This window comes from Leucopleurus acutus (assembly GCF_964270905.1).
Source record: "Leucopleurus acutus genome assembly, chromosome: 13".
In the NCBI taxonomy this organism is placed as follows: Eukaryota; Metazoa; Chordata; class Mammalia; order Artiodactyla; family Delphinidae; genus Leucopleurus; species Leucopleurus acutus.
The window spans coordinates 84,891,996-85,009,006 of record NC_139155.1 but is presented as its reverse complement, the minus strand read 5'-3'; the positions used below and the strand labels follow the sequence as shown (position 1 = coordinate 85,009,006).

General features: G+C 50.6%; 2 protein-coding genes and 1 pseudogene across 5 annotated transcripts; all 3 read left to right on the top strand.

Annotated features, from left to right (window-relative positions):
• The first annotated feature begins 3,715 nt into the window (after nt 1–3,715).
• UBC (ubiquitin C) lies at nt 3,716–6,081 on the top strand. The gene is made up of 2 exons (XM_082853136.1): nt 3,716–3,819; nt 4,641–6,081. Exon 2 carries the CDS (start codon nt 4,644–4,646, stop codon nt 6,015–6,017), a length of 1,374 nt encoding a protein of 457 aa, XP_082709262.1. The 5' UTR covers nt 3,716–3,819; nt 4,641–4,643; the 3' UTR covers nt 6,018–6,081.
• Nucleotides 6,082–31,018: 24,937 nt separating this feature from the next.
• LOC309970465 (E3 ubiquitin-protein ligase RBX1-like) lies at nt 31,019–31,335 on the top strand (annotated as a pseudogene). Its single transcript has one exon. The product of its transcript is annotated as an E3 ubiquitin-protein ligase RBX1-like (transcript).
• A 6,236-nt stretch (nt 31,336–37,571) lies between these two features.
• Nucleotides 37,572–116,805, top strand: SCARB1 (scavenger receptor class B member 1). 3 transcript variants are annotated; one of them, XM_082853368.1, is made up of 13 exons: nt 37,572–37,795; nt 80,285–80,442; nt 82,927–83,068; nt 86,442–86,645; nt 89,024–89,119; nt 90,976–91,091; nt 93,029–93,195; nt 99,452–99,570; nt 104,290–104,363; nt 107,818–107,869; nt 108,771–108,917; nt 112,033–112,161; nt 115,847–115,956. In XM_082853368.1, exons 1-12 carry the CDS (start codon nt 37,670–37,672, stop codon nt 112,159–112,161), a joined length of 1,530 nt encoding a protein of 509 aa, XP_082709494.1. In that variant the 5' UTR covers nt 37,572–37,669; the 3' UTR covers nt 115,847–115,956. The 3 variants fall into 3 exon arrangements, with proteins under 3 accessions (XP_082709494.1, XP_082709495.1, XP_082709493.1); XM_082853369.1 differs by lacking the exon at nt 112,033–112,161 and having other exon boundaries at nt 115,847–116,805; XM_082853367.1 differs by lacking the exons at nt 112,033–112,161; nt 115,847–115,956 and having other exon boundaries at nt 108,771–109,832.
• Nucleotides 116,806–117,011: the final 206 nt, after the last annotated feature.

The following is a 117,011-nucleotide window of genomic DNA, read 5'->3' as shown; positions in this document are numbered from 1 at the left end:
CCCAACACCCAGGCCCTTTGTGAGCTCAGCTCATCACGTGCTCACGCCTGCCCACCAATCCCGCCTTGGTGCTGGGCCTCTGTCGCTCTTCCATTGGTGCCGCCTCTGACGCAATCCCTTCTGGGGCGCCTGCAAAGGATGGGTCAGTGGATGAAGGAGCTGAAAATGGATCCAGTGACTCAAGCTGCTTCTAGCACGTTCTAACACATTGCATTCCAGGTCAGGGGATTTTAGGAGCGTGACTTGATACCCGATTCCTGAATCCAAGTGGGACATTCAGACTTCGGGAGCCCTTCTCAGCAAATAGAAAAGCAGTTGTACCAACAGCAACAAAAATCCCCTGTACAGCAGGGTTCATCAACCCAATGGATTACTGACATTGGGGACCGGGTAATTCTGTATTATGGGGGACCGTCCACTGAAGGATGTTTAGCAGCATCCCTGGCCTTTATCACTGGGTGCTAGTGGCATTCCTCACCCCCAATACCACAGTATGACAACCACAAATGTCTCCTGGGAATTCCCTGGCAGTCCAGTGGTTAGGGCTCAGTGCTTTCACTGCTGTGGCCTGGGTTCAATCTCTGGTCAGGGAACTAAGATCCCGCGAGCGGAGAGGGGGCCCAAAAAAAAAAAAAAAAAAAAGTCTTCAGACATGGCCAGATGTCCACCGATGGGCCAAATCACTCGTGGTTGAGAACCACTGCTCGAGGTAAACAGCAGCCACCTGTCTTTGGGGCAGTCATTTTTGCCTCCCCTCCCCCTCACCTCAGTGCCCTTGGACAAATGTTTATTTCTATGTGCTTCAACCGAACCCACAGTTAGACTTAAGTTAGGGACCGCAGGGGTGGTGCAGAGAATTTTTCTGCTAGAGACAACACAGTGTTCTCAGCTCGTAAGAATGTTGTTCTCTCTTTGGAGATAACCCCGGGCCCATTCCCCCACCCTCTGAGCCTCTCTTCTCTCTCCTCTCCCCCCTCTTTCTCCTTCTTTCCCTCCCTTGCCTCTGAAATCAGGCCTGTTTTTCTCTGTACCTTTTGGACCATGAAAAAAACTATGTCACAAAACTCGTGACTCAGCCTTTAAACAACAGGAATCACAAGGTTTGCAGGAAAGGAACAGCCCAAAGCAAACAGGGTGTGGTTTGAAGCCAGGTCTGGTCACCTGAGAACGTGTCTCAGCTTTTTGTTCCTCTAAAAACTTCTTTCTGAAATTTAGGGAGAAAAAAACTTTATAAAGAGCCTTGATGGTCTGTTCCTTTAAACTCCCTTTCCAAAAATTTAGAAATAACTTTCATGGAAGTCTGTATTGGAAGTCACTGTGAAACGGCAGAAATGCGTCTCGGGCGGGGGTGGGGGGGGTGGGAGGCTCCGAGGAGCTCCAGTTCTTTATGTCTCAGCTCAGAAAGAATTCAGCGAGAGGCCAAGTGATGGATAAGGAGGGATTTATTAGACTAGGACGCTTGTGAGGCTTCCAAGCAGGTGGGCCAGAGGGGGCTGCACCTCGAGAACTTAGTGGGCTACAGTTTTAGAATCCAACAAAAAATGGGGAGGGGGAAAAGACCACCTTCTTCCTCATTCTTGAGTAGATGTTAAGCTTCCATCATCAGTTCCTCCTCCATGTCAGGCAGGGGAGTTTTCTTGTCCCTCCATAGTCAAGTCAGGACTGTCATGGCACAGTGGAAATGAGCAAAAAGGTGGTAACATATATTAAAAATGGTAAATCATCTCAGGTTTCAGTATAATGTCACCCTCTCCTTATATGTTTGTTTTTAGTATGCCCAGAGGAGCATGTCCTAGGGATCATTAAGTGACTGAGCTCACTGAGCACGATACGGGTCTCCTTCCACCGTTGTTTGTTTCGGGGCTTGTCTCATGCTTCTGTTGCATGGGTTTTTTGTTAAGCAAGCCTGCTGGTTCTGTGGTTAAGTAAACCTGCTTTCTTGAGCGAAAGACCCCTTAACTTACACACTTTTTTCTCTACTTACAATCCCCTAGTGGGATTAACTATAATGTTTAATCACCAACTTTGTCTCTTTACTCTGTCCCTGTCAACTGGGGTCTCCTGCTAACCTGAAAAATGACAGTTTATTTTTATTATTCATTCTAATTTCCCAGTAATAAATTCATTCTGAAAAATGTTAAAAATGATAGAGGTTAAAGTCTATTTTGAAAATTGCTCAGACCTTTTTCATAAGTGCATACCCTGGTTACCAAAGAAAATATATAGCAGTTTTGTTCTGATTCACGTTTTAAGTATAATGTTTAAATAATATGATGTTCATAATTTCAAGCAGGAACGTAGTCTTTTCCTAACGGCAGAACATTTTTTAGTCAGTTGCCCCTTTTTCTCTCTCTATATTTTTGAAGGCTTTAAGGGTAAAAATTAGAAACACCCTCCCCTCATTTGTACAAATAGGGAATATTTCTAGAAGAGTCCAGAAAGAACGGTGGCTGGGGAATTGAAGGCATGAGGAAGATTTTCCACTGTAAACTTCAAAAAAATCTGTTGGCATCATGTTCGTGTATTTCAAAATACTTGAAAAATCTGCTGGAGAAAGGACATAGAGATCATAAAATAGATTGTCATAAAAAAAGGAAAAAGATCTAACTGACGATCTTTTTCTCTTCTTTTACCCAAAGGGAATTTGCCTAGGGAATTACATTTTATATTTGGGATATTAATTTTTTTTCCCCAGGAATAAACAGAACTTAGATTCAATAAGTATCTTCTTAAAATCTCGGGCTTAAATAGGTTTGATTTCTGATTTCTGAGCTCAACTAAATGTCAACAGAACTCAAATTCCAACGCTTCCCTGTTGATAATCAAGCACAAACCAGGAAGGCTGAAGAACAATCTGGAAAGTTCTGTCAGCTTTCAAGTCCAGCGCAAAGAGTTTTACACAGCTGTGTGGAATTTCTGCTTTTCTTTTCAAAATTCAATGTAGACCTGCCATAGGCATTTCTCCCTTGGAGCCTTAGTTTTCACTCCTGTGCTCTGAGGAATTCCTGAGGCTCCTGACGACCCGTCTGAGGCGGGCTTGAGGCCGCAGCCCTGGGATTTGTCGAGTCATTCGTCTTGTCTGGGTGCCCGCCCGGTGGGGGATGGGCGCGGCCGCCGCAAGTTCGGGGGCTGGACTCCCAGAGTAGGCCTCGCGACGGGCTGAGGATGAGGGGGGTTCAGGGCAACAGAAACACTACCCATATCTAAATACGACTCACAATAAACAGCCCTCTTTATTCGCGGGGGGTAGGGGCAGGGCGGGGTGTGCGCTGGGGGAGCGGGACCCCGACTCGGTATGAGGCGCTCGGCCGGAGCCCTGTACGCCTAGGGCGGGCCTCGCGCACGGCGGGGCCCGTCCGGGCCGGGGGGAGGGGGCATCGAGGCCGGGCGGTGGGGACGGCCCGCTCCGGACGTCTGGGCGACTCCACGCCGCGTTTTCAGGCCGCCCGCTCCCCACTCTCCCGCGCCCCAATTCGAGCCCCGGGCAAGTCCGCGACGCAGCGCTCCACGAGCGCGCTGATCCCTCCGCCAGGCCTCTCGGGACGGCGGCCCGCTCCGCGCCAGATTCGGCCCCAAAGCTCCAGTCTTCACCGGAGAGCATTTTATGGGTGGAATTAGTTGAGTCTGGGGTTCCTCTTCAGAGGGCAGGAGGGCTGCGAAAAGTAGTCCCTTCTCGGCGTTTCTGCGGAAGGATCTCGCGGCGCGGCGCTGCCGGCAACTATATAAGGCAGCGCCGGCGGGAGCGCTGCGCAAGCGGCTTCGTGAAGTTTGGGAGTCGAGTTGCGGTTTTTGTGCGTTCGCTGCCGACACCACCATTTGGTAAGGAGGGGGCCCGGGGTCTCGCGGCCGCGGGGGGCGCGGGGTGGCGACTTGCCCGCTGCGGCAGAGGGGGCAGCCGAGGCCTTTAGTCACCCGGGGCCGGCTAGCAGCAGGGTACCCCTGAGAGGGAGGAACGCGGCAAAATGGCGTCCGCTCCCCGACTCTCGGTGGGAGAAGCCGGCCTCCGAAGCGGGCTGCGAGGTGGGAGAGAGAAGATGGGGGGCGGGGAGGGGACTGCGGGTGAAAAGGAAACGCGAGAGGCCTCCGTGGCGGCGGGGCCCAGCTCTTTGGGGAACGGGGTTGGGCGGCGTGTGAGGGAAGCGAACAGGAGGTCACGGTTTGACTCGAGCGAGAGCTCGGCTTCCCGTCCCGGTAAGGGGCCGGTAAGTGCCGACGCCACGGAGCCGTCCTGCGCCCGCGGCGGGGGAGGGGACCCGCTCGCACCGCGGCTACGAGACGCCGTCCCTTCCGGGGGCTCATAATCGAGGGTGGGGCCGCCTGCTGGTATGTGCGGAGGGAGGGCTTTTCTGGTCTCGGGGCGCAGGGTTTGGGCCTGGGGTGGTCGCTGTCGTGTTGGCAGGGGACAGACAGCCAGTGAGGGGGGAGGGTAAGTGAGGCCCGCGAATCGACTGCTTTTCTTTCTTAAGTGCGTGAAACGTTGCTTTTGACCTTATTTGTCAAGCTTTTGAGTTGTTGGGCAGGTTAGTCATTTGGTTAGTATATAGTGACGTATAATTTTGTAGCATTAGGTATGTGTTGACCTCTGAATTACCTGTTAAACGCTGGGGTTATTTTTTGTGTTAATTTTTTTGTTGCAGCAGACAATGCAGATCTTCGTGAAGACCTTGACTGGTAAGACCATCACCCTGGAGGTGGAGCCCAGTGACACCATCGAGAACGTCAAGGGGAAGATCCAAGAAAAAGAGGGCATCCCCCCAGACCAGCAGAGGCTGATCTTTGCCGGGAAACAGCTGGAAGATGGGCGCACCCTGTCTGACTACAACATCCAGAAAGAGTCCACTCTGCACCTGGTCCTTCGCCTCAGAGGTGGGATGCAGATCTTCGTGAAGACCCTGACCGGCAAGACCATCACCCTGGAGGTGGAGCCCAGTGACACCATCGAGAACGTGAAGGCCAAGATCCAGGATAAGGAAGGCATCCCCCCAGACCAGCAGAGGCTGATCTTTGCCGGGAAACAGCTGGAAGATGGGCGCACCCTGTCTGACTACAACATCCAGAAAGAGTCCACTCTGCACCTGGTCCTTCGCCTCAGAGGTGGGATGCAGATCTTCGTGAAGACCCTGACCGGCAAGACCATCACCCTGGAGGTGGAGCCCAGTGACACCATCGAGAACGTGAAGGCCAAGATCCAGGATAAGGAAGGCATCCCCCCAGACCAGCAGAGGCTGATCTTTGCAGGCAAACAGCTGGAAGATGGCCGCACTCTTTCTGATTACAACATCCAGAAAGAGTCGACCCTGCACCTGGTCCTCCGTCTGAGGGGTGGTATGCAGATCTTCGTGAAGACCCTGACCGGCAAGACCATCACCCTGGAGGTGGAGCCCAGTGACACCATCGAGAACGTGAAGGCCAAGATCCAGGATAAGGAAGGCATCCCCCCAGACCAGCAGAGGCTGATCTTTGCAGGCAAACAGCTGGAAGATGGCCGCACTCTCTCTGATTACAACATCCAGAAAGAGTCGACCCTGCACCTGGTCCTCCGTCTGAGGGGTGGTATGCAGATCTTCGTGAAGACCCTGACCGGCAAGACCATCACCCTGGAGGTGGAGCCCAGTGACACCATCGAGAACGTGAAGGCCAAGATCCAGGACAAGGAAGGCATCCCCCCAGACCAGCAGAGGCTGATCTTTGCAGGCAAACAGCTGGAAGATGGCCGCACTCTTTCTGATTACAACATCCAGAAAGAGTCGACCCTGCACCTGGTCCTCCGTCTGAGGGGTGGTATGCAGATCTTCGTGAAGACCTTGACTGGCAAGACCATCACCCTGGAGGTGGAGCCCAGTGACACCATCGAGAACGTCAAGGCGAAGATCCAGGACAAGGAGGGCATCCCCCCTGACCAACAGAGGTTGATCTTTGCCGGGAAACAGCTGGAAGATGGGCGCACCCTGTCTGACTACAACATCCAGAAAGAATCCACTCTGCACCTGGTCCTGCGCTTGAGGGGAGGTGTCTAAGTTCTCCCTTTTAAGCTTTCGACAAGTTTCGTTGCACTTTTCTTTCAATAAAATTGTTGGCATTCTCAAATAGTGTAATTTATTTCTTTTTAATAAGTGTTTGCAGAAGATTCTTTTTAATTAGGGGTGGGGTGTGAGGGATCAAAGTTTTGGTCTACCAGATGATTCTGTGGTAACCTAGAGGTAAGCAATGTCAGTAAAAGGTGGCCTTAGCATAGAATTGTAGTGGGTGGGTATAAATAAAACCCAGACAAGTTGGAGGTTGAAGTTAGAATTTTCCATGTGGACGCTTAGATGTAGATTTACTTGTAACCTACTGACTTTAAAAATACTGAGTTTGGGTGTGGTCCCTGAGAGTGGGAGAGTTTCTGGAATACCAGCAGGGAGGAGCTATTAGAGGGCCTGGGTGGTGGAAGGGAACCTACAGAAAAATCAGTTTTAGTACATAGCTCTGTTTAAATTCACATTGAGCTGCATAGAAAGTCATTTGACCAGATGTTTTTTAAAAAGGATGTGGCAATGTTTTTTTGAATTTTATGTTTTATACAGCAGGTTCTTACTATCTATTGTATGCATATTAGTGTATATATGTCAATCCCAATTTCCCAATTCATCACACCACCACCCCCTGCCACTTTCCCCTCTTGGTGTCCATAAGTTTGTTCTCTAGGATGTGGCAGTTTAATTTTTACTAAAGTCTCATTAGGCGTTATGCTAGAAAGTTTAGGAGTTAGTAGTTAGAGAAGTAAAGCTATTGTCATAATTTTTGCTAAGATAAAGTTGTCAAGATTCCTTAATTTTCTGTGACTAGGTGAAAGATTTGTATATAGCTAAATTGGTGGGTGAAGCCATTGGCTCTTGGTCTTTTATAGTAGTGACTTACCAATCAGATGCTACTGGTAAGTATCTTTGTATGTCATAACTAGAGCCAAAGGTGAAAGTTGCAGGGAAGCTGATTTAATATAAGGAGCTGGCACTGGTTGGTAGGTACCCCAGAAGTCAGAGGCTTATTTGAAGGACTCGAAATAAAGGATTGTTCTCTCCAAAGAGCATCACTCCAGCTAGCTTCTCCCTTCCTCTCTCCCACTTTTAGGGTATGCATGTGTAACTTCTGCTGCAGAGGAAATTCTGTATTACTGCCAGTCCTAAAATTCCTGAAGTCAACAGGCTTAAGTCCTCGCTTTAGGGCATCACAACTAGGAAATGCCATTTGAAAAGTTTGTCTTAGGCAAATCTGTTTCTTATTGTGGGTTTTCACTTTATTGACACCAGAGCATGTATAGTTCACTGGATTTTCGTGATTCACCCATGCAAATGAACATACAGGTCGAGAAGCAACATTACAAAAATCCCTGGAACTCAACCAGCACCTGTAACCACGTCCAGTCGCTGTGAGTAGTTTTTTGTGTAAGTAATTTTATTGCTCATTAAAAATAAGTGGTCATAGCATAGGGGTAAAACGTCAATAGCTTCTTGAAAATGACCGCCCTGCAGGACAGGCTTTGCAAGCTTCCTAAGGCGGTGTTAGTGATGAGTGCTTTGTCTTCGAGTGTGAGGCGGTCAGTGGCTAGTGATGTTTCAGAATGTGGGGCTGGGTCAGCTCATGGGGGGAACCATGTGTGCGACACGCAGTTAGAAGGATCTTGGCATTAGAGCATAAAGCTGTGTGGGTGTCCTAGGGGTGGGGATGCTCAATGAAGAACTTGCTGAGGAACACTTGGCTCCTTCCTGTCAAGTTTAATGAAAGACATTGCTAACTACAGGTGTAAACACTAGAAAAGATTTGAAAAACAAAAACACTAAAATCAGTGATGGTACAAACTATATGTAAATATATTAAATATTAAAATATGCATAAGATAGTACAAACATTAAAATGATAAAGGAAGTGAAAGTTACACATAAGCTTACTCCCAGGAAAATGAGTATATTTGCCTCTTACTGTATCTAATTACAATGTATACATTGTTTTATAAAGTCAAAGGTAGCCCAACTAAGTTCCTAAGTTAACTAACCATATTCCTTCCCAGTGATAACTAATTTTAAAGTTTGGTATTCCTTTGGGCTTTCCTCCTGTGTAGTAAATACATATAGATGTATACATAATTACAAATAGGACCATTCACAGCATAGTGTTTCTCAGCTTTTTTTTTTAAACTAGGTAATTATGGACATCTTTCCATGCCAGCATATCAGGATCTCCATCATTTTTAATACTCCAGCTAGTATTTCATTGTATAGATGATCTGTGACTTAATTTAACTTGTCCACCAACATTTGATTCTAGGTTTTTGCTGTTACAATCCTGCTGTAAAGTACATCCTTATACACATATCTGTCATATACTAATATTTTGAAAGGATAGCATAAAAATACAAGATTTCTATTTAATAAGGCTCTTGGGGATAATTTTAAAAATCAGCCTTAAAACATTTTTATAAATAATGATTACTGTATTTGTTCCTGTCTCGTATTTTCCTACTTTTATTTTTTTGAGTAGATAATACGTTCATGTGTTTCAGACATATAAAAAGTTTAAAACAGTATATAATGAAAAGTTTTCAATTTTGTCTCCCAGCCACTTGGTTCTCCACCTCCCCTAGTATGTGCTTTCAGAGTTTCTCTATGCATGTACAAGCGACTACTAATTATTAATTCCCCTTTATGCAAAAGGTAGCATACTGGCTTGCAGTCTGTCCTGCACCATGCTTTTTCACTTTATGTCTTTTATAGTTTTGACAGAGTTCTAATATCCTTTCATTATAAAGGAAAAATACCTTTCATGTAATTTTCTCAAGAATAAAGACCCCGAGAGCAACACAATCCCTAGTGAACATTTACAGGACCCTTCACCCAACAAATACAAGCATGACAGGAAAAATAGTGATATAGTGATGAACGAGAAGCGTTTCTATCATCAAGGGATTCTGAGGCTGAAGAACAGAGATGCTCGACTTGCTCAGTTTCGTTGAATGATCTTAAAGGGCCCAAAGTTTGGTTTCACACGTGAGTTAATACTACGTAAGGATTCATTTACATAGATGTGATTGTGTGAATCTTGAATAAACCAGAAGAAAAATGCGTGGCTCATTTGTTTAGTGTTCCTTTTTATGTTTCGTCTGAAAGCACAACGAAGTCCTCGTCAAATTATTATAAATACGGTCCTCAGAGAGGTATGCTGTTTAGAGATTGGCAAGCGCTTGTTAACTCAAGGATGTCAGCCTTAGTGTGCAGTGATGACTCTGCCGGAAGAGGGAGCTACTGGAACAGACTTTGGTTTAGTCATGAAGCCTGCAGCGCCCCCAAGCGGTGTGGCTGACTAGGCAATTTGTGCTTTTACTTCTCTATTTCTCACAGTGGGTTGTTTACTCATTAGTAAAAGTTGATTTACTGTCCTCCCAAATGCCTTTTACTTTATCCTGTTTCTGCCGGTCCTGAAGCCATCTCCATTTTTTAAAAAAATTATTTTTTGGCTGCGTTGGGACTTCGTTGCTGCATGCAGGTTTTTCTCTCGTTGCTGAGAGCAGGGCTGCTCTTCATTGAGGTGCGCAGGCTTCTCATTGCGTGGCTTCTCTTGTGGAGCACAGGCTGTAGGCGCACGGGCTTCAGTAGCTGTGACGCACGGGCTTAGTTGCTCCGCGCCATGTGGGATCTTCCCGGACCAGGGGTGGAACCCATCCCTGGCTCAATTGCATTGGCAGGTGGATTCTTAACCGCTGTAACACCAGGGAAGCCCCAAGCCATCTCCTTTTCCATTCCGGCTGGAATGACTCCTCCGTAGCATCTAACGTAGCTATTATTCAACGTAGATTCTCTGTTTCTTACAGTATCTCATCAGATCTAGCCCCTCACAATGTCCTTCTCCCTGATTCTCTTATCTGCTGACCACTTCTTTTTCCCCATGTGCTCCCTGACATTTTCTACGTCCTTGTTTCACTCCAGCTGCTCCCTCTTTCTAAAATACCCCCTTTCCCCTATGTCTGACTTTAATAAAAACAAGTCTATAGCCTTGGCTGCAGTAAGGAAAGAGCTGGGTTCCTGGGACAGCACAGAGAGGTTATATTGCAGCCCAGAGAAGGCGTGTATAGGATGGCAAGAGGTCACTGGCAGAATTTCCTGAGGCAGGAGGCTGGCTGAGCCGCAAGGGGCTATCAGCACAGATTTGTGGAAAGTGTAAGCATTCCTCAGAAACCCCCAAGAATACCAGGGAAGGGAAACTGGTAAGTGGACTTCCTAGAGGCGGTCACACACAATGCAGAACAGACCGGTCATATGGGCTTTAAAGGAAATGCTGACTCCTCCACACTGGCCCACACAGATCCTGGGTCACAACTCCCTGCCCCCTCCCTGTTGGTCATTCCCCTGGCATAGTCCAACCTGATGGGCTTCATGAGAGTTTTCAAAGGCCCCCGTCCAAATGCTCGAGACTGTAAAAAACACATTGTATCCAATATATGAAAATTATAAGATTGAATTTAAATATTTTAGAATCTTCAAAAGGTAACACATAAACTGGCACAGACTTCAGTGTTGACATAGGGACTTGTATTTAATGGGGGTACTTTTTAATGCAAAATAGAATATGAAATGCTTTATATTTGGCTGTGGCATCCAAAGTAAAAATGTCTAGAGCCTACATGGGTCTTAAAATGGCCCTGTTCTTTTCTTTCATTTAAAAAGAAAATTGAAAACAGATTAGACATTTTTTTTTCAAATGTTTCCCTGCCAAAAGAGAATTTTGAACGTTTTTGGAATAAATCATCCCAAGAATGTCAGTATAGCTGATTTATTTTTTGATCCAGGATCCAGTAAAGATTCATGCTTTGCATTGGTTATTATATCTCCTTTATGCTTCTCTCTCTCTCTTTTTTTTTGGTTTGGATGTGAAATGATTATTTATGTGCTCCTTTATTGAAACACTTCCCTTTCTAGTTTTTAACTAACTGGGCATTGCCTAGCACCACTGTTGATGTCATCTTTCATGTCGTGATGGTGGTGGCCATCAGCACAGACTGGGCAGTCCTCAGGGTCTCTTGATGGTTCCAAGAGAATTCTCTAACCAAAGACTGGTGCTGCATCTGTCGAGCAATGTTGACAGTCCCATCAAAGTGATACTCCCACTGTGCTTAATGTTTTTCTGCTTCTTTCCGTCTCTTGGCCGTTCCTTGAGGACTTTGATGATCAGTGCAGAGGCAAAACATACCACCTCAGTCTGAGCCTGTTGGTTCTGAATGGTCAGTTTCACTGTCATCCTCGGACGCTTCCAGTCACTGGTTGCCTTGGTAATGTCATCACCAACCTTTTTTTTTTTTTTTTTGCGGTATGCGGGCCTCTCTGTTGTGGCCTCTCCCGTTGTGGAGCACAGGCTCCGGACGCGCAGGCTCAGCGGCCATAGCTCGTCGGTCTAGCCGCTCCGCGGCACGTGGGATCTTCCCGGACCGGGGCACGAACCCGTGTCCCCTGCATCGGCAGGCGGACTCTCAACCACTGCGCCACCAGGGAAGCCCCCATCACCAACCTTTTTTGGAGACAGACCTACGGGGCAGATCTCAGGGGTCACGGCAGATGTGGCACTGAATTCCCCACCAGTGTACCTCAGGCACTCAACTTTGAGAAACCGTGGGTAGGTGGCTGTACTTTAACCATATCTGTGTTGTCAGGCCTGAGGGCCTCTTCTATCTTAGTCCAGGGGAGAGCTAACCTTCTCTCTCTTCACACAACACCTCTCCTTTGTCTCTCTTTTTCTTTGGCTGTTCAGTGTGGCCTGTGGGATCTTAGTTCCCTGACCAGGGATTGAACCCAGGACCTCAGCAGTGAGAGGCAGAGTCCTAACCACTAGACTGCCAGGGAATTCCCCACACCCTCTCTTTCTCTTAATCTAGAACAACCCTATGTCTTTTGTATTTCCTAGGACACTGACTGAAGAACCAGGCCAGCCGATTTAACTAATGTCTCCCGTTCTGGATTTGTCTGATTATTTCCTCATATGTGTGTGCCGTTTTGAAAAATATATATAATAGAACACATTTATTGTCTCCCAATTTGCACTCCACCTGTCTGTCCCTTCGTCTTTCTGTCTCAGCTAATATCTCCTCTGTGTCTTCCTGTTCCAGCCAAAGTCTCAACCTCTCTTTCATCCATCCAGTCCAATTCATCAGCAAATCCCATCCACTCAGCCTCTAAAACATAGCCAGACTCTTGTGGCTCTTTCTCCAGGCCAACACCCTGATCCGAGGCACCCATTTCTTTCATCTTAACCCCCGAACTGGTCTCTGCTCCCACTTGGGCCCTGGATGACCCACCCTCCTCCAAATAGTGTGGGATGTGCAGAGTTCCAGAAAGTTGATGGCTTGAGCCTATGTTCCTCATTCCTCATTTCGGACTCACTCTTTGGGCAAATACAACCATCAGGAGGATGTGAAGGGCATGGGGAGGGGGATGAGGCCCAGGGGACCCCCAGAAGGTGACAGTGTGTCAGCACATGGACCGCCGGCCCTCGTGTCCAGGTCTTCCTGCTTGCTGGTTTGCCATCCCAGTTAGTTATTGAAAACAAGAAGCCCTCCCCTGCGTAAAAATCCCCAAAGACCAGCCGTCCTATCTCTCGGCCTCATTGCTGCTCTTCTGCCCCTATTCATTCTCCCTTAGCTGCACAGTTTTCTTTATGGCTTAGAAACAGCCCGAGGCTTTTCCTGCTTCAGGGCCTTTGCACTCAGCTCTGCCTGGAATGCCCTCCCCTGGATCTTCCCATCAGAGGACCCACCTCCTCTCTCAGGTCTCAACTCCAACCTCCTTTCCATGACCACCATTTTAAACTAGTCCACTGGCTTTCAACTAGTCTCATCCCATGATCCACTCCTAGGTCCTTCATAGCGCTTCTCAGTATCTGGAATTTTCTGACTGGTTGGATATTTGTCTACTGTTAGTTCCCCTACCTGTTAGCATACTGATAACTCAGTCCTCATCATGCATGGCACTCCAATCCAAAAATTCTTCGTTGTCCTTTTATTTTTTTAATTTTTTTGGGCTGCTCTGTCTGGCCTGTGGGATCTTAGTTCCCGACCAGGGATCGAACCTGTGCCCCTTGCACTGGAAGCTCAGTGTCTTAACCACTGGACCGCCAGGGAAGTCGCAGTCCGAAACTTCTTAACGACTCTGAGACCAAGGCACGGTGAACGTCCAGATTTTATTGATGTAGAAGCTGAGGTACAGGGAGGGCACCAGGCAGTCTGGCCCCAGTTCCACACACTTTTTTTTTTTTAATGTTATAGAATATATATTTGCATAGATTTTTATTTATTTTTTTGTATTTTTAATTTTTTAATACAATTTTAAAGGTTACTTCCCATTTACAGTTATTACAAAGTATTGGCTCTATTCCCTGCATTGTACAGTACATCCTTGAGCCTACCTTACACCCAATAGTTTGTACCTCCCACTCCCTCACTCCTAAATTGCCCCATCCCTCCCCTCCCTACTGGTAACCACTAGTTTGTTCTCTGTATCTGTGAGTGGGCTTCTTTTTTATGATATTCACTAGTTTGTTGTATTTTTTAGATTCCACATTTAAGTGATATCATACAGTATTTGCCTTTTTCTATCTGACTTATTTCACCTAGCGTAATGACTTCCAAGTCCATCCATGTTGCTGCAAATGGCAACATTTTGTTCTTTTTTTATGGCTGAGTAGTATTCCATTGTATATATATGTACCGCATCTTCTTTATCCATTCATCTGTCGATGGACACTCAGGTTGCTTCCATGTCTTGGCCATTGGAAACAAGGCTGCTAGGAACACTGGGGTGCATGTATCTTTTTGAATTAGTGTTTTTGTTTTTTCCGGTTATATATCCAAGAGTGGGATTACCCTGCTCCACGGTCTTAACCACTATGCTCTCAGGTCCCTGTGGAAGCACCGCGAAGGTTGGGGGTTTTTCTGTTTTGTTGCTCTGACCGCAGCTCTCGGTGCTTGGAACCCAAAGCGTCTGATTCAGGCTCTGATTCCAAGAAGAAGCCTTTTATCTTCTTGCTGGGCTGGGTGGTAGAGCCATCACAGCAAGCCCAGGGCCTCAAGAATGGTCTGTCGTGTCTCACATTTAGGAGCAGCAGGATGAACGGCTTCAGGGAAGTCTCAGGGATGATTCATTGGAGTGGATAAAAGAAAGACAAGGCCAAGTTGTTAGAAGTTCATAGCTCGATTCCAGGAAGCTAACCACACATGGCTATTTACATTTAAATTAATTAAAATTAAATAAAATGTGTTCACCCATTGCACTGGCCACATGTTAAGAGTCTAGTAATGGGGGAATTCCCTGGTGGCTAGGATTCGGCCCTTTCATTGCTGTGGCCTGGGTTCAATCCCTGGTCGGGGAACTAAGATCTGGCAAGCTGTGTGGCGAGGCCAAAATTAAAAAAAAAAAAGTTTAGTAGAAACATGTGACTAGTGGACATGTTTCCATCATGGCAGAAAGTTCATTGGGTGGGGCTGGTGTAGGTGGACCATCACTTAGTTAAGCATCCTTCTGCTGTTGGCTATTCACGTTGCTTCCAATATTTTTCTACTATAATCAGTGGAACAAGATAATAAGACTATTCTTTTTTAATTTTTTAAAAATTTTTTAAAATTAATTAATTAATTATTTATTTTTTGGTACGCGGGCCTCTCACTGTTGTGGCCCCTCCCGTTGCGGAGCACAGACTCCGGACGCGCAGGCTCAGCGGCCACGGCTCACGGGCCCAGCCGCTCCGCGGCACGTGGGATCTTCCCGGACCGGGGCACGAACCTGTGTCCCCTGCATCGGCAGGCGGACTCTCAACCACTGCGCCACCACGGAAGTCCAAGACTATTCTTTTTTTAAATAAGGTTTTGTTTTGTTTTGTCCTCACTGCGCGGTTTGTGGGATCTTTGCTCCCCGACCAGGGATTGAACCCAGGCCCTCGGCAGTGAGAGCTCAGAGTCTCAACCACTGGGCTGCCAGGGAATTCCCTATATGGCTATCCTTACACATAGATCTTTGCCCGTGTGCGCATGTATATCTGATAGATACGCTTCTCAAGGGAACTTGTGGGTCAAAGGGCACATGCTTTTTAAATTTAGACAGATTTTGCCAAGTCCCCCTCCAAAGAGGTTACACAAATTTACACTCTGCCAACAATAATCAACAGCCCCTGTTTCCCCACACCCTGGCCAGCACTGGGGCTTTTCAAACTTTGATCTTTGCTTGTCCGCTAGGTGAATAATGGTATCTTACAATAGTTTTAATTTGAAAATTATTTTAAGTTTCCCCTAACCTTATTCATTATTTCACTGGCAAAAGCACTTTCAATATGAAGAACATTTCTCCAAGTTCTCTGTATCTTAGTTGGGGACTTTGCCCTTCAGGGCAGCGTCTACCGTTTATATTGATTGCCTCACCCGTCACTGGTGTTGAACTGTGTGCTGCTAATTATTAGCTATGGTGGATTCAGAAGGAAGGGTAGAATTGGATATGGAACGCCCAAAGCTACGACAAATTATAAAAGGGCCCGGCTGTCACTTAAAAAAAAATATGATGTTTCTCATAAGAGACTCCATCATCAGGTACAGATTGTTCATTTAACTGCACAGGTAAGGGGCTGTCACTTAGTCCTTTTCCTCATGAGTAATTGACTTTTTGCTCTCGGAATGCAAATCTGCAGTGGCAGATACACAGGACTGTTGACTTTTAAACTATATAACATTTAAAGATAATTTTGGTCCACCCATGTTCGGAGAAGCACTATTCCATAGCCAAAAATGTGGAAAGAATACAAACGTCTATCAACGGATAAATGGATAAACAAAAGGTGGTGTATCTATACATTAGGATATTATTCAGCCATGAAAAGGAAGGGAATTCTTTTTTTTGTTTTTTTTTTGTACGCGGGCCTCTCACTGTTGTGACCTCTCCCGTTGCGGAGCACAGGCTCCAGACGCGCAGGCTCAGCGGCCATGGCTCACGGGCCCAGCCGCTCCGCGGCATGTGGGATCTTCCCGGACCGGGGCACGAACCCGCTTCCCCTGCATCGGCAGGCGGACTCCCAACCACTGCGCCACCAGGGAAGCCTGAAAAGGAAGGGAATTCTGACACAGGCTGCAACATGGTTAATCTTGAGGACATTGTGCTAAATGCGATCAGCCAGTCACAAAAGGGCAGATAACGTGGGATTTCAGTTATATGAGATCCCTGGAGACGTCAAATTCATGGAGACAGAAAGTAGAATGGGGGTTGCTGCCAGGGGCTGGGGGAGGGAGATGAGGAATTGTTTAAGTGAGACAGAGTTTCAGCTGGGGAAGATGGAAAAGTTCTGGAGATGGATGGTGGCACAATAATGTGAATGTACTTAATGCCACTGAACTGTACACTTGCAAGATGGTTAAAATGATTAAAGAAAAACAGTGCACACATGGAAAAGTGTTTAGGAAATAGGTGGAGAAACAGAAAATAGTCATAGAGGCTCCCATTCGGGAACTTCTTCTAATAGGGATTGAACCCATGCCCCCTGCAGTGGACGCACAGAGTCCTAACCACTGGACCGCCAGGGAGTTCCCTGTTACGTGTCTTTTTATTTATTTATTTTTTAAAAATGTATTTATTTTTGGCTGCATTGGGTCTTCACTGCTGTGCGCGTGCTTTCTCTAGTTGTGGTGAGCGGGGGCTACTCTTCATTGCTGTGCACGGGTTTCTCTTGTTGCGGAGCATGGGCTCTAGGTGCGTGGGCTTCAGTAGTTGTGGCACGTGGACTCAGTAGTTGTGGCTCGCGGACTCTAGAGCACAGGCTCAGTCGTTGTGGCGCACAGGCTTAGTTGCTCCGCGGCATGTGGGATCTTCCCAGACCAGGGCTCGAAGCTGTGTCCCTGGCATTGGCAGGCGGATTCTTAACCACTGAGCCACGAGAGAAACCCTCTTATGTGTCTTTTTAAAATCACAATTTAAAATGTTTAAAAAGTATTTTTAAAATACAAGCGCACCAAATATGTCATAATATTAAGGTTCAATAGAGCTGGATGCTGAATATGTTATTCCCTATCCTTTCATGAAAGTTTAAAATATTCCACAATCAGGAAAAAATTCTGAAAGTCGTTCTTTAGGATACATGGGCAAAAAAAATTATGATGTAGAATCTTTTTAGCTTTTATGTAAATCTTTAGACTGTAAAAGCAGCAATAAGGCTTTATCTTTTTAAAATTATAAATTTATTTATTTACTTATTTATTTATTTGGCTGCGTTGGGTCTTCACTGCTGTGCGCGGGCTTTCTCTAGTTGCGTGAGCCGCGAGTGGGGGCTGCTCTTCGTTGCAGTGCATGGGCTTCTCATTGCGGTGGCTTCTCTTGTTGCAGAGCACGGGCTCTAGGTGCACGGGCTCAGTAGTTGTGGCGCACGGGCTTAGTTGCTCCGCAGCATGTGGTATCTTTCCAGACCAGGGCTCGAACCCGTGTCTCCTGCATTGAGCACAGAGTCTTAACCACTGGACCGCCAGGGAGTTCCCTGTTACGCGTCTTGTTGCAGAGCACGGGCAGATTCTTAACCACTCTGCCACCAGGGAAGTCCCATGTCTTTTTTTTTTTTTTTTTGGGGTGGTACGCGGGCCTCTCACCATTGTGGCCTCTCTCATTGTGGAGCACAGGCTCCGGACGCGCAGGCTCAGCGGCCATGGCTCACGGGCCTAGCTGCTCCGTGGCATGTGGGATCTTCCTGGACCGGGGCACGAACCCATGTCCCCTGCATCGGCAGGCAGACTCTCAATCACTGCGCCATCAGGGAAGCCCCCCCATGTCTTTTTAAAATTAAAAAAATACCTAATACATATACACGATTTAAAAAAATTCAACTATTGCTTTGATTATCTATTGCTGCTTCATAAACCATTCTGAACTTAGTGGTGGAAAACCACTATGATCTATTATGATGATCTCCCATGGTTCTGGGGTGAGTGGGCTCAGCAAGGTGGTCGCTGCAGGCATCTCTCCTGTGCTTGGGGTCAGAAATGGCTGGAGGAGTCAGGGACGCTTCCTCCCTCCCTCGTTTGGCATCGGGAGCTGGTTTTGGCTGGGACCTCAGTGGCGGCTCTTGCCAGAACTCTACACAGAACAAGTTCATGTGGTTAGGGGTTCCTCCCAGCATGGCGGCTGGGTTCCAAGAGCCAGCAGCCCTTGCGAGCCAGGTGAACACTGCATCACTTCTGCCACCTTCTATGCATGAGAAGCAAGTACAGCTAGAAGGTACAACTTCAAGGTCATGTTATTAAAAAGGAACCTGGTTGTCCTTCACTCACTTTCCCTCTGCCCCAGGGCTTGAATGGGGACAGCCTGCCAGTGAGCCAGCTCTGACTCTCGTGGGCGGGGTGTGTGTATGGCAGAGCAGCAAGACAGCTGCCTAAACATTCAAGGGGAAGAGAATTAGTTTCTGCCTTTTTGTTCCGGTTTTTGCTGTCTTTCCCCGCCCCCCGCAATGTGGTTAAAAAACACATAACATATAATGTACCATCTTAACCATTTTTAAGTATGCAGTTCAGTAGTGTTAACTATATGCACATCATTGTACAACAGATGCCCAGAACTTCTGCATCTTGCAAAACTAAAAGTCACTGAATAACAACTTCCCACCCCACTCCACCCAGCCTCTGGCAACCAGAATTCTACTTTCTGTCTCTATGAGTTTGACTACTCTGGGTACCTCATATAAGTGAAATCATACAGTATTTGTCTTTTTTGCGACTGGCTTATTTCACTTAGCATAATCTCGTCAAGGTTCATCCATGTTGTACCATGTGACCGGATTTCCTTCCTAATTTTTAAGGCTGAATAATATTCCATTGTATGTGTATACTACCTGTTGTTTATCCATCCAACAGTGGACTCTTGGGTTGCTTCGACCTCTTGGCCGTCATAAATAATGCTGCTATTTGCATGGATGTGCAAATATCTTTTTGAGATCCTGCTCTGAATTCTTTTGGGTATATACTCAGAGATGGAATTGGTAGATCATATGGTAATTCTATTTTAATTTTTTGAGGAATTGCCATACTGTTTTCCATAATGGCTACACCATTTTACATTCCCACCAACAGTGCCCAAAGGTTCCAATTTCTTCACATCCTTCCCAACACTTGTTATTTTCTGTTTTGTTTGTTTCTTTCTTCATTTTGCTTTGATAGTAGCCATCCTAATGTGTGTAAGGTGATATCTCACTGTGGTTTCGATTTGCATTTCTCTGATGATCAGTGATGTTGAGAATCTTTTCATATGCTGGTTGGCTATTTGTATAACATCTTTGTAGAAATTTCTATTCAAGTTCTTTTTCCATTTTTAAATTGGGTTATTTGATTTGGGGGTTGTGGAGTTGTAAGAGCTCTTTATATATTCTGGATTAACCCCTTAGTAGATATATGATTTGCAAATATTTTCTGCCCTTCTGTAGGTTGCCTTTTCGCTCTGTTGACTGTGTCCTTTGGTGCATAACAGGCTCCACCTTTTCATGGATAAATGTCAAAGAATTCACAGGCATGTTTTAAAGCTACCACAAGCATGAAAGTGTTCTGGTGGGGGGGGGGGGAAATGTCTCCCTCTGCTCTGACTGCCTTCCACAGAGATAACCTCTGTCACTGGTTTCTTGTGCAGCTTTCCAGAGGTTTTCTTTGAGGCTTTGTGATGTAAAGTTTCCATAGAAGTTGTGCACAGTTTGTATTTATGCAAAATGAACTATGAGGTGGACCTTGGATCCTCTGGAACAGGTCTCTCAGGACCTCATAACCCTCATTTGTAACATAGGACAGTTGGAGTGGGTGATTTGCAAAGACCCTACATCCTGGATGAACACGGGCCACATGCTGGAGAAGAGCACTTTCCCACGTGCTCCTGGAGCCTCCTTTCACTCGGTTTATGGAGGTTTGGTCTTGCCTTTCGCTCTGAGCAGAGTCTGAGTTGCTCATTCACGGGAATCTAAGAGTTTGTGTTTTGTTTCACTTAAATAAGAACACATTTCCTTTTGTCGGGCTTCCCTGGTGGCTCAGTGGTTGAGAGTCCGCCTGCCGATGCAGGGGACGCGGGTTTGTGCCCCGGTCCGGGAAGATCCCACATGCCGCGGAGCGGCTGGGTCCCTGAGCCATGGCCGCTGAGCCTGCGCGTCCGGAGCCTGTGGTCCGCAACGGGAGAGGCCACAACAGTGAGAGGCCCGCCTACCGCAAAAAAACAAAAAACATTTCCTCTTCTCAGTTCTGTGCTGGGCAAAACTCTAATTTCAGTTCTTACTTTTCAAAAATTGCAAAGGATGTGAAACGTGGCACAGGAAGAAACAAATTTGCTCTCTTGGCCTAAGATTCTTCTCCAATCTGAGATTCGTAGTGTTGAATGAAGAAGGTTCTCAGACTCCAGTGAGTGTCATGATGGGCTGGATTGTGGATTAACAGTGCAGAATTCTTGGAGTTTCAATCCATACCTGCTGAATCAATCTTTGGACTTGGCTGTAAAAACACAACTTTACTTATCATGGAAGAAAAGATCCAATTTACAATAGCAACCATAATGATGTAATATTTAGCAGCAAACTTCTCAAGAAATGTGGAGGATATAAATATAAAAGGTGTTAAAATTCTGCTATTAAATATAAAAGGAAGCTTGGATGAGTGGCGAGATGATCTTTGTTCTTAGAGAAGAAGAATCCATTTTGGAATGATGTCAGAGTTCCCTAAATATAGCCAGAAATCAGTGCAATCTCAGTTAAATAACCAAAGGAAATTATGGGGGACTTTGAGAAAATGGTGCTGAAGTACACAGAAAAAAATGAATACATGAGAATTGTCAGGAAAATTCTGGAAATGGAGACTAGAGAAGGGAGATTAGTTTACCAAATATTATAATGAATTATAAAGGTGGAGTATTAGATACAGTTGGCCCTAGAGAAGGAATGGCTGGATTGAGCATTGTCAAAGGAGAAGAACCCAGAGAGAGATGAAAGTATATAAAGAAACTGGCTTCTTAAAGATGGTGACTTCATTCAGTGGAGAAAGGGCTTGTAATACATCGGATTGGCATAACTGGATTCCTTTCTTACTCCATAGCTGAAAACAAATTAATTCCAAATGGAGCGGAGATATAAAAATAGAAACACCTACAAATCACTGGAAGAGAATGCAGATTTTTAAAAAATGCTTGGTTTGGGAGACTTTTCTGAATATAACACAAAACTAAGAATTCATAGAAAAAGTAAATCTGATCACGAGAAAATAAAATTTCATCTTTTGCAAAATATTGAATGCAAAGCTGACTTGGAAAATATATTTGTAACTCTGATGTTAGGCAAAGAATTGGTGTCCTTCATATACAAAAAGCGAGTGCTAACAAACAAGCCAGTAGAAGAAATGATCACAGGAGGTCAACGTGAAGTTCACAAATGGCTGATAACTATACGAAAAAATGTTCGGCCTCATTTATAATGAAAAGAAGTGCAGAGCCAAGCAATTAGTCATTTGTCACCTCTCCAGTGTGCGAAAATGAAGAGTTTGATAATACCCAACTGTTGAGGATACAGAAAAGGTTCTTGTGTCTACTGTCACTGGGAGTATAAATGGTGATACTCTTTTTGGAGACTGGCTTGGAAAAGCTTTTCAAAATGAAAAAGGTGCATACTTTGGATCCAGCGGGCTCAGGGCTGGGTGTTCAATCCCATGGAAATGCAGGTGGCACTGGTGGTTGCCCCGCCAGGATCTTTCTCCTCCTTCCTCCTCTGGGGCAGAATCCCCTCCTCTACAACGCACGTGTCCTGCGTGAATGCTGATGGGCCCACCCAGCAAGATGTAGACAGGGCCTCCAGCAAGCCCCTGAAATAAGACTTCTGGTAATTTTTTTTTTTTTTTTTTTTGCGATACACGGCCTCTCACTGTTGTGGCCTCTCCCATTGCAGAGCACAGGCTCCACACGTGCAGGCTCAGCGGCCATGGCTCACGGGCGCAGCCACTCCGCGGCATGTGGGATCTTCCCGGACCGGGGCACGAACCTGCGTCCCCTGCATCGGCAGGTGGACTCTCAACCGCTGCGCCACCAGGGAAGCTCTCTGGTAACTTTTAAACAGAGGCTGAAGTCAAAAGGACGGGGAAGCCGCAGCTGGTCGGAGAGTCTTTCCAGGCGGCGGGAACAGCATGTGCAAAGGCTCGTGGCTGGGGGGAGCTGCAGCCGTAGGGGTGTGGGTTTCTGGGTCATATCACTTTGAGGGCTCTGGGTGGTAAGTAAGGAAAAATCCAATCAAAAGCGACTCGAACAATAGAGACCTTTGTTACGTTGCGTAACAAGACGCCAGAAGTGGGGCTGCTCCAGTAAGGGTTAATTTAGTACCTGAACATCGCCACAATGACCCAGATTCTGGCTTTTCCCGTTGGCTGTCAGAGCACAGAATTGAATGAACTGTAATCCGTGGTTCGCACCCCAACCTCATCATTTGGTCCATTCAAGTCCTGCTTACGTTCTTTTTAACAGTTGATTGGATTCCATCTATATGAACTGTGCGAATAAGTAAACCCACAGAAACAGAAAGCAGATGAGTGGTTGTCGGGGGCTGGGGGAGGGGGAGCAGGGAGTGACTTTCTAAAGGGTATGGGGTTTCTTTTGGGGGAGATAAAAATGTTCTGGAATTAGATGGTGGTGAGAGTTGTCCAACATTATGAACGTACTAAAACCCATGGAATCCTATGCCTTCAAAGGCTGAACTTTATGGTGTGTGACTCAATAAAATAGTTTTTTTAAAGAGGAAGTTAAGGGACTTCCTGGCGGTCCAGGGAAGACTCTGCCCTTCTACTGCAGGGGGCCCGGGTTCAATCCCTGGCCGGGGAACTAAGACCTTGCATACCATGCGATGGGGCCAAAAGGGGGGCAGGGGAAGAAAAGTTAATTGGTTATTTTTTTTAACGAAAAAAAAAGTTTTGGGCCACACCGCACAGCATGTGGGATCTTAGTTCTCCCACCAGAGATTGAACCTGTGCCCCCTGCAGTGGAAGTGCAGAGTCCTAACCATTGAACCGCCGGGGAAGTCCCCCTGTTATTTTATTTTATTTTTGCGGTACGCGGGCCTCTCACTGCTGTGGCCTCTCCCGTTGCGGAGCACAGGCTCCGGACGCGCAGGCTCAGCGGGCATGGCTCACGGGCCCAGCCGCTCCGCGGCATGTGGGATCCTCCCGGACCGGGGCACGAACCCATGTCCCCTGCCTCGGCAGGCGGACTCTCAACCACTGCGCCACCAGGGAAGCCCTCCACGGTGAGTTTTAAGAAGCTCTGCCTGCCTGCGGGTGGAGGATGGAGAAGACAGTTTAGGCCAGTTGGGGGATGGGTCTGTCGTCCAGGCAGGATGGTGGTGTTTCAGTGATTCTCAAAGTGTGGTCTCCAAAATAGCAGCGTCAGTGTCTCCTGGGAACTTGCTAGAAATGCAAAATTATAAGCCCATCCAGACCTACTGAATCAGGCCCGCTGGTTGCAGGGGGCAGCTCTTTGGGTCCCCCCTACCACCATCCCACCAGGTGATTCTGAAGTGCCTCAGGTGTGAGAACCACTGATCTAACCAAGGCAGTGGAAATGGTGCATTCATTTGCGAGCGCTGCCGTAACAAAGTACAACAACCTGGGCAGCTTCAAACAACAGAAATGTGTTTCTCAGAGCTCTGGGGGCCAGAAGTTGGAAACCAAGGTGTCGCATGCTCTCCAAAGCCTCTACCGGAGAAACCTTCCTTACTTTTTCCAGTTCTGGTGGCTGCCGGCGTTCCTTGGCTTGTACACCCATCACTCCAGCCTCCCCTGTGTCCCCTCCTCTTATAAGTACACCAGTCATTGGATTTAGGGCCACCCCAATCCCGGATGACCTCATCTTCACTTGATCACACCCGCAAGACCCTATTTCCAAATAAGGTCACACTCACAGGTCCTGGGGGTTAAGACTTGAACATACATTTTTGGGGGGACACAATTCTACCCACTACAGATGGAGAGAAATAAAAGGATTCGAGAAATATCAAGACAAGAGAAATCTTAATGGTTAGCTGGGGGTAGGAGGGAGAGAAAACAGAACGAAGAGGAAAAACGACTCAAACGCTTTTACATCAATAACAAAGCCTGGGCTGACGCTGGTGTCTTGTTGCTCTCTGAATGAGTTCCTTCGGGTAGAGTTTCAGGAACTTGATTCCAGTATCTTAGGACCGGTAAACACCTTGCTGAAATAAACTCCTTCCCGCCTGAGAACCTGTCTCCCTTCCCTGCGGGGCAGGTCTGGGGAGAGAGGAACTGGAAGAGAAGATGCCCTTTGCCCATGGAGCCCCCAGCTGATTGCACTAACTTCAATTCAGGCCACACTTGAGAGCCGAAATCAAAATCAAGGTCACAGAGCCCGGGGACATCCGCAGCTGCTGCAGATCTCAGCGGCCTCAGAGGAAAGGATGGAATGGGAGACCATGGGCCTGTCTCCTGGTAGAGGAGCTGGGGGACCCGTCAGCGTGGGAGTCCCTCCCTCCCAACCACAGGCTGCACTCAAAGCATTTGTTCTTCTGGGAGATTCTTCTCCTCCCTTCTCGCAGTCCCCAGGAGTTCTGATCCCCTGGAGGGCTTGTGAAGACCCAGATACTGGGCCTCGCCCTAGAGTGTCTGACTCAGCAGGTCTGGGGTAAGGACCAAGAATTTGCATTTCTATCTTGTTCCCATCTCTCAGAACGGAGAACCACAGCCCGAGATGAATGGCTCTGAGCCCCCGTTGCACGTGGGGGTCACACAGGGAGTTAAAAACACCAACCCCAGTGCTGGACCCCGGACCCTGAAAATCTCCGAGAACGGGGCATGAGCTCTGACTTTGAAGCCCCCCAGGATTCTAAAGGTCAGCTAAGTTTGAGGTTGACACCATTCCCTCACTATGATTGGCTGAGAAGTGGACACATGACCAAATTTTGGCCAATAAGACACGGGGGTGGTGTGCTGGGGGACTTCCGGGTTGATGGCTGCCAACTTGCATTGCAGCAGATGCTGGGGCGGGAAGATGGAAAGAACGTGGGTGCTCAATGATGTCCATCCTTGACCACGGAAACTGAGAACCGCAAAGCTGCTCCGTCTCAGGACTTCCCCCTTTTGTGGAAATAATAAATGTCTTCATTGTTAAACGGCTCAGGTTGGTGCTTTCTAGTACTTTCAGCCAAAAGCATCTCAATGGCTGCAGATGTGAAACCCTCTGGCAAGTAGCCAGCAGCCGCAGTCAACAGCTTTATTGATTTACTTATGCGGTGAATGTTTACTGAGTGTCTTCTATGTGTCAGGATGGTTCTGGGTACTGGAGAGCATGAGAGAGGTCCCTGCTGTCGTAGAGCTGCATTCCAGCGGGGGGAGACAGACACAGAAGCAAGTCCACAAATAAACCAACAGAATAATTTCAGACAACGTTCAAGAAGGAAAATAGAGTGGTTTGCTGGAGAGTGAGGGAGGGTGGGGCTTCTCTGGGAAGGTGACATTTGAGCAGAGAACTGAATGAAGAAGAGCCAACTATGTGAAGAGGGGCAGGGGGAGGATTCCAGGCAGAGGGCACAGCAGGTGCAAAGGCCCTGGGGTGGGAGTGAACTTTGTTCAAGGAACTGAAATGTGGAATGTGAAGGTGGCGTGATTATGCCAGCAGCCTTCAGGGAAGTATCTAAAAGCACACAAAAGCCCCACAGTCCACCTTTTTCTCTCTCTTTCTCTCGATTTCTTAGGGCTTTTGTTTTCAGGTCCAAAGTGTACTAGTGCTGGTTTGTTGAAATCTGAGTGGAGTTTTTCAGGCTTCTCTTCCTAACTCAAGAGAACCACTTAACCTCTCACCGTGTGTGGCCTGCTGTACACTGGCTTTCTTCAATGAAACCCAAGTGTTCGTGCTTCAGCCTAACTAAACAGCTCTGTCTGCAGCAGGTTCCCATCTGTTTTGCTGTTTCTCCTGACAGAACATTTTCTGTCCTGCCCAGAAAACTGCAGCTCCTGTCACGGCCCCTTCCTTTACAACACCCACCTTGTCTGCCTGGGGCCTGCTGATGCCTGGGGACACATCCCACAGCATCAGAGCAAGAGGACGGCCGCTGTGCCGCCAAGCAAGAGTGTTGTTGAGGCCAACGTTGGTACAAAGAATCCTTTAGGATAGAAAAGGCCTTTGCCCTTTTAAAAAATTCACTCAACTGTAGAAGAGCAAAGTTGCCATTTTCTTTCCTCAGTGGGGACACTGCTTCTGGACACCAGGTTGAGGTGTGTGCCGGGGGTGGCTGAAACCCAGGTCCAAGCAGGTTCTGGAAATATTCTTTGGCAAGAAATGGATGGCAACACCATTCTGCACACGGCTGCCAGCAGCAGAAACTCCTGTTTGGGCAGACAAGGGGTGGTGCCGAGAGGGACCACAGAACACTCACTCACAGGGTTCTTTGTTTAACTGTGTTTACTGAGAGTTTCCTGAGAGCAAGGGGGACACGGTCTCACACAGGTCCCAGACCAGTGGGGACAAAGATATTATTCTCACACCACTGAGTCTATAATGCCACCTGCACCTGAGAAAAATGCTCTCAGGGAAAGGAATCTGCTTTGGGGAGGGTGTATTACAGAGGTCACAGAGTGAACTTTTTCAAAGCAAACAGGATCGAGTTACTTCCTGCTTAAATCCTGCACTGGCTTCCCGTTGCCCAGGTATAAAGCCCAGACCCCTCTCCAGGGCCCACAAGGCCCTGCAGCTCTGGCACTGGTCCAGGTCCCCCACTTCTCCCCCTGCCACTCCCTGAGATGCAGCCTCCCTAGCCTCTTGTGGATCTTCTGATGTGTTCAGCCTGTGCTCACCCCAGGACCCTGGCATGTGCTATGCCCACTGCTCTAAGCACTTTTCACAGGTCCCCACGTTCTCCCTCAAAGTCTGGCTCCAATGCCACCTCCTCAGAGAGGCCTCCCCTGGCCAGCCCATCTCAAGTAACTCTCCTTACGACGTCTTCTTGTTTTATTTTCATGGCACTCTAATTTTACCCAGCCTGATGGCTTATGTCTGTGCCCCCCACTGCTATGAAAGCACCACAAGGGCAAAGACATTGCCTGTCTTCACAGCAGGGCCCAATGCATGCCATGGTTTGTGGAATGAATGAATGAATGATTGAGGGACCTGACCCCATCTGGGCCAGCCAGTGAAGGCTTTCTGAATTGACATATGGTGGAAAAGGAGGGCCTCACCTCTGCTTTTTTTGGGGGGCCTCACCGCGCGGCATGTAGGATCTTAGTTCCCTGACCAGGGGTTGAACCCGTGCCCCCTGCAGTGGAAGCCAGGAGTCTTAACCGCTGGACCACCAGGGAAGTCCCACCTTTGCTTACTTTTTGACCTCACATCTCATATTCTCACCTCTCCCCTCTACCAACCTGAGATCTTTCAGTTTGTTTGTTTTATTAAATAAGCACGCTAAAGTTCTAAGGGCTTCACAGATAGGAACTCACTTGGTTCACAGCACAGCCCTCTGAAATAGGCATTATTAGCCCCATTTTACAGATGGGGCAATTGAAGTCCAGAGAAGTAAGTATCATGCCCACACGTGAGCCGAGATTTGAACCTGGATTATCTGGCTCCAGACTTGCTGTTTTTAATGACTATTCTTTCTTACCTCCAGGCTTTTCCCCAGAATGCTATCTCTAGGATTCTCTTCCTCTTCTCTAATTAGTTCCTTTTTCACCACAGAATCAGTTCTCATATCTGTCAGGGTCCAAGCAGGAAGGGGACAGTGCATTAAAACTGGGAGATTTTGAAGAGGTTTTAACACAGGGACTGTTTTAAAGGTGTGAGGAAAACAAAAGGAGTTATGAAGCTGTTCTCACTCCTAGGGCTGAAGGTTGGAGGGGAGGGAATGACCTTGGAACCTGGAAGGAGAGGGGCTGCCTTACTTGGAAAGGATCGTGGCCAGCCTGAGCATTTCTGTTATCTGTTGCTACAAAAAAACCCCAACAAAACACCCCAAAGGTAGTGACTTAAAACAACAAAAATTTAGTATTTCTTATCACCTTCTGGCTTGAATAGTTCTGGAATGCCAGGGTGCCGGGCAGGTCCACAGATGCTGGCTGCCAGCTGGGCTGGTGGCTGGGGGCGTGGTCCTCACTCACGTGGCTTCCCCACACAGCTGCTTGGGCTTCCTCACAACATGGTGGCCGAGTTCAAGAAGGAGTGTTTTAGGAGGTGAAGGTAGAGCTGCTGATGGCTTAAGGTCCACTCTTGGAGGCTACCCAGGGTCACTTCTGCCACAGTCAACCCGTGGCTGACAGAGGTCACAGTGTCAGCCCAGATTCTGGGGGAAGGGACATGGATTCTCAGTAAGAGGAGTAGCAAAGGAGCATGAACGGTATCTTTACTGAGAACACACCACCAGAGGAGGCTGGAGAACGTCTCATTTTCCCTCACTCAACTTCTTCAGATCTCCTACCTCCCAGTGGCCAGAGCCAGCTAGAAACCAGAGGACAAGGGAGGCTGCTGACCTGGCTTCTGAGGGTCACCTTCTTAGGGAAGACGTCAGGATGGAGAAGCAGAAGGTGGTCCTTGAGGGACAGAACAATATCCTGGCATGGGACCGCCCACTCTCAAGCGCTGCGAGAACTCTCTCTTTTTCCTTTGTTTGTCATTCTAGACCTCTGTGATTATCTATTGTCAGTCTCTCCTCCAGTACTGTGAGCTCCAAGAGGGCTGGGATCATGGCTGCTTCGCCCACCACTGGATCCCCCAGCGCAGCACTGTGTCTGGCACAGGGTAGATGCTCAATGAATCTTTGTTGAATGACTGAGCCCTTCCTGATATGACACAGATTTCTTCCCTGGCTTTACCCCTCACCCCCGATCCATCCATCCCAAATACACCTTCCATCCGTCCAGGTCTCCCTGGCTTCCCCAACCCAAGTCACTACAACCCAGGCTGCGCAGGGCAACCTCATTCTCATCCTAGCTGAGCCACACTTTTTACTCTTGACCCTCAAGCAGCAGTCAGGGAGAAGTATTTTTATTCTTTAAAAAAAAAAAGGGAAATTGTCTTAGTTTGCTGTGTCTGCTGTAACAGAATACCGCAGACTGGGTGTCTTATAAACAACAGATATTTTTTTTCCTCATGGTTCTGGAGGCTCGAAGTCCAAGACCAAGGGGCTGGCGGATTCTGTGTCTGGTGACAGCCCACTTCCTGGTTCATAGATGGTTATAGGTTCCCTGTGTTCTCATGTGGCTGAAGTGGTGAGGGAGCTCTCTGGGGTTTCCTTTATATAGGCACGAATTTCATTCAAAATGGCTCCAACCTCATGACCTAATCACCACCCAGAGACACCTCCATCTCCAAATACCATCACGCTGTGGCTTAAGATTTAACATGAATTTTTTTTGTGTGTGTTGTGTGTGTGGGAGGTACAAACATTCAGTCTACAGTAGGAACAGACACAAAAGTAGAGAAAATCGTACCATGAACCTCCATGGACCCATTTTTCAGATTCAACACCTATCAAGTTTTTTTGTTACAGCTGCTTCATCCATCCTCTTCACTTTCTCTTTTAGTGAATTATTTTGAAGCTACTCTCCGTCACGATGGCCTTTCTCCCCTACATCCTGCAGTATGCACCTCGAAAATGCTTCACGTAACAGTTATCACCCCTTCAAAATTAGCAATCATTGAAAGCTTTGTTTTTTTGATTGCACCACGCAGCACGTGAGATCTTAGTTCCCCGACCAGGACTCGAACCCGCGCCCCCTGCAGTGGAAGCGTGGGGTCTTAACCACTGGACCGCCAGAGAAGTCCCATATATTTTTTTTATTTTTTATTTTTTGGCTGTGCTGCGCAGCTTGTGGGATCTTATTTCCCCGACTAGAGATTGAACCTGGGCCCCGGCAGTGAAAGTGCAGAGTCCTAACCACTGGATCGCCAGGGAATTCCCTGAAAGGTATTTTAAAATCTAGATCAGATCACTCTGATTTAGGTTACTCTTCTGCTATGAGATCTCCATGGCTAAAATTGGAATTCTTTACCATGGCCTAAGAAAAACCTAACAATTAATTTATTGCACAAACTTTGAGAGTAAAAGGGGGAGGGTGCTAGTAATAATCATATTGGGACAAGAGATATAAACTGGGCGGTCATGCTATCTGAGGGGCCTGCCCTTCATGGCACCGTCTCTGCTTACCTGTTCCTTGAACAGATGGGACATCTCCTTGCCACAGGGCCTTTGCACTTACTGGGTATTTTGCCAGAATGTCCTCCCCAGTCTCAGGCTTCTGGTGTCACCCCTCCACCCCCTCATTTCTCTGTGGTGTTACCTCATCTGTTTCTCTCACTGGCACTTTAGCATCATACAAAATCCTTATTTATTTGCTTAGGTGTGTTTTGTTTTGTTTTAAAATCTCTCTCCCCTGCTAAAACGTGAGGCCAGGACAGAGGGGACCTGTCTGTCTTGTTCACTATTCTATCCCCTGCCCGTAGCACACAGTAGGCCTGGCACAGTGTGGGTGTCGGGTGAATATCTGCTACATGAATGGATGGATGGATGTTCATCCCTGCAGGTCCGGCGGGGCCAGGTGACCTCAGAGGAGCCTCCTGCGTCCTGGGACTGGAACCATCCTCACGTCTCCAGCCGTCTGGGCTGTGGGAACAGGCAGAGGCTTTTCTCTTGGGATCCGGCAGACACAGAGCAGAGTTGTTAGCTCCTGGTTGCCAGCTGAGCCCTCCCACACACTTACACCTTTGAGAGGGAAGGTGGTTTTGCGTTGGAGACTTCGCTCTTGCCAGAGAGACATACATGTCTCAAGTCCTGAGATGCGGGGGCAAAGGTGAAGTTCAACTGGCACCTTTTAGTGAAGGAAGACGTCTGGAGACTCCCAAGGTGGTGGGTGATTCTGCAGGGAGTCAGGGTTTTGTAGGGGCTTGGCTGAATCTCCTAGGGGATGTGGTGGTGGTGGTGAGACTCCAGAGACCTCCACTAGCATTAACATGCGCACAGCTGCGAGGGTCTGTGTGTTTCCAAAATGGCGGCAGTGATGTGTGTGGATACCTGGGGTGGCACCAGCATCAGTGCAGGCAAGAAGCGCTTTGGCATGAAAAGGGGGAAGTGTGGTAGCCCTCTGAGCCTGGGGTAGCGTGGTTGGTAACTGTGCCACCTGCAGGAACCACGTTATGAATCTTTGCATAGAATGTCAAGCTAACCAGGTGTCTGCTACTTCTGAAGATGCGCCGTTGCATGGGGGAGTTTAAGCACTTCCCCTGCAACTCCTGCTGCCTCAAAACACGGTAGTTGTGTCCGCTGGACAAGAGAGAGCGGGAATTCCAAAAGTATGGGCATTAGAAAAAGAGCATTCTTTGATCAAGCTCAGCTGTTTTGTTCTTCATTTAATGACCTGCCCTCTGTTACTTAATTGTTCAATAGAACTGTGTCTCTCCTGCTTTGTCTTTTCAGTTTGCTCTTCCTGCAGCCCTACTGTACCCTGTGTCAAATAAAATCTACTTTCCTAAATTCCAAAAAAAGTGTTCTGGGAATTCCCTGGCAGTCCAGTGGTTAGGACTCTGTGCTTCCACTGCAGGGGGCATGGGTTCAATTCTTGGTTGGGGACTTAGGATCCTGCAAGCAAGCCGCCTGGCATGGCCAAAAGAAAAGGATTGTAAAAAAAAAACTGCAGGAGTCATTTTCATCTACTGAAGAAAAATAGCTCCTAAGAAGTCATTTGCATCAATGGGATATTACAGCATCTTAAAGAGCATCTATCCAGGCACACTCCTGCCTCAGGACCTTTGCACTGACTTGTTGCCTGGGCCAGGAAAGACCTTCCCCAGATATCTACGTGGCTCGTTCCTGCACTTACCTCAAGTCTTTGCTCAAATGGCATCCTCTCACAGAGGCCCTCCCCCAACCACCCCATTTAAATTGCAACCCTGCCCACTGGGGGCACTCACCCTGTTCTCTTATTTTTCCTGCTAAATCATGTATCATCCTCTAACACAGTGCAGTCCAACAGAAATGCAATGGGAGCCACATGTGCAATTAAAAAAAAAATTTTAGCGGCAGCATTTTATTTTATTTTTTGGCTTGTGGTATCTCAGTTCCCCAACCAGGGATCGAACCCGCACCCTCAGTAGTGAAAGTGTGGAGTCCTAACCACTGGACCACCAGGGAATTCCAGTAGCTGCATTTTAAAAAGTAAAAAGAAACAGGAGAAATTAATCTCAGTAGTATATTTTTAATTAGCCCAACATATCCCAATGTTGTCATTTCAACGTGTAATCAACATCAAAATGTTGAGATATTTTATGATCTTTATTTCACAGTAAGTCCTTGAAACCTGGCGTGTGTAGGACACAGCAGCTCTCACGTGAACATCATTTCGAGTGTCTTGTCGCCGCGCGTGGTCAGTGGCTACCGTATAGGGCAGCGCAGCCCTGGCATGTTATAAAATTTACCCATGATTATGTTCACCATTTATTGATCTTGCTTGTCTGCTGGAATAGAAGGTCAGCAAGGCTTTGTATGTTCACTGCTGGGTCCCCAGCACCTAGCAGAGTGCCTGGCGCATAGTAGGTCGATATCGGCTGAATGAATAAGAGCAGCGAATGTGAACTCTGGGTCTGTCTTCACCCGGTGGCGACCTAGGTGGCAGACGTGGCCAAACGTGATTGTTTCCTCTTCCTCGCTGGCTTTTTCTTTTTTCCCTGTGCTTTCTCTCACTCTCCCCAACGACTTCCTCTTTCCCCTCTCTCCACTTTTTCTTCAGCAAAGAGAGTAATGATTCATGTCTGGGCTCTGGAGCCAAGCGACTTGCTTCCATCCCTGCCTTGCCACTAACCAGCTATGACTCTTCTGAATCAAGCCATTCAGCTTCCGTGCAATACCGCTCATGCATTGCCCCAGGTGGTAATAATAATTCTCCCTGCGCTGAGGTGGGGAGGACCAGGTGTGGCAGCCTGCAGGCAGTGATGATCCCATGTAAGGGTGGCACCTCCATAAGTGTGTAACCAGGATTAGCTCATTTAATCCCATGACTACGCCAGGAGGTGGGCGCTGTTGAGATGATCTCTACTGCATAGATAAGGAAGAAGCCAGGGCACAGAGAGGTTAAGCAACTTGCCCAAGGCCACACAGCTATGTAACCTGGCTGCAGGTTCTTAACCATTGGGCTCTTATAGCTGTTGTTTATCAATGCCTATTGATTAAGGACCTACCGTGTTCCAGGCACTGTTCTAGGAGTTGGGGATACAGCAATGAACAAAACAGACAGATTCCTGCCCTCGTGGAGACTTTTTCATTCCAGAGGAGGAAGAGAACCAAATAAAACAAGCAAATACAGGAATAATGTAGTGTTGGATGGTGGTAAGCATAATAGAGAAAAATAAAACAGGGCAGGGAGATGGGGGGATTGTGGGTGTGGTTGTAATTTGAGAAGGTTGATAGGAAGGAAGTCTTTGCTTTGAAGATGACATATAAAGAAGGACTTGAAGGAAGGGAAGGTGACCACGTGGAGGTTTGGAGAAGAGTGGTTTAGCAGAGGGGCCAGTAAGTGCAAAGGCCCTGAGGCAGGGGCAAGGCAGCAGGTTTGAGGAACACCTAGGAGGTGGAGCAGAGTGGGCTGGGGGAGCGGGGGACGCGAGGTCAGGGAGATGAGGGTGACCCACAGAGCTCACAGAGGGGGCTGTGGTGAGGACTCGGGCTTTTACTCTGAGTGAGGTGGGAACCACAGGAAATATGCTATACTTCATATAGCACACAACCCACTCGTGTAAAATGTACAATTCAAAGGGTTTTAGTCTATTCACAGAGCTGTACAACCATCCCCACAATCAATCTTAGAACATTCCGTCACCCCAAAAAGAGCCCTTAACAGGCACTCCCGATCCTCTCTGCCCCCAGCCTAGGCAAACACTAGCCTGTTTTCTGTCTCTGTGGATTTGCCTGTTCTGGACATTTCATGGAAATGGAATCATACTGTATGCGGTCTTTTTTTTTTTTTTTTTGCGGTACGCGGGCCTCTCACTATCGTGGCCTCTCCCATTGCGGAGCACAGGCTCCGGACGCGCAGGCTCAGCGGCCATGGCTCACGGGCCCAGCCGCTCCGCGGCATGTGGGATCTTCCCGGACCGGGGCACGAACCCGCGTCCCCTGCATCGGCAGGCGGACTCTCAACCACTGCGGCACCAGGGAAGCCCTGTATGTGGTCTTTTGTAACTGCCTCTTTCACTTAGGGTAATGTTTTCAAAGTCATCCGTGTTGCAGCACGGATCAGTCCTTCATTTTTAAATATTAAATAATATTCCATTGTGGGATATTTCACGTTTTATTTATCCATGTGTCAGTGGGGGGTATTTGGGTTGCTTCCACCTTTTGGCTACCGTGAGGAGTGCTGTCCTGTACACATTTTTGTGCGGACACAGTTTTCATTTCTCTCATGTGTACCCGGGAGGGGAACTGCGGGGACTGAAGGCAACTCTGTGTTTAGTCTTTCGAGGAGCTGTTTCCAGACTGTTCTCCACAGTGGCCGTGCCATTTTACAATCCCACCAGCAGTGTATGAGGGTCCCGATTTCTCCACCTCTTTGCCAACACTCCTACTAACTGTCTTTCGATCGTGGGAGGGTTTTGAGCTGAGGAGGAACGTCATCTGACTTGTTGTTTACAGGATTTCTCTGACATGCACGTTGATAATATTTTACTATCATTAATCTTTCTTTTCCTTCTGCATCATTGTCTTGCCTCATCCTGGCAAAGCCTCTCTCTGAAACATGATGAAGTCTTTTCTCTGGCTTCTTAGGTCACCGCCCCCTACTCCCCCAGTGGATGTGACTCCCCACAGCGAGGTCACAGCTGGTCATGTGTCTCAGACATCCTTTCATCTCTGCTTTCTCTCTTGTCAAGTGACAGTGTGGCGTGACATGAGAACACTCTTGCCGTGGCCTTGGGGGCTCTCTTGGGTAAGCATCACGTACATTTGGACCTTGAAGACTTGAAAGTTAGATTGGGTGAGATGGTCAAGGCGAGCCAGTCCTTGCCGAGGGAAGCTGGGTATCAAAGAAGGGGGTGGCGTCAGGGCGAGCACAGACCCCAGATTTTAGTTAATTAGTTAATTCCCAAGAACTGCAAAAGTCAGCAAACATAAAACAATCCCCACAGCTGATGGCCGCTGAAGGCCTTAAGGAATTCAATGAAATTATATTAATTAGTGAATGAGTTGGTTGATTAATTAAAGGTTAATTATGTCAAGCCTTTATTGAGTATGTACTAGGTGCCAGGCATTGTTCCAGGTGCTGGGGTTACATCCATTCGCAAAAACAGACCAGCTTCTGTCTCTTGGGAGCTGGGGAGAGAAAGAAGTAAACAGATAAACGAATAAGACAATTTTAGATAAAATGGGGTGATTTGATAGAGAGTGACTGGTGGGTTGGGACTTTCATTTTGGACAGATTACACAGGGAAGGCCTCTCTAAGGAGCAGGCTTTGAAGTGAGACCTGCAGGAGGAGAAGGCCTCAGGTGTGGGGAAGTGTATTCTAGGCAGAGGGAACAGCAAGTGCAAAGACCCTGAGGCTGGAAAAAGCTGGGGCTGTTTAAGGAACAGAAAGAAGGCCCAGAAGCCTGGGGTAGAGCGAACAAGGGGCAGAGGTTGGGACATGGGGGCAGAAAGGTGAGCAGAAGCCAGGTCAGTTAGGACCTCGGGGCAGCAACAAGAACAGCTAGCCTCATGGTGCTCTCACCTTGGGGCACTATTCTACGCACTGTCACATCTTCCCAACTCATTTAATCCTTGCGATAGCCCTTGGAGAGAGGCTCTTATTATCCCCATTTGACAGGTGAACAAACTGAGGCACAGAACGGGCCAAGCCACTTTCCCCAGGACTCTAGGGTAGGAAATCCTGCAGCACGGACTTCTTGGAACCTGTCCCCATCTGACACCACAGCCGCCTCATCTAGCCACCTTTGCCCCAGCCATCTTGATCTAGGTCAGGGGTTGGCTCCCTGCTCCCGGTACCCTGGACAATGTCGGGTCTCCCAAGGGGAACACAATGCCAGGCAAGGCTCTCTGGCTAGTCACAGCAGGTGCCTGATAAATACTGACTCAGGCCAGGCTGTGTTGCTTAAGGGTGGGCCTGGGAGAAGGCTGCTCCCTTCCAGGGTTGAAGAAGAGTTTCAGAAGGCCTCATTCTGAGCCCTCAGGGACTGGCCTGCCTTACACAGGGGCTGGGGACACTGCCCTCCTATCCCTGCGTGGCCCCCACTAGAGACTGAGGGGACTGGTCTACATCAGGGATCCAGAGGTCCAGGTGGGGTGGAGGGCTGCAGGCATTAGGAGCAGGTGGGCTTGAGGACTGCAGCGGAGCACGCACCCAGGTTTCATTTTCTTGGAGCACTTATCTGCAATCCATCGTTCATTTGTTCACTTGCCAATCGTCTGTCTCCCTGTTCGTTAGAAAGCAGGGACTTGGGTTTGCTGACCTAACCCTCTGTGCCTATTTCCTTATCTGTAGAACGGAGTCGCTGCGGGCCAGGCACTTAGCACAAGGACCCCACCTAGAAGGCTCCTCGCCGATTCATTCTAAAATGTTCCTTGGGAACAAGCGTTCCCAGCCAGGCAGCGCTCAAGCTTTGTCTGCCTGGAGCATTCTAGCGCCTGGCGATGGTCAGAACGCAAGAACACATGAACGTGGAACAGGCCAGGTGGTGGCCCGGTGATAAGGGAGAGGGGTGAGGGGAGAATTGGCCGCTATTTTATTTCACACAGGGTGGCAGGGAAGAGCCTTTCTGATAAGGTGGCGGAGCAGTCGTGAAGGAAGGAGCCGGGCAGATATCTGGGGGGGACAGAATTCCAAGTCGTAGGGGTACAAGGTCCTGAGGCGGGAGTCTGCTGGGCTTGTTCCACGGAGAGAGAGGCTGCAATAGCATGTGTGTGCGCACACGCGGGAAGGTGTGTGTGGCGCCCTGCGGGGAGAGGAGGTCGCAGAGCTGGGGGCGGGCGCTCTGGAGTCCCTGCCAGAGTTGGGCAATTCGTACTAAATACGAACAGTGACGCTCAGGACAGAGGAAGTGGGAGGGGAGGAGGGGAGAAGAGGGGAGGAGGAGGGTCTGGGAGGCAGGGGGAGGAGGGAGAGGCGGGGGGGGACGAGGAGACAGAGGAGGAGGGGGGAGAAGATGGGCAGGCGGGATCAGGGACAGGGGTGAGCGGGGAGCACCTGGTAGTGAGGAAGGGGAGAAGGGTTACGAGGTGGAGGGGGTCCAGGCGCAACGTTGCACGTAGCCCACGAGAACTCCGCGCCTCCCTCCCGCGGAAACGGAAGCTAGAGCTTGGGGCCGGCGGCCGTGGCCCCGCCCCAATCGGACCATCTCTCCGCGCCCCGCCCCGGCCACGCCCCTTGCTAGCTTAGGCCCCGCCCCTCAGCCCTCGTCCTCTGGCGCCCGCCCAGATGCTGGCGCCCGTCCAGATCCTGGTGCCCAGGGCGTCCCGGGGGCGGTCCGCCCCGGCGATGGCACATAAAACCGCTGGCCACCTGCCGGGCCGCTCCTCCGTGCGCTGCGGTCCGGGGCCCGCCGTGCCGCTGCGGCCCGCGTCCGCGGAGTCGCTGCTTCAGTCACGTTCGTCCCCGCCTCGGTCCCGCCACAGGCGCGGAGCTCCGCGAGCACCGCGCGGGCGCCGGGGCGCGCAGACATGGGCAGCCGCTCTAGAGCGCGCCGGGTGGCCGCGGCGCTGGGCTTCGCCGGGCTGCTGTGCGCCGTGCTGGGCGTTATCATGATCGTGATGGTGCCCTCGATCATCAAGCAGCAGGTCCTCAAGGTGGGTGAGGGGCCCGGCCGGAGGTCAGTGCACGCGGGCCCCTCCGGGGCTGGAGGGCGCTGGGCGCCGAGGAGGGCCGGGTGTCCTGGGTCGGGGCCCCTGAGCACCGGAGAGCCCAGAGGGCATGAGGAGGGGCAGCAGGCCACCTTCCCAGGAACCTCCCCGACCCAGGACGCAGGCTGAGTTTGGGGGCCAAGGAGGGCATCCGGGGCTTTTGCTGGAGGCGCAGGCCCGGGTTGGGGAAGCCTGAATTAGAGACCACCTGGGAGCCTGACCTCACCCTAAGGGTCTGGGGTCCGAGGCGGTCCTGGAGCGTGGCCACGTTTCTGGTACTGCCTGGAGGAGCCCAGGAGCGGGCTCACATGCTTCTTGCCTCTTCTGTGGCAGCCTGTGACAGTGTGCGGTAAAACTAGGGCTGCACTTCGCTTGTTTCCTGTGAGCACAGGAGGACAGGAACCCTCCATGCACGTGCACGTGAGACTCACATGGGTGCCCAGGCCGGTGGGTGCTCAGACAGCGGTCTCTGCTGTCCAGAGCCTCCCCACGCAAACCCCTTCTCAGAGGCAGAATGGGCTGCTCTGTCCTACCCGGACGCTGCCTTCCTGATGCAGATTGGCAGCGATAAGCTGCTTTTCTCCCCAGATCCACCCAGAGGCAGGCATAAGCCCAGGGCTGCATAAGCAGGGTCCTCGGGGAGTCCACAGCCTGAGAGCTTTCCTGCGATCCTAACCTTATACACCACTGCCCTTTCAACCAGGGAGACAAATGAAGGCTGTCAGCTGGCCTTCAGACCGTCAGACTCTGCCCTGGGTGTCTGGCGGCATTTTTGAATGAGCCTGGAGTCACTGAAGGACAGGGAGATTGCAGAGTATCACGCTTGAGGTAAAAGCATTCAGCTCTTTGAAGGAAAGGCCAGCACCTGCAGGGCCGGGAGGGGAGACTGAGGCTCACCTTGGCCCAAGATCCAGCCAGACACATAAAGATGGGGCTGTCATCACTTGCTAGTTGATTTCTCTTTTCCCCTTAACCGGCTTCTTTAGGCGAGTTTCTTGAGAACGGGGACTTGTCCCCATTTCGTGTCTGTGCCCCGTGCCCAGCGCAGGATGCCTGGGAGATGAATGAATGAGCGAATGAATGAAGGCTGCATCTGCTCGGACCTGGCTGCCAGTTTTTGGCTTTAAAGATGGAGCAAGTTTGGTTTTTCTCGAGGTCTCTGGGTGAGCAGTTGTCTGAGTCATCTTGGCCACACTGTGTCCTTTGTTTTGTTGTCAAATCTTGTCCCATTAAATCCTGTAATCTGATTGCAAGGAGATCCTGGCCGATGGTGACATTGAGCTGCGAGTTCCTCTTAGTGTTTTTTCTTTTCTTGCCCGTGAAGTAGCGAGAAAAAGTTTCTTGGGGAAACCTGAGAGCGGCCAGAACTGCTTCTTTCTCTCCCGTGGTGGCCAGCGGGTGTATCTGTTTTGCTTTTCAAAGTAGCTGTGAGAGCTTTATCTCAGTGAAAGCCGGCCGTAAACGCCCGCCAAATTTGTGGTTTCTGTACTGTGTGAGCCCTGGAGAGACCATCACTTGGGTGCTGTAAGCGTGGCAAGCCCGTCGTGATCCCGTGCAGAGAGCCTGTTGCTTTGGGGGTGTGAGGATGAGTGGGATTTATAGCTGATGCAGAATCTTGTCAGCCCAGTCCTTCTTGGACTATAATTCAGGTGTTTTCTTTTCACGGCTCTCAATCAGATGAAGGATGTCTCTCTCTCTCTATCTCTCTCTCTCTCTCTGTGTGTGTGTGTGTGTGTGTGTGTGTGTGTACATGCACACCCGCATGCCCTACCTAATTTCCCACTCCTCCTCAGGGCTTCCAAAGAGGAAAGCGCCACTGTCCTCAGTTGTCCCGGAACTAAGATTTCTGGGCTTAAACTTGAGTGAGAGCCAGCCAGCGTCCTCCGTGAATATCCCAAAGGTGATTGGTTTGTGGCTGAGTGGCGTGAAGGCACGGAGGCGAGTCCAGCCTGTGACAGTTTCTTCTTGGACAGCTCAGGCTGGGCCCTGGCCAAGAGCCTTCCCTTGGAAGAAGGGCATCTGTGTTCAGGGGACCGAGTGGGTGGGATGCTAGGAGAGGGAGGGACGGCCTGCTGGTGTTTTCTTTGGCTGCACGTGTCCATGTGCAACTTGAATGGGAGGGCTTGTGCTTTGATTTCTACTTTTTTTTTTATGCTTTGGGGTTAAAGAAGTCTGTGTATATAAAATACATGGATTCTTGTTTGTAAAAAAAAAAAAAAAATTCAAGTGGAGGGAAAAAAAGGTTCCCCCCATTGTATTCCCCTCCTGGGATAGTACCACTGTCATCCGAGAGTATCTTTCTAGATTTTTGTGGAGATACACATCACAAGCATGATTTAGACACATTAATATATATATATTTACATATATTGAACTATAAACTACATCGAAATAGCCTGCAGTTTGCTTTTCAATTCACAGATATCACTTGGGAATTCTTCCACGTCAAAACATTTAAATCGGTCACACTTTTCACTGCTGCATAGTATTCCTTTGAATGGCTGTACACTTAATTACTTACCCGTTTGTCCGTTGACTGATAATTTTCTCATACATACTTCTCTGTGTACCTGGATGAACATTTCCACCGGGTACATTTCTAGAAGAGAAGCCTCTAGTCCAGATGGTGTGTCCAGTTTGCATTTGGACACAGACTAATGGCCCTTCTGAGGACTGAGGGCATTTACAGTCCCTCCACAGAGTATGGAACTAGTCACTCCCTCACATCTCTGCCATTATTGGGATTACCGATTTCTTATTATAATTTTTTTGGGGGGGTTAATCTGATGTGTGTGATTTACATTTCTCAGGTTACTGGTGGGGTTGCATAGGGGTGTGGCTCGTTTTGAAACCGATGTCAGTTTCCAGAGCTCAGGGTTTGCAGACCTGGCTGTGCCACTTGCTGACTGGGAACCTCAGGTCAGTTACTTCACCTCTGAGCCAGGGCATGTGTCTTCAGCTCCGAGGCAGGGGGTGGATTTAGTTTGTTTCCTGGCAAGATGATAAAGTACAAAGGCGGTGACCTGTGTGTGAAACTGCTCTGGAGGTACCCGGTTTACACAGCTTGTGGCAGTTTCGGGCAGGAATCCTGACCGCCAAATCTGGTCTGCGTTTCAATAGGGGCATAGGAATTAAAGCAGGAGTGCTTCATCCAGTGGAGTTCTAGGTAAAAGTTAGAGAGAAGGAGCTAGATATTTACGTCTGGGCACAGAAAAGTAGAAAAAACACATTACTAATTGAAAAAAAGCTTTGAGGCTACTCATGTTAAAAAAAACCAAAAAAAAAAAACTCCAAAAAACCTCCACAAAACGATACTCTGTCTTTTCACTGGGTTTCTATCAGTGCATGTAAAAGCACAGAAAAAGGTGTGGAAGGGTGTGCACCAGACTGACAAAAGTGGTTACTCTCAGGGGACTGGGGGTGTGGCAGGGGGAATATTTATGCATTATCTGGAAGACTCATACTTTTTCTTTGTAAATAAGGAGAATGTATTCACGTGTTGTGTGTTTAGTTAAAAATTAGTAACGAATCCATAGCTTTCCCCAGAGAATGGCCAAATGAGTTAGATGAGGAATGCAGGAGGCACACAGTGGAGGGGCCCTGGAGATAGCAGTCGCTGGGAGAGGCCCTGGGGGAGAATGAGACGCATTTCTTCTCCTTTCCCCCAGTGGGTGGGGCTGGACAAGAGGTGTGCAGACCGAATGCACTCAGGAGTGTAACCGAGGATGACTGTGCGCTAGGCATCTTTGTGAATGTTGATCATCTCGTTTAGTCCCGGGAGAATTCTGGGACGCACATCTCACTGTCATCCACAGTTAGGGAAACAGAAGTTTAAGAGAGTAATTTGCCCAAATTACCTTGCTGGTGTGTGTGTGTGTGTATATGTGTGTGTGTGTATGTGTGTGTGTGTGTGTGTGTGTGTGTGTGTATGTGTGTGTGTGTGAGAAAATCCTGAGGCAAACCCCAGGAGGACGGGCGCTCTTATATCCACAGCCTAGAACAGAGCCTGGCATGCGTGGCCCTCTGTGTTTGCATGGATTAGGAAGCACAGTACAGGTCCCTGGGCATGTATTTCCAAGTTACTGGGTGTCTCTGGTCCACCAGGGAAGGCCCCGCTGGGCCACAGGGGAAGGGGTTCGTTTGCTGGGCCACCATGTGCAATGATGGGCCTGGTGGCCTTCTCCACAGCCGGGGGTGGGGGGGGAAGCTGAGTCCCCCTCTGCTGTCTTTTATGTTTTCTAGTTGGAATCAGCCTTGGGTGCTATATCCGTGAATTTTTCCAGCTGCCAAAGTCTTCTCCCATCCGTGTCCCCATCTCAATAAGCGATATCTCCATTCGTTCCCTCCAAGGGTAGAGGCAAAAACCTTGGGTCATCCTTGACTGCAGGCTTTCTGTGATACCCCTGTATCTGGTCCATCGGCAAATCTTATCGGCTTACCTTCAAAGGCATATCTGCATACTGACCCCTTCTCAACGTCTCCACCACTCTGCCCTCCTCCATCCACTGCTTGGACTAGTGCAATAGTCTCATCTCTGGTTTCCATAGACAACCAGGTCATGTGCCCCCTCTGCTCACCACCCACTGAGGTTTCCCGTGTCACCCTGAGTGAATACCAAGGTCATTTCAGTGGCCTGAAGTCCCCCCGCCACCATGCAGCCCTCCTTCCCTCTGTCACTGCACCCCCTCTTGGCTCCTTTGCTCACCTGCCATGCTTATCTCTTTGAAGTCCTTGAACCCAGCAAGCCTGGTCCCACCAAACTCTGGCTTGCTTTCTCTACCGCCCGGAAGGCTCATCCCCAGATATCTGTACAGTTCACCCCTCATGTCCCTAAAAGTCACCCCCTCATGTTATATGTTGACTTGTGCATTCTCTTTCTGCCTCATGAGCCGGGGCGCGGGCTGTCCTGTCGCTGTCCCTGCAGTGTCCCCAGGACCAGAGCAGTGCTTGGGTTCACAGTAGGATGGCGGGATGGGCGGACGCTGAGCGCTTTGAGGTCAGGCTATCTCCTTAGCCCCTCCCCACCGCCGCCCCCAGCCTCCGACTCTATTTTTCCCCCTCCTCCCTTGGCGAGGGCCACCCAGAGAGCCTTCAGGAGCACTGTGCCCTGCCCCCGTGCTTCGTGCCCTCTGGCAAATCTCCTTTGCCCATCAGTTCAAAGGCAGGGGCTGGGGAGAGATAACAGTCAGTGGACGCTGATTATGCACTAGACGCTGGCCTGCGTGTTTTACCTGTACTCAGTTGCTTCATTTCGTATCTAAATAGCTCCCTCTGCCTCTCCCTTATTGAGGGAAATGGACGCACAGAGCCGGAAGGACACTTGCCCCAGGTCACACAGCTGAAGTGGCGGAAACAAGATTCCAGCGAGTCTGCCACCTGTGGACCTCGTCCTCCCCACTCTCTGTGCAGTATTTCTGAGCAGCTCGACTTGACGTGGGGGGCAGGGCAGGCCCTTCCCCTGTTCTCTGCTTGGCTCCACCTTTCCTTGTCCTTTTCCTGCACAGACAGTGGGGCAGCGGGGTCCTTCCCAGGCCTTTCCCCTGATAATCACCTCCCCCAAACTGCGAGTACAGAGTACGTCCTGACGTCTTCCCTCCAGGGCTGTCTGCTAGGCCCGGGCAGCTCTAGAATCGCAGATGCCAAGGGAAGCTGGGGAGGGCAGCCTCTCCCTGGCCCGTTGTCCCAGCGACCCTCAGGGTGACCCCGCCTGTCCTGCAGGGTCTGCTCGGCCAGCTCTGTGCCCTGCCGTCCGTCTGGGCCTCCACAAAGCCCCAGGGTTGCGTCTCAGAGGGCGTCACGGCGTCGCGGGCTGACCGCCTCTGACCACATCAGGCTCCATCTGGCCGCGGACTTGACCCGTGGCCGCGGACGGTGGGGCGGTGCTCCCTTCTTGGGGGGCAGTGGGGTCGCAGGTGTGCTCCGATTCGGCTGTGTTTTTCTTACTCTTTCCTGCCGGGAGCGTCCTATCCCTCCAGAGCCACAGCTGAAAATACGGGGCTATTTTTAGTCTCCCCGAGCGTTGGTTATTTTTGTTCCCCTCTTTGCTGCTGACAGATTCGTTCCTCTGGCTTCCTGTGTGTGCACACGTGTGCCGGCTGTACACGCTGACTGGTGACACAGGAGCGTGTGTCGGCATGCGCCATGCACGCCTGCGTGTGGCCACGCGCTGAAGCACGCACACACAGACATGTGTTGCGTGTCAGCGTGTGTCGGCATGGAGCACAGTGTCTCTGTGATGGCATACACGTGCATGTGAACGAACACGCGTGTACACACATGATGTGCGCCCACGTGTGGTAGCCTGGCACACGGGTTCACACGTGCGGTTATGTATGTGTCTATGTGTGGGCTCACACATGTGTGTTGACACCTGTTGAGTGTACAGTTACACACGGGGACATGTGGACACACGTGTTAACACATGTCTGCGTGTGTTGGGGTGTGTGCACAGACGTGTTGGCCATGTGTCCCACCATGGTCTGGCCTTCCCGAGGCCCGGCACGGGGCTGTGTTCGGTGCGCCTGGCTCTTCCCATTTCAAGACATGTTCTCCATCCCTTCCTAGAATGACTCATACTGGCTGGGCCTCTGCTCCGTGACTCATGTGATTAGCTAGTATTTGGTGACACTCAGCTACCTGGAATCATCCCGTTCTGGCTTCAGCTTCTAGCAAACGGGACAGAAGTGAGTCTGTGTCGAGGACCTGTTTGTTGAAGAGCTTCCCTTGGGCAGTTTGGTCCCGCTGGAGCCCCGGCACAGGCATGTCTGCTCCGTCAATGACCGTGGGTCCTCCCGGCGGTCATGGTGCCCGGAAGGGTGATCCTATGCCCTTGGCCAGCAGCAGAGAGGCCCCTGGGGTCATAAGCCGCCCCCAAGGCTGGTTTCGGCCACAAGGCTGACTTTTCTGGCTCATAATCTTAGAACTAGAGAATTCGGTTATGGGGAGTCCAGCCTGAGCACCCACCTCCCTCCCACACCCCCGGCCCTTCTGTGCCACAGAGATCTAGCAGCTTCGTCCCCATAAGCACATTTGTGGTGCAAAGAATCCAACTGTAGCAGTCGGCCAGAAATACAAAAGCAAGACAAAAGGTGAAGTCCTTTCATGTGCCTCGTCTCCCTCCCCCTTGGTCAAATGCGACCTTGGCCTCCACTGGCTCTGGGAGTGGCCACCAGAGCTGAAACGCAAAGAGAAACGAAAACAACACACAGAAGTTCACTCTTGGCCTTGGAGACTTCCAGGGCCCAGGAGCTGCTGAGTTATAGGTGGTTCTGATTTGAAGCTCAGGATCGTTTTGCTCAGAACCTCCCCAAACCCAGAGGTCCGGGCCCCTGATGGCCAGGGCACAGCTGGCCTCATTGTCTTGCTTCCTTCCCCCACCTCCGCCCCACTGTTTCCTCCTGTTCCCCGATTGCTTCGTGCTGGGGGGAGGAAGGAACAGGAGTGGCCTGACCTGTGCTTACTTCCTGGTATTTGGGGTGAAGTTCCTTCTACCTTTTCTGGAAGCTTCTAGAAGGACTCTTTTTTTTTAATACAGCACTTTCTTATCAGTTATCCATTTTATACATATCAGTGTATACATGTCAATCCCAATCTCCCAGTTCATCCCACCACCGCCCCCAGCCCCCCTGCCACGTTCCCCCCTTGGTGTCCATACGTTTGTGCTCTACCTCTGTGTCTCTATTTCTGCCCTGCAAACCGGCTCATCTGCACCATTTTTCTAGAAGGACTTTTGAGACGCTTTAATGTGTGCTCTCTTGGGCTGCTCTTGGACTCAGATGCTGGTGTCTCCTTATCTCCCTGACCACCGGCCATTGGCACGTCCCAGGGCTCAGGCCTTTCCTGGCCGCGCTCACCCGGTCTCACGTGTCAAATGCCATCCCTGTCCTGGCACCTCCCAAACTGATATCCCAGGCCCGGACCTTTCCCCTTGAGCTCCAGCCTCAAGCATCCAGTGGCCAACTCCATATCTCAACCTGGGTGGTCAAAGGCAGCTCACGCTTACCCTAGCCAGCGCCTGACTTCCCGTCACTCCCCGTGAAACCCATATTCCCATCTCAGGCTGTTGCTTGTCCATTCTCCAGCTCCCCGGGCCGAAAGCCTTGGGGTCAGCCTTGACTCTCACTTCTCACGCTGGACCATCAGGGTATTTTATGACTCCATCTTCAAAATAGAACCAGAATCCAACTTCTCTCCACACCCACGGCCACTGCCCTGGTCCAGGGTGCCATCGGCTCTCACCTGGATTCCTGCAGGGTCCCTGTGCCCACCTGTGCTCCCTGGTCAGGTTTTTCAGCACAGCAGCCCAAGGAATCCTATGAAAATTGCACCGTCCTCCTCTGCTTAAAGCCCTGCCGTGAACCTGCCCCATCCCCTCCGAGTCAAGGTGAGCCCTTATGTTGTGCCTTGAGGCCTTTGCCATCCGATCCTGACCCTTTCCGTCCTCCCCTCACCTTGACTTTGCACATGGCCCTTGTGGCCCTTCCTCAGACTTACTGGCACATCTGCCTTCCTAAGTTCTTCCCTCTGCCCACAGCTCTTTCCCTGATGTGACATGTGCGTGATTCACTCTCCCACCTCCTTCAGGCCTTTGTTCGGATCTCACTTGCCCACGGAGCTCTCTTTTTGAATATTGCAAGTTCCCTTCCCATTCCCTGGTGCTCTGAACCCTCCTTACCCTGCTGTTTTTTTCTGTAGTCCTGTCACCTGCTGAGATACCGCCGAATTCACCTATGCACCCCGTTTATCACTTATTGTCTGTTTCTCCCTGTGAGAATGTCGGGCCCACGAGGGCAGGGACCTTAGTTTTTGTTCATCGCTGTGTCCCAAGCACTTGGAACGACGCCTAGCACATAGTGGTAGGTTCTCAAATAGTTACTGAACGGATGTTTAGAAGACGAGGGTGGTCTCACTGGGAGGTTCGCGATGAGTGTCAGGTTGTCGTCCTGGGCGGGGACCTGGGGACCGCGCCCCTCCCCCTGCACGGCCCCCACTCCACATCCAGCCCTTCCCCCTCTCACCTGCCGCAGGAGCTTCCTCTCCTGCCTGTCCGCTCCTATCCTTGCCACTCTGTTGTCAGTTTCCCCTGTCGCAGCTAGAATGCTCTTTAAAATAATGCACATTGGATCATCTCACAGCCCTGATGAAAACCTTCTTGCGTGGGGTCTGAAACCCGTCTGCCCACCGTGGCCTGTAAGCCACTTACCTCCACTCCCTGCACTTCCGCCCTGCTACAGCCTCACAGGCCTTTCTTTTCCTCCAATACACTATGTTCTTTTCTGCCTCAGGACCTTTGCACAGACTGTTCCTTTCTCCTGGCTTTTATGTTTGGTTCCTCTTATGTTTCAGCTCAAATGTGACCTCTTGAAGAAGAGACCCCCCTCCCCCCATGAACCACACCCCATCTATGTTATAAGCATTCCGTGTTACTGTCTTCCAAGCCGTCACCATGCTCTGGAATTATATTGTTCACTTGCTTGAGGTTCCATGAGGCAGGGGCCTATGTCTCTCTCCTTCATGACTGTGTTCCATGGTTGGGGACCCTGGTCCAGGGCAGAGACCTGGCTGGGGTGGGACCTTGGGTCGAGGCAGTGAGACGATTCCAATCGGGATCCTCAAAAGCATAGATTTTTGAAGCCAGACTCCTTGGCTTCCAATACTGGCTCTTTCCCTCCTATCTGTGTGCCCGGCACCAGGGAGCACCCGGGAGCCTGCTGTCCATGATGTGTTCGTGGATTCAGGGCCTGAGTCTTAACAAGCCCTGCCTGGATTCCAGAGACGTCTCTCTGACTCCAGTGACTGGGTGTTTCTACTGGCTGAGTGTTGATTGACCCCTCCTCTGTCCCAACGTGAAGGCGGAGTCGCCAGAAGGAAGGGACACAGGTTTACAAAGATGTCATTGGGGCCATCTGGGGATGGTGGGTAAAGAAAGAGCATCTGTCCTGTCCAAGGGGCCAGCGGAGGCGTGGAGGCTGGTCTGGGGCTGCCTCGCTCTGCCTCTTGGAAGGAGAAGGGATCCTCATGCTGGCATCTTGGCCTCAGCTGGGTGGCTTGGGCTGGGGGTGTGGCGGTGTTTCCCTCCTGCTGCATTTAAGCCCAAGTTCAGCCTTAAAGTGGAACCACTTGCGTTTCCTGTCCTTAGGAGTGGAAACCTCGTGAGGCTGGAGTCGGGAGACCCAGGTCCAGTTTGCTGGTGATACGTACTTACTCTGTACGTACAGGATCGCACATCAGCTCAACCAGGCAAAATCTTTTACCTGCTTTCAGGAAACCACAAGTCGACTGGGTTAGTGTTGGCCTGGAGAGTGCAGAGAGGGTGGGGAGCGAGCTTCTTGTGGCTCTGCCCTTCCTCCTGTGGGGTTCCATAATGAGTCCAGCTTGAATGCAATCCAAGAGTTAAAAATTCATTTTTTGTATGTGTGCTTTCGTATCACTGGCCAGCAGCTTTATCTGGGGCTCAGATGGCCATCTGTACCACATGGGGGAGAAACTGGCTCTTTTGAATTTCCCTGGAGGTCTCCAAAGGGAACCTTATGGAGGGACCTTCAAAGATAATTAGAGAATTTTCCCAGTGGCTGGGAAAAGTTGTGGTGTGAATGCTCTTGGGCTCTGATTGGCTGGGCTTGTCTCTCATGCTTATCCCTGAGCCAATCACTGTAGCTTGAGAAATGGACTGCTCCGATTGGTCAGGCTTGGATTACATGCCCATTCTTGGAGCTGGAGAAGGAGGACTTTTCTTCCCCAAAGCAGAGGGACTGAGGTGGGGTGGGGTGGTGCCCTAAAGGAAGAGGTGTGTGTGTGGGCACTGTTAGCAGAAGGAGGAAAGGGTGACAGGCAGCAAAAATGATTGATGTGCCCTTTTCCCCAGGGTAGCTTTCTCACTTCATCTCATTGCTTCTTGTTATTATAGTATTAGAGATTATTTTCTTTGGCTAGACCCAAGACCTCTGGAGGAGATGGTAGCTTATCAGCTAATTGTTTTTATCAGGGAAGGTTTCATACACTCAGATTGTTAGATCTGGAGCTTGGATTTTACTCAGTTCCATCTTTTATTTTTTCTTTGGGGAAACCAGAACCCAAAGGGAGCAAAGATTTAAGTAAGGCCACAGAGAAAATTAGCAGTGAGTACTGGCAGGGAAGACTGTCTCAAGTGGGCGGGGGAAGTAGGTGGAAGTCAGATGGGCCCCCGGAGCAGGGCTTGGAAGAAGCCAAGTAGTTGTAAAAGCAAGTCATTAGTTAGCATTCTTCAGGCAGAAAGTCCCCAGGGTCCCCTGTCTGCATTCCTGTCTGCCCACCTCCTGGCAGGATGGGAAGGTGTTTGTTGTAAACTGGGAGAGGTGTCAGGGCTGGGGTGTGCCAAAGTGCAGGCTTTGTCTGCCCCGGGTGGGAGGCGCCAGTGGTGTGCCCTGGAGGGGTTGGGGCAGAGGAGGGATGAGTAAAGACTCTGACCTTTATCAGAATCTGCCCAGGTACAGCTGCAGAGGACTTGATCTGGAATCGCTGTTGCCAGCAGGTGTGTTCTGCAATGTGAACCAGCACACCTGTCATCAACAGTCCCCCGGATGAACGGCTGCCAGCTTGTTGGCCCTTGCCCCAAACTCTGGGCACACCCTTCTTCACCTAGGACAGCAAGGAGCTGTGTGTGAGAGGGACCTGCCTGGACAGCCAGGCCCCCAGGGCCTCTAGGAGCATCCCTTTGTGTGCTGAGAGAGCCCTGTGTGCCCACATGAGAACCTTCCACCTGAGTGAGAGGCATGAGGCAGACTGGAACATGGGGAGCTGGAAGGCAGTGGTGGCATGTCACCGTCTCAAGGTCAGGCATGGGTTCTCAAACCCGCATGACTCTCTCTAGCCCTTGGCCAGGGTTTTGGCATCCAGGAGTTTAGGTGGACCCAAGAGCATTGACTTTGGAGCCAGACAGCCTGGGTTCAAATCCTGGTTCTGCCCCTTCCCAGCTGTGTGTCTTTGGACAAGTAACTTAACCTCTCTGTGCCTTATTTCCCCCACTGTAAAATGGCATTAATGGACGTATCTCCTGTACAGGGCTCTTATAAAGATGGAGGAGTTGGCACATGTAAAGCACTTAGAATAACAGCTTGGCAAGTGTCACATAAGTGTTTGCTGTTGTCATCATCGTAGCCTTATACACACACCTATAGTAGGATTAGTTAGTCTGTCATTTTACCGAAACGGGACCATACTATGCCCACTTCCCCGCATCTTGCTTTTCTCACTGCGTCTCTTCTCTAAACTTTCCCCGGTTGCTTGGGTAGCTCTGACTGGGTGTCTAGATGACTGAACATCCCACGGTGTGGATGTACGAGCCATTCCCAGGAGGGAGCTTTCAAACTTGTGAAATAATCCATAAAGCAGCCGAAAGTGTTCTTCTCCCACCTCGATGTTTCCGTTTGAAAAATTTTATTTTGGAAAAATCGCAAGAACAGTGCAACGAATTCCTGTAAGCCGTTTCCTGAGCTCCACCAGTGTTTACAATTTGCTGTCTTTTCATTCTCAGTCTCTGTCTGTCTGTCTCTCTCGTTGCCAGACCATTTGAGAGTTGCTTGCAGACGTCAGGACACCTCGCCCCAGAATACTGCAGCGTGCGTGTCTTAAGGACAAGACTATTTTTTTCTGTAACCACAGACCACAGTCACACTCAGGAAAGCTCGTAATAATTTACTTCTTTGATGCTCAGGTTACATTCAGAGTCTCTTATTGACCCAAGAGCACCCTTTATAGCAGTTTTTTGGTTTTTATTGTTTAAATCACGTCCTGTGTCCAGTTGCCTTCTTTCTCCTCCTTTAATCCAGACCAGGCCTCCAGCCTTATTCTTTTTACTGGGTCCTTCACAACACTGGCGTTTATTAAGGGGCCAGACCAGTTTTTCTGGCGGAATGCCTGTCGATCTGGATTTGTCTAATTGTTTCCTCGTGAGTGCACGTTTTCTTCCGACAGTCCTACACAAAAGCCTCCTTGTGTGAGTCAGATGGGAGTAGAGCTCTCCTGGCTGAGGTGGGATGGGCGCCTGGACCCCACCCCCAGCCCAGCTTGGTGACCCCATCCCACAGCCGGCCTGCGCCCCCAGGTGAGTTTGAACCTCCCCTCGGACTGGAAGAAGCCAGTGATTCCATCAGGCCTTGCCTCGCTCAGCTGTTCCTCCATCTGCTTCCTCATTTTCTCAGCTCTGGTTCCTTGCCCTCACGCCCAGGCATGCGGATCCTTCCAGCGGCCCTTGGCCAGCCTGTCTCCTCCCCTCCAGCCCTCCCCATCTCCCAGCGCCATGGACTTGGGGACCACGGGCTGGGTCGGATGCCGCCTCATCCTCTGGGCTGGAAAGGCGTTGCAGCCCTGGGGTGTCAGGGCCTGTCTGGTCGAGATGGGATGGCAGGTAGGAGGGCTTCTCATCTCCGCCGCCTGTCCCTCTGAGGCTTGAAGAAATTCTTGTGCCAGGTCCCCCTGGCCCCATCTGGCCTCTTGGCTGGCACAGGAAGTCACTGTGGCTTTACTCGGCCGGGAGCCCGCTGTAGCTGGAATCCCTTGGCAGCTTTGAAAGACTCTCTAAGCCTCAGGACTTCCTTAGACCGCCTGTTCCCAGGATCCCTGGATTCCACCTGCTGCAGCCTCCTGCTTTGGACTTTCAACTTTGATTTCTTTTTATTGTGAAATCTTATGCACTTCAAGGAAAGTGCCTGAGACACACACAATTAAATAAATAACTAAAACGAACACCAGTGTGATCATCCCCAGATGAAAAAGCAGAACCTCATCTGCCCTCCAGAAGCCCCTGCAGAGGAGACTTGTTCCCAGCTCGCTTGGCTTTTTATCGTGTTACCCCGTCTACATCCCTAAACACTGGGCTTAGTTTTGTCTGGTTTTGAGCCTCACTTGAACGGAATCATATTGCTATGGTCTGAATGCCTCAAAATTCATGCATTGAAATCCTAATGCCCAAAGTGATGGTGTTAGGAGGTGGGGCCTTTGGGAGGTGATTAGGTCATGAGGGTGGAGCCCTCGTGAATAGGATTAGTGCCCTTGTAAAAGAGACCCCAGAGAGCTCCCTCACCTCTTCCACCATGTGACAACATAGCGAGAAGTCTTCAAGCCAGAAGAGGGCCCTCATCTGACCATGCTGGCACCCTGATCTCAGACTTCCAGCCTCCTGACCGAACGAAATAAATGTCTGTTGTTATAAGCCACCCAGTCTGTGATGTTTTGTTACAGCAGCCCAGCCCTGATGGAATAAGGCACATACTCTGTATTTTTTTATTTTGTCTTGCTGTTCTTGCTTCCCATTATATTTGTGAGACCCATCTGTGTTGTTGCAATAAACCGCACCCCATCTTTTTTAAAATTAATTAGTTAATTAATTTATTTGGCTGCGTCGGGTCTTCGTTGTGGCGCACAGACTTCTCTAGTTGTGGCGTGTGGGCTCTGTAGTTGTGGCGTGCGAGCTTAGCTGCCCTGCGACATGCAGGACCTTAGTTCCCGGACCAGGGATCAAACCCATGCCCCCTGTGGTGGAAGCATGGAGTCTTAACCACTGGACAGCCAGGGAAGTCCACAAGTTTTTTAGTGAATAACTTATAGAGATGAAACTCAAAGAACATAAAATTAATCATTTTCAAGTGATCCATTCAGTGGCAGTTAGCACATTCACAGTGTGGAGCATGACCTCTTTCTGCTTCTCACATGTTTCTGTCGCCCCAGAGTGAAACTCCACTCCCCATCTTTTCTTCCTTCCAGCTCCCCCACTCCCTGTCAGCCATTAGTCTGCTTTCTGTATCTGTTCCGGACATTTCCTATAAATGGAATCCCACCCTGTGTGGTCCTTTGTGCCTGGCTTCTTTCACTCGGCATCACGTTTTCAAGGGTCTTCAGATTGTAGCTTGTGCCCGTGCTTTACTCCTTTTTATGGCTGAATCGTATTTCACTGTGCAGATGGACCACATTCTGTTTACTCATCCACCAGTTGAGGGGCACTTGGGTTATTTGCAGCCTTTGGTCACTGTGAAGAGTGCCGCTGCGGATATGTGCGTACATGTGCCTGTTGATCTATTTTCCCTTATCTCCTTCTATTTCCTCTTCTTCCCCTTATCCCTCTCATGTCTCACCCCTCCTTGCCCTGGCACCCATCCCCTGGGTGGTATGTCTTTAAATAGGACGTGTGTGTCCTTGTGCCACAGGCGGTGCCGGGAGTCTGCTCACAGAACAGCGGGCTGGAGCTCAGTTCTGGAGCCAGGTGGGCATGGGGGCCAATCCTGGCTTTGCCACTTGCCTGCGGGTGACCTGGGGTAGGTTCCTCGGGTCTTGCGTTTGGATAGGCTCCTGCAAAACGGGACAAACCACACCTTCCCGTAGGGTTGAGGTGAGGATTGTGCAGGCTAAGAAGTGGTAAGTGCTTTGAGCTGGGCGTGGCCGAGCAGGCCCCACACGCAGCACGTGGGCTGCCAGAGCCTGGGGAGAGGGCGACCTCTGACTCCTGCTCTGAGCCCTGCTCTTCTCCCATCACGCCCTCGGAAATCTATCTATGGTGCCGTGTTCTCATCTGGCCCATGGCTTCTTGCTACTGCCTGGGTTTCCGAGTTTACATTCCTCATGTTTTGTTTATTCCTGGTTCCGTCCACTCCTTCCCCCCCAGACAGCAAACATCCTGGAACCTTCCATCTTAAAGTTCCCAAGAATTTCCTCGGGATGTGCGGGGAGTGGAGCTGCCAGGTCGAAGGGCACGGGAGGGGGAGGCAGGGAGCCAGTGTCATCAAATGTGCCTTCCAGAAGGGCCGTTGCCGTTCCCTCCCACATCTGCTCCAGCGCCCGATACCGTCTGGCATCTAGGCTGTGTGTGGTTGTGACGTGTGTACTTCTGAGTTGTGTGTTTGAGCCTTCTTCCTTTTCTAAGTCAGTGGGGGGATGGGGTCTGAGGCTCAGAGAGTTTGAGGGGTTTGCGGGTGGGGGGGCACACACAGAAAGGTAGGGATAGATCCCGGGACTTGGACTTGGTTTAATCAGAAATCTTTGGACCCCGGTGACCGAGGTCAGCTGCAGGGAGAGGACAGAGGATGTGAGGGGCCTCTCTTCAGCTGAAAAGGCTCAGAGGGAGAGGTCAGCCTTGTGCAGGACGGAGAGGGAACGTGGCTGACCCCGCATGCCCCCCTGCTGTCTGCAACCGGCTTAGGGGTCCCCTCCTGCGAAGGGCGGGACTGTGGCCTCCTTGCTGTGTAACTGTAATGTGTGTATTACTTTCTGAGGCCTTTGTCCTCACATGGCCGTCCCCTCTGTGTCCTTGCCTCTTCTTTTTTTTTTTTTTTTTTTTTTTTTGCGGTACGCGGGCCTCTCACTGTTGTGGCCTCTCCCGTTGAGGAGCACAGGCTCCGGACGCGCAGGCTCAGCGGCCATGGCTCACGGGCCCAACCGCTCCGTGGCATGTGGGGTCTTCCCTGACCGGGGCACGAACCCGCGTCCCCTGCATCGGCAGGCGGACTCTCAACCACTGCGCCACCTGGGAAGCCCCTTGCCTCTTCTTATAAGGACACCTGTCATTGGATTTAGGGCCCCCCCTAAATCAAGGATGATGTCATCTCAAGATCCATAACTCGTTCACATCTTCAAAGGCACCATTGCCAAATAAGGTCAGCTTCTGAGGTTCCAGCTGGACGTGAATTCTGGGGGACGCCATTTGACCCACGACCAAGTGTTTGCCCGACCTGCAGACCCACAGAACTCCTGGTCCAAATCCAGGTCCTAGTTCTTGGGTTCTCTGGGAACTTGATTTTCTTTAAAAGCCGATGTCCTCTTTTGCAGTTGGGGCTGATCTTCTTACCTCCCACAGATTAAAATTCAGGTAGAGCAGCCTCGGATGGTCGCGTCACTTATGACAGCCGGATGGGATGTGCTTGGCGGGGCCAGCTCTTGCCCAGAAAGCCCCCACTGGCATCAAAAATAAGGGAAGTACAATAGGGGTACAGTGAAAAAAGATGGAAAGTGTGCAGAGAGTTACAACCTCAAAAAAAAAAAAAAAGACACAATGTGAAAAGTCACCACTGCCTCTCCCCACAGTGGGTCTTGGCTCCAAAGGCAACTTGGGTTAATAGTTCCTTCCTGAAAAACTTTGTTTGTGTCTACAGGGACCGGGATATCCTCCTGTCCCAGGCCCACCCTTGAGGACCCTGCATGCCTTTTTCTACCTTGGGTTTGGCACTGAGGGGTGGGTCTTGGAACTCACCCTCCTGTGGCCTGTGGGCCTGCCTCTCTGCCCTGAGGGTTTTGTACACAGAGCGCTGCAAAGGACGGGGCTGTTTCCCTGTTACTGCTGGAGCAGTGATGAAAGGCCTGCGCGGGAAGCAGTCCTCGTTCGTTGGCAAGGGAAGGTGCAGGTCGGGATCCATTCTAGAAAAAATCTTCCTGCTGGAGACGCCTGTGTGTCTTCTGGAGCTTTCTCAGGGAGCATATGTTTCCTGGGGCTGCCGTAACACGTCATCACAGACGGGTGGTTTAGAATAGAGATATATTCTCTCCCGGTTCTGGAGGCCAGAAGTCTGAAATCGAGGTGTCGGCCGTGCTCCCACTGAAGGCTGTAGGGGAGGATCCTGCCTTGTCTCTTCTGCTCCTGGTGGCTCCAGGCATTCCTTGGCTTGTGGCCGCGTCCCTCCAATTTCTGCCTCTGTGTATTCTCTTCTAAGGACACTCATCGTTGGATTTAGGGTCCACCCGCAAAATCCAGGATGATCTCACTTTGAGATCCTTAATTAAATCGGCAAAGACCCTTTTTCTAAATAAGGTCACATTCATAGGTTTTGGGGCAGAACTTAGTATGTGCCAGGCACCAAGCTGCGTGTGGTACAGGTTCATTGTCTTCATAACCCCCTCCGAGGTGTGGTTGTGCTTAGTTTCTGGCTACAGTCCTGGCGGCTCAGAGAGGTTGAGGCACCTGCCTGAGGTCACACAGCTGGTGGTAGAAGCGGAACCTGGAACCCTCACTTTTCTCCCAAGGTTACAGCCCAGCCTCTCCCAGACCCAGACCTGGCTGGAGAGGTGTTTTGTGTGGCCCACGCTGGTATTAAAAAAAAATTATATCGGTCGCCATCATTTAAAGACAGGCAGATTTAGATCCAAATCTACATTTTGAGGCACTCCTGACAGTTTGGAAACTCTACATGGCCGCTGTCGGCCGGGGGCTGCCCCCGTTGGATGAGGTCTGTTCCTCGGCAGACCTCATTCTCACCAGGTTGATGCTTCCCAGCTCCTTGGCCGTGGGCAAGTGACTTGGCCCCTCCAGACCTTGATTTCCTCATCTGTAAAATGGGGATAATCATAGCCCTGGCCTCATGGCTGTTGCTGCAAGGGATCAGTGGGCTGATAAGTGGGGAGTGAGTGAGCGCTGCTACATCAGGCTGGCCTTGTGGCTGTTACTTACCAACCTTCTTTCGGAATAAATTCAGACTTAGTTCATGGAGGCCATCCAGGGTCCTGGGTGATGGACGAGCTCATCACAGAGGAAAACCGGGCAGTCGGGAGCCCCTCGGGGTTCTGATGCAGCTTATGGCCTTAGGCTCATTGTGAGCCTCCTGCCTTAGTTTCCTCATCTCTAGCAGCACCTGTTCTTTCTACCTGCTCAAATGAGGGAATAATGAAAAGAATTTAAAAATATAATTTTTTTTTTTTTTTTTTTTTTTGTGGTACGTGGGCCTTTCACTGTTGTAGCCTCTCCCGTTGCGGAGCCCAGGCTCCGGATGCGCAGGCTCAGTGGCCATGTCTCACGGGCCCAGCCGCTCCGCAGCATGTGGGATCCTCCCGGACCGGGGCACGAACCCGCGTCCGCTGCATCGACAGGCGGACTCTCAACCACTGCGCCACCAGGGAAGCCCTAAAGATATAATTTTTGACTGTAATTATGAATATACGTGGCAGTATATATAGAGTTGAGGATTCAGAAAACTGGCCATGCTTGGGCAGTGACCTAATCTCCCTGAGTCTCAGTTTCCCCAACTGTAAGGTGGGATGATGTTAGCATCCAGGGCATGGAGCCGTCGTGAGGACTCAGGGAGCAAAGTGCTTCGAGTGTTGCCCCCTCCTGGTGAGAGCAGTGGGGATGGTGGGGGTAGGGGTGGTGGGGTGGTGGTGATGAAGGGTGTGTCAGGCACCTGGAGCGTCATGGCATGGGGGCTTGGGAACGGAGGTGGCTGTGGCCATAGGCCTGGGTGGGAGCCTGTCCTTGGGGGGCAGCCGGGCCCTCCCTGTCCTATCCTGCAGGAGAATGACGTCACCTCCGTGCTCCCTTGGGCTCCGGCAGCTTGTGTGTGGCCGTGGAGCCCAGATAAGTGGGGTACAGCTGTCAGCAGTCCTGGCCATCTGTGTCCTTGGCGGGGGAGGGAGAAAGGCCGGGGGCTGGGGCAGCGTCCAGCTGAGGTTTCAGAAGTCCTTCAACCCGGGGAGCAGGTGTAGGGAGGATGTTCTTTGACTCCTCTTTGTGGTTTGGGACGTAAGCAGCCTTCAGCGCGTGTGTTCTGAGCTCGTACTGTGTGCTGGGCATTGTACCAGGCAGGGGAGCTGCAGTCCTGGACACCCCAGGCCGGGTCCTTCTCCTTTGGGTGGGTGGTCAGGAAGGCCTCGCTGAGGAGGGGCCGTTGGAGCTGCTGAGGAGTTGGGCGTAGGAACAGCACGCCAGGCACAGGGCACAGCCAGTGCAAAGGCCCGGAGGTGGGAAGTGGCTTGTCACATTGGAGTGAAAAGCAGTCTATCACTCCAATGTGATTAGCAGGCCGTGGGCTTGGGGAGAAGTGGGTGGTGAGAGGGGAGAGGCGGGCCGGGGCCTTGTAGGACATGGGGAGGAGTTGAGATTTGGGTTTCAATTCCTTGAGATGCCAGTGGAGGGTTCTGAGTGGGGGGCGGGGAATGATCTGATGCGTGTCTTACAGAGCCCTCTGGCTGCTGCGGTGCGGGGAGGCAGTGTTGGGGGGTTGAGAGGAGGCACGGGAAGACGGTGGGTGCCTCGGGCCAAGGCAGAGGCAGTATAATTGGAAGGAGGGAACAGAGTCAAGGTTCCTCTTGTAGGGAGCGTGAACCAGGTATGCCGATGGACTAGACTCGGGATGGGAGGGGAGGAGAGAAATGAGTCTCTTGAACTTCTATCTGAGGGATTCAGTGGCTGGCGGAGCTGTTTCCTAAGATGGAAATATCCGGGAGGGCAGTCAAGAGCAGATGGAAAGTGTGGGCCGTAAATCTGGTCCTAAATTCTTGGTGGGACAGCTCATTCACAACAGAAACCGACCCGATTAGAAAATGCGCCAAGGACTTCATAGAGATTTCTCCGAAGAAGATATGCAAGTGGCCAACAGGCACACGAGGAGGTGCCCCGCATCACTCATGATGAGCGGAGTGCAAATCCTAACCACAGTGAACCATCACCCCGTGCCCACCAGCCTGGCTGCTGTCAAAAAATGACAGCGATTAGTCAGATTGTGGAGAAACTGGAACCCTTGTACAGTGTTGGAAGGAATGTAAATGGTGCAGCTGCTGTGGGAAAGTCTGGCAGTTGCTCAGAAAATTGAACCATAGAATTACCATTGGATGCAGCAATGCTACTTCTGGGTACATATCCAAAAGAATTGAAAGCAGGGACTTGAAGAGATATTTGCACACTCATGTTCACCGCAGCACTCTTCACAATAGGTAAAAGGTGGAAACAACCCAAGTGACCATCACTGGATGGATGGATAAACAGGATATGGTCCCTCCATACACTGGAATGTGATTCAGCCTTAAAAAGGAAAGAAATTCGGACACAGGCTATAACATGGATGAACTTTGAGGATATTATGCTAAGTGAAAAAAGCCAGTCACAAAAAGACACATATTGTGTGATGCTGCTTATATGAAGTAGAATATTGTGTGATCCAACTTATATGAAGTCCCTATGGGGGGGGCAAATTCATAGAGACAGAGAATAGAGGGTGGGTGCCAGGGGCTGGGGGAGGGGAGTTAGTGTTTAATAGAATTTCAGTTGGGGAAGATGAAAATTTCTGGAGACCGATGGTGGGGATGATTGCACGACAGTGTGAATGTACTTAATGCCACTGAACTGTACGCTTAAAAATGGTAAAGATGGTACAGGTACTGTTATGTGTATTTGACCACAATTTTAAAAAGTGATGGGGGAAATTCCCTGGTGGTCCAGTGGTTAGGACTCCACACTTCCACTGCAGGGGGGGCGGGTTTGATCCCTGGTCGGGGAACTAAGATCCTGCGTGCCGAGTGGCCCAGCTAAAAAAAAAAGAAAAAAAAAAGTCACGATGGGGTTTAACCTGAGGGGAGATCAGTGCCGGTCCCCCTCCCGCCCCTCCCCACCGCCCCGCCAATCGGGGCGTCAGGGATCGGGTTCGGGTTCGTAGGTGGTAGACCGGATTGCCCGGCCCCTGGCCAGGGTGATTACAGGACGCTGAGCCTCTTGCAAAAGATTGAGCTTTTGGAGGAGACAGCCCCTGAGCCTCTGATTCCTCCGGGCTCAAACCACCGTTGCGCCATCTTACGAGACCTTGGCAAGCTTCCGCACGCGTTCTGGAACCAGGGCCAAGGTGAGTGGCGGAAAGCTCATTTAGCAAGCGTCCTTGTGGCCCGTTTACACCCAGGTGCTTTCTTCAGATCAGTGCATGTCCTTGTCACTTGATTCTCGGTGCTGCCACCAAGGAGGAGGGGGAGGTGCTCACGTCTCCATGTGGCCGGTCAGGGGACCAAGGGGCAGAGGGCAGGGGTTGGCACACTCTCTGTAAAGAACAAATAGTAAATATTCTCAGCTTTACGGGCCAAACAGGTTCTGCCTCAGCCTCTCACCTCCGCAGCCGTGGTGCAGAAGCTGCGTGGACCATATATCTGTGAGGGGACTGGCTGAGTGCCACACAGCTTTATTTGTGGACACCAACATGTGAACTTTATGTAACTCTCATGTGTCTTGCGTTAGTATTCTTCTTTTTTTTTTTTCAAACATGGAAAAATGTAAAACCGTTGTTAGCTCCCGGGATGAAGGGAAACAGGCCGGATGTGGCCGCAGGCTGTAGTTTGCTGAGCCCTTTCTTGCGAGCAAACAGGCTACTTTATTATTGGGGTGAAATTGTGGTGTTTGAAGGAAGGGCTGTCCTCTGCCTGAATTATGTGGAGAGAGTGGGGCAGAAGTCAGCCCTGGGGGAGACTGTGCTCGTCCTAAAGAGCACAGACAGGTAGACTGCCTGGAGTTCCCATCATGGTAGTGTAGTTGGTGGGTCCAGGTGAGACCCCGGCTTACCGGTGGAGGGTGAGATTATGCTTGATTTTCCTGGGAGCCTGGGATCGGAACTGCGTGCGCCTTCCAGCAGTCATCTCCCTTCCCTGTGATCCTTATCTATCCACACCTGCGGTGAGCCTTTATGGAGGCAGTAGAATGTTAGAGCTCAGGCTTTGGGGGCAGACTGGAGTTGAGGACCCTCTGTCACTACTGGGTTTGTGCCCTTGGGCAAGTAAGTAGTTTAATCTCTCTGTGCCTCAGTTTCCTCATCAAAAAAACAAAACAAATAATCGTACCTACCTCACGGACTAATTGTCATATTTAGATGAAAGCAAGCATTGCATCGAATGAGATGTTTTGGGCTGCAAGCAACAGAAAAGCTGCTTCCAAGTGGCTGGTATAATACAGAGGTTTATTATTGTGCTTCATGGGAGACCGGAGGTGGTGGATGTCTCCAGATTTATTCAGCTGTTCAGTGATGTCAGGGGACTGGGTCAGTGTCTATGCAGCTCTCTCAGCCTTGCCCTCATAGCCTCATGGTGGCTGCCACAGTGCCGGACATCACACTGTCACACACATCATTCAAAGCCAGAAGGAGGGATGGTGCCATGGGAGGGCTCTGTTCAGTTCTTCCTCTTATTGGAAGAGGATCTTTTTTTTCTCAGAAGCTGCCAGCAGACTTCCTTTTCCTTCTCATTTGTTAGACAGGCTCATGGGCCTGGTCTACTGTCTGGGCCCATTTTCTCTGAGATTTAGGGCTTTCTCTCCAATACTAGAAGCAAGTCAGGGTTCACTTAGTGGGAGGAGGGGATAAAGGTGGCCTTTGGGCCTGCCACATCGAATGCTCATTTAGCATATGGCCTGGCACCCAGTAAATGCTGGCATCGTTGTCAACGTTAGCCTAGTACATGTCGGGCAGGCAGAACTTTCACAACTGAACATCCCCAAGTAATCAGCAGCGCCCCCAGAATCCCCTTGCACCCCCCCCTGTTGCTATCCAGCCCCAAGGGTGACCGCTACCCTCACTTCTTCCAGCATAGCTTAGTTTATCGAAATGGAATCACCCAGCGGGTACTGTCGTGGTCTGGCTTCTTTGCTCAACATTAGGCTTGTGAGATCCACCCACATGGCTGTGCTTTCTCACTGCTGTGTGAATGTTTAGTGATGTCTGGTTAATATTTGGGTCGTTTCTGGTTTGAGGCTACCAGGAGTAAAGCTGCTGGGAACATTTGTGTACAAGTCTTTGTGTGGGCATGTGTTTTCCTTTCTCTTAGGTGATACCCCGGAATGGAATTACTGGGATGTAGGGCATGGACTTTAGCTTTAGTAGCTAGTGCCCCAACAATATTCCAAAGTGGCTGACAGTCCTGCCAATGTTAAACGATGTTCTGGTGCTGGCCAGTGGTTGCCAATAAATACATTTGATGAGCTGAGCTCTTCCTATTGTGTGTCTGAGTCATTTGTGAGTAACCTGTCATTTTTCCAATCCCTGCTCAGCTCCTCTCTGATGAACTTTGCCCCCCATAGCACTGAGGACCAGCTTTGAGCATATTAGATGCTCAGGCAGGGTTGGAATGAATGAATGAATGAATGAGTACCATGTTCTCATCCTGTGTTACTGTAGGACAGGCATTGCAAACTCAGTTACCGTGAGGGCCATGCGGCAACTCCAGTGAGTGAAGCCACCTGGTGTGAGGTGATAGGAAGCAGTGAGGCCTGTGGTAACCTGGAGAGCAGATCCCACACCAGGAGCAGCTGCTACTCAGCTCAGCTGGGCCATGCGGGGAGGCCCAGGCCCAGTGCTGGCATGTCTCCTGGTTTTTCAGAAGAAGCCGGAAATCCAGAATTTATCTGCCATTTTTATTTTTATTTTTAAAAATTATTTATTTATTTATTTTTGGCTGTGTTGGGTCTTTGCTGCTGCGCACGGGCTTTCTCTAGTTGCGGGGACTACTCTTCGTTGCGGTGCGCGGGCTTCTCAATGCAGTGGCTTCTCCTGTTGTGGAGCACGGGCTCTAGGCGCACGGGCTTCAGTAGTTGTGGCACGTGGGCTGAGTAGTTGTGACTCGCGGGCTCTAGAGCGCAGGCTTCAGTAGTTGTGGCACTTGGGCTCAGTAGTTGTGGCTCGCGGGCTCTAGAGCGCAGGCTCCGTAGTTGTGGTGCACGGGCTTAGTTGCTCCGCGGCATGTGGGATCTTCCTGGACCAGAGCTCGAACCAGTGTCCCCTGCATTGGCAGGCGGATTCTTAACCACTGTGCCACCAGGGAAGCCCTATCTGCCGTTTTTAAGATGTTGTCAGCAAATTCAAATATTTTGAAATACTCATCCACTGGCCAAATCGGACAGTTTGTGGAGTTGGCTTCAGGAAGACAGAAGACCTGTCTTTTTCTTTGGGGGTGGGGGAGGGGTTCGAATCTTTAAGTGGTTTAAAAGAAACTTGTTATGAAAATTTCAGATGTCCCTGAAAAACAAAGAGAGAACACGGGACTTCCCTGGTGGTCCAGTGGTTAAGATTCCGCGCTTCCACTGCAGGGGGCGCGGGTTTGATCCCTCGTCCACATGCCGCGGGGTGTGGTCAAAAAAAAAAAAAAAAAAAAAAGAAAGAAAGAAGAGGGCTTCCCTGGTGGCGCAGTGGTTGAGAGTCCGCCTGCCGATGCAGGGCACACGGGTTCGTGCCCCGGTCCGGGAAGATCCCACATGCCGCGGAGCAGCTGGGCCCGTGAGCCATGGCCTCCGAGCCTGCGCGTCCGGAGCCTGTGCTCCGCAACGGGAGAGGCCACAATAGTGAGAGGCCCGCGTACCGCAAAAAAAAAAAAAAAAAAAAGAGAGAGAGAACAGTATGATTGCCCTGTGCCATTCCTCTGCGTTAATGGAGATTGAGTCCCGTGCCCTCCGGTTTCATGTGTACCACCACCTGCATCCATTTCTCCTTCCCCGAGTTATTGTGAAGCATGCATAGAGGTTCGTCTGAGTCTCTAACACGGTGGTTCGCTAGCTGTCTCCTGCAGCAGAAGGCCTGGAGGGCTTGTTAAAACACAGATGTCTGGGCACCCCCCCCAGCGTTGCTGAGTCGGCAGGTCTGAGATGGGGCCTGAGAGTCAGCTTTTCTATCAAGTTCCCAGGTGATGCTGGTGTTGCTGGTTCAGGGACCACGCTTGGAGAACCACTGCTTGAACAGGTCCATGGTAAACAAGGACATGAAGCAGAAGACCCCCTGCCCCTGACGTTGCCCCCATGCTGTTATCCCGTGAAAATGAATTCCAAGGAGTAGTGATGAGTTTTTTTTTTTTTTTTTTTTTTTTTTTTTCGGTACGCGGGCCTCTCACTGTTGTGGAGCACAGGCTCCGGACGCGCAGGCTCAGCGGCCATGGCTCACGGGCCCAGCCGCTCCGCGGCATGTGGGATCTTCCCGGACCGGGGCACGAACCCGCGTCCCCTGCATCGGCAGGCGGACTCTCAACCACTGCGCCACCAGGGAAGCCCTTGATGAGTTTTTGAAATGAGGAACCTGATCAGCTATTCAGAAATGCCCTGCGTCCCCACCCCCTGCAGTTGGGTCCCTTTTGGGGGGCTGAGGAAGTGCGGCTCAGTGGTCGATCGGTCTCTGCCCAGCCAGGAAGCTTCCCGAGGCCCCCTAGAATCCCGAATCGCTCTTTCCTCTGACCTTTGCTTCCCTCAATCTGTCCTGTGGGAAACTGTTGGCTTTTGGAGGCCTGCTTTGGGGAGACGCCCCCCTGGTTCTGATGTTGCCCCAGGAGAGGGGAGGCTGGCCTTCTAGGGCCCCTCAGTCCCTCCTGCGCCGTGTTCCCAGCTGACACTGCAGCTGGCTGAGCTCTTTGGGGGGTGTCTCAGTTCCTGTTCTGAGGGACACCCTTGTGTCACCGTAAAGCCAGACTGTCCTTTGGTCTTAGAATTCGGGAGGAGGCAGGGGCCCATCTGTAGCCCAAAAAGGGCTTCTCTGCAGATCCAAGCTTTGAGAACAAAGTCCCTCCCACCCCGCACTGCAGCACTTGCACGAAGTCCCACGCAGACTGTGTTCAGCCCTGTGTTTCTTTTAAGGAGGGTTGGACTGAGCGTCCTGGGCTGGGCGTGGGGCTGCACTTCGGGACAGGGCGCTTCCCACGGCGGGACCTGGTCCACCGTGTCCCCGGCGGGGGCCCCGCCTGTTGGCTACAGACAGGGATACTCTGGAAAGGAAGGGGTACATGAGGAACAAATGTCCCTCTGCCGCGGCGTTTGGGTGCTCCTGGGTGTGGAAGGGGCTGTATGGGAGGAAGCCCCGCATCTCTGAGTGGGTGTGGCAGGTGGGACGATGGCCCCCCCAAAGACATCCTGATCCCGGGACCTGTGAATGTGTTGCCCCACGTGACAAAAGGGACTTCGCAGCTGTGATTAAATTAAGGATTTGGGGGATGGGGAGATTGTCTGGGATTATCTGGGTGGGACCAGTGTCATCCTAAGGGTAAGAGGGAGGCAGGGCGGTCAGAAAGAGTGTGATGATGAAAGCAGAGGTTGAAGGAATGCGGGAGGATTCTAGAAGCTGGAAAATGCAGGGACCTGGATTCTCCCCGAGAGCCTCCAGAGGGAGCGGGCCCTGCCGACACCTTGATTTTAGCCATATTTCGGGGTGAGGCCTATTTTGGACTTCTGACCTCCAAAACTGTAAGGTACTAAATTTGTGATGTTTTAAGCTGGTACATTTTCGATAATTTGTTACAGTGGCAATAGGAAATGAATGCAATGAATTTGCTTCCATTAAAGCCAGGGAAGTAAAATTATAACAAATTCTGGTTCCCGTTTAAGTAAAATATTTAAACGTAAAATCATATTCTTTTAACGTATCTACTTTTTTTTTTTTTTTGCGGTACGCGGGCCTCTCACTGCTGTGGCCTCTCCCGTTGCGGAGCACAGGCTCTGGACGCGCAGGCTCAGCGGCCATGGCTCACGGGCCCAGCCGCTCCGCGGCATGTGGGATCCTCCCAGACCGGGGCACGAACCCGTGTCCCCTGCATCCGCAGGCGGACTCTCAACCACTGTGCTACCAGGGAAGCCTAACATATCTACTTTTAAACATTTCAGTATTTTTTCAACGACTTTAATGTTCTGGAAAAAAAATGTATCTAGGGGCTCCCATTCTTCCTTTGCTTCAAGCTCTGATGTGACTTGGCCAGGCACTGATTTGAACCTCACGGTAGCGCTGTGAGATAGGTCCTGCTTTGTGTTTCAATAGCTTCCTATCTTAGAACAGTTTTAGATTTACAGAAAAATGGAGGCGATAGTACAGAGTGTACCTCACGCCTGGTCTTCCTGTTGTTAGCATCTTTAGTTAGTGTGGTCCGTTTATTACAGCGAATGAACCAGTGGTGATACAGTAGTATTAACTAAAGTCGCCACTTCGTTGAGATTTCCTTAATTTCTGTTTCACCTCCCTTTTCTGTCGCAGGATCCCGTCCGGGACACCATGTCACACTTAGTCACTGTGTCCCCTCAGGCTCCTCTTGGCCGTGCCCGTTTCTTAGACCATCCTTGGTTCTGGTGACCTGGACGATTTTGAAGAGCACGGGTCAGCGCTTTTGTCACATGCCCTTCTATTGGGATTTGTCAGATGCTTCTCTCATGATTCGACTGTGGTTTCTGGGTCTGGGGAGGAAGTGCACAGAGGGCGAGTGTCGTGCTCATCCCGTTATGTCAACATGATGCCCCTGTTGAGGTTGGTCCTGTTTCCAATCCCTTTTTACAGATGAGGAAACCGAGGCACAGGAAGCTGTGTCGGGCCCCTGCTGGCAAGAGGAGAAGGGCAGGAAGTTGGGAAGTAGGGAGCAGCTCGCTGCAGACGTAGGGCTGGGTCTCCTTGCTTGTAGGGGGTCGCTCCCGGCCCCCCCCGCCCCCCACCCCCCATGCCCCCATTGGTCTCCTCGCTGTTCTCCAGGGGGCAGGCGGAGAGCTTCAGAGGTCAGATTTTTTTTTTTTTTTTTTTTTCCGGTACGCAGTCCTCTCACTGTTGTGGCCCCTCCTGTTGCAGAGCACAGGCTCCGGACGCGCAGGCTCAGCGGCCATGGCTCACGGGCCCAGCCGCTCCGCAGCATGTGGGATCTTCCCGGACCGGGGCACGAACCCGCGTCCCCTGCATCGGCAGGCGGACTCTCAACCACTGCGCCACCAGGGAAGCCCAGAGGTCAGATTTGATGGAACGCAGCCCCCTTGTTGCGCCTTTGTGGGCTGAGGCTCCCCTTGAGGGAGTGATAAATGGCTTAAAAACACTCACCTCCATATTAAAATTTTTTGCTTTAATTTTCTTTTTCATTAAAAAAAATCTAAATTTAGGGAATTCCCTGGCGGTCCAGTGGTTAGGGCTCTGTGCTTCCACTGCAGGGGGCACGGGTATGATCCCTAGTTGGGGTACTAAGATCCCACAAGCTGCGCGGCTCAGCCACAAAAAAGAAATAAATAAAAAAAATCTGAATTTAACATCCATACAGGAAAGTGCACAACCTTAGGTGTGGAGGTTGATGAATTTTTACGTGGGCGTGCACACTTGCCATGCTCACCTGTAGAAGGCTCTCCTGCACCCCTTTCTGTCAACGCCCACCCCTATCACCAGAGATTAGCTTTGCCCGTTCCCCGGAACAGCACATAAACGGACTCATACAGCGAGTTCTCCTGGGTGTCGAGCATCTCTTCGTCACGTTGTGCTCGTACGGTTCATCTGTGTCCACTCCCTTTCTTTGCTGGGTGACGTCCCATTGTACGAAGGTGCCCCCATTTGTCATCCGTCCACTTGTTTGTGGACATTTGCGTTATTTAGCTTTAGGAGATAACGCCACAGTGCTTTCTATGGCAATCGTACCGAATTACACTTCCACCAGCCGTGTGTGAGCATTCGTGGTTGCTGCACATCCTTGCTGACATTTGTTATTGTCAGTCTTTTTCTTATCCTTTTTTTTTCTGTTATATATATGTATTTAATTATTATTATATGTGTATTGTTTCAGATTATTTTCCATTATAGTTTATTATAAGATATTGAATGTTGTTTCCTGTGTTATACAGTAATCCTTGTAGCTTATTTATTTTATATATAGTAGTGTGTAACTGTTAATCGCATACTCCTTATTTATCCCAGTAGGGTTTTTTTTTTTTTTTTTTGGTCAGTCTTTTTCATGTTAGCCTTTTTGGTGTATGGTGTAGGATCTCCTTGTGAATCTAATGGACCTTTCTCTGATGACTACACTGCCCAGGGCAGGTGGGGTGGCTCTGTGAAGCCACGGGGATTGAGCTTCCTATCTTTCTACTCTACCATCCTTTGTGCGTGGCTTCCATTCTCAAGACTGCCTCATGATCCAAGGTGGCTGCTGTAGCTTAGTCCATCATGTCCGCAGTCCAGGCAGCAGGAAGGGGGACTTGTCAACAAATACGTAGGAATTGCCGATGTTGATAATGCTGGGAAGACAAAACAGGTGATGGATAGAATGTGATGGGGGAAGGGCTACTTTAGAAAGGGTGGTTTCTTTGTCCATTTCATTCACTGCTAGAGTCCCCAGACCTAGAACAGAGCCTGACATGCAGTGAGAAACCAATTAATATTGTTGAGGGAAGGTCTCGTTGAAAAAGTGACTTCAGATTTGAGAAATGAGAGGGTCACCTATGTGGGCATCGGGGGGAAGATTGCCCTTGGAGGAGCAAACAGTCAGTGCAAAGGCCCTGTGGCAGAATCTTGCCCAATGGGCTCAGGAACAATGAGGCCAGTGTGGCTGGATCAGAGTGAACGAGGTGGACGGCAAAGGGAGCTACGATTGGTATAGCTGCAGGGAGCCAGATGGTGCAAGACCTCGTAGGTCACTGTCAAGAGATTTGGATTTATTTCCAAGATAAGTAGGGAACCGTGGGAGGTGTTTGAGTGGGGGGAATACCATGATCAGATGTACCTTTTAAAAGGGTAACTCTGATCTATGCGGGAAATAGACTAGGGACAAAAGCAAAAGTGAGAAAACCAGTGAAGAGGTGACTGCATCTGTCGGAGCAAATGATGATAGGAGCTGGGGTGGTTGGATGGATTTTTTGTGCATCTTAGAGCAAGACTTCCTGATGGATGGTTTTTGGGTGGGAGAGAAATGGAGGAATCAAGCATGACTCAACTTCTTAGCTTAAGCAACTCACCCCGCTGTTTCAGCAGCGTGCTTGGGTTTTCTATAAAAAACCTTTTCTTTCATTCTTCTTACCTTTAAAATCAAACGAAGTTGGAACATTAGCCAAGGGTGTGACGTTCCCAAATTCCAGACTGAATCAGCCCATGCTGCAGTCTTCCCTGCGTTCATGGGCCCCACGGGGCTGGGGACATCTCTGGAGCCCTCGGATGCAGGGGGTAGGAAGTGACTGGAGTGGGAAGGGTCTGGTCCTGTCCCAGAACCTGGCCTCAGACAGGTGAAGCAGCCTCCTGGCCCATCTGGTCAGAGGTGTGTTGCCTGTTATCACTGGGGGAGGGATTGGGTTTTGCAATTCAATGGCCAGGTCAAAATTAATGATTAATTTGCGAAACTCCTGTCCTGTGTGCTCTGAGCTCAGTGGGAGAGAAATGTGAGGGCACTGGCCTGCATGTTGGTGCAGGACCTGTGGCTTGGTCTCTTCCTGCACCTGTGGCATCGGGGTGATAATTGGTCCTCGAGCTTCAGTGTTTGTGTCTGTTCCATGGGCCTTTGAGAATGTAATGAGGTGAGGTAGGTGGAAGTGTTTTGCTACCTGAGTAGTGCTTTACAGTTGGTGGATAGGATTCTCCAGCTCCCCCACCCTCCCCCAGCTTCTCAGGGGCCCCGTCTTGTTCATCTTTAAATTCAGAACATGTCATCTAGCACAGAGTGGGTGACTGTCCACAGAATGACCTGGGTCCTAACTAGGTCCGAGCAGGCTCATCGTAGGTAGTTCCCCAGAGGCTTCGTGGAGGAGGTGGCACCTGGAGAGTGGGGTTTTGGATTTGGCAGTCAGGGCCATCCTGGGAGCAGGGAGAGTGCCGTGCGAGGGCAGTGGCCACTTGTGGGTTCAAGCGACACCCTGATCACTTCGCTTTGCACTGGCTTTTTGCCCCTGGGTTGGGCTGAATAGGGTCCCCCCCAAAAATGGTACTTCCAAGTCCTGTCCTAACCCCCGTTACCTGCGAATGTGACCTTATTTGGAAATAGGGTCTTTGCAGATGTGATTAAGGTAAGGGTCAGGTGGGCCCTAAGTCCAACAAGAACGTCCTTATAAGAAGAGGACACATAGAGGGGGGGATGTGATGACAGAGGAAGAGGTTGGAGGGATGCGCCTAGGAAAGCCTGAGACCACCAGGAGCTAGAGGAGCAAGTTAGGAGCCTGTCCTGGAGCCTTCTGGAGGAGCGCGGCCCTGCCCACGCCTTGATTTCGGACTTCTGGCCTCCAGAACTGGGAGGGGTTACATGTTTTAAGTCACCCAGTGTGTGACTTTGTTCCAGTGGCCCAAGGGGCCTAACGCAGATGCTTTACTGCTCGGGAGATGGGCGAGAGGAGCTTTCCTGGTAGGTGGTTTCACCGGGGGTCGCGGACTTCCTGGCCCTCGAGACCCGGCAAGAGATGCTCTTTCTGGCCTCTGTGAGCTGAGGTCCCGTGCTCTGGCTGCTGGCTCCTGAGGGTGAAGGTAGAGGTCCCTGGAGTCATGGGGCCCCTCTCAGCCTCTGCCTGCTTCTCTACTCCAAGCTCATCCCATGCGTGTGCAGGAGGCCTGCCTGGCTGGCCTGACGCCCCTGGAGGGACAGCCATGTGAGGCCTGGGCCTCTCCCCTGCCTTCCGCTGGCCTCTCTGTGAAACAGAAGGCTGGTCTGCTGTCCCTCACCCTGCATCCTCCGGGCCTCAGGACATCTGCTCTGCCCCTTCCCTAGGCAGGGTCCTCACCGCCTGGCCTGGAGAGGAGATGGGGTCTGTTGGAGGTGGGACCACCCTTGGATGGGATAGTGGTCTGAGTCTCACCATCCGTTTACCCCAGTCCTCAGGCTGTGGCCTGGCCTGTGAGGTTGCTGCTCACATTTTTTTTTGCGGTACGCGGGCCTCTCACTGCTGTGGCCCCTCCCATCGCGGAGCACAGGCTCCGGACGCGCAGGCTCAGCGGCCATGGCTCACGGGCCCAGCCGCTCCGCGGCATGTGGGATCTTCCCGGACCGGGGCACGAACCCGTGTTCCCTGCATCGGCAGGCGGACTCCCAACCACTGTGCCACCAGGGAAGCCCGCAGCTCACATTTTTATTAAAATGGTAATTTTTAAGATGTATTTACTTGAAACATGAAATTTGCATTTGTTCCATCACACGTCCACTGAGCTGCTTGGGCCCCAAATAGGCCATGCTCTCTGTGTATTTAAAAAAAAAATTATCTCGGGAATTCCCTGGAGGTCCAGTGGTTAGGACTGTGCGCTTTCACTGCTGTGGGCCTGGGTTCAATCCCTGGTCAGGGACCTAAGATCCTGCAAGCCGCGCAGCACGCCCGCCTCCCCACATTCCCTCCATTACGAGCTTTTTAAAACATACACAAAGGAGAAAGCGATCGCCGCTCCCTAGACGTTTCTACTTGGATTCTGTTTGTTCCCGAGCTCACGTTGCTGAGCACTTGCTGAGTGCCAAGCACTGTTCCAGGCCCTGAGAGACATCAGTGAGCAGCTGAGGATCCAGTCCTGGTGGGTTTCTGATCCAGCGGGGCAGACAGATGAAGAACTATAGACACAATTAATTATAATTATGCCGGAAGGTGACAAGGACTATGGAAAACCCAGAGCAGGCTGGGGGGTGTTCAGGAATTTGAAGGTAGATGGGGTGGGTCTTCCTGAGAAGGGGGCATGTGAGGGAAGATTAGGAGGGGCGAGAGATTTGGCCATGCTGCTACCTCGGGAAAAACATTGAGGGTGGAGGGAACAGCCCATGCAAAGGCCCTGGGGCAGGAGTGTGCCTGCATATACAGGGGACAGCAAGGAGGCCAGCATGGACGGGCTGAGTGAGTGACAGGGACATGGTAGGATGTGGGGCCTGGAGAGGCCACAGGGGCCAGACCAGATGGAGGGACTTATAGACCAATGCTGAGCTGGCAGCTTTTAGGTTAATAGCATTTTCAAGAAATAAAATGTTCCACATTATTTTGTGTGTTTGAAAAATTCATGTGAAGAGCCAATAGTGACTGTTACCTTTCTGCAGCTTGCCTTTTTTTTCACTCAAGATTCTTTCTCTGAGCCTTATCCAGGTAGACCCGGTCCTTTCATTCATTTTGCCTGATATAGTTGTGTGCAGAAGCCCGATTTATCTCTGGCTGAGAATCTGCTGAACCGTCTGTTCCTTTTCGAGATTCGACGATTCTGAGGCATGCAGGATCTTAGTTCCCCGACCAGGGATCGAACCTGTGCCCGCTGCAGTAGAAGCTAGGGGTCTTAACCTCTGGACTGCCAGGGAAGTCCCTCGACGATTCTTCTGCAGCCCTTCCGCACACACGTGGGACTGTCTCTAGGGCAGAGTTGTCCAGTTGTGGGCTGTGATCCAATAGAGGGATGTGAGACGATTGGGGTCAGTGGGGGCCAACACTGTAAAAACAGAATGGACTGGGAGAGAATATCTGAGGAGCAAATAATCCGTTGGGAGTGTAAGTGGCATCATATTGGAAAGGCGGGTGTTCTTTCCTGAAGCTTGTTTCAGTCACCCCAGGTGTGTAGGTCGTGGTCCTGGGCGGGGCCAGCAGTGTCTGAGAGCCAGCGTGCAGAGCAGGGGACCGCAGGGTCATGGGGGCGTGCCGTGCTCACGTTCTGGGGCACCTCCGTTTCCCCACACCTTTACCCGCACTTGGTTTTCTCAGGTGACTTAATTTGTGTCCATCTTTTGGGAAATATCTCGTTTTAATTTGCAGCTAATCTTTTTTCTTTTTGAAATTGTGGTAAGATTCACTTAACGTAAAGCTCACCATTTAAACCGTTAAAAAGCGTACAGTTGAGTGGTATTTAGTACATTCACGATGTTGTGCAGCCATTACCACCGTCCGGTTCCAGAACATCTTCATCACCCCAGAAAGAAACCCTATACCCGTTAAGGAGCCCCTCCCCAATGCTCCCCTGGCAGCCACCAGGCTGCCTTCGGTCCCTATGAATTTGCCTATTCTTTTCTTTTTGGCTGCGCCGCGCCACTTGCAGGGTTTCAGTTCCCCGACCAGCAATTGAACCTGGGCCACAGCAGTGAAAACCCGGAATCCTAACCACTAGGCCACCAGGGAACTCCCTTGCTCATTCCAGACACTTCACATAAACGGAATCATACAGTGTATGTCCTTTTGTGACTGGCTTATTTCACTTAGTGATGTTTTCAAAGTTCGTCCATTAGTGATGTTTTCAAAGTTCGTCCATGGTGTATAGCCTGGGTCAGAATTTCCTTCTTTTTTAAGGCTGAATAACACTGGATACACCACATTGCATTTATCCACTCATCCATCGATGGACACTTGGGTTGCTTCCACCTATTGGCTATTGCGGATAATGCTGCTGTGAACATAGATGTGCTCATCTATTTTTTAAAAAAGGCTTGATGAAAAAAGGCTTTTAAAAAAGGCTTGATGAAAACGTCCCATCTCTTGATTTTAGTTGCCATACCGGTGAGGTATATACATTGCATAAAGTTCAATAAACTACACATAAAAAGGATGAGTGATCAGGACCTCAATAACCTTTTGCTAAGTGAAAGAAGACATATGTGGCCTTTTGTGTCTCTGCTTGTTTTTAAGAAATAGAGAATTAGGGACACATTTGAAGACTTGTATGATTCTCTTTATCTGAGAAAAGGCAAATCCATAGAGACAGAAAGTAGATTGGTGGTTGCCAGGGGCTGGGGGAGAGAATTGAGTGCTAATGCGGTTTTGTTTTGGGTGATGACAATGTTCTGAAATTAGACGGTGGTGATGGCTGCGCAACTCCGAGAATAGACTAAAAACCGTTGAGTCGTACACTTTGAATGGATAAATTGTGTGGTATCTGAATCAGGTCTCAATAAAACTGTCAGAAAATCTTAGTGTCGTGTTTTCAAGGTTCATCCGTAACATGCATCCTTTTTAAGTGTCGTTCGATGAGCTTTATCACATGTATACATCTCACCTATTTGGCAGCCAAAATCAAGGGATGGGACATTTTCATCACCCCAAGGAGCTTCCTGATGCCCTTTTGCAGTCAACTTCCTCCCTCCCCCGAGCCCCTGGCAACCACCGATCTGGTTTCTGTCCCTAGAGTTTTCCCTTTTCCACAGTGTCATATAAGTGAAATCGTATCGTATGTAGCTTTTTGTATCTGGCTCTTTCAATTTAACATAGGCTTGTTTGTCTAATTTTTTTTTTTTTTTTGGCCTCGCCGTGCGGCATGCGGGATCTTAGTTCCCCGACCAGGGATCGAACCTGTGCCCTCTGCCTTGGCAGCTCAGAGTCTTAACCACTGGACTACCAGGGAAGTCCCTAACATAGGCTTTTGAGGTTCATCCTTGTGGCATTTATCAGCAGTTGGTTCCCTTTTATTACCGAGCATTTATTCTATTGTATGGAGGCACAGCAGTTGGTTTATCCATTGTGGATGTTTGAGTTGTTCTAAAAACATCTTTGTGATTGATGGACATGTAGGTAAGTCATGCTCTTAAAGGCTTCCTAGCCTTTGCAGAGGCGGGGCCCCTGCCAGGACCGCCCTCCCCATCTTCTTTCCCTGGCAAAGCCCAACTCCTTTGTTCAATCCCCAGCTCACATGCCCTCTCTTCCAGGCAGCCCTCCTGACTGTCCAGAATGAGCCTGGAGAATCTGGTTGGATAAAAGGGAGTGGCGTCCAACGAGGGATCACCTTGGCCTTCTCTCTCAGTCTTTGTTTTCGGGCTGTGATCTTTGACCTTAGGGGAGGGGGCAGGGATAGAATCAGATGTTAGTCAAAAGGCCCTGAGCTTGGCCTGTGCACTGTTATCTAATCAGCTTCCTGGTCCTGATGCCTGTGGTCCGGTGTGACCGAAACAAAGTTATCCTGTGGATCGCAAGCGGTGCAAAGTCCAACCCCCACTGGAGGTGGGGCAGTGACAGGGGGAGGAGGAAGGGCTGGTCACTTTGTGCCAGGTAACTGCATGGCTGATCTTCTGGGTCCCCAGGCTCTACTGGACCCTGTTCTAAGCACCTACCTCTACATACCCACTTATTTTGGACGCTATCATTACACCCATTTTATGGATGAGGAAACTGAGGTGCAGAGAGGATCAGTGACTTATTCCAGAAAGCAGAGCTGGGTCACAGAAGATTGCCCGATGAACAGGGGTGGGACCCCAGGGCCCCAAAACCCCTTCTGTTGGAGGGAGAGACACATGGCTTCATCTGGTGACTCATCGGTTTGGCACTGATTTATCCCTGAACTGGGTGGGCAGGCCAGGAGATTAGGAAAGCACAGAGGGATTCCGGAATTCCAAAAAAGCCTTGTCCGTGTCCAGACCTTTGCCAAGAAACAGGGCTGGGGGAGGGAGGCAGGAACTGGAAACTTTTTAAAATTTTAAACCACTTTATTGAGGTATGATTGACATTTAAAAAAGCTATATGTATATAATTATGCAACTCGATGAGTTTGGAGAGAAGTATACACCTGTGAAACCGTCACCACGAGTTTGGAGAGAAGCATACACCTGTGAAACCATCACCAAGGGTACACCTGTGAAACCATCAGCACGATCAAGATGTCCATCACCTCCAAAAGTTTCCTCCCAACCTCTTTATTTATGTTTGTTATTATTGGTAGTAGTAGTAACAGTAGTTATGCATGATGAATAGGAGTTAGCAATACTGCATTGTATATTTAAATATTTGCTAAGAGGGTAGATCTCATGTAATATATTTTTACTACGGAGTCCAAGCTCGCTCTGCTTGCCGCACGACAGGCCAATAAATTGGAGACGAGGTGTTGAGGCAGGGAATACGAATTTTTTTTTAAACATTTTTATTGGAGTATAATTGCTTTAAATGTTGTGTTAGTTTCTGCTGTATAACAAGGTGAATCAGCTATATGTATACGTATATCCCCATATCCCCTCTCTCTTGCGTCCCCTTCCCACCCTCCCTATCCCACCCCCTAGGTGGTCACAAAGCACCGAGCTGATCTCCCTGTGCTATGAGGCTGCTTCCCACTAGCTATCTGTTTTGCATTTGGTAGTGTATATATGTCCATGCTACTGTCTCACTTCGTCCCAGCTTACCCTTCCACCTCCCCGTGTCCTCGAGTCCATTGTCTATACGATATTCATTCGTAAAGCCAGCAGACGGAGAAGACAGCCGACTAATGTCTCAAAGTAACCATCTTACAGGGTTTGGATGCCAGTTTCTTTTCTAGCACAGAGAGGGGGAGGAGATGAGGAAGACAGTACAAAGGCCATAAGTTTTGCGAAAATCCCCTGGAATGGCCAGCCTCGGGGAGGGGATGTGTTCATTTCTTCTTTCTTGCAGCCGTGCCCAGGTGGACAGGGTCCGGATGCTTCCCTGAACAAAGGCATTTGGTTTAACATTCAGGCAGAGGGGCAGGGTTCCCCGAGGCAGGCGGTTCTGTATAGACAGTCCTTTTAGTGAACAAAAGCAGCGGCAAGCAAAGGTTAAAGTGAAAGAAACAGGTCCAACACGGAGTCAGATTTGGCTCCTCCCTGTTACATTTTATCCCAAACACGTCAAAAGAAGGAAACTGGATTGATGTCGCTTTTCTCCTGGCCGAGTGCGCTGACGGAAGCCAGGACAGGCGGGCCCCCTACCTACTAGCCCCGGGTGTATCTGTTCTGTGGATGGGGGATGGAGAGAGGGCGTGATGGCACTGCCCCTCTGTCGCTCCTCCCTGTGGGCCTGTCTGTTGCTTTGGGTTAAAGATTTCCGTCCTGCATGACTAACAACCCCGCCCCCCCACCTGCAACCCCACGAGCAGCTTCCAGGCTGACGTTTGAATTCCACTCTCCAAGCCTTTGGCTGGTGGGGGGGGGGGCGGGGGGGAGGAGGGAATGGCCTCTGGGGTGGGACCTGCTGTGGGCCAGTGGGGAGGGGGAGAGCTACCCAGCCTCGCGGGCCCCAGTCCCGCCCCCGCTGTAACACGGAGAGGTCACCCCCTCTGGGAGATGGTGCAGGTGAGGTGCTGCGGCAGGCGTGGCAGAGGGGCATCCCGGCGGTCCAGCCGTGGCCTTAAGATGTGTGATCTGCCTCCCGGGTGTGTTTTTTTTTTTTTTTTTAAATGTGATGGAACTGCACTTTTTTTTTTTAATTTTTAGTTTTTAATTTATTTTAATTTTTTGGCTTGGTTGGGTCTTCGTTCCTGTGCAAGGGTTTTCTCTAGTTGCGGGGAGTGGGGGCCACTCTTCATCGCGGTGCGCGGGCCTCTCATCATCCCGGCCTCTCTTGTTGAGGAGCACAGGCTCCAGACACGCAGGCTCAGTAGTTGTTCCTCACGGGCTTAGTTGCTCCGCGGCATGTGGGATCTTCCCAGACCAGGGCTCGAACCCGTGTCCCCTGCATTGGCAGGCGGACTCTCAACCACTGCGCCACCAGGAAAGCCCCCAGGTGTGTTTGATTTTGAAAAATAAGTTGCTGCCATTGAAACAATTGGGAGATGCCATAGAAACATCTGGATTTCTGGCAGCTCACAAAACATGGGAGGAGCTGGAAAAACCCAAGCCCCGGGGACCTCAGGAGTTGCAACTGCTGCCTTTGTTTTAGGGGGGGTGACCCCTTCCGTTCACCATGTCCTCCCCCACCTCCGTGCTCACCCGAATTGCCCTCTCGGTTGTATGTGTCAGGACTGAGCTGGGGACGGGCCCTCCCTACAGCTGTGCACGGGGCTGCCACTCCGTCCCTCCTCCCCTCTCCTGGCCGCCCCGGGATGTGCCCTCATTGGGCTCTGCAGCTCCAGAGCTGGGGGCTGGGAGGCCCGGATGCTGGCTTCCCCCTCCCTGCATTAAACTTGGGAGAGGCGCGCTCAGGGCCGGCCGCCACCAGGGTCTTGTGGCCTTTTCCCTCGCACTGAAGAGGTCAGCTGTCACCTGTCACAGTGGACCCTCCTGCAACCCGCACCGAACTCCCTCACTTACGTCTTCATTAAAACTGACAAAGGAAACCAATAATAATAATAGTAATAATAATGATAAGAATAATAGTGGCTGCCTCGAAGGATCGTGGTGCTAGTCAGGGAAGTGACAATGCAGTGGAGAGTCTAGAACAAGCACCTGACACACAGGCCCGCTTGGGAAATGCTCGTGTTTTTTTTTTTTTTTCCTTAGTTTTATATTGGAGTATAGTTGATTTACACTGTTGTGTTAGTTTCAGGTGTACAACTAAGTGATTTATATATAGTAGTGTCTATATGTTAATCCCAACCTCCTAATTTCCCTTTGGTAACCGTAAATTTGTTTTCTGTGTCTGTGAGTCTGTTTCTGTTTTGTAAATAAGTTCATTTGTATCATTTTTTTTAGGCTCCACATACAAGTGATACGTATGATATTTGTCTTTCTCTGTCTGACTTACTTCACTTAGTATGATCATCTCTAGGTCCATCCGTGTTGCTGCAAATGGCATGATTTCATTCTTTTTTATGGCTGAGTAATATTGCACTGTCTATGTGTACCACATCTTCTTCATCCATTCGTCTGTCAATGGGCATTTAGGTTGCTTCCATGTCCTGGCTATTGTAAATAGTGCTGCAGTGAACATTGGGGTGCATGTATCTTTTCGAATTAGAGTTTTCTCCGGATACAGGCCCAAGGGTGGGATTGCTGGGTCATATGGTAGCTCTATTTTTAGTTTTTTGAGGAACCTCCATACTGTTCTCCATAGTGGCTGCACCAATTTACATTCCCACCAACAGTGTAGGAGGGTTCTCTTTTCTCCATACCCTCTCCAGCAGGGAAATACCCATTTTTGTTGCTTTGTACGAACCATGTTTACTAGTCACCTTTATTTGCAGGTACTGGATGCTCGGGTTATAAAAATGATCCTTGTGACTCCTGTAGCTGGTAGGAAGACGTGTTTATCAATAAAGGATTGTTACACCTGAAGGCAAGTCTCTGATCTCCTGATACTTTCAAGAGAACCCTGAAGTCCAGGTTTTATGTTAAATCTCCCAGTTTTTTGTTCTTGGCAATGAGTTCAACTTTGCTTCATTTAAATGCCACGTAGGTCAAATGAGGCACAGCTGAGGCTATAGAGTCACTGGCCCCATTGTACAGATGGGAAAACTGAGGTTCAGGGCCGACTAACTTGCCTGGAGGGCCCTCGGGTCAGACTCCCTCCAAATCTGCTCCTTCCCAGAGCCTGCCGGTTGGGTACATGGGGCTGAGCCTGATCTCCAGCTCCAGCCTTCTGCTTTCTCTGGGGCTGCTGCCCATTGGTTCTGGGACAGTCTGTTTGGGGACAGTGGGGGTGGCTGTCCTTGTCCTGGAAGACCACGTTCAAAGAAAGGGTGAGGGTGACGCAAGCTGCCCAGACATCTAGCTTTGCAACATTGAGCGTCTATCTGATGGGCTGGGTCAGGCTGGGCGGGGGCAGGGTTGGGTGGCACTGGGGGGACCTCCTGTGTCACTGGGGCAGGGAGCTCAGAGCTGAAGAGCGAAGCAGGGATTAGAGGCCAGTGTATCTGACAGACTCTTCGAGTGAGCTTCAGACCTGTTATCTTCCGCCGTTTAAGGAAATCAAGTTCTGGCCAAGCTTTATAAATCTGGAGATTTAGAGTTTATATAAATTTCTGCCTTGCTGGCTTTTCGTGGAAAACTGCTCCTGTTCTCGTCTCCTTCTGCTCTTCCCCTCATAGACCCTGCTCTGGCCATGCTGGCCTCCTTGCTGTTCCTGAATGCTCTGTCTCAGCTCCTCCCTGCCTCAGGGCCTTTGCACGGACTGTGGCTTCTTCATAGACTTACCCACCACCACCAAATACACGTATTCCCCTCAGTGCCCTTAGTTTTTAATTTTGGTTTAGTTTTGGTCTTTTGTTTTTCCTTACATTTCACCTGCCTTACTCCTCTGTTTAAAATTGCAGCCTTCTTCCCTGTCCCTGCTGTGTTCTCACTATGCCCTGTCACCTAGCGGGCACTTTACCGTAATTATTGAAGACCTTTCCCTTACTGGAATAAGAGCCCCACGACGTTGGAGATCTGGGTCTGTCTTGTTCGCTCTCCTATCCCCAGCTCTTAGAAGAGGGCCCGACTTGTAGTAGGTGCTCAATAAATGTGTGTTGACAGACATAGAAAACAAACTTATGATCACCAAAGGGGGAAGTGGGATGGGGAGGGCTAAATTAGGAATTTGGGATTAACAGATACACACTACTATATATAAAGTAGGTAAACAAGAAGGACCTACTGTATAGCATGAGGAACTATATTCAATATATTATAATAACCTATAATAGTAAAGAATCTGAAAAAGAGTATATATATATATGTACAATTGAATATTTTGCTGTACACCTGGAACATTGTAAATCAATTATACTAAAGTTTTAAAAAAATGTGTGTTGAATGAATGAGTGAATGAATGAATGACGCATTTGGCACACAGAGCCCACTTTCCGCTGGGTGCCAAGTGCTGTGGTCAAGCAGCGGCCACCTCCTGGTCCCCCAATCAGGCTGCCGTTATGAAAACACATTTTAAAAATAACACATAAGGGCTTCCCTGGTGGCGCAGTGGTTAAGAATCCGCCTGCCAATGCAGGGGGTACGGGTTTGATCTCTGGTCCAGGAAGATCCCACATGCTGCGGAGCAACTAAGCCCGTGTGCCACAACTACTGAAGCTCACGTGCCTAGAACCTGTGCTCTGCAACAAGAGAAGCCACCGCAATGAGAAGCCCGCGCACCGCAACGAACAGTAGCCCCCGCTCGCCGCAACTAGAGAAAGCCCGCGTGCAGCAACAAAGACCCAATGCAGCCAAAAATAAAATAAATAAAAAACAAAATAAATTTATAAAAAAAATACCACGTAAAAACAATATTACCTATTAACATTAATTATGTCAACTCCAGAGCAGCGTTCCCACCTCCTCCTGCCCCCAGAGCACCCCCTCCAGGGAGCCCCTTCCCGGATGTGCCTGTGGAGTCTGAAGCACAGGCTGGCACCAGGCAGCTGTTTGGGAGCCGGGTGGGTAGGTGGGCGGGGGCCCTGGCCCTCCTCCTCACGGACCTGTTTTTCTCATCCCCCACAGAATGTGCGCATTGACCCCAGCAGCCTGTCCTTCAACATGTGGAAGGAGATCCCCGTCCCCTTCTACCTCTCTGTCTACTTTTTCGATGTCGTCAACCCCAATGAGATCCTCCAAGGCCAGAAGCCGCAGGTGCGGGAGCGCGGACCCTACGTGTACAGGTGAGGATGGAGGGGGCTGGGCTGGGACTCAGGTCATCACCCCATTTTACAGATGAGAAAACAGGCCCCTCGCAGTAGTGGGGCTTGTTCAGGGTCAATCTGCTTCTCCCAATCTGGTGCTCTAGCACTTGAGACTTGGAGAGCGACCGCCGGGCTTTGCCACTCAGCAGCTCTCTGACCGTGGGCACAGGCCTTTCCTTCCCTGTGCCTCAGTTTCCCGCTCTGTAAAATGGGGATGACAGTACGCACTGTGGGTGGTTATGAGGATTGGATAAGATGCTTAGCGGAAAGCCCAGCACAGTGCGTGGCATGCAGTAAGTGTTCAATAAACATTAGCTGTTAACATATTATTGTTACCTGAGTTCAGCTGCTCGCTGCTCAGAAGGCAAGTGTTGGGACTTCCCTGGCGGTCCAGTGGCTAAGACTCCGAGCTTCCACTGAAGGGGGCACAGTTCCCCTGGTTGGGGTGTTAAGATCCTATGTGCCGTGAGGCCAAAAAGTAAAAAAAAAAAGGCAAGTGTTGGTTGGAAAGGAAAGGTTGCTTTATTCAGGAGGCCGGCAACCTGGGGAGAAGGCGGACTCATGTCCAAAAACCAGTTCCAAAGATTCTGCTTGACCATGGAAGTTTTTAAAGGGAAATCATTTGGGGAGCGGGTCAGAGCCTTCATCACCTCCCACTGTGTGCAAAACTTTCTTCTGATTGGTTGGTGGTGAGGTAACTGGGTGGTGTCCCAGGAATCTTGTGCTCGGCCTGAAGTTACCATCCTCCACCTGGGTGGGGGCCTTAGTTCCTACAGAACAACTCCAAGATACTGTTCTGTGTATCCTTTGAGGGGGAACCAGGACCCTGCCCCAAGGCGGCGCTATTGTCTCCTGACTGCTCCCCCTTTGTTTCTGCATCCCCTCCCTCCCCTGATTAGCAACTGTTTGGATCTACCCTTTGGAACTCAGGGGAGGTCAAGGAAGCTGAATGAAGCCTATTTCCTACAGACACAAAATGGGGCACATGGAAAGGATTTGTTGGGGTCCTGCTCCGTTCCATTCTGACCACTGCTGCCACAGCCTCTTCGTTTGATTGTTTTCTTTGAGAGGGTGCAGATCTCCAGTGGCTACTGGGCTCGTTGGATTGGCCCAAGCAGTTTTCCGAGAGGCAGGGAGGCCTGTCGGAATACGAGGCCCGATTTCTTGTTCTGCCTGTTGTGCCCTCAGGAAACTGTGACCCTGGCTTAGCTCACCCATGAAAGGCTTCTGTGTCAGAGCTGAGTCTGGTTTGCCAAAGTTCCTATTGATTCCTTCATTCCGTAAACGTTTATTGAGTGCCTCCTGTGTGCCAAGCACTGTGCCAGTTCACTGTTGTTGTTTGGTTTTATTAAATATTTATTTATTTATTTGGCTGCACTAGGTCTTAGCTGCGGCAGGCGGGCTCCTTAGTTGCGGCATGCAAACTCCTAGTTGTGGCATGCATTTGGGATCTAGTTCCCGGACCAGGGATCGAACCCAGGCCCCCTGCATTGGGGGAGCAGAGTCTTAGCCGCTGGACCCCCAGGGAAGTTCCCCCGTTCACTGTTAAAGGCAGACAAAAGCTCCTGCCTCACAGAGATGACATTTCGATGGGGAGCGGGGAGGGAATAAACAAGTGGACAAGTAAGGTAAAACGAAGCAGCGTAAATGCTGGCGTGTTAGGAGTGAGGAGGGTAGTGGGAGAGAGGAAGCCCGAGAACGGGATGGTGTCAGATGGTGAGGACCCCGGAGGCCACAGTAGGAGCTTGGTTTTTTATCCTGTGTGCAAAGGAGGGTGTGGGCGAGAGGCTGACGTGATCTGATTTCCCCTTTCCAAAGATTCTTCTGGATGCTCTGTGGAGAACAGTTTGCAGAACAAGGGAGAATAATGACAGCAGAGCAGCAATGAAACTTGCCGCTGATTTGTAATGTTTTCAATGCATCTGACAACCATTAACTCACTTAATCCTCACAAGTAGGGGCCTAATGAAGTAGGTTTTGTTATTACTCCCATTTTATTTTATTTTATTTTTGGCCTCGCCCTGCGGCATGTGGGGTCTTAGTTCCCGACTGGGGATTGAACCCGTGCCCCCTGCAACGGAAGTGCGGAGTCTTAACCACTGGACCGGCAGGGAAGTGCCATTACTCCCATTTTATAGGTGGGAAAACTGAGGCTGGGGTAGTAAATGATGGAGACGGGATTCAAGACCCCACCCTCTGTCTTCAGAGTGCATATTCCTCACCACCATCCTCCCTGCCTACCCCGGAGGAGCAGGGAAGCCCGGGAAGAGACTGATGAGGGACAGCGGCGGCTTGGCCAGGGGGAGGGGGCGTGTTGGGATTTGGTTACAGACGCTTTGGTGCCGTGTCCTGCAGTGGGCAGGTGGCGGGAGGACAGATGGAGGGGAGGCGGCCAAGCCTGGTGCAGACATCCGAGGGCCTCTGGCTCCCAGGCAGCTGACCTACCGGCTTCCTCGCCCACAGGGAGTTCAGACACAAGAGCAACATCACCTTCAATGACAATGACACGGTGTCCTTCCTCGAGTACCGCAGCTTCCAGTTCCAGCCTGACAAGTCCCGCGGCCTAGAGAGCGACAGTATCGTCATGCCCAACATCCTGGTCTTGGTGAGGCGCCCCTTCTGTCTCTCTGTCTGCCCCCTGCACCGGTCAGTCCCTTGAGGCACAGCCTGTGGCCCCTGCGGTGACATTAAGCCCAGTGGGCTTCCTGGGTGCATCCTGGGCTCTGGTTTGGGGATATTGGCCAAAGTCATGGTCTTCCTCTTTTCAATTCTGCAAATCTAAAATCTCCAAAACGAGGTACTGGCGGGGGGCGCTGAATGGGGGTCCGTGTCGTCGTCTGTGGTGTTTAGGGGGAGGTTAAGGGCAGGGTGTCCGTTCTCTGCAGGTGAGAGTCATTGTAGTAGCTGGATTTACTGCCTGCCATGAGTGTCATGGTCCCCAAGGCCACCCCCAGGTTCGCTGACTCACTAGGAGGGCTCACGGGACCCGGCAGATGTGGTCCTGCTCTTGGCTGGTTTGGTAGAGTGGAAGGAGACAGAACAGAATCCGCAGAGGGAAGGGGCACGTGGGGTGGAGACCAGACACAGGCGTCCAGAGCCCTGCCCCAGGGGAGTCACACAGCGCACGCTTCGTTCCTTCAGCGGTGACTTGTGACAATACAGGTGGGTGTCCTCCACCAGTAACGCCCACTAGAGACTCAGCGTCCAGGGTGTTTATTGGGGGCTGGTCACGTAGGTCCAGGAAAGCAGGTGGTCCGCGTAAACCACGTTGGTACAGTCCAGGCGCAGTGAGCCCCTCTCAGTTACGGGGTGGTGAGAGCCCTCCTAAAGCCAGGATCTCAGACACCAGCCAAAGGCCGGCCTGGCCAGGAGGCCTTTCTAGAGAGAGCAGTCTCAGGCCTGCTGGACGAGCATCTTGCTAACACTGCGTGTTAGAACTTGTGCTTAAGGCTGTACACATGTTACCTTGTTTACTTGTCAGCGATCCCATGGTCGTTAGGTACTATTATTTTCTCCATTTGTAGAGGAGGAGAACTGAAGAACAGAGAGGTTAGGTGACTTACCTAAGGTCGCTCAGCTAGTGAATAGCAGATTAGGGTTTTGAACCTACGAAGTTTGGGCTGTGAGTCTGTCCTCTGTGGCACGCAGACCTCCATTCAATCCTCTGTCCACCCAGTTGAAGGTCATCAGGCATTTGCTCTGGGCCTGGCCCAGGGCTGGGCTCAGGATCAGACGTAAAGGCACCTGGTAAGTCCGTTGGGTGGACAGAACAGAAGCTCAGAAAATGCAGCCCAAAGCGTTGCAGCTGCCCCCCTCAGAGATACACGTTTTGGCAGTGAAGTCATTTTCTCCCACCGAGCTGGTTGGCAAAGACTGTGTGATAACGCCCAGGGCTTAGGAGCGTGTGTGGAAACAGATACTGTCGTTAGGCACAGAACTGGTATGAGCTGTTGGAAAGTAGTGATTTTCAATATAAATTGCATGTGCCTTTGACCTCAGAAATTTCATAGGTAGGAATTTGTCCTCTTGACAGAATAACACATGTGGGCAAAGATGTTTGTTCTCAAGGATATTTATTTCAGCAACGTTTTCAGAGCAAACATCTAGAAACAACCTAAACGTGTGTTATGTGGAGTTATGTTGTGATAATCTACCGTGGGCGGGCAGTGGACTAGTATAAAGCCAGCAAAAGGAGGCAGGGCTGCAGGGGGTGTCATGGAACAGTCTATTAGTTATATCTAACCGGGGAAAAGCAAGGTGCAGAACACATGTGTGAGGCCCCTACTTCTAATATTTCTAAAGGAGAAATACTTGCACGCACGTACCCACTTCCACACAAGCGCCTTTACGTACCTAGACCAGGGTGAGCTTCTTCTGTAAAAGGCCAGATAGATATTTGAGGCTTGGATGCCTAGACGTTCTCTGTTGCAGCTGTTCAACTCCGCCAGTATAACACAAAAGCAGCCCGAGACAAAAACATAAATGAGTGGGTGTGGCTATATTCCAAAGGAACTGTTTAATGGATACGGAAATGTGAGTTTCATATAATTTTCATGTTTTTCAGAGTAGTCTTCTTTTGTTTTCCTTTCAACCATTTGCAAATATAAAAAACCATTCTTAGCTCCCGGACTGTACAAACGCAGGCCGTGGGCTGGCTTTGGCCCACGGGCCGTAGTTTGCTGACTGCTGGTGTAGATTCTCTCTGCAGGAATACTCAAGAGCCCAGAGCAGTGGGTTGCCTTGGGGGAGAAGAATAGGAAGAGGGGGGTCAGGGGTCGGAGAGGGACTTTTGCTTTGTATCCTTTTATGATTTTTAAAAACCATCTATTTATTACCTTTAAAAAATCATAACGTAAAGGAGACCCTTGTGAGTTCCCATGGAGTCAGACCTCTATGTTTTAGGAAATGCTGGCTCTGTTCCCTTTTCTACAGGTGGAGATTAGCTTTTGGATGAGGTGCCTTTAAAAAATAAACCAAGTGCCAAGACAGTATCTCCAGAGGAAAGCAAAAATTAGAAAATAAATTCACCTAAATTCTAAGCACCCAGATATTGGGTAGAAGAGGTGCTTGGGGTCTTTTGCGCCTGGAGTTTGGGAGGGCGATGCTAAGGAAGTAGAGTCGAGTCTCCATGAAGATTCTTTTGGTTACAAGTTTATAGTAAAAGGCGCTCTAAATTGGCATAAGCAAAAAGGGCATATGTGGGCTCTTGTTACTGAAAGGGCAGGAGTCGGTCTGGTTTCAGACGTGGCTTGATGCAGAGTGCAAACAAGGTTGCCCGGATCTGTGATGGTTCCATGCACTGGCCGACCTGCCCCTCAGGGTGGCTACAGCCTTGCACACCCCACGTTCAAGGACAGCCACAGGCACTTCCCCTCTCTACCCCACAGTCCCAGCCGACTGGCTCCTTGGGGCTTGTTGGCTGTGATTGGGCTACGTACACATAGAGAGGAACGTTTCTTTCTTACTGTTTTTTTAAAAAATATTTATTTATTTGGCTGCATTGGGTCCTGGTTGCGGCACGTGGGATCTTTCGTTGCGGCGCGCGGGCTTCTCTCTAGTTGTGGTGTGCGGGCTCCAGAGCGCACAGGCTTAGCTGCCCCGCGGCATGTGGGATCTTAGTTCCCCAACCAGGGATCGAACCCACGTCCCCTGCTCTGGAAGGCGGATTCTTAACCACTGGACCACCAGGGAAGTCCCGAGAGGAACGTTTCTGATTGGCCAGGCCTAAGCCACATGCCTGCCTGTGGGGCTAGGGGTGGAGTTAACTCGGCCTGAACTCAAGAGCACAGGTGGTCCTATTCCTGAAGGATCAGGGAATGGTTCCGGATGACCCAGACGCCCCGCGTGTCCACTGCAGGGACCCTTCTAGGCCTGAACGTTTCTCTAGATGGGCTGTGCCTGGAAGTCTGGCTTGAAGTTCAGGGAGGACAGACCAGCTGTGTCTGGCCTCTAACCCGTGGTGTCCCCTGGCTCTGCAGAGTGCAGCAATGATGATGGAGAATGGGCCCATGAGCCTGAAGCTGATCATGACCTTGGCGTTCAGCACCCTTGGGGAACGTGCCTTCATGAACCGCACTGTCAGCGAGATCATGTGGGGCTATGAGGATCCCCTCATCCACCTCGTCAATAAGTACTTCCCAAACATGTTCCCCTTCAAGGGCAAGTTCGGGTTATTTGCTGAGGTAAGTGCGGCCCAGTGAGAAGTTCAGGGCCTCTGTCTTGTCCTCCACTGACACAGCCTGGGAACCGGTTACCAGCTCGCTTTTGGAGCTGGTTGGGGGCCCAGGAGCTGTGGGGTGTAAATTACAGAAAACTCTAACTCAAACCGGCTTAAGCAAAATAGAAAATTCATTGGCTTATATAATTGAAAACTCTAGGGGTGGTTTCAGATGCAGCTTGATCCAGGCGCAAATGATGTGACTGTTGCTGAAAGAAAGGGGCGTGGCTGCTGGGGAGGGAGGCGGGTCACAAATGTCAACTATAGCATTGCTCTGAGTTGCCTGCTTTTTCTTAACCTTGACCCCTGCTGACCTGGTAGGGTCAGTGATTGGGATCCTGAATCATGATCTGATGTAGAGGCAGATCCCTGACCTTGGCTCCCTCAACCACGAATTGTAAGCAGCCCCCTGAGTTGCTCCAGCTTCAGCCTCCTTTTGGGGCTCCGCTGATCTGGTGTTGGGGGCAGTGGGAGGGAGAAATCGTGATTCTGTTCTGGGCATGTGATAGCTGCTCAGTACATTTTTGACTAGGATGACAGGTTCTGGGTGTGTGGGTAAGTTGGCAAGTTTAAGGTAAGTGACATGATTCTTGTCAAAGCAAACTGTAAACTTGTAAATAAATGAAAGTTATTACCAACTGAGTAGCATGTTAAAACTTATTTTTGAGTATGTATAGTGGAAATCCCAAAATAACAGTCCAGCAGTGACTGTTCAGTGTTCCTGTGGTGGTTTCACACTCTTCAGGGATCTAGAATTCTTCTACTCCTCTGCTCTGCCCTCCTGAGGGTGTGGTTTCCATACTCAAGATTACCACATGGTCCAAGATGGCTGCTAGAGCACCAGCTATCACATCCACATTCTAGGCAACAGCAGGAAGTATGAAGTGGTGGGAGTTTTAGGGGCAGTCAGGGGAGTTGAGGACAAAACAGCATGTCCCAGCTGTTTCCCTCTTTAGGAGGGAGAAAAACAATTTCCACTTGCTTTCCATTGCCCAGAACTTAGTCATGTGGCCACACTTAGCTGCAAGGCAATCTGGAAAATGTTACCTTTTAGCTAGTGTGTTGATGCCCTGAGTAAGGTTCGGGTTTTGTTAGGAAGGAGAAAGGCGAGAATGGACTTCGGGTAGTGACTAGCAGTCTCTGATACACTTTGTCTATTATAACTATTGTGTTAGTATCCTTTTGGGTGAGCACTTATTAATAATAATAACAACAACAATAATAATAATAATAAAGCATTTTGAGTTCTTATTATTTCTCAGACACTGTGCTCAGCAGTTTTTACACATTAGCTCTTTTAATATTCTCAGTACCTCTTTGTAGAGGCTCCTGTTACTGTCCCCTTATATTGGCTAAAGTTTGGGTTCATGAAGCTCTAAATGGACGGGTGACAGAATACACAGATATTAGGAAGCCCGAGCAGGCTTTGAACTTGGGCCCTGCTGGCTTAACCAGTTAGTAATCGATGTAGCTATTCGGCCACTCAACACCCCCTATTGAGTTCCTAATGGGTGCTACACCTTACATTGTATGGCGTCCTCGGAAGGGTGCTTTCTAGATTCGACCCAGCAGTCACTCATTTCTTTGTACGCTTTGCATGTTTTTGCTCTGAATTAGAAAACTTTTTCTAAGAAATACCCTCAGAGTGCCAAAGCCTGTGCTTCCTGCCTAGAAAGTACTTGATAAACGTCAGGTCCTGTGTGCCTGTATGCTTCAGGATGTGCCAGGTTTAGCAGCCCCCAGATCTCAGTGGCTTAAAACAACAAAAGTTTATCTCTTGCTTATATGCCATGTCCAGTGCGGGTGGCCAGTGGGCCTCTGCTCTTTGTTGTCACTCAGGGACCCAGGCTGAGGGAGGCTCCAGCTGGACACACACTTCCCTGGTTTCTGTAGTAGCGACAGAAAGCACAGTGAAATTGCATGCACTGGCTCTCAAAGCTCCCACCTGGAAGTGACGAACCACTTCTCTCCTCATTGATCGTTTTCACTGATCAAAGAGGTCACGTGACCATGCTTTATTTTAATTTTGGGGGAGTAATGGGGTGACCCTACTATTCACCTAGGAGGAGAACCAGACTCTCCTAGAGTCTGGGAGGGAAGGTGGGACTCTTTCTAGGACGGATGCTGTCATCAGGGGAGTGTTCCTCCTAGAAAGCCCCCAAGTCTTCCTCCTCTTGACCCCCACGTGCTGGGGATGCAGCGGTGAACAAGATAACGAGGCCCCTGTCCTCCGGGTGAAGAGGGAGCCGCCTGTAACTAAGCGGGCTGGCTTGACCACTGGTCCCCGGGTCCTTTGCCTCCATCCTGGGGCTTAAAGGTGTCATTCTCTGCCGTTGTCTGCAGCTCAACAACTCTGATTCCGGGCTCTTCACCGTGTTCACGGGGGTCAAAAACTTCAGCAGGATCCACCTCGTGGACAAGTGGAACGGGGTCAGCAAGGTGAGGGCAAGAGCCGCTGGCCGTCCCGTACAGGGGCCGGGTAGGGATGGCAGGGGCTGCCAGGGCAGGCCACCCAGTGCACCTTCTTCCTCTTCAAACAGGGGTTTGGGATTGACATGTACACGCTGCTATATATAAAATAGATAACCAACAAAGACCTACTGTATAGCACAGGAAACGCTGCTCAATATCCTGTAATAACCTAAATGGGAAAAGAGTTTGAAAAAGAATACATACACGTATATGTATAACTGAATCACTTTGCTGTACACCTGAAACTAACACAGCATTGTTAATCAACTGTGCTCCAATTAACAACACAAAACAAAACACAAACAGGAGGGGGTTGCATCCGCAGGGAAGATGCTCTCAGAGCTGGGGATTTTACCTGTTTAAGGCTCAACTAGGACTTCCCTGGTGGTTCCAGTGGTTAAGACTCCGGGCTCCCACTGCAGGGGGCGCGGGTTCAATCCCTGGTCGGGGAAGTTCCACATGCCGCAAGATGCGGCTAAAAACCAAAACAAACAAACAAAAAATCCCCAAAATCTAGCTCGTTGTTCCAGGTGTGTGTGGGGGGCATAGACACCGATTATTTACATGTATGCTGGGAACAGAACTGTTTCTTTGATGCCTCACTAACGAGAATGCTCCAGATATTACACTGATGATATAACCATCCATTGCAGTAAAAGATTATTGAGTAAAAAAAAAAAATTACGCTAGAAACACAGGAAGACATTCGCATGAAAAAATAAAATAATAGCTATAAAGTGCACTTTGTACGACTTCACACATCCAGCCCCACTCCCACCTGAGTCACAGAGGAAACCCAGAGTTATCAGCGTTGGGTATATTCTTCCTGTCTATTTGTAGCGATTTGCACGTGTGTTTTGTTTTTTTTTTCCTCCTTGGAGCAAAGTGAAATCATCCTATGTGCATAGTTTTGCAACTTGCTTTTTTTACCTGGTGGCCTTTTGTTATCACGCACGAGAATGATTGTGCGGTGGTGGTGCTCACACCTTCCAAACGCTTATCTGCGTGATGGTGGCAAAGACCTGAGCGGGGGGGAACAGGTTATTCCCCATCAGTGCCCAGAGCGGCAGGGTTACCATTTGCAACCATTAGTAACCGTTCCGAATGGGCGCTACTGAAATTCTCTTTGGCTTGCTTTTTCAATATAAAAATGTACAGGGACTTCCCTGGAGGGCCATTGGTTAGGACTCTGTGCTTCCACTGCAGGGGGCCTGGGTTCGATCCCTGGTCGGGGAACTAAGATCCCGCAGGCGGCCAAAAAAAAAAAAAAATATATATATATATATAGATATAGATATATAAATGTACACATGCTTAAAAACCTTCTCCTAGGACAGAGGGGTAGAATGTGAGAAGTCTGTTTTCTTTCTGTGCAGGTCTCACTCCCCAGAGGCAACTACTCTTTTGAGATCTGGTAGCCACCATTATTATTTTAAATATTTTGCTTACTGGGCTACCTTCTAACCTGATCTGTTCTCAGAAAGTGTCCTTCCTCTCTGAGAGGTGAGGAGGTCAGTGTCCCCTGCTCACCGTGCTCCTTGGAGATGTGAGTGATGGGTCCATTTTACAGATGAAGTAACTGAGTCCCCAGCAAAGTTGCACATTCAGGGATCCATGGTTAGGGAGCGGGGAGCTGCAGTCGACAGTGTCTCTGGCTGTCTACACAGCCTGCTCACCTTGCACCAGGCTGTCTCTCCTAGGGGACAGGCTTCTGTCAAGTGGGTAGTGACATCCCCCAGAGCACATGGCCCGTGAAGTCGCAGCTCCAAGTCAGGTAGGAAATGCCCGAGAGCATTTCTTTACGAGGCCTTGCGTCCCCACAGGTCAACTTCTGGCATTCCGATCAGTGCAACATGATTAATGGGACTTCCGGGCAGATATGGGCGCCGTTTATGACTCCTGAATCCTCGCTGGAATTCTACAGCCCCGAGGCCTGCCGGTAATTGCCCTGACGTGGGACATTCTGGGCCTCCTGGGAAATCTGCCTTGTGGCCGTTCAGAGCAGAATCAAGCGGCTTGTGGTGTGAACTTGCAAAGCGCTCGTCTCTCTGTGTGTCCGGCGGCCTTTGGCGCCATCTTGAATTATCTCTGGTTGCACCATGAAGGGCAGACGCCAATCGCTGGTGCTTTTGCAAGGCCCAGAGAGAGGCTGCTGGCGGTTGTTGGAGCTCGGTCGTGGTGGGCAGGAAATGGGCAGGATTGCCAGGGACCGTGCCATAAGGCAAGCGATGGGCCCCCTGTGCTGTTTGCTCGGCTGCCCCAATTCCCCATTGGGTGCTGTGACATCTGGGTGCCTCTCCTGCAGCCCCTCCAGTCTCCAGAGTAGCAGCCTCGGAGATCAGCTTGGGGCTGAACAATGGCGGTGGCCCCGGCCGAGGGGTGAGACGAGACAGTGGCTCCTAGAGCTCTTCTCTGGGCGCTGTCCTGTCCTCGGCTTCTCTGTTCAGGCCACTCTGGAAAAACCCTTTGCTTGGGATCTCACTGATGTGAACTCTGACCCACCTGCCTCCCCAGCAAACCCTGATGGAACCCTGTCTGTGCGAGACACTGGGGTCCCCACAGAGACAAGATGGTTCCCTGGGAGTCATGTCCTGGCGGGGGACTCAGGCCCACGCACCCCAGGGGAGCGTCAGAGAGCGGAGGCGCTTTTGCTGTGTGTGTTCACTTCTTAAAATTAGGAATTTCAACCTAGAGGAAAGTTGTGAGAATGTGCAACTTTCTCTGCATCGCCTTCCCCGATTTCCCAGTGGTTTCTCTTTGCCCCTTCTGCTCTATCCTCATCCCACACTTCTCTCTTTCTCTCTCTCTCCTTCTGTATATTTTTCCTGGACCCTTTGAGAGTACATTGGACGCCTAAATACTTCAGTGGGTGTTTTCTAAAAATGACATTTTCTTACATAACCCCATCATGTCACCAAAATGAGGAAATTCAGCATTGACGTGATACTATTGTCTAAGCCAGCACTCTCCAGTAAAAATATAATTCAAGTCCCATCTGCAGTTTAAAACTTTCTAGTGGCCGCATTAAAGAAGAGTAGCGAGAAATAGGTGAAATTAATTTTAATGATGTTTTGTTGGACCCAGGAGATCCAAAATGGTATCATTTCACAATGTGTAAACAGATGTAAAATATTGAAGAGCTGTTTTCCATTGTTTGGGGGTATCAAGTCGTAGAAATGTGGAGTGCATTTGACACGTAGAGCTGCATCCTGACTTGGACAGGCCCTGTTTCAAGGGCTCTAAGGCCACGTGTGCTGAGTGGCCCCCGTGGACAGCACGGGTGGAGCAGTTCTGATCCACAGCCCATGTTCAAGGTTAGACGTGCCTTTGAGAAATACGGCAGGGTGAGCAGAAGAGGGAATAGGGTGTCAGCCACGTTGCTGCTGCCTACAGAGCTGACAGCCGCACCGTGACCTGAGTGAAGAACTGAGGTCTGATGTGGGGATGAGGGAGGAACGTTCCAGGCACCAGGAGTAGCAGATACAAAGGCCCTGGGGCAGGATGGAGCATGTGGGAGGAATACCACCTGTGGGGTGCAGTACAGGTAGGCAGGGGCTGGACCCTCTACAAGCTTGTGGGCCATGGTGAGGACATTAGATCTTATTCTAGATTAGACTGGAAGCAATTGCAGTTGTAAGTGGGGTCGCGATATAGTCTGTCCTTGTTTTAAAGCTCCGTCTGCTTGCGGAGAATGGATTGGCGCAGGCGGGGGAGGCAGGGAGACCCATAAGGGAGGTCATTGCAATTCGCCGGGCGAGAGACGGCGGCTGCTGGGACCCGGGGGGTGGCCGTGCCCGTGGGGCGTGGCTCAACTCGGGCCACCCACTTCCAGCCACCTCATTCTGGGGTGTCATCCTCCATCGTTTGTCCCCGCAGGTCCATGAAGCTCATCTACAAGGAGCAGGGGGTGTTCGAAGGCATCCCCACCTTTCGCTTCGTGGCTCCCAACACCTTATTTGCCAACGGGTCCGTCTACCCGCCCAATGAGGGCTTCTGCCCCTGCCGGGAGTCCGGAATTCAGAATGTCAGCACCTGCAGGTTCAGTATGTGTCATTCCCCACGGGAGGGCGGGAGGGTGTGGCCCGTGATGAGGGGCTTATCTGTCTATTTACTCCGTGGCCTCCATACTCTTGATAATCCCATTAGGCTGGAGATAAATAGGGCAGCAGAAAGATAACCAGAAAAAAAAATACGCTTTGGGTATATCAGTTGCTGTCGTCATAAATTCCCACAAACCTGGTGGTCTAGAACAGCACAAGTTTATGATCTTAAGCAGCTCCGTAGTTCAGGGGTCGGACACAGGCCTCTCCAGGCTAAGATCCAGGTGTCAGCGGGCTGTGTTCCTTTCTGGAGGTTGACGGGGACACTCCGTTTCTCTTGCCTTTCCCAGCTTCTAGAGGCCCCTAGAATCCCTTGCTCAGGTTTCCCTTCCTCTGTCTGCAAAACCAGCAACATCACAAGTCTTTGATCCCACTCCTGTGGTCACATCTCTTTTTCTGAAGCTCTTCTGCTTCCCTTGTCCAGTTTTAAGCGCCCTGGAGACTATATCAGGCCCACCTGGATAATTTAGGCCACTGCTCTCTATTTTTAGCGGATTAGCAGCCTTCATTCCTCCTGCGGCCTAATTCCCTTTGTCGTGTAACCTAACTTATTCACAGGTCCCGGGGATGAGGGTGCGGACATCTTTGGGAAGGGCATCGTTCTGCCTCCCAGGTCACGATAGGTGGCTTGAGAGGGAGGCTTCATGGGGAGGACCTTCCACCCCACCTGGGGAGGGAAGGAAGCTGGCAGCAGCCTGATGGTTCCGTGAACTCTTGTTCTGCAGTTGTGGGCTTGGATGCGGCCCCTGGCACTGGCACACTGTCCTCTGACATCGTCAGTGTTTTCCAGCTGTGTGCCAGTCCCCGAGACGGCCCCGCCTCACATGCTCAATTTGGACACTTGGATGTCAGCTCGATTTCCCTCTCCCAACCCTCATCCAGGTCGCCAGCAAGCCCCGTGCGCCCTGCCTGCATCCTTGCTTTCTTCCATTCCCCCGCCGCCTCGTGGTCCAGGGCCCTTCAGCTGGCCCTCCTCTTGCATTGTGGCCGCCCCGTGTACCATCCGTTTCCCAGACTGTCCAGTGCGGTCACCGCTGGCCTCGTGTGGTTATTTAAATTGAAATCGGGGACTGCCCTGGCGGGCCAGTGGTTAAGACTGCGCTTCCACCGCAGGGAGCACAGGTTCAATCCCTGGTCGGGGAACTAAGATCCTGCAGGCTGCACAGTGCGGCACACCCCCCCCCCACAAAAAAAAAAAAGATAAATTGAAATTGGTTTGAATGAAATCAAATTAAAGAGGCAGTGCGTTCCTTGCACCGGCCACATTTCAAATGATTCCCACCCACACGTGCCTAGTGACTGCCCTGTGGGACGTACAGTGACAAAAGAGAACATTTTCATCATCGTAGAAGGTTCTGTTGGACACTGTTCCAGCAAGCAGCCCAGGGGACCTTTCAAAATCTCGGATTGCCACCCAATCCTTTGCTTGAAATGTCTACTAGCGCCCCATGCGTGTAGAGCAAAATCCCTACAGAGGCCCCAGTGCCGTCAGGATCTGGCCTCTGCCAGTCTCTCTAATGTCATTTCTTCCCGTACTTTCCCCACTGATGTTCTTCAGCCCCGCCCCTTCTCCCTGTTTCTAGGGTATAGCTCGTTTGGTCCTGCCTCAGGGCCTTTGCATCAGCTGTTTCCCAGGCTGCTGTAGATCTGTGTGAATCACTCCCTTACCCGCTTCTGGTCTGTTCAAATGCCACCTCCTCCAGGAGGCCTGCTGATTTCCATCCTGAAGTTGCCCCCCTGCCCCGCCTCCCAGCTGCTCCTGTCGTTTCACCCTTGATTGTCCCCGAAATCACTGAGGGTGTCTTTTATTTCACTTATTGTCTGTCTCCTGTATTGGTTTGTAAATACTCCACGCAGGACTCTGTCCTTAGCTTCTAGAATTGGGCCCAGTATGTAGTGGGTGCTCACACAGTATGGGAACGTATGGATGTGTGGGTGTACCTTGCACTGAGGGAATTGAGGCTCGAGGCTAGGGTGTGAGACCCTAGCTGGTAGGACAAGAAGCCACGCCTTATCTTCCGAGGTCTCGCCTTCTGCGGCCCGTTTGGTTGGGACCACATTTCCAGCTGGAGATGGGAATTTGGGAGGGGTAGTTTGCTGCCGGGTTGGGAGGAAGGACTGCCATCAGGTTGGATGGTTTCCCCAAGTTCAGGCAGTGAGGTGCTCCGTGGGTGAAGGGTTTGGAGCTGGGGCCTGGAAGTGCCCACCTCTGTCGTGGCCTCTTCTGGCCCACCTGCCCTTGTTCCCTGTTCACTTCATTCTTTCTTCACTGGTGTTTACGGGAACTTCTGCTTGTAGGTGGGCTGACAGTGCAGACACCTGGTGGGCTGTGTGCTACACGATTGCCGTGGTAAGTGGCAGGTGCTACACCAGCCTGATTAGGCCTAAAAGGGTACTTCTTGGTTTACCTTTGCATTAGGCATAGCTCTAGAGCTCAGCTGTTGTCCGAAGCTGCCTTTCGCCATGTGCTAGCTCAGTGTTCCTCCAGACCGCTTTGTTGCGAGGCAGGCTCTCCCCTCCAGCCTCCAGGCTCACCTCCTCCCAGCTCTGGGTCCTGCAGAAAGGGGACAACTGGCTCCTCTTCACTCCAGCAAAAGTTCTAGAGTTTGCTCTGATTGGGCTGGCTTGCATCACACGACCAGCTGTGAACCAGTAAGTGGCCAAGGGTGGCCTATGCTGATTGGCCAGGCTGTGTCACATGCTCAGCCCCCGGCTCCAGTGGGTGGGGCCAGCACCCACGTGACAGGCGGCTGAAAATAGGGGAGGGGCTTCCTCGGGGTATAGGTTCCAGGAGAAAGAGTGGGTGCTGGACAGGCAGAAACTACATATCCGTCCACTGCCAAGGGCTAGGGATGAACATCGCACGGCCTCACCTTAGCACACGTGCCTAAAGAACTTCAGAAGTGCAAGGGAATTATGTACGTATTATACAAATAAACAGTTTTCTTTTACGGTGAAATAGACGTATATACAGGGAGATGACCAACTGACACGTGCACTTTGAAATTCCACCAAGTGATGGGGAAAGAGGACAGGAGTGACCCCTCCCCCCAGTCACTGGCCTGACTGCTGGCAGCACAGCTTTGCTTGCCTTTGGTGTTTATGTGAGCGGAATCCTAAAGCATATATTCCTTTTTCTCTACTTATGTCCTCTTTCGCCCACTTTTGCATTGGTGAGGTCCGTCCCCGTGGTTGAGGGTGCCCTCTTCCTTGCTATATAGTATTCCACGGTGGGACCACACCTCCATTTCCTCACCTCTTTTGCTCTTCATGGGCATCCGACGAGGTTCTGCTTGTGGACGGTTACCCCAGCGCTGCTAAGAACATTCTCTCATACATGTCTTTGGGGGCAACTGTGTCTGTATTTCTGTGGCATTTTATCTGAAGATAAGAAAGACCCACACATTTCCCTTGCTGGGCCTTGAGTAGTTCTCGGACCCAGAGAACTCTTCCTCCTCCAACCTCTGTGCTGTGTAGGGTCCTGAGGCATGCTCAGTGGAGGCCCTTAATCTGTGGTGATCCCGGGCCATTAGGTCTGCTTAGATGCTCCATAAAGCTATAAATGAATTACCATTTATTACTTGGGTGCTGTCTCTCAGTCTGTTTGGAAATAAAATAGAAAGAAACACATACATGCATGCATGCTATTAAAACACCAAGCAAGTTGGGCTTCCCTGGTGGTGCAGTGGTTGAGAATCTGCCTGCCGATGCAGGGGACATGGGTTCGAGCCCTGGTCTGGGAGGATCCCACATGCCGCGGAGCAACTAGGCCCGTGAGCCACAACTACTGAGCCTGCGCGTCTGGAGCCTGTGCTCCGCAACAAGAGAGGCCGCGACAGTGAGAGGCCCGCGCTCGCCGCAACTAGAGAAAGCCCTCGCACAGAAACGAAGACCCAACACAGCCAAAAAAAATAATAAATTAATTAATAAAAAAAACAACCAAGCAAGCTGAAGCAAGGGAAGGTGACGGCAAGTTGGTCCAGCCCGTGTCAGTCTCCCCCCAACCCTGCCACCCTGGCCTTGGAGGCAGGATGGGGCTTGTTTGAGATTCGCCGCCTGCAAGGGCCTGGCTCGGTGACTGCTTCCCTTACCGAGGGAGGGGGGCGGTCCTTGTGTTTGCTCTGTTGATCTCCTTTCACAGTGAGAGGGGAGAATGGGAAACAGGGTTTTCCAAATTGTGAAACATTGTCCCTGGTGGTGCCCAAGACTTCAAAGGTCCAAAGACGTAGCTTTAAATAACATTGACTTACGTGGTGAGAGAGGTCCTCTGCTTTCCATTCTCTCTCTGTCCTTCTGATCACTTCCAGAAGAAAGTACCTGTCTAACACTCGTCTGTCTTTCTTTTTGACAGAGAAAGAGAAAGTCTCAGGGTCCAAGTCTCACGTAGGTAACAGTCTCTCGTTAGAATCTGCAACATTCATTCATTCGCATTGTATTTATTCCTATATTTATTTTCTAATTCTGGCAAGTGTTTGCCAGTTATGCCTCAGATAGCAAGCTCGTCCTTGAAAATATAGCTGTTTATGTAGAGCAATAGCAGTTGCTTCAGAGAAGCACATTGTGTAACAGGGCAGGGGGCAGCTGAATACGGCAACACATCAAAGAGGTACTAGGATGAATAAATTAATGTTGAGAAGCATTAAGGCAATGAATGTAAAAGGACTCTGGGAAAAATGAAGTCAGACAGCAGTTAAATCTCAGCTTTTATTCCAAACCAGTGCTTGGCTTTGCTAAGAAAAGCAGAAAGAATCTAGACATTTGAGGTGCCAGACACACAGAAACAGGAATGCGGGTCACCTGGCTGGCAGCAGATGGGCTGCTGGTTTTAGGGAAGAAGACCTTGTGAGTTTTGTTTGTTTTTTCTTTCTTTTTTTCGTATCGAGGTGAAGTTCACTAATCCGCAATTAGCCTTTTTTTTTTTTTCTGTACGCGGGCCTCTCACTGCCGTGGCCTCTCCCGCTGCGGAGCACAGGCTCCGGACGCGCAGGCTCAGCGGCCATGGCTCACGGGCCCAGCCGCTCCGCGGCACGCGGGATCCTCCCGGACCGGGGCACGAACCCGTGTCCCCTGCATCGGCAGGCGGACTCTCAACCACTGCGCCACCAGGGCAGCCCCGCAATTAGTCATTTTAAAGTGCACAATTCAGTGACATTTAATACATTCAAAACGTTGTGCAGCCACCACCACAATCTAGTTCCAGAACATTCTCATCAACCCAAAAGGAGACCCCGTACCCATTTACACTCACTCCCCATCTCTGTGCCCCGGCCCCTGTCACCGCCAGTCTGCGTTCTGTCTCTGATGTGCCGGTTCTTGATCCTCGTCAGTTTTGAGAGAGGCTTATTCTTTTCCCCGTTGACTTGCTGTCCATCGGGCCTGTTGTATGTTGTCCTGAGCACACGAGCATGCATTGGCGTTTGCCTCGCTTGGTCAGTCGATGGAGAGCTTCAGCCTCGGGTGTCTGGGTGTGAATTTCCCACTCAGAGGGACCCAGGTCAGTCCCTGTTCTCACACGTTGGCGTCCCTCCCACAGACCAGCAGCTGGGAGAGAAGGAGCAAAACAGGTGTGTCTTCTCCCCTCCCGTGGACGTTAGGGAGACCTGGCTGCAGGTGTGCACACCTGAGCGTCTCTGATCATTGCCGTGTTGCCTGCAGAAGACAGTCCGGGCTGCTTGGCTTGGCGGTCCAGATGCCCCTCCTCTCACCCAAGTCCACGTCTTTCTGTCCTCAGCTGCCATCATTCCCCCCAGGCGCTGTCTGCTCCACAGGCGCCGCGCATTTTCCCACCTCCCTGCGTTGGCTTCTGCCATCCCTTCCACCTGGAACGCCATTGCCTCACCTTCTCTGTCTGGCATCTTTGAGCCGGCTTCTTCTCCTTCCTTTGATGTCTCCCGGCAGAAGCAGCAGCTCCTATGTTACCACTCCTGTGCCACCGAGCTTGTCCCCTGCTGGGTGGGTTCCAGTCCCTGGTGCCCCTTGGGCGCTTGGTAAATATTTGCAGACTGAACGAATTCTCTCTGTCTAGGTATTGTTGTTTGCATCTTGTCATCATCATGAGGGGGGTGCACTGCAGGCAGTGGCTGTGTTTCATCACCTACGCATCCCCTTGCCCAGCTCAGGGTGTGACAGGGGCAGGTCTCTGGATGTGCCAACATGCTGTCTTTGTCTGACATCCCCTCTTTGCCCCTCTGCCTTCTAGATGCACCCTTATTTCTCTCCCATCCTCACTTCTACAACGCTGACCCAGTCCTGGCAGAGGCAGTGTCTGGCCTCCACCCTAACCCAGAAGAGCATTCCTTGTTCCTGGACGTCCACCCGGTGAGCCCCTGCCTGTCAGCCTGTGGGTGGGTGTGGGGATTTCTGTTTGGTGCACACCTGGCTTTCTCCTCTCCCCGCTAGGCACCAAAATGTTCCAGTGTGGGGGTGATGGGAAGCCTGGATTTCTCTGGCAGTGATAGCTTCTAGGCTATCAAGCCTTCAAATTTTGCCCCGACTTCATAGTGCAAGGACTTTATCTCTTTATAAGGAAATTGTCTCTATAAAAGGATTATAAGAAAGTAAATTAATTAGGAATTATCAGCCTGCAAATTAGCCAGAGGCAGCCCTCTGCGCCAGCATACCGTAAAGATCTCTAGGTACGGACAAGAGCCTGGAACATCTTGTGGATAAACTGGGTTCTGGGGAATTTGTCCTGTGTGTTGTTTTGTCTGAGAACAGGGACCAGGAGGGTATCAGACCTGTACGTGTGGCCCTCCCGTGGGCATGTTTTTACCCAGTTGCTTCTTTTCTTAGTGTCTCCGTTCCCTGGAAATTTGCCCATTTGGACTCGGTGGCTTTTTATCATTGATTAAATAAATTCTGCGGGTTTCTGTTTCCTGAGTGGACATTTGTGGTCTCCCTCACAGGCCTTTTTGGAAGCTCTTCTACCCGGTGCTGTTTCCTGCTGTTTTCCTTGGTACTCCTCAGATTTTCTAAGCCGCTGACTCAATCCCCAGCCCCCAGCACTCCACCTTCTAGCTCTCTCTCTCTCTCTCTCTCTTTTTTTTTTTTCACTAAATATCCAGGCTGAGCCTTTCCTGGCGGTCCAGTGGTTAGGACTCCGTGCTTTCACTGCCGAGGGCACGGGTTCAATCCCTGGTCGGGGAACTAAAATCCCGCAAGCTGTGCGGCTCGGCCAAATTAAAAAAATAAACAAAATAAAATAAAATAAAATAAATAAAAATCCAGCTAGTGAAGTCAGCTATGACTGCACACACTTCACATTCACCAAATATTTATAGAATGCTCATTATGCTACAGGCATAATTCTAGATGCTTCCACCCACACCAACTCATTTAATTTTCACAATAATCTGAGAGGTGGGCATTGCTATTCCCATTTTACAGACGGGGAAACTGTAGCCCAAATAGGTTAAGTGCTACAGCTAGTAAATGGGATTCTTGCTCCATAAGGGAAAGGTCTGTTCTGTCTTGTTAATCGCTTGGATTCTAGTAGTTACCACAGAAGTACTAGTATCTCAGTAAATATGGGTTTGATTTACTGAGATATTAGTGCTTGAGAGTGAGTAAGGGATGAGGCCAAATTCAAACATAGGTCTTCTTGGTTTTTTTTTTTTTTGCGGTATGCGGGCCTCTCATCGTTGTGGCCTCTCCCGTTGCGGAGCACAGGCTCCGGACGTGCAGGCTTAGCAGCCATGGCTTGCGGGCCCAGCCGCTCTGCGGCATGTGGGATCTTCCCGGACCGGGGCACGAACCCGCGTCCCCTGCATCGGCAGGCGGACTCTCCACCACTGCGCCACCAGGGGAAGCCCCATATGTCTGTTTTTTAAAAAAATTAATATACTTTCATTTTTGTTTGTTTGGCTGTACCATGCGGCATATGGAATCTTAGTTCCCCGACCAGGGATCGAACCGGCACCCCCTGCAGTGGAAGTGCTGATTCTTAACCACTGGACCGCTAGGGAAGTCCTTACTTTGGTTTTTAGAATAGTTTTAGGCCTACAGAAAAACTGAGCAGAAAATACAGAGAGTTCCCAGACATCGTTTTCCCCGGCACGAAATTTGTCGCAGTCGATGAATGAACATTATTATTGACTATAGTCCATAGCTTACATTAGGCTTCATTCTGTGTCGATCAGGTTTATGGGTTTTGACAAATGCATCGTGACCTGTATCCACCATTACAGTCTCCTACAGAATGGTTTCGCTGCCTTAAAAATCCCGTGTGTTCCACCCACTTATCCCCCTCCTACCTTCACTCCCATCCAGGCTTTGGCAGTGACTGACCTTTTACTGTCTCTGTAGTTTTGCCTTTTCCAGAACGTCATATAGTTGGAACCATGGAGTATGTAGCCTTTTTTTAAAAATTGAAGTATAGTTGACGTACAATATTATACAAGTGACAGGTGTGTAATGTAGTGATTCACAGTTTTTAAAGGGTATACTCCATTTACAGTTATTTAAAATATTGGCTGTACGAACAGTTGTTTTAATGCCCACTACGTTCTGTCCTGTATTAATATGTAGTTAATTAAGTGGGTATTAATGAATTAAGTTGATAGTAATTTATTAATATGAATCTATTGCGTGCTCTATGTTAAATTCATCCTTTGTTGTTAGTTGTGTTAAGGCTTTTCCATACTGTCTTAAACTTTTAACCAGTTTTTAAAAGGCTTTTATTATAAAGCTAACAAATGGTTTTCCACTTTCTCTTTCAGTTCATCCACTTCACTGCTTCTCTCTCTCTCTCTCTTTCTCTCTCTCTGCTGGCTTCTGGGTATTCCAGCAAAAGCAAGATCTTTTCTCTGTTCTCACTGGTGACTTGCATTGTGCTGCATGGATTTTCTTTATTTTCCCCACATTGAGAGAGAAACAGTTAAGTTTGGGAGGCTGGAGAGATGCAAACAGCTGTTTTGCAGCAGCACATCAGCTGACGCAGCAGTAGACTTCTACTTCTCATTTCAGGTCAGGGGCAGACGGGGAGAGGAAGTGGCCTTGGATTTTGTTGTCGATTTGGAGAGGATGGTCATGGGGTCGATTTGCTGGTTTCTGATCTCATTAGCCCGGAAAACAGAATGCCTGCTGGAAGCGGCTTCTCTGGTGCCTTCTTTCCTGCTCCTGAAACCAGGGTGTGTGTGTGTGTGTGTGTGTGTGTGTGTGTTGACAGACGTGGGCTCACGGGTCCAAGTTTCTGTTCTGAGATTGCGGGGTGGTGGGGGACAGGCGGGGCTTTGCCCAAGAAGAGGGGGCTGGACAGTCAAGGAAGGAAGGAGACACATTTCCTGGAGAAGGAAGTGGCCTGAGTGGAGACCCCAGAATGTAGAGTCTAGAAAGCAGGATGTGTCGGGTCTCCAAGATCACCCCCAAGTTGGAGGATTTGCTAGGAGGACTCCCAGGACCCAGCATATGGTGGTACCCACAGCGGTGATGAATTGCAGTGAAAGACACAAGGCACAGTCAGCAAAGGGAAAGGCGCACGGGGTGAAGTCTGGGGGAACCAGGCACAGGCTCCCAGAGCCCTCTCCCAGGGCAGGGGTCACACAGGACACCCTTCATTCCCCGAGTGAGGTGTCCTCTACCAGGGACACCCAGTAGAGACTCAGTGCCCAGGATTCTTACTGGGGCTGGTCATATAGGCGCTGTCTACCTGGCACAGACCGAAATTCCGGACTCCCAGAAGGAAATCAGGTGTCAGCATAAACCACAGTGTTTGTACAAACTGTCCTGGTACAGTGAGCCCCTCTTATCTGTCAGGGAGAGGTGGGAGCCCTCCTGAAATCCAGGATCGCAGACACCAGCCAGGGACAGCCTTGCTAGCAGGGCAGCCTCACCCCTGCTGGCTCTTTTGCACACGGGTGATCTCACTCCCATCCCACCGGGTTCTCAAGTTCAAACTCTCCCCCGTCCTGGGAGCATGGCCTTTGGCCAGTTGCTCTGTGCCCCTGGGGTCCCAAGGGACCTCAGGATGCCAGGCTATATTGGAAGATAATGCCCTCTCCCACTGGTGTATGTGGTAACAACACAGCATTTATAGCTCTGAGTGTGGCTGTCTTGCATCCCTTATTTTGCCCTTGCAGAAACCCTGTGAGGTGGGCAGAGTTGTCTCCACTTTCCAGATGAGAAGAGTCTCAGCTAAGAAGCAGCAGTCTGTCCTCAAACCTAGGTTCCTTTCCACTCTCATTTCCTGACATCATTCTGGAAGCACCTTCCTGGTTTTGGTCCTATATGTGTGTCACTTTTTGTGTTATTGACTTACTACTTAAAAAAAAAAAATCTCATAAAAAAAAAATCCTGCACAAAGGAAGCTTTCTATCATGACCTCAAATCGGAAATTAAAAATGTCTCTGAATAGGGAATTCTCTGGCGGTCCAGTGGTTAGGACTCTGCGCTTCCACAGCAGGGCGCGCGGGTTCAATCCCTGGTTGGGGAACTAAGATCCCGCAAGCTGTGCAGTGCAGCCAAAGAAAAGAAAAATCTCCAAGTAAAGAAGCAAAATATCACTAGGCTCTCTGTAAAATACCGTCGCCTGTGGCACGAGCCTGAGGCCAGCTCTGCTGAAATGGAGATCGGGTGGAGGTGTATTGCAGAGGCACTAGGGGCCGAGCCAGCTCCCTGCAGACTTTCTCTTTGAGACGCTGGTGGGGAGGGAATGGGGGGTGAATGGAGAAGATAGTGACTTTATTAACATGTGAATCTATTTTATTTTATTTGGAGGCTGGAGGGAGGGGCGATGACTGGGAAACATCCTTCTGCACTGGGGGATGCATTATGCAAGAGAACAGATGGAAAGGGTTAGTTCTTTTTCCATCCAGAGCGAGGCTGGCTCACCAGAGGGGATCCCTCGAGGTCATGGACATCAGAGCCATTTGGGGAACATGTGTTTACCCATCAGGGCTTTGAATGGGTAGCGGAAGCCCCATCGGATGGGCAGTTCATTGGGGATACGCACCCTCTTGAGCGTGACCAGGGAGAGGGCTGTTTGAAGGGGTCCCCAGGGCTCCCGGGAAGCCGGGCCCCTCACTGCTCTTGTCACTGCAGGTCACCGGAATCCCCATGAACTGCTCTGTGAAACTGCAGCTGAGCCTCTACGTTAAGTCTGTGAAAGGCATCGGGTGAGTGGGGTCTGGGAGCCCCGGGCTGCCTTGCTGTTGAGAGATCAGGGACTCGGGACTCTGGCCAGGTCCTTGGGAACCTGGCATCTGGGGAGAGAGATGGTCCTTCGGGATATGGAATCTGGTCCCTGCCCCTTGAACCCCTGAGGGGGGTCTTAGCTCTCAGCCGAGCCCAAACTGCATCCTGACATCCCTGCTCTGTACTCTCTTGACATTTGTCCCCCAGATTAGCCAGACTCTTCCATCCAAGCTGTTTCCCATTCGACAGAGTAGCAAAAATTAAATCCTGCCAAAACCAAGTGTCTGTAAGTGGAAACTTAGCAAACAGTCTTCTGAAGTGAGACCGTTCACTTGACGGGAGGAATTCTTTAAGCACTGGTTTTCTTTTTCTTTTTTTTGAGTTGGTTTTCAGTAACCGCTTTATCAAGATTTAATTCACACAGTATAAAACTCACCCTTTAAAAGTGCACAATTCGGTGATTTTTAGGACATTCATGGAGCTGGGCAGCATCACCCCAATCAATTTTGAAACATTTCCATCCACCCCCTCCAAAGAAACCCCACACCGTTTAGCAGTCACTGCCCATTTCCCCAGCCCCAGGCAGCCCTTAATTTACTTTCTGTTCCTGTGGACTTACCTGATCTGGCCATATCATGGGAATAGAATTATATAATATGTGTCTGGCTTTTTTCACTTAACATGATGTTTTCAAGGTTCATCCGTGTTGTGGCCTGTGTCACTGCTTCATTCCATTTTATGGCTGAATAACATTCCATTGCATGGAAAGACCATGTTTTTATTCATCAGTTGATGGACATTTGGGTTGTTTCTGCTTTTTGGCCATTATGAATAGTGCCGAATATTTGAATATTTGAATATTTAAAGTTTCTGTGTGGATGTATGTTTTCTCTTGGGTAGATACCTTGCAGCAGAATTGCTGGGTCATATGGTGACTCTATGTTTAAGAGTTTCAGGAGCTGCCAGACTGGTTTCCAGGGCGGCTGCGACATTTTACACTCCCACCAGCAGCGTGGGAGGTGCCAGTGTCTCTACATCCTTGCCAGCTCTTGTTATAACATCGAGTTAGGATAGAGCTGGGTGAGGGAGCACACTGGTCGTTACGTCAGGGTCTGTACTTCTTTATTTTTAAAAATTTTTTTGGTCGCGCTGTGTGGCATGCGGGATCTTAGTTCCCCAACCAGGGATCGAACCCGTGTCCCCTGCCTTGGAAGCACAGAGTCTTAACCTCTGGACCACCAGGGAAGTCCCCTGTACTTCTTAGCATATTTGAAATAGTTTCATTAAAAAAAACAACCCCCAGAAAGATTCCTGGGCTGCAGGAATGTGAGCATCTGTTTGGTTTTGTGAGATGCCTCTTAGCTGGAAAGAATGACACTTTGTCTGAGCTGGTGCGCATGTCAGTGCAGCTCATCCTTACTCCCCCTCTAGCTTTTCATTTTTACATTTTGAGGCTGCTCAGAGAGTTTGTTCCTGAAGCGTTTGTGGCGGGTGAAACAGCCCCACGCGTGCATTAGGTGTCTGCTGCCCAGACGTGAGCTCCACAGGGCTCCCGTCCCTCAGCGCCTGGGCTGCTAACTTGGATGTGCAGGGCCGGCAGGTGACTAAGTGGAACCCGTGGGGATGGGACCAAGGGCCAGCCTCTGTCCAGCGCCAGGGCCCACGCACTCAGTGTGGCCACATCCTATGCATTTGCAAATGCATTTTTCAAAATCTGGATGTTAGCACACATTTCACCTGTTGGGAGTTCATTCAGATTTTTGACAAATGCTGCTCAAGCCAGCAGCCTATCTGGGTGGCTGGATTCTGCCTGCTGGTGGCCCTGAGCCACCACCCTGATGTCTCTGGGCCTCTGTGTTCCCATCTGTTCGGAACCAAGGCCGCACAGCTGCCTGGCTGCCCCTGTGGGCTGGGATGGTGGTCTCAGGGGCGGTGGTCCAACAGCAGTGCTTACCAGCATCTCCCAGGGCTGTCGAGGAACCCGTGTGGGAAAAGTCTGGAGACACCGCCGCCCGCCCGGAAGCAGAGCTGTCTGGCTGTGACTTGTCTGAGGAACTTTTGTGCTGTTTGCTCACAAGATAAAGGCAGCAGGGTTGTACACTCTGTGCATTCAATTGACATCAGTTCTTACAAACTCAGATTAAAGAGGCTGAAGTGAAGGGGATGCGCCATTGTATTTCCAGAGCGTCCTCCGTGTCTGTCTCCTCTGTAGGTGATACGGTGTAAATTCATTTCACTGCACAGTACTCTACTGAACAAGCGCTTGTTGAGAACTGTGATTGAGGATTTTGACCTTCTGTGCTGACTCTGGTGCCTGTCCCCTGAGAGAGTACCAGCTCCCCTCCAGCTGTGCCTTCTTTAAGCAGACCCAGGAATGGTGAAGTTACAGAATATTTGTTTGTCCAGTTGTTTGCAGGCATTTGACAACAAGACAACAATAATAAAGATCGAGCACTATATGCCTTTTTTTTGGCTGTGCCACACGGCTTGTGGGATTTCATTTCCCTGACCAGGGATTGAACCCAGGCCACAGCAGTGAAAGCCCAGAATCCTAACCACTAGGCCACCAGGGAACTCCCCTAGAGCACTTTTTATATGCTGGGTATTTTTCATGGTGTCGCGTTCCGTCCTCACTAGAGCCCTGTGAGGAGTTCCATTATAATCCCCATTTTACAGAGGAGGAACAGAGAGGGTAAGTAGCATGGCCAAGGTCACACAGCTATCTAGTAGCTGACTGTGTCGGGGGTCCCCAAGACCACTCTCGGGTTTGATGATTCCCTGGGAAGACTCAGGGGACCCAGCACGTAGTTAATAGTCACGGCTGTGATTTACTACAGAGAAAGGATTCAAAACATAATTGGCAAAGGGAAAAGGCTCACGGGGTGAAGTCTGGGGAAACCAGGCACAGGCTTCTAGAGCCCTCTCCCAGGAGGGTCACACCAGGACACGCTTCATTTCCCCGGTGACAAGTTGTGACAACATGTGTGAAATGTCCCCTACCAGAGATGCCCAGTAGAAACTCAGCACCCAGGGTGTTTACTGGGGGCTGGTCACGTAGGCGCCTTCTGCTTGGCACGGACCCAGATTCCAGACTCCCCAAAGGAAAGCAAGTGATCAGCATAAACCGTGTTGTTTGTTGTCTGGGCGTATTGCCATCCAGAATAAGATTGGGATTCTGTTTCTAAAAAAGAACACATGGATATCAGCTAGGTCCCTGGCAGCCCCTCCACGTAAGAAGTTTTCATTTAAAGAGATATTGTTGGGTCGTCAGTTTGCGCCCCGTCGGGAGATGCCCATCGCTCAAGCCCATGCCGACCAAGTTGCTGCAACGTCAAATCCCTCCTGACCCTGGGGCTTCCGATCACAGGTCCAGAGCTGCCTGATCTAAGACACCCTGACATAACTTCTCACTTGCTTGGTCTCGCTTATTTCCAGACAAACTGGGAAAATCGAGCCGGTGATCCTGCCACTGATGTGGTTTGGAGAGGTAAGGCTGCTCCCCTCTCCCCGGGTACTGGGCACCCGAGGGCGTGGTGTCTGATGCCTCAGTGAGGAGTTGATGTGGGCATTTGGGGCAGGAGGCTGTGTGTGGTGGGGAGGCTAGGCTGGGGGAGCTGGACTGAGTAATGCAGAACCATCTGTTAGAAACTTCGCCCTCTCCAAGCACTTTATGTCAGTTATCCCACTGGGTTGAAAGGATCACACGAGATGAGGAACACCGGAGCTGCATGAAACTGTAAAGTCCCTGGTCAGGGTGTAAAATAATTGTGTTAACGCACATGGCCCCTTCTCCTGAGATGAAGGGAAGTTGGTTTTCAGGGTGTCAACTTTTTATTGAAATTTCTTCTCTCCCAGCTTTTCAGGGTTCCTTCTGGCTTAGCTCGTTTTAAATCAGGGTGAGCTAACCACTGGATCAGACAGGCTTCAAATGTCAAGCTCACTTCCCACTCACATCACAGTCTGATGGGGGGCAGGCGGAGCTCTGCTCCACGCAGACATTCAGGGACATCCAGGCTCCTTCCATCTTCTGGTCCTGCCCTCTTGGAGATCTTCAGAATCCGTCTCCATTCAGTAAATTGGGAAAGAGATGGAGAGAATCATATGGGGGCCAGGCGTGGAAGTTGCAGCATCACTGTGCCCCCATCCCATTGGCCAGACCAAGTCATATGGGCCTGCCTAGCTGCATGGAGTCTGGGAAATGTAGTCCTGTTGTGTGGCCCCAGAGGAAATAAGAGGCATGGCTGGCTCCATCCATCGCATGCTTTGGCCAGTGGGCTTGAGATGGGAAAGGGGTTGGGGGACGGAGGGGTGTGGTGTGGGGTGGCGTCTGCACCCTCAGCCCACAGTACGTGGCACCAGTCCACTTGTTTGTCTTTCTCCTTCGCCAGAGCGGGGCAATGGAGGGTGAGACCCTTCAGACGTTCTACACCCAGCTGGTGTTGATGCCCAAGGTGCTGCGTTATGCCCAGTACGTGCTCCTTGCCCTGGGCTGCGTCCTGCTGCTCATCCCCATCGTCTACCAAATCCGGAGCCAAGTAGGTGGTGGCCAGAGCCTGGCCGGGGCCGAGTGGCCCCTTGCTTGCCTGCTTGGGGGATGGAGGGGCTCAGATCAGATCCCCCAGCAGCCCCTTCCTGCTGTGCCCACGGACACCTTCAGCCTGCAGCCCACCTCGGGCGGCAGTCCTAGGTCTCCGCCTGGGCTGGGGAGCTGTTGCCGCATCCTTGCTTCTCTTGCATGTTCTGTTGCCACTTCTCTGCCTGTTCTGGGAGGCCTGGGGACCCTCCCTTGGAGGGGCTGCAGGTGGTTTTGGATCAGGAGACCTGGTACTTGAATGGTTTGTTCTTCAAGTCAGCAGCTGCTGGCTTTCAGGCTCTGGCAGGTACAGGGACACGACAGTGAACAAGGCAGTTGCTACTCCCGGGGGAAGGGGGGTGCGGGGACTGGCATTCTAGTTGGAAAGACAGGTGGAAACCAAGTAAATAAACAGAAGAGATGATTTCACCGATGATAATAGAAAATGTGATGGGCTTAGGGCAGTGCTGTCTGATACGAATACAACATGAGCCACGTGTGTGATTTTAAATTTTCTAATAGCCACCTTAAGTAAAAGGGAATTAATTTTAATCATATCTTTTATTTAACCCGAATATATCCAAAATATCAATATGACCATGTCCACGTGTAATCAATATAAAAAATATAAATTTTTTACATTTTCTTTCTGGTTAAGTCTTTGGAATCCGCTGTGTATTTTACATTTACATCAGGTCTTGACTGGGACTCGCCCCTTTTCGAAGCCTCAACGGCCATATGTGGCTACCAAGTTGGACACCGCAGCATCCCAGGGCGTTGGCGACAACTATAGAGACAATGTCAGAAAAGGTTTCTCGGAAGAGGTCGAATTTAAGCTTAGAAGTGAATGCTCAGCACAGAGTCAGGGAGAGAGTGCTCCGGGTGGAGGAATGGCCAGTGCAAAGGCCCTGAGGCAGGGGTGGGTGAGGTGTGTTGGAGGCTCCCGCAGGGCCAGGGTGGCTGGAGGGGAGTGGGCATGGGGGCAGCGGGGGAGGAGGTGGTGTCTGAGAGGCCAATGTAGGTCATGCCTGGTCCTGTAATGCAGGGTGAGCAGCTTGGAACTGATTCTGGGGGTGACGGGAAGCTGTTGGAAGCTGTAAAGGAGAGGAGTGACTAGGTCAGTTAACGTGTGGCCGCTTGGTCTTCAGATGGGAGAGCGGAAGCAGGGGGACCAGTGAAGAGGCCCAGGTGAGCGAGGACGGTGGCTTGGACCAGGATAGGAGCAGGTATTTGGGGAAGGAGCACAGATGGAGAAGAGCCCTGAAGAGCCAGCCCTGGGGCATCTACCATTCAGAGGCAGGAAAAAGAGGGGCCAATAACAAATGCCCCCCTTTTTTGGCCGCGTTGTGAGGCATGCAGGATCTTAGTTCCCCAAGTAGGAATCGAACCCATGCCCCCTGCAGTGGAAGTGCATAGTCTTAACCACTGGACCACCAGGGAAGTTCCAACAAATGCACCTTGATTTGGCATCATTCATTCATTCATGGCATTCACTGACACCTTCACAGCTTATGGGGGGGTCACTGTGCACAGTTCTGGGGATACAGACATGAGTAGGATGTGAGGTCCGGAGACCAGGGGGCTTTAAGCAAGTTACTGCCGTCACATGGTGACAAGGCCCGTGGATGCAAGGCCCCCAGGGCAGCGGGGATGGGTGGGCAGCTACCTGGTGGACAGGGGACCCTGTTCAGTGGCAGGGGGTCTTGAAAGGCCATTTTGAATCTATGAACCAGAACCTCCCCACCCGGTGCCCCCTGCCCCCCGCGTTGTCCTGGAGCCACAGCCCTTAGCCTCGGTCGGGGGCTGCCCAGCTCCCCTGCTGCCCCTCGGGCCGCCTGCAACGCCTGCTTTCTTGCTTTAGCTCCGGCCAACAGCGTTTTCTCTTCTTCCTCTTCCTTGGAGGCAGCTCGCACGCTCGCTCGCTTAACTTGCTTGTTTGCTGGGGCGAGGACAAACCTTTCCAGGCTCTTAACCTGGGCTTTCAGACCCTTAACCTGATTTCCCTTCCAAATTCCCAGTCCTTTGGGGGAAAAGGTTTGCACTGGTGTGAGGGTACCGGGGCCTCTGGTGTTTTGAGCCCCCAGTGAACGTTGGGGGCCCAGTCCTCTGTCACTGCCCCAGCCAGAGCAGAAGGGAACTCCCTAGGGTTTTTGGAATGAATCATGCTGGGAGGACAGAGGGGCCAGAAGCCCTAGCTCCCAACCCGTGGATGTCTCCCTGGGGCCAGCATCACCGTGGGTTTCCAGGAGTGAGGGCCAGGGGAGCAGCGGTGAGGGGCTGGACCAGACAGCCTCTGCCCTCTGTCTCTCCTAATGGTCCGTCAGAAGGGGGAGGGGGAAGACAGTGAGGATGAACAATGTGAAAGCTTCCCTGCTTCACATCCCCCATCCGTGTCCCCCAAATCCGATAAGAATATCATCGTCTCTACTGACCATGGTTGAGGCCCCCTCCCCGCAGGTTTTGCTGGAGGCCCAGTCGTTGAAATTTATCCCGTTATGTATTTTTTGGTTTAGCAGGGGTTAGGCCTTACAGTGTTTTTATGTATCTGTCCTGATAGGGGAGAAAAAAAAAAAAAAAGAATGGCATGTCGTTAACCTCAACGTATTTTAATTTCTCTTCAAAGACGTTTTTCTTGTCAAGTCGTTCTTGAAAGAAAAAACTTTTTTTTTAGAGGAATGTCGCTGTTTCCGGTCGAGTTAAAATGCCACCCACTAGCTCGGCCAGTGGAGCACGAGACTTAAAATGCCACTTGCTCAGCTCTCTGAGCCTCGGCCAATCCACCTTGCCCAGCACGGCCCGTCTCCCCTCCGTGATTCGGCTCAGATTCTCAGGCTGACAAACCCTTTTCGGCTCAGCTTGCCCGTCTGACCAAGTGCGTTTCCTGAAGATGCTCGTATTTCTGTCTTTGGTGAAAGACACCATCACTCCCCAGGTGTCAGCCAACTCCAGTCACTAATGGTGGTTGGACTCTAGAATTCTGTACCCCACCCTCTGCTTTTTGAAAATCGGAGAACCGTGTAAAAACCGTGTGTGTTCGGCTGCAACGTCAACTATAAATTAGCTTGGTTATCTTCTAGGAGAAGTGCTATTTATTTTGGAGTAGTAGTAAAAAGGGCTCAAAGGATAAGGAGGCCATTCAGGCCTATTCTGAATCCCTGATGACATCAGCTCCCAAGGGGACTGTACTGCAAGAAGCAAGACTGTAGGTGGGTACCAGGTAACACCTCTCGCCCCCCATCCCCTCCCATAGTGAGTAGAACTCTGGCGGCTTGAAACGCTTGGGATCTCACACATCTCTTCAGCCTGAACTTCACCTGGAGTGTCTACAGATTGAAAATACGTATTTGTGTATTTTGTTGTCTTCTTACGTTCCGAGTGATCCCAGGCGTGGTAGGCGATGGAGGGTGACTAGTGGGCTGGTGTCTTGTTTGCAAGGTTGTCTTAGAAAGGCAGGATCGAGGTTTAGGTCTCAGCTGCTTCTCAGACCTCTGGTGCGATATAGACTCTTCTGGGAAAGTCTGCGAAAAAATGCAGAACCACAGACATCCTTCTAGACCTCTTGGAATAGCGTCATGGGTGGGGCCCGGGAATCTGTATTTTAATGGCCCCCTAACAGGATTCTGATGTAGATAAGTTTAAATAAATCCGGATGACTGGCCAAGACAAAAGAATTTAGGCATCACCTGGGCACCAAGTGTAGATCTAGGACTCGGTCTGAGGGTATGGTTGCCAGACTGAGCAAAAACAAACAGCCCCAGAAACAACAACAACAAACGGACGCCCTGTTAAATGTGAATTTCAGGGAAACAGTGAATGATTTTTAGCCTGAGTGTGTCCCGTGAAATTATCAGGACATGCTTCTACTGAAAAACTGTTGTTTACCTGAAATTCACATTTAACTGGCTGCCCTCCTTCATCGGGCAGCCTACCTGCGGGAGACGGAGGCTAGTGCCTTTGGGGGTTCACCTCCTGGGCTGTGTTCCTTTAGGTCTGAGGTCTTAGGAGAGCCGAGTCCCGCCAGGGGATGTGACAGGCAGAGCTCTGGGCCCTACGGTTGGGGTTTGGGCGGGGGTGAGCCGCCCTATGCTTATGCCTCAGATTATAGCTGTAATTTTGGTTTCTGAAAAATGTACCACCTCTCCAGCTTCTGGGGCTGGGCCTGCTCGGGTTTAAATAGCTTTCCTGAGAGCCACAGGCTGGGGATGAGGTGACAGCCCTACTCTTTGGGACCAGTTGGCGGCTTCCAGTTTGCTTGGATTGCCAGGGCCGGAGGAGGAGATAAAATAGGACATGGGCGCTGGGCGTGGGTGTGTTTGTTGGCAGGTACTGCCAGCCCTGCAAGGAGCGGGAGGGAGGGACCGCTGTGCCCCCAGCCAGGCTCTGGGGGGCTCCTACTGCCGATCTGGGGATAAGAGAGCCCGACCACGTCAGGGCTGGGTTTTAAGGGGGTGTCTTCCTGAGCTTAGGGGGCAGGGTGTCCTAGCTGGAGACGAGCCCCCCGTTGCCTTCCTCTCTCCCAGAATTCCTCTTGGGACGCCCTTCTTGTGTACGATTTGGCCCCATTGGCACCCCTGCCCCCTTGCAGCCACGATTCCCTTCTGCAGAAACTGGCTTGGCGTTCTCGCGGTGCAGGGGTGGGGTCTTCAGGCACAGAGATGGGGGTTATTTGCTTTTAGCATAGACAGAGCTGGTGTTTGTGAGGTCTCAGCCCCATGGCTGCACCTCCCTGGACACAGCTAGGATGTCCTGCTTCCTGCCCCCCCCCCCCAAAATAAAAATAAGACAAAACCAAAGCTGGAGTCTCTTCGTGATTTACCAGCAGAATCCAAATGTCAAGTTATTAGGGAAGTTTTTGATTAAAGAGATGCTACTGCTCTGTCTTCTGGAAGGCAGGTCAGCCTTCGGCCCGGATGAGACCCCTACCCCCGGTCACGTGTACTTGGGGAAGGCAGTGTCCTGTCGGGTCTGCTTTAGGGGACCAGGCACCGGGGAAGCGGCCAGTGGTCCTGGAGACCTGGATCCCTGCAGCTCGGCCTCCAGCCTGTGCTGAGTCCCTGGGGACGGTCCTATACCTTGCCCCGCGTCTGGGCACGGGGGTGGCCTTGAGGGGCTGCTTTGCTCCAGGAAAGGGAGGACATGGGGCCTCCACTAGCCCAGAAGGGTGTTTTTGTGTGAATAAGAAAAGACAGCTCCTCTGTGCAGACGTGGCCTGCTTTAGGGCTGAGGGCTTGGCAAACAGAGTACACCCCGTTTATACCCACTTGGCTGGGTGCCCTTGTGCAGTGAACAGCCTGGACAGTGGTACTGGGCAGCCCTTCAGGGACATGTTCCAGGATCATCTCTTGCCGTCTCATGATTTCGCTCGTTAATTCCAAGTCCTCATTCCTCAGTTAAACGGAGTGTATTCCCTGAAGGTTTGTACATGTGTCTTTCTTGGGAAGGCAGTTTCCCCTTTGCACTTTTTTTTTTTTTTTTTTTTTTTTTTGCGGTGCGCGGGCCTCTCACTGTTGTGGCCTCTCCCGTTGCGGAGCACAGGCTCCGGACGTGCAGGCTCAGCGGCCATGGCTCACGGGCCCAGCCGCTCCGTGGCACGTGGGATCTTCCCGGACCGGGGCACGAATCCGTGTCCCCGGCATTGGCAGGCGGACTCTCAACCACTGCGCCACCAGGGAAGCCCTCCCCTTTGCACTTTTGAGCGAGGCTTTCTCCAGTCGTGGCTCTCTGGGCCCACATCGCTAAGAATCCCCCGCCCCCCGACCCCCGCTGTCCCATGCTGCCTCTGTGTCGCGGGGGGCGGGGGGTGTCGGCAGAGGCGCACGCCCACCCCTCCTTGCCCCTGGCTGGAATGTGGCTCGGTGCGCGGAAGCCTGAGCTCTGTCCCCGAGGAAAGGAGTCAGGAGTCCCCCACTGCTCCCCACCCAGAGTGGGGTTTGATTTACCCCCCCCCCCCGGCGGTGAAGCAGGCCCCTGGGGGTTGTGAGCAAAGGCCCAGGTGGGTAGGGGCGTCCGGGGTTTTCCGACCACAGCTGCTGGGCAAGGAAGCCTCTCCGTTCTTCGAGGGGAAGGAAGCCAGGGCTTGGGGGGATGAAAAGTTGCCCCCAGTTCTTATCATCATGGCTACCTTTAAAATTTTCCTTAAATTGAGAAACTTAAAAATGTAAAACTAGATGAACTGCACGCTCTGAGTTCCCTCTCACCCAGACCCAACAACCCTGCTAACATTTTGTCGTATTTCACCTTTTCCCTGTGTGTCCTTTGCCCCCCTCGCCAAGTCCCACTGCCCCTCCCCCTCTCCCCAGAGACATCCATCGCTAGGAATTTGGTGTTTGCATGTTTCTTCCCCTCTAAGTCTGTATACATGTATCCATGAACGACAGATAATTTTTAAAAAGCTTACCTCCGTGGTGTCAAACTATATGAATCACTCCGCAGCTGGATTTCCCCTCTTCAGTTTTCTGTGTGACAACTGTGTAGGTTGACTACGATCTTGTAACTCTGTCTTTTAAATGCATTCTGATATCAGTGGACATTTAGGTGGTTTCCAGCTTTTCTGTGTTAACGGTATTGCTTATATAAGCCCTGGACTCCTTGCTCTGCCCTTCTCACTGTATTAGGCAAGTCTCTTAGGGTCTCAGTTTCCCCATCTCTAAGATGGGTGAGAGCATGGCAAGATGGTGTTTCGTGAGATTAGGAGACCCTTTGTAGTGGAGTCCCAGGAGTCTGTAGGTCACTCCAGTCTTCTCTCATCTCGAGCTTGATGGGGGGGGGTGCAGATGGGGGCTCCAAGGGGGGTTTCCATGCTGGTGGAGGACGTACAGGGGCGGAGCCAGGGTCCGGGCGGGGCTTGGTGGGCGGGGCTTAGTGATGCAGCACCTCCCCTTTTCTCCACAGGGTCCCAAAGATGCCGCCAGCCAGCCCAGCTTGGCTACTCAGCCAGACCAGCTCTCCAGCCCCTACACCCCGCTTCTTCAGGACTCTCTCAGCGGACAGCCCACTAATCCCAAAGTCTGAGCCACCCTCTGCTACCACATGCCTGTCGCACACTGCACACACCCCCAGCACGTGTCCACGTGTGTGCACAGGTGTGTGCAGACACTCAGGGATGGAGCCGCTGCTGAGGGGACTTGGAGAGAGGCTCGTCAACAAGGACTGTTCCGGAACCTTCTCTCCAAGTGATCCACAGGCCCGACCACAGGTGTGGGCACAGGTCCCCTTCCTTGGGTGAGCGAGCCTGAGCTCTTAAGGACTCAGGTCACCTCTCCCCAGCGGTCCTCTCCATCAGTCTCGAAACACTGCAGCCCCCGCCTGGTGTCTCGCCCAGGCAGGACAGGGCCTTTACTCCGAGGGGCTGTGGCCGCTGTCCCGAAACCTAGCCCAGGAGTGCAGACTGCTTGTGCGCCAGCCAGGTGGGCCGCGGGCCGTGGCTCAGCGCCCAGCCCGGACCCGGAGCTGTGGCCACTGGACACCCATCTGGGCCTCAAAACGGAGACGCCTCCGACCACATCCTTAACCCCCTGCAGGATCGTGATCTCCCTGAAGTCTACACAGGCGCCGGATTTGGGTGTCTGCGCCCCTTCCCTCCAGCCTAAACTGACATCATCATGTATACTGAGCCGGCCACTCCCTGGCTGGAGTGGCAGGAGGCTGTGCCCCGAGCCGCCCCCCACCAGGGTCCTCAGCTCTTCGGTGCCGGGGAGGAGGTAGAGAGGCCCCGGGCCCATCAGCCTGGGTGTCTGGTCGGGTGACCCGTCTGCCCGGGGCTCCTGGTCTCCGGGGCAAACCTCTGTCTCTTTTCTACTGGAAGAGAAATGAATTTTATCATCTTTTAAAAATAATTCACAGTTGAAATAATAAACCTTTTTAAAAAGTGACTGAGTCTGTGACAGCCTATTTGAGGGGGGACGGGAGGGCCCCCTGGGAAGTTCTGGGCTCTTCTTTTCTTAGCCAGTAGCTCCTTTCTGGTTACTGCCATGAATGTCTCTCAGGGACTGGGCTGCAGACTTGCCTTTCCCTTGTTTTAAAATTTACTTATTTATTTATTTATTTTTGGCTGCGT

Excerpts from the sequence above, each read along its gene's own strand:
- UBC (XM_082853136.1), top strand. The coding sequence starts at position 4,644 with ATGCAGATCTTCGTGAAGACCTTGACTGGTAAGACCATCACCCTGGAG.
- SCARB1 (XM_082853367.1), top strand. The coding sequence starts at position 37,670 with ATGGGCAGCCGCTCTAGAGCGCGCCGGGTGGCCGCGGCGCTGGGCTTC. Across the intron at positions 83,069-86,441 it reads TGCCCAACATCCTGGTCTTG|AGTGCAGCAATGATGATGGA; the intron begins GTGAGGCGCCCC and ends CTGGCTCTGCAG. Across the intron at positions 99,571-104,289 it reads TGTTCCTGGACGTCCACCCG|GTCACCGGAATCCCCATGAA; the intron begins GTGAGCCCCTGC and ends TTGTCACTGCAG.